General features: G+C 35.9%; 2 protein-coding genes, 1 long non-coding RNA gene and 1 pseudogene across 5 annotated transcripts; 1 reads left to right on the top strand and 3 right to left on the bottom strand.

The window, feature by feature from the left end:
* Nucleotides 1-26,144: 26,144 nt before the first annotated feature.
* Nucleotides 26,145-39,055, top strand: LOC114307444 (gibberellin 20 oxidase 1-D-like). The gene is made up of 4 exons (XM_082876056.1): nt 26,145-26,175; nt 35,764-36,244; nt 37,427-37,748; nt 38,792-39,055. Exons 1-4 carry the CDS (start codon nt 26,145-26,147, stop codon nt 39,053-39,055), a joined length of 1,098 nt encoding a protein of 365 aa, XP_082732182.1.
* Nucleotides 39,056-67,996: 28,941 nt separating this feature from the next.
* LOC114307424 (uncharacterized) lies at nt 67,997-73,861 on the bottom strand. 3 transcript variants are annotated; one of them, XR_014332236.1, is made up of 3 exons: nt 71,847-73,838; nt 71,592-71,687; nt 67,997-68,698 (listed from the first exon to the last, which is right to left on the bottom strand). It is a non-coding gene; the product is annotated as an uncharacterized LOC114307424 (long non-coding RNA). The 3 variants fall into 3 exon arrangements; XR_014332235.1 differs by having other exon boundaries at nt 67,997-68,605; nt 71,592-73,861; XR_014332234.1 differs by having other exon boundaries at nt 68,257-68,698; nt 71,592-73,861.
* Nucleotides 73,862-84,883: 11,022 nt separating this feature from the next.
* Nucleotides 84,884-88,875, bottom strand: LOC114266822 (ABC transporter C family member 8-like; annotated as a pseudogene).
* Nucleotides 88,876-113,024: 24,149 nt separating this feature from the next.
* On the bottom strand, nt 113,025-127,409 carry LOC114307425 (methyltransferase, putative (DUF21)). Its single transcript, XM_028252834.2, has 12 exons — nt 126,988-127,409; nt 124,279-124,355; nt 124,088-124,171; nt 123,888-124,001; nt 123,106-123,192; nt 122,727-122,866; nt 122,553-122,640; nt 121,135-121,208; nt 119,647-119,768; nt 115,963-116,231; nt 113,889-113,935; nt 113,025-113,447 (listed from the first exon to the last, which is right to left on the bottom strand). Exons 1-12 carry the CDS (start codon nt 127,166-127,168, stop codon nt 113,312-113,314), a joined length of 1,419 nt encoding a protein of 472 aa, XP_028108635.2. The 5' UTR covers nt 127,169-127,409; the 3' UTR covers nt 113,025-113,311.
* Nucleotides 127,410-144,179: the final 16,770 nt, after the last annotated feature.

Here is a 144,179-nt window from a genome sequence, read left to right as displayed (position 1 = left end):
TCTGATCGCCATCTGAAAAAGGGATTAACACTTCGGTCGGGGGTGCCGGAATTAGCACTCCGACGGACAAGTTAGTATAGGCCTCTTGTTTGGTTGTGTCTTAAGTTTGTTGGGTTTGTTCTCACATACCTTTCTTTGGTTGATGCTCCTCTACTTATATTCACTTTTGAGCCCTAGGGTCGGGCCTACTCTTAATCCATCGCACGATTGCTCATTCGGCCCCCTATATCATATGCCAATTCCCACTCAGCTTTTTGTTCAACTGGTTCTATGGCCGATTAGTCTATTTGGCTTCGAGATCATCCAGGACGAAGCCGAGTATAGTATATATCTTGATTTTCTTCAAATGCATTCGGCTTTCCTGCATGTACTGATATTCGGCTCCCACAGGGTGCAGATAGAGGATGCAATGAAGCAGGATCTGATAGATCACGAGAAAGAGCAGCCTAAGAGGGCTTTCACACGCAGTTCCAATGCAGCTACGAGTAGTAGTGCAGCTGCAAGGCCTTCTGATGTTGGTGTGGTCACCACCACACCGAAAACCGCCAATCCCTTTGCCGGTACATCCAATACAACCTTACAAACTGTGAAACACCAACCCCGAGGCCAAAGGGTCTTCACCCCTGTATACATGTCCTTATTTGCTGCTTTAAGAGTCCTGATCAAAAAAGGGCATCTGAAGCCACTAGAGCCTCGTTCCTTACCTGACCCTCTTCCCTCGAAACATAATCCGTCCAAGTACTGCACTTTCCATCAACAGCATGGTCATGACACCGACCTATGCTTCAGATTGCATCATGAGATTCAGGATCTCATTGACAACAAAGTGATAGCGCCTCCACAAAAGCCTAACATCACTACAAATCCCCTTCCACCACATAACCAGGTCCCTCCACCTCGGCAAGTAAATATCATCCATACACTGGCTGTCTCTTATGACCCCAGTATATACATCACCCCCTCCCACCTACCCAAGCCGGCGCTATTCATCCCGAAAAGCACAAACTTGTGCATGATGAACGCGTCCATATCCCAACCCAAACCTATGGTGGTGACCGTGGTAGATGAAGGCAGGGTGTCCTTGGTGGAGAATAGGGATGTCAGATTAGTGCTTGAGGGCTCTATAGATTTATCTGAAGAGGAATACAACCCGTGCCGCTACATTTTTCCAACTAATCAGGCTAGACTAGAGGTGAAAGTGCCAACAGGGATGGAGGTTAGTGTGGTCCGAGAGGATGGCCTAAGCCAGGGATTAGATGACTTAGCCGACCTCGAGAAGGACATCAGCAATCTACAGTTCTACGATGAGCAAGATCTGGGGAATGTACAGATTAACTGGTTCAATCTAAATGGGTCAGCAGATAATTCGGGGTGGCTCAGTGATGAACCTGATGTGGATGAAGGACTTCAACCCAAGCTGGAACATCCGAAAATAGGAACCGTTGCAAGGGCCGAAACGGTCGATGAGAAGGGAAAGTTGTCGGAGAGCACCGGTACTAAGAATTTTGCTCAAAAATTGAGTAATGTTAGTACAGCCGATACAGAGCAAGAGGCCGCACTGAAGCAGTTTGAACAGGAAAGGGATAAGAATAGTTAGAAAGCTGAAAAAGCCAAAGGCCCTGTGGGGAATAACTATGATGTTGATGTAGGAATACTTACAACAAAACCGGATAGTTGCTTGTCGGTTGTCGGAGGAATATGGTGGGAAGATGATGACCTGCACCTTGCCCATACTGATGAAGATTAGGGACATAATCTTCCAGACGATACTTGGTATTCTGAGGAAGTGGATCATATGACTAGGAGTGGGAGGTACTTTAAGCCCCCACACCTGGACCAACCTGAAGCATCTGAAAAAGACAAAGAGGCTGAAAAATAGAGGGAGAAACCGTTAGAAGAAGAAGCTGTACTGAAGCAGCTGAAGAAGGTTCAGGCAGACATATCTATTTGGGGTTTGCTCATGGCTTCGCGTATACACCAACAAGTTGTATTGTCTGTAATGGATAAGGCCAAGCTATACACAACTCCAGAACAATTAGTGGGACTTGTCTTCTCGGGAGGTGCTTCACCGACTTTGACCTTCACAAATAAGGAATTGTCGCCTGAGGGCTCTGCACATAACAAACCACTATACATCTCAGTTGAATGCAAAGAGAAGTGGGTGCCCGTTGTATTGGTTGATACTGGATCTGCAATTAATGTTTGTCTATCGCGCATGGCCTATGCTATTGGCTTGAACCCAACGGACTTTGTACTAATGGCCCAGGTGATCCGGGCTTACAACAACACAAGCAGAGAGGTGATGGGCACAGTTCAAATTAGAACACAAGTTGGTTCGGCACAATAGGATATTGAGTTTCATGTCCTGGATGTTCCAGCTACCTTTAACTTGCTACTTGGGCGACCTTGGCTACACCAAGTAAAAGTTGTTTCTTCCACCTTACATTAGATGCTGAAGTACCCTCTTGGAAAAAAAGCAGCCATTATTTTTGGAAACTCTTCTATACATCCTCCGCCGGAGGTCACTACACCAGTACTGGAGATTGTACACGGTGAAGAGGATGTATTCTTGTTTGGTTTTACCTTGGCTGAGGCCCGGGTGGTGCAAAATATTTAGCTATTGATGAGGGATTGTACGTCAGTGCTCAATCAGTTTACCTCATGAATAAGCTACAGCATGTACCAGGGATGGGATTAGGAAGAAGAGGCTGGAAGGGTGTTGATGCACTGGCTGAAGTGACACAAATCCCCCATACCTTTGGTTTAGGTTACACGCCTACCAAAGAGGACTGGGTAAGAAAATGGAAGGAAATGGCAGGAAGAGCCAAAGCAAAGCAAACTGGGAAGCACTACGAGCTTGTGCACAGGCCAATTCAGGGAACTTTGAACGGCCGCTTTATCCAGGAAGGGGAGGACTTCCCATTTTGCAGCTTTCCTGAGCCATGGTTGAACTCTGAGAAGCGACGTTTGCCCGGTTTTGAGATTTTCTTCAACCTAAAGCTACAAGAGAATGAAGCTTCAGAGGAACAGACTGACTTGCCTACTGAGGCAGAACAGAGTACAGAGGATGAGTCCAACAGCAGTGAACTTGAGATAGGAGCAGCACTGGCTTGTCTCCGCTCGAGCAAGCCTTGTGAAAATGTTTATTCGCTCGAGCGAGGCTTCTTACACTCGAGCATACGTCTGCGTCCATGGCAGACCTGAAGCTTTGCATTCTACGCTCGAGCGACGCGAGAAGCGTCACTCGAGCAAGGCGACCTTTGTGTGTCTGGTCGCTCGAGCAAGAACTCCTTCGCTCAAGCGAGCCTGGTGTACATCAGTTCACAGCAACGTGGTTTTGATTCACTTTTCTGATCCTTTTTCACTCAAAAACCCTAAATCAGCTCCTTCTCTCTCTAGGGTTGAACATCTCTCTACAAATACACCTAGATCTAAGGATCTCTTCACCCTAGGGTCTTTGGAAAAGGGTACAGGGCTACAAGAGCTTCATTTTGATCCAAGAAGAAATTGGGTTCGTCATCTTTGAAGTTCCACCTTATTGCTTGGGTTTTCTTCACTCTAATATGGTTTTTAGCTTAGTTATTTGCTATTGTATATAGATTATGAGATTTGGTTGTGGTTTGGACAAATCTAAGATTTGGGTGTTATATGGAAAAGAGCAGTTTTTTATGAATACGGGGTAAATGAGTATGAGGCTCGAATATAAGATCATGTTGTGTCAAAATAGTTGTTTTTGGTGTTTGGGTTGAGAATTGGTAAAAGGGGGATTTTTTTGCCCTAATTTGATTAAATCATTATCTTGCATAAATAATTGGGATTAACATCGAAAATGTGAAATTGGAAGGTTGTGGTTATAAATGGTGATATTGGATATGTATTATCTCACCTATAAAAGTTTTGAATAAACAATCTATTTTGATATTGAACATCTCTTTAGAAATAATTGCATTGGGCTATCGGTAGAGGATAGCTATGATTGTTGTAGAAATTATATGAGGATTAGGCAATTTAATACTAATTCATTGTTGATGTCATTGATTATGACCATGTTATAAATACATTGTATATGTATATTTATTGGGAGAAGAAATGGGATGTACTCCATATGTGATTATGTTTATAAATAGATTACATATGTATATTTGTTTGGGAGGAGAAAGGGGATGGACTCCATTTAAAGCAAGTTGGCCAGAGTGTCCCGAGTGAAAGACCAGAAATTTCATATATAAATGGGTGCCGATTCCTTCGAACGAAATATCCGTAAAATGGCAGGTTTGGAGTGTTGATGTGTGTTTTGCATAGTTGGAAAACCATTAAGTTGTAGTCTCATTTTGGTTGTTGAAAGATAATGAATTTAACTCATGAATTGAGTAGCGTATATGAACTAGAAATTTATTGAAGGAAAAATGGAATGAGGTTTGGTCTTAATGGCATATGAATATGTAGGCCTTATGGATGTTTTAGTATCGGTATTGTTTATGCACGTAGTATTTATACCTTTACTAAACCTCATATATTGTATTAGATTATCTATACTGGGCTGTTGGCTCACCCTATACGGGAATACCATTTTCAGGTGCAGGTGAGATGTTTCCTCCAAGGCAATAGCATGGATGGACTTTTGGGAAGCAAGAGCTTCTTAATTATGCCTTATGTGTGTATGTTTGTTATTGGTAAAGCCAAGGGCTTAAGATATAATGAGCGAGACTCAATTTGTGTAACCAAGCAATGACTTGGAAAGATGTAAACCTACATGAAATTTAACTGGTTGTTAAACAGTGAACTCTGATATATGAAAGTATGTTGTTGCTCATATTTATTCTGCATATGAGTTATCTTTATTGTATTATTTTGGGGGCGTTACAACTTGGTATCAGAGCGTACCGGGTTTGAATACTTTCGGTACGTGGGAAGTGGTTAGTACCACAATAGGTTTGTCTCGCTTGATTGAGATGTTAGCATGTATTGTATGCTTATATGATAACATGTTTATGTGACTATATGGGTATGGAATTTAGTTCCTGAGATATTGATTGAGTCTATGGGTTTGTGGAAGTCCTATTAGAAGAACACTTGATCACTGCTATTTCTAATTGGAACTCTAGCAACGCCGTGGGACGGTCATTATAGGAAGGAAATTCGTACGTGTTTATGTGATTACATGTCTATGTGGAGTGATTTACTGTTGTCCAATGTATTTGAACGCAAGTGAGTTAGCTTTGGCATATTTATAAATGTACTAATACTTGTTGTTATCGTTTTTAGGATGTTAGGACGTGGACGTGGGCATGGTGGTAATAGGCGTGGTAAGCCTAGGAGGCATGAGGTGCCTTTACCGGATGATATTCCGGCACAGGAAGAAGGAGTTGGTCAAGCCAATGTGGCCGAACCGATTAATCAACAGGCCATAGGCGCCTTAGCCCGTGAAATAACCGGAGCATTTAGGGAGTCTATGGACATTCTCCGAGCTGAGAATCAAGTCCAGGCCCAAGTAGCTGAAGTAGGGCCATCTTTCTTAAAGAGGGAGTTTTGTCGGTCGAATCCAGATGAGTTTTTGGGTGATCCTAGGGAGCCATTGAAGGTAGATGAATGGCTAGAGCAGTTGTTGAAAACATTCGAGATGCTTGGCATCGAGGATGATCATTTGAGGGTGACCTTGGCATCGTTCTAACTGAAGGAAGATGTGGGTCAGTGGTGGAAGCCCGCGCATGGACGCATTGAGATGACTTGGGAGGCCTTTGTCAATGCTTTCCAAGACAAATTTCTACCTCCCACAGCTAGGGAGAGGTTGAGAGATCAATTCTCTAAATTGGCGCAGTTGAGTACACCTGTGGCTGAATTTGAGGCAACCTTTACTAGCTTGTCTAGGTTCGCATCGGAGTTGGTTGCGACTGAGGAGCGTCGTTGTTTGGAATTTGAGAAGCGGTTGAGGACCGGACGCAAGCTTCGAGTGGCCGGGTCCATGCTTAGAGATTTTAGGCGCCTTGTGGAGGCCGCAGCCCATCTCTAGATTGTTATGCAAGAAGATGAGGAAATGAGGGGCTTCAAAAGGAGTCAAAATAGTCAGGGGGACAATAAGAGACAGAGGGGTTCTAACTCTCAGCAGTCCCAGGGGTTTCAATCAAGGTCCACTTTTCCAGTACCGAGTTTGAGTTCTATAAGGGGTGGCCAGGGAAATTTCACTTGCTTTAAGTGTGGTCCATTGGGCCACAAGTCTCCAACTTGTCCTCAAAGAGGGGGAGGGTAGTGGGCGTCATCATCTTCTGCTCATTTTCAAAGCCAGAGTCAAAGGAGAGGCCAGTCGCTCACTTGTTACCAGTGCGGGCAGGCAGGGCACCTAAAGAGGTTTTGCCCACAGTTAGGTGATGCATCTGGGGCGTCTGGTTCGAGACAGACACAGAGTCACCAGCCAGCACAGTTAGCACAGGCCTCAAAGGCCAATCAGGGAGCTTCTTAGCTCAGTCAGTGCATCAGGCTTATGCTCCGAGAGGTGAGCAGGTTGAGCAGAGACCTACTGGGCGTATGCACACGGTTATAGCGCCAGATCTTGTACCTACTCCTTCTGTAGTGAGAGGTACCTTTTTGTTTTGCAATTCAGTTGCTAATGTGTTGATTGATACGAGTGCATCCCATTCTTTTATTTCTTCTACATTTGCATTGGTTTTGGTTTTAAAGTTGGCACAGTTAGCATCTCCTATTTGTGTAGAGTCACCTATTGGTGGTGAGGTTATTTTGAAACAGGGATGTCAGGGTTGTGACATCGAGGTTGCTGGTCGTCGATTACCTTTTGCATTCGTATTACTTGACATGCTTAATTTTGATGTCATATTGGGTATGGACTGGTTATCGTCATACCGGGCTGTTACAGATTATTACCGTCAGAAGGTTACCGTATGTACCTTGAGCGGTGATTGCTTTTATTTCTCGGGTGACCGGGTGGATAGAGTTTTATCGCCGGTGTATGATCCGCATGGACGGAATGAACTTAGTTGTCTTCTTGCTAGCTTTATGAGTAATGAGTGTGATAAAGTCCGGATTGAGTTGCCAAGAGTGGTTTGCGAATACTCAGATGTTTTTCCTTAGGATCTTACTAGTTTACCACCTCACCGAGAGATCGAGTTCTCTATTGATTTAGTACCTGGCACGGCATCGATTTCTATGGCTCCATATAGATTTGCACCAGCTGAATTGAGTAAGTTGAAGATTCAACTCCAGGAATTGCTAGATAAGGGTTTTATTCGCCCTAGTACTTCGCCTTGGCGAGCACCAGCTCTCTTTGCTAAAAACAAAGATAGAGTATTGCGACTTTGTATTGATTACCGAAAGTTGACCCGAATAATTGTTAAGAATAAGTACCCAATTCCTCGTATAGATGATCTGTTTGATCAGTTAAAAGGGTCTTGTTGTTTCTCTAAGATAGACCTGAGATCGGGTTATCATCAGTTAAGAGTAAGGTAGGAGGATATCCCGAAGACGGCATTCCGTACGTTGTATGGCCATTATGAGTTTCTTGTGATGTTTTTTGGGCTAACCAATGCACCAGCGGTGTTTATGGATTTAATGAATCGAATTTTTCGTGAGTTCTTAGATCATTTTGTGGTTGTCTTTGTGGATGACATTTCGATTTATCCATCTTCTGAGGAGGAACACGGGGAACATTTGCGAGTAATACTTGAGTTACTTAAAGCCCACAAACTGTATGCGAAGTTTGGAAAATGTGAATTCTGGCTAAGGGAAGTTAAGTTCTTGGCTATGTGGTATCCGGGGAAGGGGTGACCGTAGATTCATCCAAGATAGAGGCAGTGCAAGATTGGGCACAACCTAAGAATGCTTTCGAGATTCGTAGTTTCTTGGGGTTGGCCGGGTATTACTGTAGATTTGTGAAGGATTTCTCTAAGTTAGCTTCACCTTTGACTAAGCTGACAAGAAAAGAAATCATATTCATTTCGAGTGAGACTTGTGAGAAGTCGTTCCAAGAGTTTAAGATTAGACTCACCACTGCTCCAGTATTGATTATACCGGAGAGGGGTTTAGGTTATTCAGTATATTGTGATGCTTCACGGGAAGGTTTAGGTTGTGTGTTGATACAAGAGGGTAAAGTAGTAGCCTATGGCTCATGGCAGTTGAAAATACATGAGAGGAATTACCCTACTTACGACTTAGAGTTAGCAGCATTGATTTTTGCCTTGAAGATTTGGAGGCATTATTTTGTATGGTGAGAAATTTGAAGTGTTCTCTAATCACAAGAGTTTGAAATATCTGTTTACACAGAAAGACTTGAATTTGAGGCAGATGAGGTGGATGGAATTCATAGAGGATTATGATTTTGAGTTACATTACCATACGGGAAGGCCAACGTTGTGGCCGACGCTTTGAGTAGGAAGTCAGTTAGCAGTGTAGCTGCTATCGCCATCTGAGAATGGGTAATGTTGGGTACTCTTAATGAGTTTGACTTGCATCTGGGCGAGTCTGTTGAGTCTGCAGCTTTGTTTTCAGTAGTTGCACAACCTACACTTGTGAATCGAGTGTTGGAAGTGCAAAAGGGTGACCTTGAAATGGAATCGTTCCGAGAGAAGATTTCCAATGGGAAGGTAGAAAGAGGTTTAACAATGTATCCCGACCTGAGGGTGAGATACCGTGACCACTTGTTTGTACCAGAGTCTTGCCGAGAGGAAGTACTCCGAGAGTTTCACTATTCAGGCCTTACGATGCATTCGGGAGGCACAAAGATGTATCATGATCTTAGTCGCTAGTTTTGATGGAGAGGTATGAAAAAGGATGTGGCTGTGTTTATATCAAAGTACCTTACTTGTCAACAAGTGAAGGTCGAGCATCAAAGGCCAGGGGGTTTGTTGCAACCCTTGCCTATAGCTGAGTGGAAGTGGGAACATATCACGATGGATTTTGTTGTAGGTCTTCCGAGGACTCAACGGGGTAGTGATGCCATCTGGGTGGTCGTTGACCGGTTGACTAAGTCGGCACATTTTATTCCCATGCACGTAAACGACTCGGTAGATTATCTTGCCGACCTGGATATTAGGGACATAGTGAGGTTGCATGGGGTCCCTGTGACGATTGTTTCGGATAGAGATCCGTGTTTCAGTGCTCAGTTGTGGCAGAGTTTGCAGAGTGCCTTGGGCACTAGATTGACTTTTAGCACGGCTTATCATCCTCAGACTGACGGGCAGTCCGAGTGTACCATTTAGATCCTTGAAGATATGCTTAAAAGTTGTGTCCTTGATTTTAAGGGGTCATGGGAGAGACACCTACCCTTAGTGGAGTTTGCCTACAATAACAGTTTCCAGTCGAGTATTGGCATGGCACCATTTGAGGCCTTGTATGGTCAACCGTGTAGATCTCCAGTTGTTGGGCCGAGGTGGGTGATGTACCTTTGTTAGGTCCAAAGTTGGTTTGGGAAACTACGAAGAAAGTTGCACTTATCCGTAAGAGGTTAGTTGCGACTTAGAGTCGCCAAAAAAGTTATGCCGACCGTTGTAGACGTCCCCGAATGCCCCGGGAGGAACGAGCTCCCGTTCTGTTCATTTTGGGGTCACTACAGCTCAGGACTCTCAAATTTGTCATGGTTCTAAGTCTGAACCAAAGAGTCCAAATCCGGCAAATCGTTTTGAGAAAAAACAGATTTTTTAAAAGAAGTGCCAAACATGGACTGCTTTGCCAGATACAGAGTCGCCACCTAAATGTTTTTTAATGGGAAATTTAGGAAACCCTGACTCGGTGCCAAAGGCCACGTGTCCGTCATCACCAAAGTTGCCTCGGCTCGGGAACTTGGGTACGATTGGGGAAGGTCACTTCGTGAGCACCCCCGCTCGCCCGATCAAAGATCGGCCTCTACTAACCATGATATCTATTTTTGAAAACATTGTGTGTTCTTATTCCGGTTATTAGCCTAGGTTACTATGTGATGCGCACAGCATACAAGTATAGACTGAGTCGCCTGAATTGGAACAAAACATCTCATGTTTGTTTATTTGAAAGGTGGTTTGCTACTCGCAAGTAGGCTTAAAATGCAGATTTTGCCACCCTCGGGTGGGCTTAGAAAAGATGGTTTTGCCACTATCTAGTGGGCTTAAAACAAATAGTTGATGATTTATTCCAATCCAAATAACCCAACCTTCACCCACAGGCATTCAGGCAGTTATATCACATAAGCAAATAGCCTCATGGTAAGCATGCTATCATAGCAGTCACTCACACGCATGCAAGGATGCTAAAGCATAAAACTTACCGAGTACTCCAAGCCAAAATAGAAACTACATTAGAAATCATGCATGATCCTAAGTATACAAAAATGCCTAATGCAACACATGCAAAATGCAACTATAGCAGGCTCGGCTATTCTAAGATGGCATATGAAATGCTACAACTATCATGTATTCAATTTGGAATTGAAAGTACAATGCAGTTAGTATGATGCGCCGAGCCCGGTGCATGCAATACAGATGAATGATGCAAACATGCTGTCATACTGTATGCTAATTGAAATATGCCCTAATCTAAACACCATAAGCGGATAAATAAAAGGGAGAAAGACGTGGGGTTGGAAGACATACAACACACTCACGCACACTTATTACAATTATGCCCTCGCGCAGAGGGTCCGAATAAATATACAGTCCCAAATAAAAGAATATTACAGTCCAAATAATATACAAATTCCTAATTAATTAACAAATTAGCTAAGAAAATAAATAAAACTGGCATGCAAGCCAGGGACTGCCTTGCTTCTGATGAAAGATGTATGTCTGGGCTGCCTTGCGCAGAAATCCACTGGGATGCCCCGATTAGCCTCTGTTTTGCATTTATTCTTGGAAGGCGTGCCAAGCTCCGAAAAGTTGCTGATTCTTCATTTTGCTGCAACAGAGAGCAGGAAAGGGGCATAGCAATGTATTTTCACAAATATATGCATGCCTCGATCCTCGTGCCACCAATCACGCATATCGATGCATGATGGCAGAGGAATCAAAATGTGCAACTCAATATAGAATGAATGCACGTATAAACACAACAAGAACCTAACTCCATCATGGATGATCCGGAGTGTCGGTGACTAGGGAATTGAGACACGTTCCGTCACTCGGAGTACGAAACGCACCTCACTTCCCGTGCCCTGGCTAACTCCTATCCCGAACACGATGCAATATGCATGATATGCATGAAATGCAACTAAGATACAGCCTAGTATGCACAATGCTATGAAAATGAGATGTCTCGAAATGCGTGCACACCGGCACGCAAACCGAAAAAATATATAAATGCGATCTAAGATACAACCTAGCATGCACTATGCTGTAAAAAGGAGATGCCTCGAAATGCGTGCACACGGGCACGCAAACCGAGGCAATGGCATACGCAATGCAATATGGCTAAAATGGCATATGGAATGCAACATGGACTTATACTAACATGAGAGAGCCTCAGCCACACTCACATAAGAGGCCGATGGATGAAAATGAAGTGCCTCGAAATGCGTGCACACGGGCACGCAAATCGAGACAATGGCATACGCAATGCAATATGGCTTGGAAATGGCATATAGAATGCAACATGGACTTACACTAACATGAGAGAGCCTCAGCCACACTCACATAAGAGGCCGATGGATGAAAATAAAGTGCCTCGAAATGCGTGCACACGGGCACGCAAACCGAGACAATGGTATATGCAATGCAATATGGAAAAAATGGCATATAGAATGCAACATGGACTTATACTAACATGAGAGCCTCAGCCACACTCACATAAGAGGCCGGTAGATGAAAATGAAGTGCCTCGAAATGCGTGTACACGGGCACGCAAACCGAGGCAATGGCATATGCAATGCAAATGACATAAAAATATGATATGGGCTTACACTAACATGAGAGAACCTCAGCCACACTCACATAAGAGGCCGATGGATGAAAATGAAGTGCCTCGAAATGCGTGCACACGGGCACGCAAACCGAGGTAATGGTATATGCAATGCAATATGGCAAAAATGGTATGCAAACATGCTAATGGATTTTCAGCAATGAAAAGTGGGGGAAAACAGCCCCGAAATGAGGCGAAAACACACCCGATGCATGGAATCTCTCCCGAAATGCAAATTAGGCGCATAGAATGAACTACAGCTATACAAAGCATGCATAATTGGTACACGAGATGAAAAGACAGAAGCAAGGCAGCCTCAAAATAAGCATTTTTACATTACAAATCATGGCCAAACAGCAAGCAAAGATAGGGCAACAATGGCATGCAAAAATGGCCCTAAACATGAGATTATGAAGCAACTCACAGCTGCTAATTCCAAATAGGTTAGGGCCCTTCAACAGCATTGAAGAGGGGCCAAGAATGAGCCACTTTACAGAACTGTAAAAACCCTAAAAACAAACATAGATATGGCTAAGCTCTTATGCAAGAAAAAGGGCCAAAAGGTGGCCAAAGAGGCAAGTGGTATATACAAAGCCCAAACTGAAAAATTCCCTTCTACAACATTGAAGAGGGACCAAAAATAAGCATATTTACAGAACTGTAAAAACTCCAAAACAGTATACAAACATGCTAGAAATGCAATGCAAAATGAGGCTCAAAAGAGGCTATAACACAAAGTATACAAAATATTCCACAAACGGCCAAAGACCCTTAATGAAACATGTTAAGAAGGTCAAAATAAGACTATTTCTAGGCCTGTAAAAAGACCAAAAACAGAAGCATGATAGGCTGCCAAAGCATGCAAGAAAATGGCATTCAAGGAGGATATTGAAGCAAGTGCAATATGGAGGGCTCAAACCGGGTTGAGCCCTTAATGAAACAAGAAAATGAGCTCAAAAAAATGACCTTTTCAGTTTTGGTCGGAGCTCAAATCAATAAGCATGTATGGCTTACAAAAGGTGCAAGAAATGGACCAAAAAGGAGGAAATCTTACTCACCCCTTGAAGACCAATGCTTTTGTTGCTTCTTGGACCAACTTTGATGATTCTAAGCTGCTGGAGTTCCTCCCCTTGCTGCTGAAATGAAGTGGTGATGGTAGAGCTTGAAGATGATGAAGAAATGGAGCCCAAAACTTGAAGGAAATGGGGTGATATGTGTGTATATCTTCAAAGCAACTCTTGTAACCCCTTTTCTTGAGTTGGGAGGCCAGCAAAAAATGCAAGAGAGGGAGAGAAGACCCTAGGCCAAAGTGGAGCCAAAATGAGCCTTCTTTTCCCTCCAAAAGGGTATCCCGGATATAGATATTTTTGGGGGAAAACCAAGGCACAGCTGGAAAGCACACACAGTGAGGAACATGGCCGGCCAGGTATTTTGGCTGCAGGTGGCCGGCCGGCCACTTCCCCTAGCCGGCCGGCTAGGTCAAAGAAAAAAAGTGGCCGGCCACCCCCTAGGATGAAGCCCCGGAAGTTAGCTTTCCAATGGCGCAAACCTTGCATTAAAATTCCTCCTGTAGAAAAAGTTATGCCCTTTTCCGTGAAGCCGCGCAGATTCGGTCCAACCAGACTTCAACCAACCACATCTCCCCCCCTCTGAGTTGGACTTGGGAGATTCTTGATTGCAAAATGAAGCCCCAGAAGTAAGCTTTCCAATGGTGGTGGCCTCATATCTTAATTCCTCTTGTGCAAAGAGTTACGCCCGTTTCGGTGAAGCCGCGCAGATTTTTCTCCTTCCCGGATTCATGCTCAACCACTTTTGACCAAAAAGAAGTTGGCTTTTCGGCAAAATTGCTGGCCTCCCACCAAATTTTGGTGTCCTCCCATGTGTGTACATCACAAATATGTGGTTTGGGGTTGAAGGAAGTGGCCCCAAGGTGTTCAACATTGGCTCGGAAGTTAGAAAAACGGGCACTGGAGGGCGAAAATGGAATATAACTGGTTGCTAAGATAATTGCTGGCCTCCCACCCTCCAGTGACCTTCCTGGTGATAAAACGGAGGTACCTGCCAAAAATGAACAAAAACCGATACAAAACGGATGCTCGGGGGCCAAAACACGCAGTTCGAGGTCCCGAAAATGGGCTGTTAAGCACCGAAAGTGGCATTCGGCCACGAAGTGGGTTTCTGAGACCCCAGTGTCCCTCAAAAGGGAGCAAACAAGATGTATGCCAAAAACTGGAGCAAACGGAGACGGTTAGGCGGTCCCGAACTGAGGCATACGGCCAACGGTCCCGAAAAACCGGAACCGGGCTCCGAAATGGGCAAAATGGCCTACGGCCACAAAATGTAGCCCATGGCCACTGAGAGATGGTCTACGGGACCTCTCCCTCCCCTCAGGAGAAGAAACAGAGAAAACCAAGTCTGGTTCGCAAACCGAGGCAAGGCACAGAAGAGGGTTCGGAAGTCCGGAGGCAGGGCTCGCAGCCAAGACTCTGAAACTTCTGAACGAGCACATTATGCAATATCACCAAGTGCTCAACTGGTGACGTCTGAGTCTCAAGGTCAGTCAAAAATGGGGTGTCTACAGTTGCCCCTCTTTGACAGAACTCGGAAGTCATAAGAATGACAGGAGTGAATGTCAAAGCCCAGAGACGACCCATTTTTGACAAGGCCGAAGACTTAGACAAAGCAGACAAGATAGACAAAGATGTGCCCGCAGGCAAAGGGGGCAAAGTGCAAATGATATGCAGAAATATTTTGAAGATTGGACTTATGCGCCACGCGAAGCCGGTTTTGAAAGTTGGACTTATACGCTACGCGAAGCCGGTTTGATAATTGGACTTATACGCTACGCGAAGCCGGACATCACTCATGATCATGCAAAGAGAGCTGTAATGAAGCAATTATGCGAAATAAATGCAACATTTTAAGCGAATGCTAGGCAAGCAAGTAAACTCGAGCCAAACTATACCTCGTGCAGAAAGGATGTAAGAAAATTATGGAATTCTCACTGCGAATACAGTGTGCATGTATGATAGATACACAGGGCGAACATGTGATTGATACACAAAAAGGTGAGCACAAAGTGTGATAGATGCACTAAGTGAACAAAGTATGATTGATACACTAAAAGTGAACACAAAGTGGGATAGATGCACTATGTGAACAGAGTGTGATTGATACACTAAAAGTGAACACAAAGTGGGATAGATGCACTATGTGAACAGAGTGTGATTGATACACTAAAAGCGAACACAAAGTGTGATAGATGCACTATGTGAACAGAGTGTGATTGATACACTAAAAGTGAACACAAAGTGTGATAGATGTACTTAGTGAACAGAGTGTGATTGATACACTAAAAGTGAACACAAAGTGTGATAGATGCACAATGTGAGCAAGTATGATTGATATACTAAATGTGAACACGAAGTGTGATAGATTCACTATGTGAACAGAGTGTGATTGATACACTAAAAGTAAACACAAAGTGTGATAGATGCACTATGTGAACAAAGTATGATTGATATACTGAAAATGAACACAAAGTGTGATAGATACACAATGTGAACAGAGTATGATTGATATGCTGAAAATGAACACAAAGTGTGATAGATGCACAATGTGAACAAAGTATGATTGATATACTGAAAATGAACACAAAGTGTGATAGATGCACAATGTGAACAAAGTATGATTGATATACTAAAAATGAGCACAAAGTGTGATAGATGCACTATGTGAACAGAGTGTGATTGATACACTAAAAGCGAAAATGAACACAAAGTGTGATAGATGCACAATGTGAACAGAGTATGATTGATATACTGAAAATGAACACAAAGTGTGATAGATGCACTATGTGAACAGAGTGTGATTGATACACTAAAAGCGAAAATGAACACAAAGTGTGATAAATGCACTATGTGAACAAAGTGTGATTGATACACTAAAAGTGAACACAAAGTGTGATAGATGCACTTAGTGAACAGAGTGTGATTGATACACTAAAAGTGAACACAAAGTGTGATAGATGCACAATGTGAGCAAGTATGATTGATATACTAAATGTGAACACGAAGTGTGATAGATGCACTATGTGAACAGAGTGTGATTGATACACTAAAAGTGAACACAAAGTGGGATAGAAGCACTATGTGAACAAAGTGCGATTGATACACTAAAAGTGAACACAAAGTGGGATAGATGCACTATGTGAACAGAGTGTGATTGATACACTAAAAGTGAACACAAAGTGGGATAGATGCACTATGTGAACAGAGTGTGATTGATACACTAAAAGCGAACACAAAGTGTGATAGATGCACAATGTGAACAAAGTATGATTGATATACTGAAAATGAACACAAAGTGTGATAGATGCACAATGTGAACAAAGTATGATTGATATACTGAAAATGAACACAAAGTGTGATAGATGCACAATGTGAACAAAGTATGATTGATATACTAAAAGTGAACACAAAGTGTGATAGATGCACAATGTGAACAAAGTATGATTGATATACTGAATGAATGAAGTGTGATTGATACACTAAACGAGAATGTATATGATAGATACACAAAAGTGAATATGCGCATGGTAGATGCACAAAATGAGAATGTGTGTGATAGATACACAAAAGTGAATATGCGCATGGTATATGCACAAAATGAGAATGTGTGTGATAGATACACAAAAGTGAATGAAGAAAGTGTGATAGATACACTAAAGAAATGATCTTAAACGGAACTTCTTTGAATGAACCGTACATACAATATCGTGTATGAATGAGAAAGAAACTTGATAGGTACAATGCAATACAATACATGATGCTTAAGAAAAGCAATAAATAAACAAAACAGCGTTTTAGAAAGCACCTCATGAGGTGAATGGCGGTGAACCGCTCTGCTCCGATAGGGATCTTCCCCTGTGCTCTTCGAACACTTACCTTCAACTTACAGTACAAAGGCTCTGAAATACTGACAAGGGTTCTTCATGTAGAACACTTTGGACGTTGCCTTTCTTCCTGATCATATTCACAACTTTCCCTATTCTCCAACGAGGTGACAGACTAGGTTGGTTCAGTATCCAGAATTAAGGTGCATACACGCTATCTCAACCTATGGGGCTTCCATACAGATTTCAAGCCGAGGACACACCTCTGGGTATTTAAACTAGACTTTAGTCCCGAAAATCCCGAACCTTTACGTTCTAGGCATCAGCCATTCGAACTCTAGTTTCCACCGTCGCAGTTGGTCTCCGAGGAACTCATTGCGAACACAGCCAAGATGCCTCTGGCGGGGAACGGTACTCAGGGAGAGCACTTTTGATTACCATTTTGGCTTGAAGCAGCCTTGATCTTGAGCTTGAGGTAGAGGCACACTCATACTTCGGAGCTTTGGCAAGACTTGAAGAGGTACACACGGAGTGTAGTCTTGGAACTTACTAAAGTTGAAACAAACTCAGATACCCGACATTTCCTCTTTTGCTTTTACTGTGTAGTCTGGAACCCATATAGCTTCAAATAGGTCCTAGCTCTACTGTTCTCGCATGACCTGGGTTGAACCCTGCGGTTTTATGAAAGAACGAATCTTATTTTGCACAGATGTGGAGAACGGTACGGCACTCGGAGCGCAAAACGATTTTATTTTTGAATTGATAAATGAGCTTTTGACTGGGTATCGAGCCTACGACTGAACACAGCAAAACGACTCAACAAGGAAATAAAAGGCACACAACCTAGACACATCGAGTAACACTCGAAATGACTCAAAACAAGAATCGAGATAAAACAAAAAGACACGACACTCAGACGTGCACAGGGAGCCTGTTTTACCGAGTAGTGTTTCCCACCCTTTCTCATTTGTGGTTCTCACATTACTCGGCCCTTAAGCTCTGTTTTTCTGAAAAAGCCCTCTTCTCACTTTTCCTCTCATCGCACATCTCTCTATTCTTCAATCTCTCATTTTTCATCCCTCCCCTGGGTGGTTGATGGATAAATAGCAAATTGTGGGCTCGTGCCCCTAGCATTCTGCTAGATTCTCTTTCTTCCACTCATAGCTAGTGAATTCCTCCCACGGAAAGGTTGCCTTACAACTGGGTGTGTGACAAATCTGCAGCTAACATCAGTTGATGATGCTTTGCTGGGGAGTTTGAACGTGATAAGATCTGTCCAGATGATGGAGTGGAATATCTTGCCCCATTCTAGTTCGTGCTTCGCACTTTGCTTGATACCTCGTTGCTTGGAGGATGTGAGAGCTTTCTGCCCTTTGTTGTGCCCTTTTCTGGCGAATACGGTGCCCTTTCCGACAAGTAGAGTGCCCTTCTTGGCAAGTATTTTGACAAAGGGGAAAAGACAGAACACCTGACTCAACTGTGCCCCTAGTTCATCATTTTGACCATTTTTTGTTTTTGCTTTCTACTAAAACAGTTTTGACCAACATGAGAGTTAGATTAACGCGCTTGTTCGATTTTTTGATTTAAAATCATGCAAGTCAGGCCATGAGCACTGAAAATTTTCCTCCTTTGGGTCCAAGAAATGGTCCAGTTTTGAAAATGGAATACTTTTCGAAAAGATTAGTCAACCTCAGTAAAAATTCTCAAAAACTATTTTTGCAAACGACCACTGCTCAACGAGCATGGAACCTACTCTCGAGATGCACAACCTCGGATTCGAAGGAAAATTGCCCCTTGCTTGAGGGGAACTGCATGGCAACGGAAAGTTGCCCCTTGTTTGAACGGCACCGCGACGCATTGAATGGCAACGGAAAGTTGCCCCTTGTTTGAACAGCGCCACGGCGCATTGAATGGCAACGGAAAGTTGCCCCGTGTTTGAACGGCGCCACGGCGCATTGAATGGCAACGGAAAGTTGCCCCTTGTTTGGATGGCACCGCGGCGCATTTGAATGGCAACGGAAAGTTGCCCCTTGTTTGGATGGCACCGCGGCGCATTGTAGGCAGTCCTCAGAGCGACGAACACAACCCGACTCTCAGATACAGAGAAGACAAAGATGACTAGAACCATCGCATGGACACAGTCGATTTTGGAAGTGTTTATGGCTGGACTTCAGAATGAAGTTGCCTACGTATCCCAAACATGGGAATCAAGCCTTACGTAGTTCGGGGTTAAGGTACACTCGGGTATTAACCTCTCCTTTTTAGGCTCTAACTTTTGCTAAGGCGCCCGTTGCGGGTTTTCGACTTTGCGAGCTTTGTTCTTCTTTTCTTTTCAATTCTTTTCATTTCTTTTCCCTTTTTTTTTATTTTCTTTTTTGTTCTTTTCTTTGCATATTTCTTTTTTGTTCTCTTTTTTGTATTTTTCTCTTGCTCTAACTTTTGCCTGAGTCGCCCTTCCGGGTTTTCGGCCCAGCGAGCCTCTCAAGGGTAAAAGTGTACCTTTGTCCATGTCAAATGGTTTTGAGATCCTGAAGTCATCTGAATCCAGGAGAACGGCTGCTGTTTTGCTTTGTAAGTTTCTTCTGATGAGATCTGATCTTCTTGACCTGACTTTCCTGGCCTCTTGTTCGAGGGCTGCTTCAAATCCGGCCACACAGGCCTCATATCGCGGTTGACCGTTGAACCTTCTGAATTCAAGTTCAAGGTTTGGAAGCGAAGGGGTTGAGTCTCGAGGCTGAGAGCGATCCTAGGCTGCACAATCTCAAGAGTGATTCCACACAGGTCTTCGCAGGACCACGCAAAACATTTTGTTTTTGAAAATTTTTAAGAAAGCGACAAATCACTCGCGCTGAAGATAGTGTAGAACCAATCTGGATCAAGCCAGGATCCTTCCCAGTACTCACGCTAACAAGCATGATCTCAATCATTAAGGGCTTAGCATGCCTCTCTTTCTCTCAAATGATCAAAGTTTTGCAAATCCCAAGGAATTCCTTCCTCTTCGTTTTCATCGCAGTGTTTAAAAAAAGTTTTGAAAAACTTAGGTCAATGCAATGATTTTGGGGTGCAGAAGAGTAGGCGAAAAGTACTGCCGTTTCATTCAAACTTTCCGACACAATTGGCACACGGCCGAGGCAAACACAAAAGCGTGAAAAACCACTGCTGTTTCATTCAAATCTGTCGGCACAATTGGCTCCCTGGCAGAAACAGACTCAAAACAAAACAAAAAGACAAACATAAAACAAAATGGTGACGCCCGAGGTAACACCCTCCGGAATCACCCGACTCCTATACAACAGGACTGACTCGATACAACAAGACAGACCCGAAACAAAAGAGACTGACTCAAATAAAAAAGACAGACTCAAAAATGAAACAACAAGACTGACCCAATACCTAAGTCGGCATGTACAAAAACCAGCATTCACAAATGCTCAAAACAGTGCGTGCCATACTCCACAGCTGGAGTAATCTGAGCGCCATCCGCAGGTGGTTCATCCCTCGATCACATCACATTATCCCCTACAAGTTCACTGATCATGTGCCGATAGACTTTGCAGGATCTGGTGCGGGGATGACCCTATTGTCAAACAGATCCTGTACATCATGGCGCAGACGAAAGCAACTGTCGGTGTCATGACCGGTTTGTTGATGGTAGGCGCAGTATTTAGTCTGATCATGCTTTGCAGGGATAGGATCAGGTAAAGGCCGTTGTTCCAATGGCTTCAGATGTCCTTTTCGGATTAAGGCCTCTAGAGCTTTTGACAAAGGCATATAAAGCGGGGTGAAAACCCTCTTGACTCGAGGTGGATATTTGGTTCCTCGTGAGCTACTTTCGGACGCACCGGTGAATGGGGTAGCTGTTTTTGATACGGTGGTGGTAACCATGCCCACATCAGAAGGTCTTGCAGCTGCATCACCACTGGTGGTCGCATTCGAACTGCGGGAAAACGCCCTCCTGGGCTGCTCCTTCTCCTGGTCAAAGAGGCCCTGCTTCATAGCATCCTCGATCTGCACTCCCATCTCGTGTAAATCTGAGAAAGTAGGAAAGGGGATCACGATCATTTTCTGCATTAGCTTGGGCTGGAGATTGCGCACAATCATCCGAATTTGATCTTTGTCCGTTGGCCTAATGGTCATCATTGAGGCTTTGGCTCTCCAGCGGGTCACGAATTCTGAGAAGCTCTCCTTCGGCTCCTGCCTCATCGTCTCAAGATCACGGGTCGTAATCTCGATTTGGGTATTGTATGAATATTGTGCGACGAAGGCCTCGGCCATCTCCTCCCAGCTTTGTTTCACTGAATCCTCCAATTTGGCATACCAGGTGACTGCAATACCCGACAGGGTCCTGCCAAAAAGGGAGAGCTTCTGTAATCTTGTCAAACCCATCGGGCGCAAAACATCTGAAAACAAGCTCAAGTGGACCATGGGATCTCCTGACCCGTCAAAACGGTCGATGTGAGGCATCTTGAACCTGTCCGGCAGAGTTACAGCTGCGTCGGTGTACCCGTCCTCAATGCCCGGGATGGACTTTACCCCCTGGGATTTCTTGAACAGCTTTTCAAGCTTGCTCAACTTCAACGCTGTGGGGTCAACCTCGAACTCGGAGGGAGAGTCCGGTAGATTGGTAGGTGTTTTGGATAGTTGAGGTAAAATTGGGGGCAGAGCCGGCCCTACCAGAATGTCCGTACCTTCCTGGACATTTGGCGTCTCCCCAGGTGCTGGAACTCCTGCTGGGGGAGGAACTTGTTGTGAAGCGGACACGCCGCTTTGCTGTTGCAGCTTGGTGATGAGCTCGGCTTGCTGGGCCATGATTGCAGCCTGCCGTTTGGCAAATTCCTCCTGACGGGCAGCATCCTGCTGCATGAGTTTCATACTCTCTTGCATCTGGCGCATCATTGCCTCCATCTCTGATGTGTTTGGCTGATCCATCTGACTGGTTGGTATCTATCCCTGAAGTAGAAACTGAGACCTCAGCCTGACTGTTCACTGGTGGGGTGGATAAGGGCCGCTGACCTGGTAACTGCTGAACCGGTGATTTGTGCCCGACTAGCCCTTTTACCCTGCCTCTGGCAAAGGAACACTGATTGCCCTTGAACTGAGTCTCTGACCTGACAAAGTCTATCAGCACAAGTTCGATGAACCTCGGGGATATCGGAGCCTTCTGAAGCTATGGTTCCCAGACTACCTAGCAAAAGAGAAAACAGACAGCATCTTAGCCTGATTCCATCTGAACAGATACGCGCACAGTTGAATGAGTGTGCCCTCTACTGAATTCTGCCCCAAAATTCTGCCCCAAATCTGAGTCTGATACCCACAGGTAAAGCTGACTCCCAAATACTGATAGTAATGCCCGCAGGCCTGATGCCCAGACTTGCAAACTGATACATGCATTCCTGTAGAGACGCACTCTAAAGCACATAGCAGACAAGTGAGAGCCAAAACACCCCTATGAAGGGGTAGGGTTTCCCTGTCCTATTTTGTCAGGAGCTAGGGTTTCACTACGCACACAGCGGTTTTCAAACAACCTATAAACGGGTAAGCAACCTGTCCTAGTTTGGAATGGTCACTATGGATCCGAATATGCACTAGGTCGAATGGTCAAAGAGGGTGCCCCGGTAAAACCGGGGTTTGTGTTCCCATACTGGCAGAGCCCACAACCGGTCAGCCTTATGGTCATGCCTTGACAAGACAAGCCTCCGGCAAACCGTTCAGGAATAGCAGATGGCAAACACGGTGTCCTAGGCGCACCAATGCAAATGCAATGCAAACAAAAACACAAGTGTAATAAAAAACAGATATCATGAGTTCGAGTCAAGTCCTCTAAATCCCCAGCAGAGTCGCCAGAAACTGTAGACGTCCCCGAACGCCCCGGGAGGAACGAGCTCCCGTTCTGTTCATTTTGGGGTCACTACAGCTCAGGACTCTCAAATTTGTCACGGTTCTAAGTCTGAACCAAAGAGTCCAAATCCGGCAAATCGTTTTGAGAAAAAACAGATTTTTTAAAAGAAGTGCCAAACATGGACTGCTTTGCCAGATACAGAGTCGCCACCTAAATGTTTTTTAATGGGAAATTTAGGAAACCCTGACTCGGTGCCAAAGGCCACGTGTCCGTCATCACCAAAGTTGCCTCGGCTCGGGAACTTGGGTACGATTGGGGAAGGTCACTTCGTGAGCACCCCCGCTCGCCCGATCAAAGATCGGCCTCTACTAACCATGATATCTATTTTTGAAAACATTGTGTGTTCTTATTCCGGTTATTAGCCTAGGTTACTATGTGATGCGCACAGCATACAAGTATAGACTGAGTCGCCTGAATTGGAACAAAACATCTCATGTTTGTTTATTTGAAAGGTGGTTTGCTACTCGCAAGTAGGCTTAAAATGCATATTTTGCCACCCTCGGGTGGGCTTAGAAAAGATGGTTTTGCCACTATCTAGTGGGCTTAAAACAAATAGTTGATGATTTATTCCAATCCAAATAACCCAACCTTCACCCACAGGCATTCAGGCAGTTATATCACATAAGCAAATAGCCTCATGGTAAGCATGCTATCATAGCAGTCACTCACACGCATGCAAGGATGCTAAAGCATAAAACTTACCGAGTACTCCAAGCCAAAATAGAAACTACATTAGAAATCATGCATGATCCTAAGTATACAAAAACGCCTAATGCAACACATGCAAAATGCAACTATAGCAGGCTCGGCTATTCTAAGATGGCATATGAAATGCTACAACTATCATGTATTCAATTTGGAATTGAAAGTACAATGCAGTTAGTATGATGCGCCGAGCCCGGTGCATGCAATACAGATGAATGATGCAAACATGCTGTCATACTGTATGCTAATTGAAATATGCCCTAATCTAAACACCATAAGCGGATAAATAAAAGGGAGAAAGACGTGGGGTTGGAAGACGTACAACACACTCACGCACACTTATTACAATTATGCCCTCGCGCAGAGGGTCCGAATAAATATACAGTCCCAAATAAAAGAATATTACAGTCCAAATAATATACAAATTCCTAATTAATTAACAAATTAACTAAGAAAATAAATAAAACTGGCATGCAAGCCAGGAACTGCCTTGCTTCTGATGAAAGATGTATGTCTGGGCTACCTTGCGCGGAAATCCACTGGGATGCCCCGATTAGCCTCTGTTTTGCAGTTATTCTTGGAAGGCGTGCCAAGCTCCGAAAAGTTACTGATTCTTCATTTTGCTGCAACAGAGAGCAGGAAAGGGGCATAGCAATGTATTTTCACAAATATATGCATGCCTCGATCCTCGTGCCACCAATCACGCATATCGATGCATGATGGCAGAGGAATCGAAATGTGCAACTCAATATAGAATGAATGCACGTATAAACACAACAAGAACCTAACTCCATCATGGATGATCCGGAGTGTCGGTGACTAGGGAATTGAGACACGTTCCGTCACTCGGAGTACGAAACGCACCTCGCTTCCCGTGCCCGGGCTAACTCCTATCCCGAACACGATGCAATATGCATGATATGCATGAAATGCAACTAAGATACAGCCTAGTATGCACAATGCTATGAAAATGAGATGTCTCGAAATGCGTGCACACAGGCATGCAAACCGAGAAAATGTATGAATGTGATCTAAGATACAACCTAGCATGCACTATGCTGTAAAAAGGAGATGCCTCGAAATGCGTGCACACGGGCACGCAAACCGAGGCAATGGCATACGCAATGCAGTATGGCTAAAATGGCATATAGAATGCAACATGGACTTATACTAACATGAGAGAGCCTCAGCCACACTCACATAAGAGGCCGATGGATGAAAATAAAGTGCCTCAAAATGCGTGCACACGGGCACGCAAATCGAGGCAATGGCATACGCAATGCAATATGGCTTGGAAATAGCATATAGAATGCAACATGGACTTACACTAACATGAGAGAGCCTTAGCCACACTCACATAAGAGGCCGATGGATGAAAATGAAGTGCCTCGAAATGCGTGCACACAGGCACGCAAACCGAGACAATGGTATATGCAATGCAATATGGAAAAAATGGCATATAGAATGCAACATGGACTTATACTAACATGAGAGAGCCTCAGCCACACTCACATAAGAGGCCGGTAGATGAAAATGAAGTGCCTCGAAATGCGTGCACACGGCCACGCAAACCGAGGCAATGGCATATGCAATGCAAATGACATGGAAATATGATATGAGCTTACACTAACATGAGAGAGCCTCAGCCACACTCACATAAGAGGCCGATGGATGAAAATGAAGTGCCTCGAAATGCGTGCACACGGGCACGCAAACCGAGGCAATGGTATATGCAATGCAATATGGAAAAAATGGTATGCAAACATGCTAATGGATTTTCAGCAATGAAAAGTGGGGGAAAACAGCCCCGAAATGAGGCGAAAACACACCCGATGCATGGAATCTCTCCCGAAATGCAAATTAGGCGCATAGAATGAACTACAGCTATACAAAGCATGCACAATTGGTACACGAGATGAAAACACAGAAGCAAGGCAGCCTCAAAATAAGCATTTTTACATTACAAATCATGGCCAAACAGCAAGCAAAGATAGGGCAACAATGGCATGCAAAAATGGCCCTAAACATGAGATTATGAAGCAACTCACAGCTGCTAATTCCAAATAGGTTAGGGCCCTTCAACAGCATTGAAGAGGGGCCAAGAATGAGCCACTTTACAGAACTGTAAAAACCCTAAAAACAAACATAGATATGGCTAAGCTCTTATGCAAGAAAAAGGGCCAAAAGGTGGCCAAAGAGGCAAGTGGTATATGCAAAGCCCAAACTGAAAAATTCCCTTCTACAACATTGAAGAGGGACCAAAAATAAGCATATTTACAGAACTGTAAAAACTCCAAAACAGTATACAAACATGCTAGAAATGCAATGCAAAATGAGGCTCAAAAGAGGCTATAACACAAAGTATACAAAATATTCCACAAACGGCCAAAGACCCTTAATGAAACATGTTAAGAAGGTCAAAATAAGACTATTTCTAGGCCTGTAAAAAGACCAAAAAAGAAGCATGATAGGCTGCCAAAGCATGCAAGAAAATGGCATTCAAGGAGGATATTGAAGCAAGTGCAATATGGAGGGCTCAAACCGGGTTGAGCCCTTAATGAAACAAGAAAATGAGCTCAAAAAAATGACCTTTTCAGTTTTGGTCGGAGCTCAAATCAATAAGCATGTATGGCTTACAAAAGGTGCAAGAAATGGACCAAAAAGGAGGAAATCCTACTCATCCCTTGAAGACCAATGCTTTTGTTGCTTCTTGGACCAACTTTGATGATTCTAAGCTGCTGGAGTTCCTCCCCTTGCTGCTGAAATGGAGTGGTGATGGTAGAGCTTGAAGATGATGAAGAAATGGAGCCCAAAACTTGAAGGAAATGGGGTGATATGTGTGTATATCTTCAAAGCAACTCTTGTAACCCCTTTTCTTGAGTTGGGAGGCCAGCAAAAAATGCAAGAGAGGGAGAGAAGACCCTAGGCCAAAGTGGAGCCAAAATGAGCCTTCTTTTCCCTCCAAAAGGGTCCCCCGGATATAGATATTTTTAGGGGAAAACCAAGGCACAGCTGGAAAGCACACACAGTGAGGAAAATGGCCGGCCAGGTATTTTGGCTGCAGGTGGCCGGCCACCCCCTAGGGTGAAGCCCCAGAAGTTAGCTTTCCAATGGCGCAAACCTTGCATTAAAATTCCTCCTGTAGAAAAAGTTATGCCCTTTTCCGTGAAGCCGCGCAGATTCGGTCCAACCAGACTTCAACCAACCACATCTCCCCTGACTTGGACTTAGGAGATTCTTGAGTGAAAAATGAAGCCCCAGAAGTAAGCTTTCCAATGGTGGTGGCCTCATATCTTAATTCCTCTTGTGTAAAGAGTTACGCCCGTTTCGGTGAAGCCGCGCAGATTTTTCTCCTTCCCGGATTCATGCTGAACCACTTTTGACCAAAAAGAAGTTGGCTTTTCGGCAAAATTGCTGGCCTCCCACCAACTTTTGGTGTCCTCCCATGTGTGTACATCACAAATATGTGGTTTGGGGTTGAAGGAAGTGGCCCCAAGGTGTTCAACATTGGCTCGGAAGTTAGAAAAACGGGCACTGGAGGGCGAAAATGGAATATAACTGGTTGCTAAGATAATTGCTGGCCTCCCACCCTCCAGTGACCTTCCTGGTGATAAAACGGAGGTACCTGCCAAAAATGAACAAAAACCGATACAAAACGGATGCTCGGGGGCCAAAACACGCAGTTCGGGGTCCCGAAAATGGGCTATTAAGCACCGAAAGTGGCATTCGGCCACGAAGTGGGTTTCTGAGACCCCAGTGTCCCTCAAAAGGGAGCAAACAAGATGTATGCCAAAAACTGGAGCAAACGGAGACGGTTAGGCGGTCCCGAACTGAGGCATACGGCCAACGGTCCCGAAAAATCGGAACCGGGCTCCGAAATGGGCAAAATGGCCTACGGCCACAAAATGTAGCCCATGGCCACTGAGATATGGTCTACGGGACCTCTCCCTCCCCTCAGGAGAAGAAACAGAGAAAACCGAGTCTGGTTCGCAAACCGAGGCAAGGCACAGAAGAGGGTTCGGAAGTCCGGAGGCAGGGCTCGCAGCCAAGACTCTGAAACTTCTGAACGAGCACATTATGCAATATCACCAAGTGCTCAACTGGTGACGTCTGAGTCTCAAGGTCGGTCAAAAATGGGGTGTCTACAACCGTAAGAGGAGACCTTTGTCTTTTGAGGTGGGTGATCATATCTTTTTGAAAATATCACCTAGACGGGGTTTGATGAGGTTTGGGAAGAGTGGGAAGTTGTCCCCTCGGTTTATTGGCCCTTTTGAGATCCTTGAACAGATTGGAGAGGTTGCTTATCGTTTAGCGTTACCGCCACAAATTTTTGGGGCTCGTGACGTGTTTCATATTTGTATGCTTCGAAAATATGAGCCGGATTCGTTGTACGTATTGGATTAGGCCGACTTAGAGGTAGATGAGGATGTCTCGTATGATGAGAGACCGGTAAGAGTCTTGGATAGACGGGACCAAGTCTTGCAAGGCAAGACGATTCCCTTGGTCAAAGTAATGTGGAAACATCATGGGGTTGAGGAAGCAACGTGGGAGCGTGAATTGGAAGTCCGAGAGAAATATCCAAACTTATTTATTGATGTTTGAATGCATGTCGGAATTTTGGCTTTGTTTATAAGCTATAAAAACATTGTACATGTTTTGGATTATGAAAGCATTGTAAAGGTTGCATGTGTTTCGGAAATGCAAGTTTAATGTGAACATTATGTATGTTTTAAATTAATGAGAACATTGTATATGTTACTTAAGTTTTAGGGAAATTGTAAACTTGTCATAAACATTGAATATGTTTTGAAAAGCATGAGATGTATGTGTTGAAATTAGCTAAATTTCGGAAGATGCATATTGGTAATATATGTTGAGCTATTTTTGGTGAAATTGAGCTCTTGAGAATGGATGGAATGACCGGTGGATGGATCATGATAACGAGAATTGAATTGTAATCATTTTGAAAATTGAAAAATCATGGTTTTGAAACTTGTACCAAAATTTCAGGGACGAAATTCTTTAAGGGGGAAGTTATAGCGATCCCGATTTTACCCGACGCTTATTGTGTTCCGAACTCGAGTTCCGTGATTGTATATTGTTGTTGTCTATGTCTTGTTTCCTCCCTTTAATTCTTTGAATTTGAGTTTTGGGACTTGTTGGGCGAGTTTAGAACAGGTTGGTTGTCTTTTGGTACAAATGGTTGTTGCCCAGATTTTGGCCTCTTCGCTCGAGCGAGGCTTCTTGCCCTTGAGAGAGCCTTGTGAAAATGTTTCTTCGCTCAAGCGAGGCTTCTTGTGCTCGAGCGAGCCCTGTGAAAATGTTTTTTCGTTCGAGCGAGGCTTCTTACGCTCGAGCGTGCGTCTGCATCCATGGCAGACTTGAATCTTTGCATTCTATGCTCGAGCAAGGCGACCTTTTTGTGTCTGGTTACTCGAGCGAGAACTCCTTCGCTCGAGCGAGCCTGGTGCACATCAGTTCACAGCAGCGCCGTTTTGCTTCATTTTTTTTTATCCCTTTTCACTCAAAAACCCTAAATCAGTTCATTCTCTCTCTAGGATTTGACTTCTCTCTACAAATACACCTAGATCTAAGGATCCCTTCACCCTAGGGTCTTTGGAAAAGGGTAGAGGGCTACAAGAGCTTCATTTTGATCCAAGAAGTCATCTTTGAAGTTCCACCTTATTGCTTGGGTTTTCTACACTTGAGGTAGGGATTTTCTACACTCTAATATGGTTTTTAGCTTAGTTATTTGCTATTGTGTATAGATGATGAGATTTGGTTGTGGTTTGGACAAATCTAAGATTTGGGTGTTATAAGGAAAAGAGGAGTTTTTGAGGAATACGGGGTAAATGAGTATGAGGCTTGAATATGAGATCATGTTGTGTCAAAATAGTTATTTTTGGTGTTTGCATTGAGAATTGGTAAAAGGGGGATTTTTTTGCCCAAATTTGATTAAATCATTATCTTGCATAAATAATTGGGATTAACATCGAAAATGTGAAATTGGAAGGTTGTGATTATAAATGGTGATATTGGATATGTATTATCTCACCTATAGAAGTTTTGAATAAACAATCTATTTTGATATTGAACATCTCTTTAGAAATAATTGCATTAGGCTATCGATAAAGGATAGCTATGATTGTTGTAGAAATTATATGAGGATTCGGCGATTTAATACTAATTCATTGTTGATGTCATTGAATATGACCATGTTATAAATATATGGCATATGTATGTTTATTGGGAGGAGAAATGTGATTTACTCCATATGTGATTATGTTTATAAATAGATTACATATGTATATTTATTTAGGAAGAGAAAGGGGATGGACTCTATTTAAAGCAAGTTGGCCAGAGTGTCCTAAGTGAAAGACCAGAAATTTCATATATAAATGGGTGTCGATTCCTTCGGACAAAATATCTGTAAAATGGCAGGTTTGGAGTGTATGTGTGTTTTGCATAGTTGGAAAACCATTGAGTTGTAGTCTCATTTTGGTTGTTGAAAGATAATGAATTTAACTCATGAATTGAGTAGCGTATATGAACTGGAAATGAATTGAAGGAAAAATGGAATGAGGTTTGGTCTTAATGGCATATGAATATGCAAGCCTTGTGGATATTTTAGTATCGGTATTGTTTATGCACGTAGTATTTATACCTTTGCTAAACCTCATATATTGTATTAGATTATCTCTACTGGGCTGTTGGCTCACCCTATACGGGAATACCATTTTCAGGTGCAGGTGAGATGTTTCCTGCAAGGCAATAGCATGGATGAACTTTCGAGAAGCAAGAGCTTCTTAATTATGCCTTATGTATGTATGTTTGTTATTTGTAAAACCAAGGACTTAAGATGTAATGAGCGAGACTCAATTTGTGTAACCAAGCAATGATTTGAAAAGATGTAAACCTACATGGCATTTAACTGGTTGTTAAACAGTGAACTCTGATATATGAAAATATGTTGTTGCTCATATTTATTCCGCATATGAGTTATCTTTATTGTATTATTTTGGGGGCATTACAAGGTGTAAGACAATGTATGGTACATCTTCATGAATAACTTGTGTGTTTGTCATATATCATATGTGTGGTAATGAGATGGTTATGTCCTACAGGATTTGTTAGCATATACCCTCTGCACTTAACTACATAATTGGCTTAGCACTGCTGTTTATGGCATAAATACAATAACACACATACGAATGCATATACACTCGCATACTCATATAGGATTGCATACACATAAGCAACAATCTCCAGTGGACCTAATCCAAGAGAATTGACAAAGAATGGTCATTGTTTTTCCTTCAACAGTTAGGAAAGTGTTACTAATCCAAGATAATTAAAAAGACTAAAATTAACACATTATAATAATAAAAAAGGAAACCAACATTCGCAACTAAAAGGAGTTGTTCAGTTGGTTAACTTGTTCGTAATAAACTCATTCCTGCCTCAAGTCAATGAGCATTTAATTATGATTACATTGAAGCGCGGGCATAAACAATTATACGAAGTAATAGACAGCTCAAGCTAAGGCACAACTACTTAAAACCAAGTTCTATACGTTGTTTTTGTTGATTAATGAGGTTCTGAAAATAGAAAGTAGCTCTTATATTTTCTAGGCACACAATTCAGTGTGTTTGGTTTGAATTTTTTGGATTAAATTTTTTAAAAATTGAGTTTTTTATTTTTTGTGTTTTTTTGTTTTTAGTGAATATTTTTAAAATTTTAAACATTTTTTTTAGTTTTTTAGATGCACCTTACTTAGATATATTTAAAAAGTAAAAAATTTATGAAAAAATATTTTAAAAAATTATTAAATATATAAAAATACAAAAAATGTATTGAATTATCATATTTTTTTATATTTTTAGTATTTAGTGAATTTTTAAAAGATTTTTTTCACAAATTTTTACTTTTTAGGTATATTTATGTTAGGTATATCTAAAAATTAAAAAAAAAATTCTTAAAATATTAAAAAAATTCATTAAAAACAAAAAAACGTGAAAAATAAGAAAGTAAAATTTTTTGAAAACTGTTTTCAAAAAAACGAAACCAAACAAGTGGATTGTTATTCGAAATGGTAGTGAGGTTACAGCACATAATTTTTTTGGTTTTGCATTTTCCTTCAGAACTATTGCCTGGTGAAGGAGCAAACAACAACAAATAGTCCCAGATCACAACAAAAACAAGAATTGGTAACAGATTTCAAAGACAAAATAAAAATAAAAAATAAAAAATAAAAAATAAATTAATAAGTTCAAATGCTGTGCTCTGTTTCTGCTGGATTAGGTACCAAAATCACACAATTCCAGTCAAAAATGTTGTGCTCTGTTTTGTCTATATTTTGATAAAAGCTTGTCCAAGCTAAACCGGATACAACCAACTACTAGACAGTAGGTCCACTGAGTTAACCAAATATAGTGAAGCAACCCTGTTCAGTTCATCCACAAGCAACACGAACGGGGGAGCAACAATTTCCAATGATATCAAAAATATAAGCAGTTGTGTAACAGATTACAAAAAAAGGGAACAAAAAAGCAAGAAAAAAAAAAAGTATTTCTGGTTGTTACATGTTCTTCGTTCAGTTGATGGAGAAGAAAAATGAAAAATATTCTAAAGGCTCCAAATATCAAATAAAACTTATTATCATCATCAATTTTAGTTTCTCAAATCATTAAGGCCATCAATTTCAAGTCAGACCCAAAATCCCTAATTCATAATAATCATAATTTCTCAAACCTTATAACATAATTAATTAATTAATTCTAATTCGAACCCAATTAATCAAATCTTAATTTTACTAAACTAAATTGAAGCTGAATCAGATATTTAATTAAGCTCCCAAATGGATCAATAATTGAAATCAAACTGATTCAACTAATTGATTTTACTTCCTTAAGCTATTTTAAGCCATTTGGACCTTCAATTTTCCAATACCAAAATAAATCATTATTAAAATCACTTACCCATTGGGCTCCATAATCCTTGTAACCCCAAAATTATTTCAAAAAACGGCTAATTAAAATCCAAATCTCCTTAATTAATTAAATGTCAAATATAATACGTAATGGGGTTGTCACGCATAAGAATGGATGGGTACTTTATTCAGAATTGTATTATAATTTAATAAATAACATGAGATGGTTTTATTGTTACATTTTGGGGGATGTTACAGATTTAAAATTAGATATATAGCTTGATGTGCCAATAGTTTTATTTCATTGAAACTAAAATTAGTAATCACATCATTCATGATTTGAAATCACAAAATTTAAGGAAATAATACTAATATATTATTGGCATTGATTAAGAGAATTTAAAAATTAACCAATAATATTTTTACATAAGAGCATAGATAGAAGTATATATATAAATATAGATTTCATACCATAACCATTGAAACTAAAAATAGTAATTATGTTTTGAAATCACAAAATTAAAGGAAATAATACTAATATATTACTGACAATAATTAAGAGAATTTAAAAATTAATTAATAATATTTTTATATAATAGTATCGATAGAAGAATAAATATAGATATAGATTTCATACCATAACCATTGAAATTAAAAATAGTAATTAAATCACTGCATTTTTTAAATCACAAAATTTAAAGAAATAATACCAATATATTATTGATAATGATTAAGATGATTTAAAAATTAACCAACAATATTTTTACATAATAGTGTAGGTAGAAATATAGATATAGATATGAATTTCATACCACAACCATTAAAACTAAAATAGTAATTATATCATTGCATGTTTTGAAATCACAAAAGTAAAGGAAATAATACTAATATATTATTGGCAATAATTAAGAGGATTTAAAAATTAACCAATAATATTTTTATATAATAGTATAGATAGAAGTATAAATATAAATATAGATTTCATACCATAACCACTGAAATTAAAAATAGTAATTACATCAATGCATTTTTGAAATCACAAAATTAAAAGATATAATACTAATATATTATTGACAATGATTAAGAGGATTTAAAAATTAACCAATAATATTTTTATATAATAGTATAGATAGAAGTGTAGATAAAGATATGAATTTCATACCATAACCATTAAAACTAAAATAGCAATTACATCATTGCATGTTTTGAAAATACAAAATTTAAGGAAATAATACTAATATATTATTGACAATAATTAAGAGGATTTAAAAATTAACCAATAATATTTTCATCTAATAGTATGGATAGAAGTATAAATATAGATATAGATTTCATACCATAACCATTGAAATTAAAAATAGTAATTATATCATTGCATTTTTGAAATCACAAAATTGAAAGAAACAATACTAATATACTATTGACAATGATTAAGAGGATTTTAAAATTAACCAATAATATTTTTATATAATAGTATAAATAGAAGTATATATATAGATATGAATTTCATACCTTAACCATTGAAACCAAAATAGTAATCACATCATTGCATGTTTTGAAATCACAAAATTTAAGGAAATAATACTAATATATTATTGACAATAATTAAGAGGATTTAAAAATTAACCAATAATATATTTATATAATAGTATAGATAGAAGTATAGATATAGATACGAATTTTATACCATAACCATTGAAACTAAAATAGTAATTACATCATTGCATGTTTTGAAATCACAAAATTTAAGGAAATAATACTAATATATTAATGACAATGATTAAGAGAATTTAAAAATTAACCAATAATATTTTTATATAATAGTGTAGATAGAAGTATATATATAGATATGAATTTCATACCCTAACCATTGAAACTAAAATAGTAATTACATCATTGTATGTTTTGAAGTCACAAAATTTAAGGAAATAATACTAATATATTATTGACAAAAATTAAGAGGATTTAAAAATTATCCAATAATATTTTTATATAATAGTATAGATAGAAGTATAGATATAGATATGAATTTCAAACCATAACCATTGAAACTAAAATAGTAATTATATCATTGCATGTTTTGAAATCACAAAATTTAATGAAATAATACTAATATATTATTGACAATAATTAAGATTATTTAAAAATTAACGAATAATATTTTTATATAATAGTATAGATAGAAATATAAACATAGCTATAGATTTCATACCATAACTATTGAAATTAAAAATAGTAATTACATCATTGCATTTTTGAAATCACAAAATTGAAAGAAGTAATACTAATATATTATTGACAATAATTAAGAGGATTTAAAAATTAACCAATAATATTTTTACATAATATTATAGATAGAATTATAGATATGGATATAGATTTCATACCATAACCATTGAAACTAAAAATTGTAATTACATCATTGTAAGTTTTGAAAATGCAAAATTTAAGAAGACAATACTAATTTATTATTGGCAATGATTAAGTGGATTTAAAAATTAATTTAATTTATATAAATTAGATTTTAGACTAATCACAAAATGACATGTGTATTTTAAGTGTTAAAAATTTCAAAAAATATGAGAAAATTATATTGAGATTTTCAACGTCAAAGAAGTCATAATATTTTTACTAACATTATATAATTATTAATTAAATAAATCCAACTCCACTCAAATTCTATTGGAGTTCATTATGGACCTAATTTAATTATTACTTTTAATATTTTAATGTATATTGTATTTATGAAAAAAATTATATTAATTTGATAACTATAATTATATAATTTTACCATTTTTTTCTTCAAAATCTGATTAGTTTGTTTTCTAAATAATATTTATTGTTCATATTTTAAAAATAGATAATAAAAAAATTATTTTGCTAAAAATCAATGTGATTTTCTTTACATGAATATTCTATATAGTAAAAATTAAAAAAATGAATGACTTATATCAAAATAAGGTTCGTGATGACTCAATGATGTGGCACTTTATTAAATGAGTAATGCTAGAAATTCTAAAAGTTCTACCAAAATTTTTACTAAATATTTCACATGGGTGTGGGATCCACGCCTTATGGGTCCCATGTGGGTCCCACACCCAAGTGATAGATTTGGTAGAATTTTTGGGATCTTCAGCATTTTTGTTATTAAAGAGTAATGCTACAGACTCCAAAAGTTCTACTTAATGTCTCACATGAGTGTGAAACTCACACCATGTGGGTCCCATATTTAAGTTAACTCTCTCTCTTATTTATTATCTAATCATCAACCTATTTTTTTGTTGACACATCACTAGGTGTAAAAATTGAGTCTATAAAATGGGCTTGTAATTTTTTCCTTTCATCAATATCTTTGTCCTCTCTCTCTTTTACAACCATCTCTCTCAAGTCTTAACAACACCAAAACAATGCCTCCTCCTCTTCCACCCCCACGACCATCATCTCCGCCACTAAACCACCCAAATCCTCCTGTGTTCGACGCATCTCTTCTCAAACACGAACTCAACATACCTCCACAATTCATATGGCCGGACCACGAAAAACCTAGCCTCCATGAGCCACCACCGCTGCTCGTTCCGCCTATCGACTTGGGAGCCTTCCTCTCTGGTGACCCCCTCTCTATCTCAACTGCTACTAGACTTGTCGATGAGGCTTGCAAGAAACATGGCTTCTTCTTAGTCATAAATCATGGAGTTAGCGAAGAGCTTATCAATGAAGCTCACAAGAACATGGACTTGTTTTTTGATATGCCATTGAAAGAGAAACAAAGAGCTCAAAGAAAAGTTGGAGATTATCATGGATATGCTAGTAGCTTTACTGGTAGATACTCTTCCAAACTTCCATGGAAAGAAACTCTTTCTTTTAGGTATTGTGATGATGGTGGATCATCAAACGTGGTTGAAGAGTACTTGGTCAACACAATGGGTGAAGATTTTAGACAATTCGGGTATGAAAAACTTAGATTGTTCTATTTGGTTATAGTTTTCTTTCCTTTTTTTCTTTTTTGTGTTTTTGAAAACAAAACAATGAAAATTTTAGAAATACCAATCAGTCTGATATTATTTTTCAACCATGCTATAAACTCATAAAAATATCTAGAAAAACATATTTATGAATAATAATCATTTTCATTGTGGTCCATATCTCATCAACTTTAAATTTACACTATATAATTCTTTCGAGGTGGATTTTAAAATAACTTTTCATATTTCATAGTATTTTAGATTATTTATATTTTTATAATTTTTTTATATTTTTCAAAAGTAAGTAGTCAGAAAAGTTTCTCAAAAAGCTTTTAAATATATATATTTATTAGCAAAGAAAGGAACCATAGTCCATGTAATTTGTGTTTGGCGTTACTTTGATTAGTCTATTTTTATTTTTGAATTTTTCACATTATGTCAATTTACCCTAATTCATAACAATCCTTTAAAAGTTGAACCGAAATCAAGTGTGACACATCTCAGAGTAATTAAAGGTTCAACATCCGATTTGAAATTATTTATTCTTGTTTAATGAATCATATTTTTCTTTAATTTTTTTTTTCTAATTTCTCAAAATACAAAGTGAAAATTTGAAGAGCAAAATCAATACAATTGAATTTGTTGAGATCAAATTGATACAAGAATTAAAACAGAATATTATTAATGGATACCAAGAGAGGTACTAGATTTCTTGTAGTTGTACTGTTTTAAATTATTTTAAGTAAGTGAGTTAATTTCATTATTAAAGATGATTTTGTTTTGAATTTAAACTGCCCACTTGAAAACATTAGATATTTAAAGTGAGTCTTCAAAAAACTTTAATGAAAACCATTTTCAAAAATATTTTTTTATTAGAATTTTTTTTTTTTTTTTTTATTGATGTAAAACGAAGAGTACAACAAAGGTACATCACAATGAAGGGTCAAAAATATAATGTAACTATTTGTTAAATAATTTTTTAGTTATTATTTTTTTTTTTTTTTTGTGTTTTCTCAAAAATGAAAACACAAAACAAAACAACCAAAAATTTAAAAATAAAAATACTCTTAATTATTCAAAGCCATGTCTATCTCTCTCTCTCAATTTATTATTTAGCTAAACTTGCTTTTTCGTTTTTGTTTTTGTTGTTTTTTGTGTTTTCTTAGAAGGATATACCAAGATTATAGTGAAGCAATGAACACTCTTTCACTTAGAATCATGGAGCTATTGGGGATGAGCCTAGGAGTGGGCCCAACCCATTTAAGAGAATTCTTTAAAGGAAATGAGTCAATAATGAGATTAAACAACTACCCTCCTTGCCTTAAACCTCATGAGACTCTTGGAACTGGTCCTCACCGTGATCCAAATTCACTCACTATCCTTCATCAAGACAATGTTGGTGGGCTTCAAGTGTTTATTGATCAACAATGGCACTCCATTCTTCCCAATTCACAAGCTTTTGTTGTCAACATTGGAGACACATTCATGGTGAGTACATAAACAAATATTGAATATGGAAAAGGTTATGAGTAAAAAATAGTCTGAAAACTAACCAAAAAGGGCTAAGCTTCCTCTCACTTTAAATTTAGGATGACAATTTCTTGTCCTTAATGAGAAAGCAAAGCGGGGACAAAGTTTTCTCTCCCGTCTTGCCTATTGTCATCTTTGTTTCTCTCACCCAAAACATTTACAGTCATTGGATCATGTGAATATTCAAAAATCTCGAAACATATCTAATAGTTATAGATGTTTTGGCATTGGGAACACCAATATTTAGGAACAAATGATCTAGTCTTCAAAAATTATAATAATAAACAAACACACAAATATGTAGAATTTAGATACAGAGTTATGTGACCCTATTAAAATGACATTTAATTATTAGGTAATTTTTATATATATACAAAAAAAACTATTGTTAAATAGAATTTGCATACATAATACAATCTATACAGAATTATGTGTCAATAATATTTTTGTAAATCTTGCTACAATGACGGGTGTTTTGTCTTCAAATGAAAAAACTGCAAAATGTCGTATAGTTCTGCATGATTTTCTTTCCCTTTTTTTTTCTTTTAGAAATTGTATTTTATATTACCTCCACAAGAAAAAAAACATATTTGGTGACCGAGGTATTTTTTTCATTACCAAATCACTTTAGCAACCATTTTTCTGACTCTATAACGTTGTTGAATGATTGACATGGCTATGGATTCTTTGTCATCTAATCCCTTTGTCTTTATGTCTCAGTGTACTCTTAACTACTGAATCATTTGAGAATCTTGAAATATAATTCAATAATTAAGGATGCATTGAGAGACGAACAAGAAAATTTAAGGACAAGGACCTTGTGTCTAATGTCAATGATGGTTTCAAAAAGCTAAGGATAAACTTGAATTTAGAGACAGAGGACCATGTGTTCAATCATATGAAAAATCCAAAATATCTGAGAATCTTTTTAAACTTTCTTTTAATGAAGTTTATTAGCATAAGCTTGAATTTCAATACATAAAACTTTGGAAATGTTTCAGGCTCTATCAAATGGAATTTACAAGAGTTGCTTGCACAGAGCAGTGGTAAACAAACAAGTTCCAAGGAAGTCTCTAACCTTCTTTTTGTCTCCAAACATAGACAAAGTGGTGAGTCCACCTAATGGATTGGTGAATAGTGATAATCCAAGGATATATCCAGACTTCACTTGGCCAACTCTTCTTGAATTCACCCAGAAGCATTACAGAGCTGACACAGAAACCCTCGATGTCTTCTCAAATTGGCTTCAATGCAAAACCAACTGAAGAGAGTCCAAGAATCTTCACATCTTTTTTTTTTCTTTTTCTTTTTTTTCCAGAGTGGTCATATGTGTGTGGAAAAAATATTCAGTTTTAAATTTTAGTGTGGTATGAATTTAAATAAAAATGAATTAATTTATGCATTTTAATTTTTTTCCTAAATATTTTGTTTTTTTTTTTCTGAAAGTCCTTAGTTTAGCAATCTTCAAATAATCTCATTGGCTAAAAAGAAGTTAAATATAAAAAGTATGCCTGGTGTGACTAAATAATAAGTGACTTCTTAAATAAATAACTTTTTTTATGCAATTAATTGTCTAATTTATATAATCCTCAGAATATTTTTAAGATAAACTTCAATAGTACTCTTCATTTTTTACTAGCTAAACTATAAAAAAAAGATAATTTTTTATTTTGTCTAATTTCTTTTGCTATTTATATACTCCAATGCTACTCTTTATTTTACTTATCTATAGACACAAAATATTTAAAGAGCCTTCTAAAGCTCTTCAAATGTCGCTAACCTTGAAGAATTTTGTTAAAATCACTATTGTAATAGCAAGCCTGTTGAAAGGACTGAAATATGATAATGTTAACTATAATAGCTAACAAGCATCATTTAAAGAGTCCATTGGATATGCTATAAATAATCTTATACTGATCCGCTACGACAAAACAAAAAATTATAAATAAAATGCATTCAAGTTTGGCTTATTTACTTTTTAAAAATGATTTCAATCAAACACGTCGAGAAACTCAAGCACCTTGGTTTGTAAAAATTTAAAAAATAGAAATAAAAATAAAAATAAGACAAATGATGGGTAGGTTGTACTTGGAACTGAAAATGTAAGTGCGAAGTAAAATCATGAATGTTGTAGACAAAGAAATCTGTTAGAATAGTTATGACCGAACAAGAAATCCATATAATCTATAATCTGATCCGATCCGATCCAGTCCAATCCAGTAAGTTTGGATTGGTTTATTGAATTCGTGGTTCGGTTTCGGATTGGAAATTTAAAAATCCATAGGCCATGGATTGGTTTCGGATTGAACCCCACGGTTCTGGATTGGAATCGATCCGGACCGTATACAAATAATCTATATTTATATTATAGACCTTCCCACATAATATCATTTCTTATTTCATATAAAAGCTAAACCCGTTTTCTTATTGCTTTTGTTTGATGTTATGTTTAGTTTTAATACAAAAGAGAACTATGGTTTGTGTAATGTGTATCCAGTTTTATTGCTTTTGTTTATTGCTTTTGTTTGATGCTATGTTTATGTTTTTATGAAATTAAAATGTTTTATATTTTTTTTTGTTATTTAATTATGTGAATCTGTGGTCCAAAATCGATCCAATCCATGTTTAAACAGATTGGTTCCATTATTTAAATAGACTGGATTGGTTTCAATTTTTCAGGAACCGTAGATAACGGATTGGTCCTGATTTTATCCCAATCCGAACTAATCTGGACCATGCTCACCCCTCAGAATAGTCGTATCTAACTTCAAAATATGTTTATGCAGTACTCTTTTCTGGAAGTGCTTTCCATGAATGATTGGCATTAAGGAAAACACGTTTATTTTTCCATAGAAAGTTTAGGAGAAATATAGAAAGTTTTTGACAAAGTGGACTCAAAAATCGAAAGTAAACTAGGTCTAAAAAGACCACAAAATTTCTTTTTTTCATGTGAAGAAGCAGAATATGCGATTCTTCCACAGTTGTATGCATTTTCATTTATAATGCTCGCATAAATATACTAGTTATAGCGATCCCGGTTGTCCCTTTACTGTTCTGTTGTGTTCCGGACTCGGTTCTGTGAAGTTGGTAGTGGATCTATCTTGTTGCCGTCCTTTAATTCCACTTGATTGAGTTTTAGGATGTTTTGAGCAGGGTTGTTGCAGGTTAGTTAGGCCTTGGTTTCAATTCCTTGTTGTCCAGTTTTTAGGCGATCCGCTCGAGCGGGTCTTCTTGCGCTCAAGCGGGGATTGCACACCTCCAGTATTTTGTGTTCCTGCAAAACTTCTGCAGATGTGATTTTTACGCTCGAGCGGGTAGTACTTTCTTGGTATAAGTTCTGGAAGGGGGAAATCTACGCTCGAGCGGACTGGTTTTCGCACTCGAGCGGAAGTGCTTTATTCTTGTGTCTTGGCGCTCGAGCGGGCTTTATTGCGCTCGAGCGTGTCCAGATTTTTGTTCTTGACGCTCGAGCGTTGTGTTCTCCGCTCGAGCGGGTCATGCGTATATGAGTTATCCGTTGGGTGATTTTAAATCACTTTTTACTTTCCTTTCTCTCTCCTACTTTTTCTAAAACCCATTTTGAGAGCTCCTCTCTCTAAAACCTTGACTTCTCTCTAGGTCTTGATCTAGTATGAGTGATCTCCTCACCTTCGGCCTTTGTAAAAGTTGTGTTGATCGTCGAGGGCGTCGTTTTGATCCGAAAATCTTGGTCTTTGGAGCACTTTGGTTTTGGTCTCTTCTCCATCCGAGCTCTAACTTCGAGGTAGGGATATCCCACTCCTCTTTATGAGCTTTGTCTTTAAATTTTGGCATTTCGATATGTTGGGGGTTGTTGGGAAATTTTGAGAGAGTTTGGGCCTTTGTGTAATTTTACAAAAGTTGGGGTTTTAAATATATAAAACCTAGATGCATGTTTGGCATGAAGGAATGAAATTAATGTTGAAACATTGACGAAAATGAAACCGTGAAGGGTTGAAATGTTAATTATAGAAAATGCCCTAATTACATTGATTGATTAATTTGTATAATTAATTGTTGGAAATGAGGGATTGAATTGAGAATGTGGAAATTGGAAAGGGAAGGGATTAAAGGGTGTAGTTGGATCATTTATCGCTCACCTAATTGAAATGTTGATTTAATATCCATTTTTGTGCATTTATTTTCTGTTTAGAAATAACTACTTTGGGCTATCGGTGGAGGATAGTCTTGATTGTTGTAGACAATGCATGACGATTAGGCAAACTAAAACTAATCGATTGAATGTGTCATAGAGTATGACGGTGGATAGAATACATTAATTTTATGTATTGATTAATTGTGTATAGAACCTTTGTGTTTATATGCATTGTGTGTAAAGAAGGAGATGGGGGATGTACTCCGCGGTTTAGGGGAAGATGGGGGATGAACCTCTAAACCGGATAGTGTTGGGAGGAGATAGGGGATGAACTCCGTAGACATAGCTCATATGCTTGTCTAGTGAAGTGTAAATACAGCTCATTTGCTTGTCTAGTGAAGTGTAAATACAGCTCATTTGCTTGTCTAGTGAAGTGTGGATACAGCTAATATGCTTATCTGTTGATGCGTAATATGTTTATATGTTGATGTGTTGATACAGCTAATATGCTTATCTATTAAATAAAGATGGAGAATGAAAAGTTTATGAAATTGTGATGTGATACATGTGGATGTATCAGTGTTGGCCATCTATCAATTGTTAATCTTTTAGTCATTGTTCATAGTTGGTTTAGTATATTTCTGCTGGGCTGTGGCTCACCCTATATGGGAACATCATTTTCAGGTACAGGTAGCATGCAACCTCCAAGGACATAGCTTGGGAGGCTAGAGGCGGACGGACTTTTGTTGTCTTATTTCCTTTTGATGTATTACATGTAAATTCAAGCCTAGGGCTTAATGTGTAACTGAGTTAGTACTCTCTTTTGTAACCAAGTGTTAACTTAGAAAGCTGTAAGCCCGTAAGGCATTTGCTTTTGTTGTTAACATGTAATACTTATGTAATGAAATACTCTGATGAATTAAAGAATGTGAATCTTTTATATATAAATGCATGTTTATATTGATGGGTTTAATGTTATTTTTTTGGGGGCGTTACACTAGTGGCGAGTTTAAAAGCAATGCGTTTGTAATTTATATTTAATTTGTTAGAAGTTTGATGATTCGGGGGTGATTTCATCAATTAAAAAATTATTTAGCAATTTTAAATAGTCTGATGAATAAGAAAATTGTTCAATAATTATTAGATATGACAATTGAAAGGCAAATTCAAAAAAAGAAAAGGAGAAGAAAAGAGCGTGATAACATTCGTACCAAATGACGTGTGTGTTTTCTATAATGGAAATAGATTTATTGGGACAGTGTGGATCCTTTTTTTTGATCAATCAAAAAAATTATTGATGGAATTCAAGATGATTACATATGAAAATATATTAATAAAGAGAAGACAAGAGTAAAAAGTGTGGGGAAGTATTTTGCGAATGGCACCACGTGGCCGAGATAGCCCTGAGATGTCGGCTAAAGTGCCACATGGATGAGTCATGTTACCAAGGTGACCACGGCATTATCGAGATGTTCTGCGGTGATGCCAGAATCCCGAGGTATCCGGATAAGGGATAAAAGTCCTAGAATAAAAGAGGCTCTCAATCTGGATAAGGATAAGGCTCATGAAGAATTTATCCCTATCTAGCTAAGAGTCCAAGATGAGCATTGAGCATGAGTCCAATGAAGTGAGGCTTATAGGGGACTAGGTCACTGTTGGTTATAAAGGCGAGACACCCTCATGGGTTTGGGGTAAGTTTTTACTTGTGAGTTTAAGTACTGTTTTGATATCTTTGAGAGATAAATTTACTGACTTGATCGTCAGAGTGCCCCCAGGTAGACGAATCACCAAGGAATTATCATCTTCTTGTTGGCAGGTAGTTGGATTAATCTATTCTGCTGATGCTCTCCAAATAAGTTCCCTGTTTGGTTGTGTGATCGAAAATCAACACCGACAATTTGGCGCCATCCGTGGGAACTTAAGGAGAATAATGGCCAACAATAGGAAGGAAGAGAGAATTGGAGACGACATCCACAATAAGGAAGAGGAACATGTGGATCCTAATGACAGAGAAAAGAACCGTAATGAAGGAGCACATGAACCAAATCCTGGGGCGAATGATGCCAAGAAAGGGCGAAACAGCCCGAAGAAGAGAGGCCGAGATGAATACTACAATGAAAGAGACCTCCAAGTGTGGAAGGATAGATGCCTGAAGAGGGATGAGCAGATAAAAGAAATGGAGAACAAGTTGATAGACCTGCCAACAGTGGTCAACTTTATGATGCAAAACAACATGATGCAACTATCATTCCCAATGCAAGACACGCCGGCACCAGCAACCAAAACTTATGCTAGAAAGGAGGACAGAAGACAATCCCAATTATTCCATAGCATAGCAAGGGAAAGGAAAACTCACATCCGTCGTCACGGGATGTCGGGCGAACAGAGTTAATGCGAGGCGAGTCTATAATGCCCCAAAATAATACAACTAATCCATTCCATGAGATTCAAGAATGTAATAGAAATGATGCACGTTCATTCATCAGAGTTCATAGTACAAAAAGGATTACATGCGTTACATTCATAAACGTTCATCCTGAATCTACAGCATGTGATACAAGTTAATAACAACAAAATAAATGCCTTACGGGCGTACATCTTTCCAAGTTATCACTTGGTTACAACAAAAGAGAAAGTCATAAGCTCTATACATGCAAAGCCCTTGGCTTGAATAAACATTTAAATACAAAAATAATACAAAACGGAGCCTTCAGCTCCTAAGTCCTCTCAAGCTAAGTCCTTGGAGGAAGCATATCACCAGCACTTGAAATGGTTTTCCAAGTAGGGTGAGCCAAAAGCCCAGTAGAGATATATTAACACAATATATGAGGTTTAACTAAGATATGAGTGTCAGATAAACGTTCCATATTCATGACCAACTCACATTCTTCCTATGACCATTCAATACTGATATTCACATCTCAATCCATTTCCATTTATTCATTTCAAGTCTTATGACAAATATATATATATATATATAATTTTCCAAATAACCCAACTGAGACTACAACTCAGTGGTTTTCCGCCAACATAACAATCATACAAGCACTTCAACCTTGCCATTTTACGGAAATTTCATCCGCGGGATCGACATCCATGTATACACAAGATTTTGGGACTTTCACCCTGGATACTTTGACCAACTTAACTCTCAATGCAGTCCATCTCTTATCTCTTCCCAAACAATAGAGTACATCTCATTTCTTCTCCCAAAACATTATACATATGCAATGTATTTAAAAACATCGTCATATACAATGACTATCCATAACACATATTTAATGTCTTAATCACACCATCATATTCAATGACACAACTTAAATGATTAGTTTTAATCCACCTAATCCTCATGCAATTTCTACAACAATCATGGCTATCCTCCACTGATAGCCAAATACAGATATTTCTAAACAGATGTACAATCTTTATCACAGATAATTCTTCAAATTCCCATAGGTGAGTGATTAAACAAATCCAACTACGCCATTTTTTCATACATCGTCCCAATTTCACATTTCACATACCAATTTCATCATTTATACAAAATAATTATTTAACACATATTAGGGAAAATTTCTCCATTTTTTCAAATACCAACCCAAAGGCTAAAATCCACCATTTTGACACAAAATATCCTCATGTTCAAACCCCTATATTCATTTATGAAGCATAACATAGAGACCCCTCTTTTCAATTTAAAACCAAATCCTAGGTTTATCCCAAAACTCCAAGATTTCCACCATTTATGCATAACAACAAATAACTAGGTTAAAAGTCATACCAAAGTGTAGAATATCCCTACCTCAAAGAGAGAAGACGAGCCAAGCAAGGATGGAACTCCAAAAGTGACGAAACCAACTTCTACTCGGATCAAAATGAAGGCACAAGGGTGTAGAGATCAAAGGATCTAGGCCAAAATGTAGAGAAAAGGTGAGTTGTAGAGAGAGAGACTCTTAACTTTAGGGTTTTGGGTGAAAAGATATGAAAAAGTGATGTAAAAAGTGTTTTTTGCGATCTGATATACGCGTAGTTCGCTCGAGCAGAGAGTTTGACGCTCGAGCATCAGACACAAACTTCTGTTCTGCTCGAGCGCAAGAAGAGGCCTGCTCGAGCACAGAATACACATCTACAAAACTTTTGCAGACGATAGACCAACCGCTCGAGCTCAAGAAAAGATGCTCTAGCGCCTACCCGCTCGAGCGTAGGAAACATCGTTCGAACGTGAAAGACACTCCTCCAATACTTTTGCAGAAGTGCAAAGTACTGAGGGTTTGCAACTCCCGCTCGAGCGCAATAAAGTCCGCTCAAGCGGAGGACCAAAATGTACATCTCTCACTCGAGCGCAAGAAAGTACGCTCGAGCGTAAGACCAAAAATCTGGGCAACACAAAGTTTGAAAACTAAGTAACCAACCTGTTCCAAACACACCCACAATAACCTAAAGACCAATTTCCAAGGTATACAAGGGAAACAGGAGATAAACAACAATGCAAAAGCATTAAACCCGAGTTCGAAACATCACAAGAGTCGGGTCAAAACTGGGATCACTATAACCTCCCCCCCTTAAAGAATTTCGTCCCCGAAATTTATGAATTAAGTTTCAAAATCAAGTTTAGCCAATTCTCAAAATGATTACAAATCAATACTCAACACCATGACCCATTTACCGGTCATTCAATCCCTTCACAAGAGAACAAATTCACAATATACCCCTCAACATATATTATTAATATGCATTCCCCAAGATTTTAACCAATTTCAATACGTATGCCTCATATTTCTAAAACATATTCAATGTTTATTACAAATTTGCATTTCCAAAATTTAAACAACATATACAATGCCCATATTAAACTTGCACTTCTGAAACATATTTAACATATACAATGTTCTCATAATTCAAATTATATACAATGTTTCTACAGTTCATAAACAAAGCTAAAATCTCATCATATGCTCAAACATCAACAAATAAGTCCGGATATTTCTTACGGACTTCCAATTCACGCTCCCAAGTTGCTTTCTCAACCCCGTGATGTTTCCATAATACTTTAACTAAGGGAATGGTCTTGCCTCGCAAGACTTGGTCCCGCTTATCCAAGACTCTCACTGGTCTCTCCTCATACAAGGCATCCTCATCTACCTCCAAATCAGTCCAATCCAACACATATGATAGATCCGGCTCATACTTCCAAAGCATACTAACATGAAACACATCATGCACTTTGGAAAGTTGTGGCGGTAACGCCAAAGGTAAGAAACCTCTCCAATCTGCTTAAGGATCTCAAAAGGGCCGATAAACTGAGGGAATAACTTTCCACTCTTTCTAAATCTCATCAAACCCCGCCTAGGTGATATTTTAAAAAATACATGGGTTCCCACCTCAAAAGAAAAGGTTCTCCTCCTATGGTCGGCATAACTTTTCTGGCGACTCTGGGTTGTAACCAACCTCTTACGGATAAGTGCAACTTTTTTCGTAGTCTCTCGAACCAACTTTAGGCCCAACAAATATGCATCACCCACCTCGGCCCAACACACCGGAGATCTATAGGGTTCACCATACAAGGCCTCAAATGGTGCCATGCCGATACTCGACTGGAAACTGTTGTTATATGATACTCCACTAAGGGCAAGTGCCTCTCCCACGACCCCTTGAAATCAAGCACACAACCTCGAAGCATATCCTCAAGGATCTGAATGGTACACTCGAACTACCCGTCAATCTGTGGGTGATACGTCGTGCTAAAAGTCAATCTAGTGCCCAAGACACTCTGCAAGCTCTGCCACAACCAAGCTGTGAAACACAAACCTCTATCCGAGACAATCGTCACAGGGACCCTGTGCAACCTCACTATGTCTCTGACATACAAGTTGGCAAGATAATCTACGGAGTCACTCACGCGCATAGGTATGAAGTGCGCAGACTTGGTTAACCAGTCAACTAACACCCAAACGGCATCATTACCTCGTTGAGTCCTTGGAAGGCCCACAACAAAATCCATCGCGACATGATCTCACTTCTACTCAGCTATAGGCAAGGGTTGTAACAAACCTGCTGGCCTCTGGTGTTCGGCCTTCACTTGCTGACAAGTAAGGCATTTTGATACAAACACAGCCACATCCTTCTTCATGCCTCTCCACCAAAACTAGCTACCCAGATCATGATACATCTTTGTGCCTCCCGGATGCACCGCAAGGCGGGAATGGTGAAACTCTTGGAGTACTTCCTCCCGGCAAGACTCCGGCACAAACAAACAATCACGGTATCTCACACTCTGGTCAGTATACACAGTCAAGCCTCTTTCTACTTTCCCACTGGAGGTCATCTCCTGGAGGGATTCTACCTCTAGGTCACCCTTTTGTGCTTCCAACACTCGGTTCACAAGTGTAGGTTGTGCGACTACTGAAAACAAAGCTGCAGATTCAGTGGACTCGCTCAGGTGTAGATCAAACTCCCCTAGAGTACCCAACATTCCCCATTCTAATCGAAATGTTTGCCAGTAGGCTATACAAACACTACCAAAGTCATTTTACCAGTACTAATCGGAAGGATCGGCACCTAACCTCGCAAATTTCTAGACTTTCACCAAGGACACGCAAGCCAACATAATAACCACAACTACACCCCCTAACCAGATTCACCAAGGTATACACCTTTTTTTTTCTCAAAACAATACATTTTCAATGTTTAAGTATGAAACAATATTCAATGCAAGATGTATGAGTAAATAGTTTCAATTCACCTAATCCACATGCAATTTCTATAGCAATCAAAGCTATCCTCCACTGATAACCCAAATAAATATTTCTACTGAATAGATAATTTTTCAACAAAAGATATAATCTCATCATTTTCAAAATGGGAGTAATACTACATATCCAACTCCACTCTCATCATCAACAGATACATTCCTTTTTCCTTTTCAAACCCAACATTTTTTCCCTTTTTCTTCCATAAATCAAATATCAATGATTTTCAAACAAAACCTTATTTACTTTCAAAATCACATTTAAGTAAAGAAATTCCAACAATTCAACATAACCCAACATTTTATACACTTCCATAACCTTTCTCAAGAATCTTTTTGAAAAACCCCTCTTTTACATTTCAAAATCAAACCCTAGGTTTAACCCAAAATCACCAAATCACTAAACCTTTTCAAAAAGAAAATAACTAGGCTAAGAATCATACCAAAGGTTGAGGAAATCCCTACCTCAAAAGTAGAAGAGGAAGAGAGCAAGGGTAAAATTTTGACAGAGACAAAAACAAGATCCTCTCTGATTAGAATGAAGCTTTTGATGAGCTCTACCTTTCTCTCCAAAGAGCTATGGCGGAGAAGTCAATGGGTGAAGGTGTATTTGAGATTTTAAAGCAAGACCTAGAGAGAGAGAGAGAGAGAGAGAGAAAGAGAGTGAAGAAATTAGGGTTAAAGGTGTTTTAGAGAGATAGAATTGAAAAGTGGCCAAAAATCTTCTTTTTCCAAACTGATATACGCACAGACCGTTCGACACCGCTCGAGTATCAGACATAAGAAGTGACACCGCTTGAGTGACCAAGAACACTTCTCGAGCATATAATGACCCTCTTCTAGAAGTTTTGTAGACCCGCAAAAAGAACGTTCGAGCATAGGAAAGACCGTTCAAGCGAAGACACCCGACTCCTAAAAGTTTTGTAGACCTGCAAAATTACTAAGTGATCTCAAGGACTACTAAAGCGACCAAAACACTGCTCGAGAGAATAAGAAAAAAACTGGACAACAACTCTTTTGAAAAACTAACTCCCAACCTGTTTCAAACACAACCAACACTCAACCTAACTACCAACAATTTGAAAAAGGGCATGAAAAACAATTAAAGACACGAAATCCTGGATCTAAGAGTATGAAATGAGTCAGGTCTAAATTGGAACCGTTATAGTAGTGCATCGGAATTAAAGGTAGAGCTCAAGGAGAGGAGCTTTTTAATTTGAAAAAGTTTGAGTTTTATGTAACACCCCTAAATTCATCCACCATTTTATAATTTAAAATAAGAAATATTTTCTAATTTGTACAATGAATGCCATCAAGGAATAAAGTCCTTTACTCAAAACAATCTCTTTCTCATTGAACTATTTCAAGTGAATATATCATTGTTCCATTTACATACATAAAATAATAATAACAGTTCAAGGAGCAAGTGTGACGACCGGCTGTATTATTCGCTCCATTCTCCTTTTGTTTTCATTGGGTTTGAAGTGTCCGGAAGTTTTGTTCTCAAACAAATCCTTGTTCTCGTTTATTCGGTGTCGAATTTCACTTGTTCCGAAGAGTGCAAGGTCAGATCCGAAGTGCCTAGAATGGAGCTGAGAAAATTCTGAGCTATTGGGCCAGGGCTGCACGTGCGGGACCCAGGGCTACACATGCAGGATGGGGCCGCACATGCAGAATGGGGCCGCACGTGCAGGGAGGGTGAACCTTGGAGGGCTGCACACTGCCTAATAGGCAAGTGCAGAGTGAAGTGCGGGAAGGGACCACCGCACGTGCGGGGGTGAAGGCCGCACGTGCGGGAGAAGGCGCCGCATGTGCAGGATTCTGGGCAGTCCGAGAAATCTATTTTTTCTTTCTTTTGGGGCTGAATGTATCTCATTTTTTTTACATCCCTCTCTCTCTCTCTAAAAACCCTCATCAAACACTAAAAATCTTTGATTTCTTGCAATCCATTGGGTCTAGATTCATCATCTCTCACAAATCTTAGAGATCAAAGATAGAACTTCACATTGTGTGGTGGAACTCGAAAATCCCTCATCTTTGGCTCTAGGGTTTTATCCCTTTTCTTCATCAAACCTTGAGGTAGGGATTCCTTTGAGTCATATATATATGTTTTGCAATGATGATGTGTTTTAAGGGTTTTTTTGAAGTTATTACATTGCTTTTGATTTTGTGGTCTAAAATGTAGAGATTTTCAAAAGTGGGTTTAAATCTCAACCTTTTTGTTAATCCTTGAGGGTTTCACTTTCATTAATTTAAGAAGGATGATTTTGGTGGGATTTCACCAAGGAAATGGGGAGATGTTTTGGTTTTGATGAAGAACCCTAGAAATTAGGGGTTTTGGAAAATACGGAAAAAGCCTATGGAATTCTTCTTCTTCTTCTTTTTTTTCTTTTTTTTTTTTTTTTGTGTTAAGAGAATGAATGAGTGTAGATTTCATAATATGGTTTGCAAAATGGCAAACTTCTTGATATATGAGAATTGAGAATTTGTTTTAAAATTATTGTTAAATACATGAACATGTATAGTTGTGAGATGACAAATTGTTGTGTACCATGGATTATGAGAATTGTAAAATCTTGGAAAATTGATGTTCGAAACATTACCTATAGTCTTGAAGAGACTAAATTGTTAAGAATGGTGCATGAGGAGAAAATATTTCTATGTGTTGATAGCTTTAGTTGTGTACATGGTATTTTATGAAATAACATTGGAGGGAGGAAAAATGGAGAAATGTTATAAGGCATTAATTATTGCATTACATTCTCATTCAATTTATTATCATTATTATTATTATTATTATGCATCTTGAATTGAGTTTGGAAACGTTCACATTGAGAAAAGAATATTTGAATGAGATCTATTGAAATGTTATGGGGTAAATACGTTGGTAAGTCCAGATAGGAGGTGTAGATGAAATTGATAAATTGGCCTGAGTGTCCGGGGTGAAAGACCGAAAACATGCGCGAAGGAGGAACCACTTCCCTTCCGGTTACCAACCGGTAAAGTGGGGTTTTTGGTAGTGCTAGTTGAGCCTACTTGCAGACACTAACCTAGGGATTACCTGAGTCGTATTTATCACCCCTATTGATTAAAATTGGAAGTTTCAAAATTATTGAGTTTTCAAACTGTTTTTGGAACATGGTGATTTTCAAGAAAAGTGTGTAATGAAAATTCTCTTCAAAATAGCATTGCATGGCATTTGCATTTAATACTGAAAATTTTGCATAACTGTATATACTTTGTAAGGATTCTCTACTGGGCTTTATGCTCACCCCTATGGGATTTGGTGCTGGAAAAGATGTGGTGATCCCGCTGAGTTGAGGGCGTGGATATATTTTGTGAAGAGTAAACGGCTCTATTTTTGTTGTGAATTTATTTGCTAGCCAAGGGCTTAAATGTATACGTTCGTGAAACCATTTTTGTGTAACTGGGCTCAAGCCTTGGAATATGTAAGCCCTTAAGGGCATTTATATATTTTTTTGGGAAGTAATGCTATACATGCTATAGATGCATGTGTTTTCATACTATTGAATGTATAATTCGCATGTGGAACTTTTATATAAATCTTGTTGATTAATGGTGTAAAGGTTGGAGACTTGCCATTATTATTTAGTGGATGTTGGTTGTTGCATTTCTTTTTGATGGATTATTTTCAGGGCGTTACAGCAAGAGAAATATAAAAATAAAATGCCCTAATGGCATACACATTCTCAAGGATAGTCCCTGTAGACACCCCAATTTTGACCGGCCCTAAAACTTGGGCGCTTTCTTTTAATTACTCGGTGATGACAATTAAAATATGTTTCTCACAGAATCCTCAGTAAGAGAGATGGAATTTGAACTTTAACCCCAACCTTCACCATTATGGCCCTGTTGTTTTAAACTACTAAATATTTTATTAGTTTAGTATTTTGTAATTTTGCATAATTTTATGCGCTTGTTCATATTTTTGGTATTTTTATATAAATTGGTATAAATTATATTTTTTATTTATTATATTATATAAATTATAAAAAAAAATTAATAAAAAAAAATTATTTTGATGTTGGCAGTCGACATCCAAATCAAACTTTACATAACTTTACATATATATATTATATATTATTAGATTTATATTATTATATATATTGTTTGTTGCCTATATAAATTAGTGAAAGGAAGAGGCCCACCAAGAAGAAAAAAAAAAAAAAAAGAGGGAAGGAGATTAGGAAATCAGAGGGAGAAAAAGGAAGTGGTGCGAGAGAGTTTGAGAGAAAAAGAATCAGAAAGAAAGAAAGAAAATTAGTTTTTTTTTAGAGAGAGAGAGGGAAAATTAAAATATTTTCTTTGATATTTTTATTTCCATTTCATCAATACACCATTCAAAAACCAACCACTAAAGCTGTAATTCTAAATTTTGGACTGAGAATTAAGAACACATTCCACAGACTTGAGAGTAATCAAAAGAAAATTTGTGACTCAGAAAATTCATCATTTCCCAAAAGGTGAGTTTTCACAAATTTTCATTTAATTTAAAAATGTGATATAATTTGTTTAAATACTTCATTTACTTCTTTTCATACCTTTTTTTTTTATCGCTTTACTGGGAAGGCTGCACCACTCACATATCTGTTGTAATTATTATTATTATACTGTTTTAATATTTCAACGGGAAGGCTGCACCACCCACATATCTGCTATAATTTAAATATTGTATATAAACTGTTATAATTTATTACTTTAAATAATTTACCCCACCGGATGAATAGTAACCTCCGGCGGTGAATAGTAACCTCTGGCGGTAAATAGTAACCCCGACGATGAATAGTAACCTTCGACGGTGAATAGTAAAAGTGGTAGGTTTCTCTCAAATTCTTTTGGGGTTGTTTTTCAACATCTAAACTATGTGATTTGAAGTTGTAAAAGTGGACGGGTTAGCCACCCTTCCTTCTACTTGTTTACTAACTTGATCCTATTTAATTTTGCTCGCTTTCTATAGCTTAATTTCAGCACTATCTGCTATTAGGGGGGCTGTTTAATTTATTTCAATGATTTATGTTTTAAATATCAAGTTTGTTCGTACTAACCAATTAATCAACTTCGCATAATCATCTCTGCAACCTCCCTTCATTCTTTGCTTATTTCGATTAAAAAGTTGTGAAAAATTAAGATTGTGGTTCAAGTATAAGAAAGGAACTCTTCCATACTTAATGGTTTAATCTCTTCGGAGGTTCATTACCAAATGTATAAAACGCTCTATGCTTAATGGTTTAATCTCTTTGGAGATTCACTACCAAAGGCATAAAAACGTTTTATCCTTAGGAGGTTCATTACCAAAGGTATAAAACGTTCTATACTTAATGGTTTAATCTCTTTGGAGATTCACTACCAAAGGCATAAAACGTTTTATGCTTAGGAGGTTCATTACCAAAAGTATACAACGCTCTATGCTTACTGATTTAATCTCTTAGGGGATTTACTACCAATTGCATAAAACGTTCTATACTTAACGGTTTAAATTCTTTGGAGGTTCACTACCCCAAATGTATACATGTTCTTCTACTAAAGCACAATCTTTTATTTTTCATTTCTCTTTATTCATCAGTGTGTTTACTTTTAAGGGACTAATTGACCCTTGGAAATCACCAAGAAAAGTGTCATTATCACTTATTATCAAGTTTGGATTTCAAGTCATTATTACTCAAGTTTGGGTTTTTCTAAGTCATTATCACTCTTTTGAGTTTGACTAGTCCTTGTTGCACATCTTGAGTTTGACTTGGAATCCTTTATCGCTTGTAAATAAATTTGACTCTTCCTTTGTAATTTCTCCCGAAGATAATAAGATTTGTTTCTCAAGTTAAGTTGATGCTTGTTTCTCTTTATTGCGTTTTGGACTTAGTGGACATAAATATCACTTTTGCACAAACAAGAGAAAAGATAAAGAAATGGAAAGGTAATAAAAAAGGCTAATAAAATTGGTTAAAATCGGATTACAACCGACATAAAGAACCAATATGATTAATTTTATTGTGTCAAGGCTCGTCTTACATCAATTCATGATAATTTGATGAATCTTGAAATGTCTCTACTTCCTCTCTTGAATTCACTTCATGACAGGAGGGAGGGGTGGTTGTTTATTCATTGCATTTATTGATCATTCTCCAAATTGTATCCGAGATCATCAAGCAATTAACTTGCTAATTGATGGTTTTAGAGATTATTCCAACCCTTTCTTGAGTATTTTTATCATAGAGAAGAGTAAAAACAAAGACAAACATGGCTAGGAATACCCTGTCTGCACTGTTTCATCTCAGGTACAAAAAACAGATTTCCACAAGAAAACAAAGTATTGGATTTATTTAGGGCTCGGCTGAGTCGCGTTTTGGGGCCGGCAAGGCTCCAATAAATTGCAAAACAATACACTTTTGGTCGAAAGCAGTAACTAGGGGTGAAACAGAACAAATCCCAGCAAGGCAGACAGAATAATTCCCGAGGAGCATCGAGCAATCATTGCATATTATTATTGTAATAAATGAGATAGCCCCTTTTCATTTATTAGTCATTCGGTTTTGTAATAATTATTTATTCGGACACTTGGACATTCGGACCCTCCTTCACGAGGACAAATATGTAATAAGTTATATGTCTTCCAACCCCCATTCTTTCTCCCTTTTATTTCACTGCTTATGATGGTCTTGTTAGGGACATCATGTTTAATTAGCATTTTCCATGATTTGCATCAATTCGTTTACATGCATAAAAGTTCGGCTCATCATATTATTCAAATGTCAAATTCAAACTCCTTACTTGCATACATGCGCTATCACATGCCTTGAATTGACTCACATGCCATACTAGTAGCCGAACCTTAATTGCACGTTACATGTGTTGCATTATTCATTAAATTAGGATCATGCATTTTTTCCTAACTATTTGCTTTCTTTTTGACTCGCCTTCAGACATTAAGGTAAGCATTTTTGCTTTAGTATATTGCATAAGTGTGAATGATGTCATATCAAAACATACTACCATGAGGCTAACTGCTTATTTGATATACCTGTTTGAATGTCTGTGGATGAAAGCTAATCACTTGAATTGGGATACTTTGATTCATGTATATATGAGATCACCATTTTCAGTGATACATATTCAAAACATTTTTTTCAAAACAAACATGAAATCAAACGTTCCAACTTTTCGTGAAATTAGTCTATACTTGTATGTTACATATAGAACAAGAGCGCATACTGTACATAAAAACCACATCATGATTAGTAGAGACCGATCTTGATCGGGTGAGTGGGGTGTTCAATTATTGACCTTCCCCTCTCATACCTAAGTTCCCGAACCAAGACACTTTGGTAACGACGGACTAATGGCCTTTGGCACGAGTCATGGGTTTCTTAAATTTTCCAAAAATAAATATTTAGGTGGCGACTCTGAAATCTGGCAAAACAGTCCATTTTTGGCATTTGATTCAAACATCGATTTTCCAAAAGAAATTGCCGGATTTGGTCTCTTTTTGTGTTTCCATTATTTCACATTGCACTTGTGAAATCAGAATCAGAACCAACACACAAGTGAAGTCCGAACTGTAAGGGCTATTCATTCTTCCAAAAGCGAGCGTGACAAGCCGAGCTACAGTCCCTAATTACACAAAAAAGGACAATCAGTCCCAAATCACAAAACAACTCTAGAGCTTCACCAAATAACATTCTTTGACCCTTCGTGCTCCTTTCAAAACATATGCACCGCCAAGTCACTTGGGTAGAGTCACACCATCATTCCTGAAAAGTTGTTAGTTTTTGGGTGAGCTATTCCCCAATAGGAAATACCATTAAAAATACATATAACTAATCGAGATGCATATGATCATGCCATGCACTTGTTAGGATAAATCCATATTTCTCTTTTAAAACCAAAATATCCCATGCATGATTTTCATTCAAAGTCTCATCTACAACCATGTGATGGCAAATACGCTATGACATCCCAAGCAAGAGCCGCAAAACCATACATACATATATTGATTTATATACAGAAAATATTCTCACATTTGCTAACTCTAAAAAGAGAAGGGCGATGGGCACCCAAAACATTTTCCTTTCACATTTGCCGACTCCTGAAATGGTGGGCTCATGGACACCCAAAACCATGTTTTTCCACATTTTCCAACTCTAAAAACGACAGGCTCTTGGACGGCCAAAAACCACTTTCCACATTTGTCCGGCAATAAGCTCAAGACAAGACAATTGGACACCGTGACTCCCTGAGCAGCTACCAAATACAACTCGCGTTCCATTATCAAAACATGATTCAACTACCTGGACTTAATACACTAGTTACCCTCTTCCGCAATTTTCCAAACTTCCACAAGTTTGTCAGATCACAAGAGAAAATTATAATGCACATGATGTATGAGTTTTCAAATCTAATTTTTCTAATGTTTGTTCAATTCACAACAATATTTAATAATATCAATAATAAAAGAATTTCTCTAACCTCGCAGTTTCCACATTCTCAAAATTCATCTAATTCAACACATACATCCAAGAAAGTTAAAAAAATCTCATGTCTCAACACCATTGCCATAAACACTCACCCAATTTCAAGATTTGAGTGTCAATTGAGTCAAACCTCATTATTAAATCCAGTTTAAAAACTAGGGTTTCTGAAAAAATTGGGGTTTTTCACTCTTTTTTACTCAAAGAGTGAATTTTCATCATCAACAACAATAATCCGCAAGAACATTCATAATCTTTCCCAAAACATTAGGTATAAATCCCCTTTTTTGTTTATCAAGCCCACTTTATATCACAAAATCATCTCATATATCACTATTCCTAGAAAATACCACATATATATCTCAAATCATAGAAAGATCAAGTTAAAAGTATCCCTACCTTGAAAATGAGATCTAAGAGTTGAAGCCCCAACAAGAAACTTGACAAAAATTTGATCCAATCGATACAAACTTGATCTTCACTTCTAATGGAGGGTTTCAAGGAGATCCTTGGTAAAACTAGAGAAAATCAAGTGTTTTAGGGCTAGGGTTTCGGAATGGGTGTTTGAGAGATAGGGGATATGAAAAAGTTAGAAAGAAAAGGGTAAAAATTGACTTTTTAAGTTGGATGTTCCGAACAGACCGCTCGAGCGGTGAACGCGAGTTTCCATAAAATTTTTAGGTTTGAAATGAAAGTACTAGTGGCCATGCATATCCGCTCGAGAGTGGTCTTACTCAACATTCAGATTGTAGAAGAAATATTGGAAACCTCAATTCACCGCTCGAGCGGACTTGCAGAAACAAGATATTACATTCGTCTCCATCAATTTGGGTGTTAATCTTCTCTCCTTCTTCTTGCCCTTCGAGGTTGGGATTTCTTTAATGTTTTGCATGATATTTAGCTTAGTTATGTGCTCCTTGAGTAGTTGAATGATAAGAGGGGTAAAGTGTTCTGACCTCAAACCACAAGGGGATTAAATGAATTTAACCCTTAAAAAAAAGGGAAAAAGGTTTCTCTCCGGTCCGAAATCAGAATGCAGCGTGCTGTTGGGATTTTGTGGGTCCACCATGAAACCTAGATTGATGATTCGAATCATTCAATATGTAGGGCTCGTCGAATACTTCATCCATGTAAAAAATTACATTAATGGGATATCAATAACTACGTGATCAAATCAAATTTTGGTCAACATTAAGTATGATTTTAAAAATAAATTGTTGGTACAAATGTGATTTGATCAAGTGGTTATTGATATCTAATCAACATGAGTTTTTACAGGGATGAAGTACTTGACAAGTTTTATATATTGAACGGTTTGTATTGTTGTTGTGGACTCCATAGTGGGCCCACGGAAGCCTGACAGCATCTCCATTTAAGAAACCCAACTGGAGAGAAGCATTTTTGCTAAACATAAAGGCAAATATTTTGTTGAAGTGGACAATAACTATGAACATGGGATGCTTAATGACACTATGGGTGGTTCCGATTTTGTTGGCATATTTTAAGGACTGGTGTTACATCTTTAATATATCACTCTTATTTTTATTTTTAATGAGATGGAAGAGAGAGAATAGAGAGAGATACAAAGAGGAATGATGAAGGATGAAGGATGAAGGATGAAGAGTGTGAGTCTCTCTCTACATGGTCCGTGTATGTTATTAGAGATGAATTGAGGGTATTCAATTAGAACTTCCAAATATTTTTCTATCATAATCATTAATAAAGTCCACAATTGAAATGTAATTATCTAATCTAAAATGATATGTAACTACCATGTATACATGGTAGAGTTGATCATACTTAAATAACTTGTCAATGAATTAGGGTATCAGGTGTTAGTGGCGACGTGGTATCGTTAGTATTGAAATTTTTTGAATAAATTAAATCATTGATCCATCTAATTTAAGCGGAATTTCACTTTGACGCTCATTGTTTCAATTTGAACCCTATATTTTGTTACGATGTGGTCCATCCATAACTAAAGTGAAATTTAAAAATAAATAATAAATAAAAAAAATACTACAAGGACTACTGATATAATTTATTCATTACGTTGGTGCTCCCTATAATTTGCTTTGAATTCTATTTTTGTTCCTCTAGTTTTGCCCATGGTATTTTTTTTCCTTTCAAATTCTAGGAGTAAATGACAGAAGAATTACATTACAACAAAATTGAATGAAAATTGAAACTACGGGACTAAAGTGACACTTTCGTTTAAATTATAGGGACTAATAATATAATTTACCCAAAAACCATTCCCTAAGAAGTAATGCTAGAGACTCTAAAAGAATTTTTAAAAATTCTACACAATACTCATATTTGATAACAAGTAAATAGTTTATTTTAAAAACACATTTGTTATCTATTTTTTGAAGACAAATACGATTAATTGAATAACAATGTTCGATCAATATGATTTTTTATAGATATGTTCTTCACAATATACTTAAAATATTGAACGATTCAAATTATCTAAATAGAACTCAGAATGAACTTTAGACACCCACACCATGATTGTTGCGCGTGAACACAACACTCATTCCAAATCCATGAGCACCACCCAAGAGCATAGAATAACTTCTTCACTAGACCTATGGCCTCTTTTGGGGACGCTCCAATAAACTGTTTGTTAGCTTATTGACGTATTTCTATTTTTTTATATGTTCTTTTATATTAAATAAAAAGACAAAAAATAAACTATACCCAAAACAATTCGGCGACGATGACCACCCTTTCTACTTGGACTAGGATCGTACAAAAGTTGTACCGTGTTTAAACCAAGCTATATGTTGTATCTTATTTATCTTACTCATCTCCTAAATAAAAACACCCCCACATGTCCCTTTCACCATGAAACCTAACCCACCTCAGGGGTTAAGAGTCAAAAAGACTATAGTTTGCTATATACTAGGTTGTAGGGATGTGCGCGATACGATTCAGTACAATTTAAAAATAAAATTGTAAATCAAATTATGAATTATGGTTCATCTCATAAAATTTCCCATACATAAATACGTATATTATATATCAATTAATATAAATGTATATATCATATACATATAATTAAAAGAGAAAATTGTTGAAATGTCCAATCTAAGAAGGGTATAAAGCATTAGGTCATGTGGATTTTTTTGCTAGAGAGAGGTCCACCCTTTGTGAAATAATTTGGTGAGAAGTCCTTCTATTGTTTGAAGGACATTTTATTTCTAATTTTACCCCTTAATCTATCTGTTTAATTTTTTGACTATATGTTCAAATATTTTTTATTTGTTTAATTTTTTTGACTATCTGTTCACATTTTTTTTATTTAGTTTTTTGACTGTTTGTTCAATTTTTTCCCCTTATCTGTTCAAATATATGTTCAAGTTTTATTATTTGTTCATCTATTTATCTAATTTTTATTATCTATTCAATTTGTTTCCTTAAGTGTTATTTGTTGATTTTTTTTATCTATTCAATTATTTGTTATTGAAATACACCAAGCCATTATCTATTCAATCTAAGCCTTTACTAGATTTGAGCTCAAATCTTAAAAATAAATAAATACACAGATAGACAAACTCTCTCTCTCTCTCTCTCTCTCTCTCTCTCTCTCTCTCTCTCTCTCTCTCTCTCTCTCTCTCTCTCTCTCTCTCTCTTCTTCATATCTATGATTTGCTCAAATTCAACACATCTGTTCAAATTTAACTTTGGATTTCAATACAGATCTGTTCAAATTCACACATAGATCTTGTATGTTTGTTCTATTTATTCAACAACAACAAAGAAAAAAAATTAGATCTAGACAACAATAACAACTACGGTTTTTCAAAAATCAAGTTTGGAAGTTGACTAATTTTTAACCAGATCTATTGTAAGGTTTTGTGTCTGTACAAAATCCTTAATTCAAAATATATATATATATATATATATGTAAACCATTATGCGACTGGCCATTGTCCAAACGTTGCTTCGACCATCGTTGATGACGGTGCCCTAATTTCCATCCCACCACACACTAGCAACGGCATGGACACAAATGACTAGATCGGACTGGATCTGAGATCTATGAATACAGAGAAGAGAAAGAAAAAGAAACTGCTTTGGGAGTAGGGTTGAAAGAATAATCACTGAAACCACATCGAACCAAATCGCCGGTTTACGGTTTGTTTGTTTCTCTGTAATTAATCAGTCAAGACAATTTTTTAAAATTTTTTATTTTCAAATTCAGTCCAGGTTTTGGTGAATTTTACACCGAGCCGCACCAAACCATACCGAAGTAGACTCCCATCTTAGCTGTCCACGTGTTTTAATCCTAGCAGCCTACTCAATATAATATAATGACACAACTTTTGGCCTTTCAAGTTCCCACAGTGAAAAGTTAAAACACTTTTTTGCTTTCTTTTTCGCTGTTTCTCTCTCTCTCTCTCTCTCTTACTCTTACTCTTTCTCTCTTCCACTTCAAAGTTCAAACAAGTTAGGGTTTTTTTTACTAAGGGTGAGAAATCAATTAAGGTTTTTTTACTAAGGGTGAGAAATCACTCTCAGATTCGCCACTACTATCGTTCATTACTCAGTTGAAATCTTGACGCAAAGCCTTGGTACCAGGTAAATTTGATCCCTAATTTTTTATTTTGAAAATCTATTTTTTATTATTTTACTTTTGAAAAAACCCTATTTTTTTAATTAAAAACACCATGTTTTTTACACAAATCCCTAATTTTTTTTAACACTTTTCAAAAGGCCCTAGTGTAGACTGACTTTTGTGTCAAAGCAAACCCTGTTTTTGACCCTGTTTATAATATATATACATATATATATATATATAACATTTATGATGTTTTCAAAAGGGTTTTAATGTTTGTGAATCGCATGATTTTGATGGTGTTTCGGACCTGTAAAAAGATAATAATGTTTGACATTATATTTGGTTCACTACTCTTAACATGCAAATGAAAAAAAAAAATGATGATTTAATTTTTGTTCATTAAACTATATTTTTTCTTTTAGTTAAAATTTGTTCTTGTTATTATTATTATTTTATTAGGATTTTTTTCTTTTAGTGGTGGTATTATATTTTTTCTGTTGGTAGGAGGATTAGGATTTTTTTTTTTTTTTTTTTGTTAGTTATTATGTTTAGATTAATGAATTAATTTCTGTTAGTTAAAATTTGATCTTGTTATTATTATTATTATTATTATTATTATTATTATTATTATTATTATTATTATTATTATTATTTTAAAAAAAAACCTTTGACAATGTATTTTTCTATTAGTTAAAATTTGTTCTTGTTATTATTATTATTTATTAGTTACTATTTCCTCTTCTTTTTTCTTTTTTTCTTTTTTATAAATCAATTATTTCTACATGTTTCATGTTAGAACGGGCTATACAATTTCAAAAGGCTTTCAAGCGGATAGATGATGATGACACCCACTTCCGCTCGAATCTTAGAGAGGATGAGATTGGTGAGGAGGGAGAAGTTGGTGACATTGGTGAAGAGGATGAAGTTGTTTTAAGTAATAATGGGAAAGGAAAAGACAGAAGAAAGACAACCGGGCCGCCTACAAAACATGATTGGAAAAAGGCGAGATTGTATGTCAAGTTCCTGAAATTGTTTTACAATGCCACATTACGTTTTTTGGGTTCTTTATATGTAACCTGCAATGGATTTTTTATTAAGATTATGTATATAAAAAGTGCAATCACTGAATTGTGTGAGAATGAAGATGTAAGCTTGCATTTAATAGCACGCGACATGAATTCCAAGTTTGATAAGTATTGGGATAAATTTGATAAGGTTAATTTGCTATTATTTGTTGCGATTGTTATTGATCCCCATTACAAACTCAATTATATTCAATGGTAGTTGGAAAAAATTTATGAAGCTAAGCATGTTGATGATTGACACAATTATATGATTGGTATGCTTTGAATGTTCAAAGTGGTAGTATGCAAAGACAAACTGTGGGGGAGTCATCAAGAGCAATGGATTTGAATGAAGAATATGAAATGGGTGTTCGAGCAAAAATGAAATCCAAGTATAAGATGCATTTGGAGAAACTAAGTAACATGGTTAACAAATCTAAGTTGGAGAGGTTTTTGGTGGATGATTGTGAAGAGATAATGATGATTTTGATATCTTGAGTTAGTGGAAGGCTAATTCCACTGAGTATCGCATCCTCTCTCTGTCATAGGTTGAGATGTTCTAGCTATCCCCATGTCTACGGTTGCCTCAGAATTCGATTTTAGAACGGGAGGCCGTGTGTTTGATCCATTCCGTAGCTCTCTATCACCCATCACGGTAGAGGCCTTATTTGTACACAAAATTTGTTACATTTCCCATCATAAATCAGTCTTAGAGATCAATTAGATGATTTGGAAGAGATTGAATCAGGTTCATTCCTTGATTAATAAATATTTCTTATTTTCTTTCTTTATATTTTGTGAGAGTTATATGTTTAATTATGGCTGGGTATAGGGTTATCCGACCTATAGAAACCGCCTAACCCAATCCAAACCACATACAAATGAGCGATTTCGAGTGTAAAGTAGGGTCGGGTGCGATTTAGATTATTCCTTCATTGAGGGTTGCGGATGGGTTATGGGTTTCACCCGCACCTGCAAGCACACACCCACACTAAACATTTAAAATAAAAATAATAATAAAAAAAAAAAAACTGATGAGCTTCCACACAATTTGTCTTATAAGCAAACAATTTTGAAGGAAGGTCCTATAGGCATTTTGGCTTCTAAGAAGTATATACTAGAAAAATCTTTAATCTATCAAAGTAATGTTATTCTTATTAATGATGATTAGGGTGAATAGCCTAGAGCCTACAGTACAAATAAGACTTGATTTTAAGTTATTGCAGGTTTTACTTCATATCAAGTCATTATACTCTACAATAGAATCATATAAAGCTGAACCTAGTGTTCTGCCATTACTGTTGTTGATTGTAGTATTCAGGCCAATTAGCCTAATCAACATTGAGTTTGAATGATGTGCTTGTGTCAATTTATGATTTGATTTAAAAATTTAGGATTTTGAATGTTTTGCTTGTCTTAGGAATTGGTTTTGTTGTGTTTCTAATTTTATAAGTTTTAATTCATTAATTATTGATGTTCTAAAGGAATAGAGAAAAATAGACCCAAGCTCTGTTTTTTTTAGTTCTTATGGAAGGTTCACGCAGTAAGGATGTCAACATCCTTAATTGATGTTAGAAAGCAATGGTAACAAGTTGAATATTTGATCTAATTGTATTTATTTATGTTAAATTCAATTCTTATGAGAATATTTTTATTGTGTTTATTTCTATTATTTTGTTGATTGGAAAATATGTCAAATATCTATAATTTCAATTTTTGATTTTTGAGATTGAATATTAATAGTCAGAAAGGTAAGAAATTACATAATTCATTTAGATTTTTTTATGTTAAATTCAATTATGATGACAATAATTTTATTTATTTATTTTGGCAGGACCTCTTTTGCTTGGTAGGTTAGAAAATGCATACTCTATCTACATTTTATTTTCAGTTTTTTAATATCAGTAGTTCGTAATATTTGGTTATGGATAGATGGTTCCTATTTAAGGCTTGCCTGATATATCGTTCCTATTTGTTTTGAACAGAAAAATAGTTGAGGATATATTTTGGTATGTTTACGTTGTTGGATATGTTCGATGCTTTGTTGGATATGTTTGATGCTTGTTACTATGTTAGATCCATTTTAATTTTTTAATTTTTTACCTCTTACTGAACAAGGATTTCGAACCCAATGCAAAAAATAAAAAAAATTCTAAATATAGCCCAATTTAATTTGATAAATAAGGCAAATGTAAAAATTATACTTAGTTGTTGTTGGACTTTAGTTTCCAAGGCCCCAATTCATTTTTCTAATGGATAAAAGTAGGCCCAAAATTTTAGCACTGGACCGCACCGAAATCGCATAAAAAGGTTTGGCTCAATTTATAGGTGTATTGCGGTTTGTTCAGATTCAAAAAAAGAAAATTGATTACTTCGGTTTGGCTCAAAATCTAGGAGAAAAATCGGCCGAACCAAACCAAACCAAACCAATTTCACCCCTATTCAAGAGTGACTGTGAAGTTAAGTGAAAAAAGGAGAAGAGAGAGAAAAGCGGTCGCCATTGAAGTTGTTGTGAGAAGGTAAGGAAGCAGTTGACGATAATAATGATGAGATTAAGAGAAGAGAAAGAGAAATAAGTGTTTGGAGTCTAGATCTAAGATCTATGAACACAGAGAAGAGAGTTGTGAGAGAGAGAGAGAGAGAGAGTTGAGAGACATCTCAATGGCTAGGGAGTTTGATGTGAATAGGTTGCCACCAGCGACAGTGGAGGAGGAGGCGAAGTAAGCCGATTGGAGAGGGAGTTGTAATGCCCCAAATGAATTAAATTAAAACATTACACATAACATGATTAATTTGAAATCTTACCATACCAAACAATAACATTAATCCTAAAAGCCCTTTTGCCCATTGAACTACATATCAAATATTACAAATTTTCATATTATTGTCTTAGTTACACCAACATTAACAAAATTCAAGAAGCTAAATGATAAAAATAATAATGCCTTAATGGCTACAAACATCAAGGCAAAGCCTTGTTACAACAAAATGGACACGTGGTCCCAAAATACATATGTTCGGAGCTTCCACATAACACATCCATGAGCCTTCATGCCCCAACAAAACAAAATAGTCCCCCTCCTCATAGGGATGGTTGCACATCACCAATTCCTGAAATTGTTGGATAGAAATGAGCTAGATGCCCAGTAAATACTTTTAACAAAGTATCTAGTTATTTGAAAATCCATATGGCATTATCACAACCAAACATATTTAATTCAACTCATAATATTAATTTAAGAAAGAATACATTAATTCATAGCTTCCACAATTTCACAATTCATCACCGGGGGGTAAATACGCCATGAATTCCCTAAAGAGAGTCCCAATACATACATATACATAGGTTTATATCCAAAATATCCCCACATTTGCCGGCTATTAATACGCAAGGAATGAGCAGCCAAAATCATCCGTTTTTTCACTTTACAATACGGTAGGACCAATGGACACCCAAAAACACTTTCCTACATATGTCTGGCAATAAGCTCAAGACAGGGCAATTGGGCACCTAAATTTTTCCCTGCGCGGGTACCAATATAACACAACTCTTTTCAAAAATCGACTCCCAACCCGTACTCATGTGCTATTTACTACTCCTTTAAACAACCTTTCCAAGATTTTCAAATATTCATACATTCTATAGGTAAAGGGTAATATACACCACTCAAGTAATTTAATAGATTATGAGGAACAATATTCATAATTCGAGAAAAATCTCAAGAGGTGCCAATTTCACAAGTCACAATCAATACATATTCAAAATATCATAATCCATTTATCAATTTTAAAGAATTAAAAATTAATTTCATCTTTTTCTCAAATTTTACAACTAGAATTTTCATAAATTTGGGGGTTTTACCCCTAAATCATGTTAAATGTTATTTCCCAACTAAAATCTTCATAATCCATAACCATTTATAGAAATCTTAAGAAAATGTAGAAAAAATTTCATTTTTGAAACAAAACTCAATTTTGTAAACTCAAACATTAAATTATAGCATCAATGTCATAATAGCACTACATAAACATCCTCAAAATAAAGAGATACAAGATTAAAAGTAATCCTACCTCAAAGATAAAAATAGAGAAGTTAGATCAAGAAAATTCCTTTGAAATAATCCAAAATCCAGTCAGTCAAAATGTAGATCTTCACTTGTTCTTCATCTTTAATGTAAGATCTATGATGAATTCTTGGTGAAAAATAGATGAAATCAAGGTTTGGAGGTCTAGGGTTTCAGGTATAGAGGAGATGGAGAGAAGAGAGGAATGAAGAATGAACAGTTTTGGCCAAAAAATGACTTTAAAGTGCCTGACTTTGAACAAACTGCTCGCGCGTTCAAAACTTTGCTCAAGCGGTGAAATTAAGCTGCCAGAATCTCAGAATCTTGAGCGGTCAAAAATTCGCTTGAGCAAACTTGCAACCAACACAGGTACTCAAATTTCAAACCAACATAACTCCCTCGTCTGGACTCCGTTTTAGGTCATTCTTGTGTCCAACTTGAAGCCACAAAAACAAACTTTCCAATGGTTCTAGCTTCACATCCAAATTCAAAGTGTAGAAAGAGAAAAAGATGAAAGACTACTCATGGGACAATTATTCAAATCAATATTTTTGGTTCAATCTTACTTTACCATTATGATATCACCCCAATCAATGCTCTAAAATCAATCAAAGAGGCTTCAAGTACAATAGTAAGAGAGTCAAAGAAATTCTACTAGTCAAAGGAGTACAAAGTCACTACAAAAATTACACTTTTGGAGACTAAATTTTTAGTCGCCAAAAGTCAGATTTTAGTCACCAAAACATTTTCCCGATTAAACTTCTTGGTCGCCGGCTTTGTCGAGGAAGGATTGTCGGGGAAGGTATTGGCGACTAAAAAATATTTAGTTGCCGAAAGTCTTAAATTGGCAACTAATGTTTTAGTCGCCAATAGTCGCCAATAGTCGCCAAAAATAAAGGTATTTGCGACAAACAAAATCTTTAGTCATTGAAAGGCTAAATTAGCGACTAAAGAAGCTTACAACTAAATTTAATATCACATTTTTAGCTACCAAAGTTTTAATTGCAAATTTTCTATTTTTCGTTCATCTTACTTTTTTAAGCTACTAAATGTTTAGTCGCCTAAAGTCTAAATTTTTTGTTTAGCTACTATAGTTATAGTCGCCTATCATATAATTTTTTTTTTTTTTTTTTTTTTGACTACTAAATATTTAGTCACCAAAAGTGCTTTTCTTTTCTTTTCTTTTCTTTTTTTGGCTAGTAAATCATTAGTTGCCTAAAGTCTTTCCTAAATGGCTACTAAAAATTTAGTCGCCAAAAGATTTGTTTCCATTAATTCTTTTTTTAGCTACTTACTATTTAATTGCTAAAAATATTTAACTCCATTTTTGGCTACTAATTGTTTCGTCACCAAAAACATCATTTTATGTTTTTTTTTTTTAATTAATTTGTCCACAACCTATATGTATCCCACGCAACTTGTAACATATATAAAAACAAAACAATACTTATATATTATCATCCATTTTCACTTACAACCATCCAAAAAAAGAATAACTTTTAATATCAAATTCTATACAAACCAAGTATATTCCAACAGAAAATAATAATTTCATACAGAAAAAATAAGCATACAAAAATCATGCCCTCCGTACACAAAAATATATTTACTACTATCCGAAATGGCCATTTGACATGGTACAAATCACCATGGTAATCAGTACCACGACAAACGGTAATCTATATACCACAGCAATAAGTATTTGTTCGATGTCAAAAGTATTATGTACCCCGCCAAAAGTTATATGTGCGATTCATCCAAATTCCCACAAAAAGCTGAGGATGACAAAAAAAACAGGATTATTCAAAAGTGTAAATTATCATCAGTACACAAAAATAGAAGATCCACTTGTCCATGCAAAAAGCCATCTACAAAACAAAAATTACACCCATTAGTTCCATATAGTATTTGAAGATAATTTTATAGTTCTGGTGTATGTCTTTTCTTCAACTTTTTCATGACCTGCAATTTTCCCCATTGATTAGCCTCTATTGTTATTACTTTTTTTTAGGGAGACAAGTTTGTCTTCTTGTTACTAATTGGATTTTTGTTGCTAGGGAGAGAGTTGCTGGGCAATTCTCCTCTGTTTAACCTAGCAAATTCAATAAAAGTTTACAATTATCTCTCTACTTCTTTCTCTATCTGATTTTTTTCTCTCTCCAATTTCATTGTACATGAATATATATGTATCATGTAATTATCAGTATTTTTGTTTTCGAAGACACCCAATCCATGGGGTAGAGAAACTCCAACACTAATAGGCATTTTTCCTAACAAAAGTACATAAAAAAGATCATGTAATTATCAGTATAATCTGTTTCTGAACACACCCGTGTATTATGAACTAGAAGTTAATTTTTATTTTACTTTATTATGGCTCATGATTTTTCAAAACCCATAAGTTGAATGGTGAATGAATTGTCTACCTCACAACATCATCTTTCACTTATGGTTATTTAAACAACAGACTTTTGCAGAATTGTAGAAGCTTTACCATAAAAGAAGCGTTTCCTACGAAATAATCCTACACATAATAGACTTTTAATAATGTCTCAAAAAATAAAAATAAGTAATAGCATTTTAATAAGCACTTCATAACTTTCCTGTGGTTGGACTAACATCATAACATTCCTATCAAAAGCATGTCAAATATCCATACTTGTCAATTGCCGAAACTTACTATTTTGCTCTATGGCACAAATACATAACTGGTAAGGCAAATACTTGTTCACAACACATCCAAATATGCTCTTATTCAAATAATGGAGTTGTTAACGTTATTTGAAGGTGCTTATTTAGAGTTGCTGATAAAATGGTGTCCTAAAAAAAATTTTAAAAAAATTAAAAAAGACAGAGAGAATATGTTTGGTAAAGGTTGCTACCTTATGTTGAATTAGGGACATACATGGCATTGTCACTTTTATTTGAGAGGAAGTTTGAAAATTGTTGTAGTTCATTGTGTGTATGGGTGTGCCTTACTTAAAAAGTAAGCTAAGAAGCACCCGTGACATCCATAGAGTGGTTCGGGGGCTGTTTTATATTTGTACCCCCCGAACGGCTTTTCTGATTAACTTTAAGACGTTTTTGACTCAAACTCCCAACCTACATGTGCTAATTACATCTCATATGACCCCACAGGTCCTATTTGTCACAAAGAAGCTACCCGTGACATCCATAGAGTGGTTCGAGGGCTATTTTGCATTTTCGTCCCCCCGAATGGCCTTTTTCGACTAAGTTTAAGGTGTTTTTCACTCCAAATCCTAGCCTATGTGTGCTAATTACATCACAACTATCCCCACAGGTCCTATTTTTCATGAGAAAGCTACCCGTGACATCCATAGGGTGATTCGGGGGCTGTTTTGCATTTTCACCCCCCTGAAAGGCCTTTTTCGACTAAGTTTAAGGCGTTTTTCACTCCAGCTTCAAACCTATGTGTGCTAATTACATCACGTCTATCCCTACAAGTCTTATTTGTCACGAAAAAGCTACCCGTGGAATCCATAGAGTGATTCAGGGGCTGTTTTGCATTAACGACCTTTTTCGACTAAGTTTAAGGCTTTTTTCACTCCAACTCTCAACCTACATGTGTTAATTAAGACCTTTTTTACTAAGTTGTACACACCATAGTTTTTGACTATTTGTTGCCCTCATCTATTTGTAGTTTATATTATTGTGGAGGAGCTGCAGTTAGTGACAGATATTGAGGACATGTAGTCAAAACTTAATGAACTTGATTCAAAGCTAAGTGAGGTTATGCTAGAAACATACTTGGATGATGCATTAAAGCCTGAACACCAACAATTTAAATAGTGCTTGAAACAAATAGAAATTAGAAATTACTCTGTTCCAAGCATCTTAAGAAAATAGGATTGAGCCTAATACAATATCAGATAGTATGAGAAAAAGGTATTTGATCATTCCGGATAAAATTAAATGTATAGTGAGGATTTAAAAGAAATATTTGTTAGTTTGATTGCAAGCATATCAGAAAAACAGTTGACTGTCATATAATCAAATCTTGAAAGAATGTATTATATATTTGAAATATCAATAATCCAATTTTTCCATTCTGAGGCACTTCTGACATGCATATTTGGCTTAACAACTGGGTGTTCTCAGTCAATTAACATAAAGACAAAAATGGTACTGACTTGATTATTATGGAAAACCAAAAAGAATGATGCATGGTATCTAAGGTGTCCTAGAGAAACCAAGAACTGTCATGTTCTATCAAATATTGAATAATGTGAAATTGCCACTTTCTCCCAACATACTGCACCAAACACCAGGAACTTCACAAAAACATATGTAAAATGAGAACTTGGAGCATTTTTTACAAACAAAAGATTCGTCTATAAGGAGGGGGGAAAAAAATATGTTAAGTAAGCTGATTGTATATAAGATGAATCCCAAATGGTGCTTGAAAGAATAGTAGGACAGAAGTTGATTATTAAATTAATAATCAAAATTTTAGAAATTTTTTGTGTTTCTTGGATCACAAAAGTAGCTAGTTTTTTTTTCTTTTTCATAATTCATTCTTTTGTTATACACCCACATATGTTTCTATGTTCCCTGTCACATAACATGAACTAGTATGCTTATAAGTAAGTAATGTAAGTAAGTTGAATTATTGAATATGGCAACAAGCATACAGATCATACAAATTGGATGGGGCTCATAATTCAGTGACTTACCTCATCTTTGGAGACTAATCCCAATCAATTCAAGAAAGTGAATATTTCATAGAAAACATGTGCTTACCTTACGGAAATTAGAATGAAGTCCTTCAGAATATCCAAACACTAGGTCCCTTGCTGCTAAGTGTACTAATATTTAGCATCAAAACCTATTCGAAGTCTGGAAACAAAAATAAAACGAACAAAACCCATAATCAACATTCTAACATGTTTGAATAGGAATTTGAGAAAACAACTCTAGGTTCATCCTACATAATAATGTCAATATGATCCTATTTTTGTAAAACTTTTAGTATCATATTACTAAAATTCTTCTTACCGAACAGTAAGATGACCATCTAAACCTTGCAAGAGGGTTGTGAGCCGTAAAACCATGTCCTTTTAGTGAACTTAGAATCAACATCATACTAAAATGAATTTATGAGCACTAAATAAATCTTCCATCATAGAGGTGCCAACGTAAATTAGTATTAGCACTTACTGTTTTCAGGATCAAGAGCACCACTTTCCTAACTGGTAATCACGCAGAAATAAATAAATTAAAAATTAATCAACTATGGACATTTTCAACAATCTAAAAAGAAACTACAATATAAGCAAAGCACAAATTTATGTCAATGGTGCAACAGCAAAAGCAGGATTATGGGATACCGTAGTTCTTCCTTACAAGGAACCCCGTTATGACCAGGCCTTTTGACAAAACGAAAAAGAAAAGGTGATTGACATAATTAAGTGAGATCAAAAGCAGAACAACACAAATAGGGACTCGCTTGCCAAAAACCCATTATACACTCAAGTAACCAAATATATAGAAGGTCATAAGAGCAATGTGCAACTCTAGGATAGAAAATAACTACTGACACTTAAACCAAAATAATAACCTTTAGGATGTTTTGCAAGAATCCTAGAGAATCGATTATTCAATTCACCTTACTATTAACATCTGGCACACATGCTTCACTAATTTGAAATCGCTGCTGAAGAATGAGGAGCTTGCAGCTAACATGCATAGACAACAATAACTTGAAACTTCAAAACAATTGCTTTTGGAAGATATGGCTTTTACAAGGTTGAAATTGAGAACTAAACTTAAAGTTTGCAATTGCTTACAACAAGTTGCTTGCTTGGATATACCGTTTAGTAACCATATCATTTACAGTGACAGGAACCGATGGGTATGTAGTCAAATGTCATAATGTAGCATTTAACTTGAAATTCGGATATATCATCCCAAGAAGATAGAACCATAATCCATAAATATGAATTTTAAAACCAACACGTAACTGAAGAGCATGATTTTCAAAAGGTCAAATAAGGTAGCAAATTAAATATTTACGCAAGCAGAGCGATGGCTTGATTGCAAACCTTTAACGTTCCAATGGTATATTTACACTAACTTGGACTTGTAATTAATATAAGCAGACGTACAATTTATGCTCTAGTCATTCAGATATTTACCACACTTCAGTACTCACAAATTTACACACTCAAAAAATATCAATTGAACTTTCCACAACTAGCAGAATTTAGGACCAACTAAAGAGAGAAAATCTACAGGTCCACCAATTTTAATGAGTTCAACCATCAAGTAATGAAACTGCAGAATTGGCAAAATATCTAAATAAACACCGCTTGTAAGGCAAGAAACTCACATAAGAAAGCATGCACCGATAAGTAACAAAGAAATAATAAGAGGTTTGTATGCCCATGCAGTCCATGGATCCAATTTCAGTCCCACCCACTATAACATGATAAGGTTTTGGATTTTTAGTTTTGAGCTTGAATTTGGGATTTATGTCTAGAAATCAAACCCTATAGCAAGTGTGAGAAATCAACACAAAATGAACACAAATTTTGGGATTTTGAGTTAAGAAATCAACACACAATTAAACAAAAAAAATCATATAAAACCCTAGAGGAAGTGTGAGAAATGGAAAAATAAAGGGAGAGAGAGAGAGAGGGGAGGAAAGAGACCGAGAGCGACAGAGAGAGAGAGAAAGAAAAATACCTGTGATTCAGTGGCGGTGGTGATTTACAGTGAGAAATGGGAAAATAGAGGGAGAGAGAGAGAGAGTGAGTGAAAGAGACCGAGAGCGACAGAGATAGAAAGAAAGAAAAATACCTGTGATTCAATGGCGGTGGTGATTTAAAGCGGTGGCGGTGGCGGTGGCGGTGGCGAGTGCCGGTGGCCAGCGACGATAGTGAGCAGGGGTGAGGTTTGGTAGTGTCAACGGAGAGCCAAAAGTGATTGATACAGAACAAAGGCATGTTTGTTTTGGGAGATAGAATGGAGGGGATTTAGAATGGAGGGGATTGATAGTGAGGGGATTAATAGTGAAGGGATTGTTAGTGAGGGGAATGATAGTGAGGGGTTTGATAGTGAGGGGATTAATAATGAAGAATTGTTAAATTATTTTTATATAAAATAATAAAAAAATAAAAAATTAAACATTATATTTTAAAAAAAATTTAATATATAAAAAATAAAAAAATTTCTAATCCCCTCACTATTTTCTAATACCATCTCTACTTCCTCCTTACTAATTCCCTTTCCAAAGGTATTAGTAATACCAAGGGACTAATAGTCTCAAGGCTATCTCTACAAATAAATAAGGGCATTAGTAATACCTTAAGGCTATGTTTGTTTGGGCGGACTGGATTAGTATTCCCATGACTAATAGTCCTAGGATTACCAATCCGTTGGATTATGTATCTTATCTTAACTAATGGTCAAGTTTAAAATAATTAATCCATACTTCAATTGTTTAACCAAACATCGGATTAATAATTTTATTAGACTATTAGTCCAATCCCAAGCTCATGTCCACCCAAACAAACATGGCCTAAGGGTATGTTTGATTGGAAGGATTAAAGTATGGGATTAGGATTATTAATCCGTGGGCCCAACCATCCTATGTTTGTTTTGACATTTGGTTTAGGACTATTAATCCAATGGATAATTAATCCAACAAATTTGTAGGATAATTAGTAATGGGGTAGGGGTGGGATAATTAATACCACATTAATTTGATTGGATTATTAATACCTCACTATTAGTATTGTGAATCAAACATGACCTAATATTACTAGTCCCAATACCCTCTCTATAGCCTAAAACAAACGGGCCAAAGTGTATATCGTGCGTGTGTGTAAGAGAGAGAGAGACATAACAAAGAGCCAAAAGTATGTGTTAACAGAGTATGGCCTCGTTTGGGAAGTGGCTATTTTAGTAGGCTATTTGGCTTTTTGGCTATTTTAGTGACTATTTTAGTTTTTGTGTTTGGGAAGATGAGATGAATTTTTAGTTGAGTTGTTGTATTGAAAAGTGTGTTGAAATGATGTTTAAATTTAAAATGACATATTTATCCCTAACTTTTTATTTTTAAAATTAATATAAAGGGACAAAATGGTAAATTTGCCCTTGATGTACACACTGCCGGCTGTGACAGTGTAGGCTGTGCCTACACTGTCCGGGCAGCAGGCTAATTTTTTTTTTTTTTTTTTTTTTTTTTTTGAAAATCAGAAAAAGTGCTACAGTAATGGCTTTTGGGATAATTTTTCAAAAGAGGCTATATTATCCTCAACCTCTGATTGCCAAACACCCCCTATATCAGGCGCCAAAATTAATTCATTTCCCTCTATAAAAAAAATATTCTATCTTTACAGACTAAACTTTCTTTTTTTGTCACCAAGTTATAATGAATAAAGACTAAATATTTTTGTAGCCAAAGATTGAGTAATAGCAACAAATATATTGGTAGCCAAAAGTATCTTTGGCCACTATTTTTTTTTTTCATCGGCAAAAATTGAATATACGGCAACTACATTTTTTAGTCACCAAAAGGTCTAAAAATGTCCCTATTATTTAGCAGCTAAACTACCTTTTTGTCGGCAACTAACTGTATAAGGCAACTAAACCTAGAATTAGTAGCTTAAAATATAGACTTTTGGTGACTAATATTCTTTTAGTCGCCTATTACTATATATTTAGTGACTAATTTATTTTTTTTTAGTCGCCAAAAAACAATATATCTCAACTAAAATAACATGGTAGCTAAACCGTCAACCTTTGGTGACTAAAAAAATTAATGTTGTGTTTGGTAGAGCTTTGTAACTATGATTTGAGGGTATGAGTTGTATTTTGAGTTTGTGAGTTTTGAAATTATGATTTGAGTGTGGAAAATTTGTTTGGTGAAAGAGTTTTGAAAATAGTTTTGAAAAGAGCCTTGAATTGAGTAGGGAATTTTTGATGTGACATTTGATATTTGATACAAAAACTTACAACTCATAACCAAACACACAACTCAAAATTCTATTAAAACACATAAAAAAAAATTTAAAAATTCGAAAAATATTTTTTTCGAATATATAAAAATTAACATATCAATTGCAAAAAAAAAATTGCACTTTTCCGGTCAACCGGCCGGACGTCCGGTGGGACGACCGATTAGGCCAAATTTCGAAAAAAAAAATTGAAAATCGCACCTGAGACAAAGTTTTCTGTAGAGTTTTGTCTTGGTTGTGTAAATACAATTTGAAAGGCGCTACCAAACGTGAAATTAGAATGTGTGAGTAGAAAACTATTTCCAAAATCGTTCCAAACAGAGCCTAATTAGTCGCCAAAATGTACATTTTTGGCTACTAAATTTGTTTTGGTCACCAAAAGTGTAGCTTGTTTTAGTGAGTGTTAGAGGAGTTGTGCCGGAGGAGTGCAGCGGTGAGTTAGCACCATGTGGAGAGTTGAACACCATCGCTACTACAACAAAAGAGGCGGCGGCGGTGGCCGAGGTAGCGGTGGTGAAGTGATTGAGTTGGTGGTAGTGATGATGGTGGAAAAGGAATGGTAGTTGAGATGAGAGTGGAAGAAGTTAGGGTTAGGGTAAGGGGTGTTAGAAAATTTGGTTTATTAGGCTTATTTTGGGCCGACCTTAAGCCCAAAATTGAGTGGGCCCCGAACGTCTTTTGGAGTGGGTTCAAAGAGGTGAAGTGTTCCTTGCCGCGTGGCAAGTCACACGGTGAAGACGGTTCGTCAAAACCATTTATGAGTGAATTGGAACATGACGTCGTTTTCGCGTTCGTGGAATAGAACATTTAAGTTTTAAATGTGGTTTCCTTGTGAGGCTTGTCCCACATTGAAACTTTAAGAGAGTTTATTTGTGTATATAAGCTCTAGCCTACAACACTTGGGTTGGGCCCCAAGGGGCACCTCAAGTTTGTACAAGGGAGGAGTTATGGACAAAGTGAACCTTAGCCCAAACCACCACACGTGCGCCGCCGTCCAGGCGCGGGTGTGGCTTGTGGGTCGGCTCGGTTCTAACATTAATTTATTTGTTTTTTTTCCAAATTTCTTGCGGGAAAAAAAAATTTAATTAAAATTTTACATTTTATAATTTGAATTTGAATTCAAATTTTGGTCCAAAATTTGTGCCTCCTACAGTTCAAATTCCATACAAAATTTCGGACAGATTCATTTCAAATTGCCCAGGCAGTTACAGGTTCAAATCTGGACAGTTTTCAAACTGTCCAGCAGTTACAGATTGTAGACAGATTCAGTTATCTATTGCACCTGTTCTTTTGAAATCCATATCTGTTCATTTCAAATGAAGCACCTGTTCGAGTCTATATATACAGATCTGTTCCAACAATCTCGCGATCCGAAAATCAATCTGGAAATTGTCTCATTGCTATCCATTTTGCTCTAGTGCATTTATTCTTCATATATATTTTTAGGAAAAAATAAAGAGAGTATAGAACACAGGTTTGGTTCACCGAAAAAATTTGTTTGAAGTGCTTCTACAAATTTGTGAAGATCATTGTATCCTGGGAGATAGACGCCACTCAACCGTAAGCACCGTAGCGGGGCGAATCTGTCTTAAGGACAGAGTGTCACACACTCGACTTGGTTTTTTAATTTTAATTCGGTTCGATAAATAAATTCGGTACGTTATTTATTTATTTTGTTTGATTTAGTTTTAATTTATTTTATTTACACAGAAGATTAATCCAACAATCTTAAGACAAATTCAAATTATTCTGTTTACAGAATTTTTCGTTTGTTTCTCTTTTTCATTCTTCGTTTATAAAAAAAAATTATTTTCTGTGGATTCACAAAATAATATTCTGGTTGGAAAAACAAATAGTGATTATATGCTATTTGACAGATAGTAATAATATACTGTCTATTTTCTTTGACAACTAGTAGTAATATACTGGTGTCATTAACAATTCAGAATATATTTTTGTGAAATTTTTTCAGAAATTAATTTTGGTTTTCAGAAATTATTTTCTGAGTTTTCAATAATTAAAATTCTGTTTCAGTATTTTAATTATTGAAGTGTTACAGAAATTAATTTTCTGTGTGAAATTAATTTGGTTAAATAAAATTTTATTTTATTTTATTTCCAAATTAATTGGAAAATAAAAGTTACATTCCTGTTTCTTTATTTTTATAGAATTTAATTCTGTGAATTTGGATTAGTTTTCTGTGTGGAATTAATTTGATTAAATAAAATTTTATTTTATTTTATTTCCAAATTAATTGGAAAATAAAAGTTACATTCCTGTTTCTTTATTTTTATAGAATTTAATTCTGTGAATTTGGATTAGTTTTCTGTGTGGAATTAATTTGATTAAATAAAATTTTATTTTATTTTATTTCCAAATTAATTGAAAATAAAAGTTACATTTTGTTTTGTTTCTTTTATTTTAACAGAATTTATTTCTGTAGTTTTGGTTTAATTTGTTTAAATAAAATTTTATTTTATTTTCAAATTAATTGGAAATAAAAGTTACAATTCTTATTTCTTTTATTTTTAAAAAATTTAAAATTCTGTGTTTTTTGGTTTAAATTTTCTGTGTAGTATAAAATTCTAATTATAATTTTATTTTATAATTTAGAATTTATGGCTACTAAAACTGGTCAAACTAATGTTCAAACCAGTACTGGTATGGTGATTGCCATTACGCCAACCTCTCCTTATGTTGGGACTATGCCAGTGAATCATGGTGGAAAACCAAAGAAGTTATTAGGAACTGTTTTTAAAAGATGGCAGAAGAGAATGCTATCTAAAGGAGGGGAAACTAAGAAATACAAGTTTAATGGCATGTGTTACATTTGTAACAAAGAGGGACATTGGGCCAAAAATCGCCGTTACAAACGTAAAGGCAAAGGAAGATCAAGTAAGAAGGTTGCTAAAGCCAAAATGACCGAAATGGATGAAACTTCCAATGGTGTAGATGTCATAAATCTTTCTGCAATTGTTTCCAAGGCAAATCTTGTCGGAAATCCTAAAGAATGGTGGGTGGACACTGGTGCTACTCACCATATTTGTGCCGACAAAAAGATGTTCACATCTTATTCTACAGTGGGCAACGGTAAACAACTTTTTATGGGCAACTTCTCAACTTCCAAAGTTGAAGGACAAGAAAAGATTGTACTAAAGATGACATCAAGAAAGGAACTCACTCTTAACAATGTGCTGCATGTACCGGACATTCGCAAGAATTTAGTTTCCGGATCTTTGTTGAGTAAGAATGGGTTTAGGCTAGTTTTTAAAAGTGACAAGTTTGTACTTACCAAAAACGGGATGTATGTAGGAAAATGTTACATGTCTGATGGCCTTTTCAAGATAGATGTAATGACCATTGTACCCTCAGTCATTAATAAAAATGCATATTCTTCTTACTTGCATGAGTCTTCAAATTTATGGCATGGTAGACTAGGACATGTTAATTATGGATCTTTGCGTGGATTAATTAATATGGAATGTTTACCTAAATTTGACATTGATTCAAATCATAAATGTGAAATTTGTGTTGAGGCAAAATTATCCAAAACTCCTTTTCATTCAATTGAAAGAAGTACGGAACCACTTGAATTAATTCATAGTGACATATGTGATTTTAAGTCAATTCAAACAAGAGGTGGGAAAAAATATTTTATCACTTTTATAGATGACTATACTAGATATAGTTATGTTTATTTAATTCGAACCAAGGAAGAAGTTTTGGAAACTTTTATTCAATATAAGAATAAAGTTGAAAATCAACTTGGTAAGAAAATCAAGAAACTTAGAAGTGATAGAGGTGGTAAATATGAATCACCTTTTGGTGAATTTTGTAAAGAACATGAAATAATTCATCAAACCACTGCTCCTTACTCACCTCAGCAAAATGAAATTGCTGAAAGGAAAAATAGGACTTTAAAAGAAATGATGAATGCCATGTTAATAAGTTCTGGATTACCTCAGAACTTGTGGGGGGAAGCAATACTTTCTGCTAATTATATTTTAAATAAAGTACCCCGAAAGAAAGTGAATCAAACACCTTATGAAATGTGGCATGGTAGAGTATTATCCTACAAATACTTAAAAGTGTGGGGGTATTTAGCTAAAGTGGCTATTCCTAGTCCTAAAAAGACTAAGATAGGTCCTAAGACCATTGATTGCATTTTCATTGGTTATGCTAAGAATAGTAGTGCATATCGGTTTTTGATTCATAAATCAGAACATACCAAAATACATGTAAATACTATTATTGAGTCTCAGAATGCATCATTCTTTGAACATGTATTTTCAAATAAGACTGGACAAGAAACTAGCAACAATAAAAGATCTCATGATGCCATTCCTAGTCAGGATCAAGAACATGATCAAGAACATGAGCAAAAGTTAGACCAAAATGAGGAAGATGAACCTAAGCGTAGTAAACGTGCTAGAACCTCAAAATCTTTTGGTCCAGATTTTCTAACATTTTTGTTAGAAAATGAGCCTTTAACTTTTAACGAGGCTATGTCCAGTCCTGAAGCTCCTTTATGGAAGGAAGCTATCAATAGTGAAGTTGAATCCATCTTGCAAAATCACATTTGGGAATTGGTGGATTTGCCACCAGGTTGTAAACCTCTTGGGTACAAGTGGATTTGCAAAAGAAAATTAAAAGCGGATGGATCAATTGACAAATACAAGACAAGACTTGTGGTCAAAGGTTTTAGACAAAAAAAATGTCTTGATTACTTTGACACATACTCACCAGTTACTAGAATAACATCCGTTAGAATGCTAATTGCCATTGCATCTCTATACAATCTAGAAATTCATCAAATGGATGTGAAAACCGCTTTCTTAAATGGTGAGTTAGATGAAGAAATTTACATGGAACAACCATAAGGTTTTTTAGTTCCAGGAAAAGAAAAGAAAGTGTGTAAATTGGTTAAATCATTATATAGTTTAAAATAGGCGCCAAAGCAATGGCATGAGAAATTTGACAAGGCAATGACGTCAAATGGATTTAAAATTAATGAGTGTGACAAATGTGTTTATATTAAAAACACAGACAAAGGTTATGTCATTGTATGTCTTTATGTAGATGATATGCTCATCATAGGTAGTAATAATTATATGATTAAAACGATCAAGAAAATGTTGAATAAACATTTTGACATGAAGGACATAGGCATTGCTGATGTAATTCTTGGTATGAAACTTACCAAAACATCAGAAGGTTATGCTTTGTCACAATCTCATTACATTGAGAAAATACTTGACAAATTCAGCAAAGATGATGATCATCTTGCTAGAACACCTGTAGATGTTAATTTGTATCTTTCTAAGAATGTATAGGAAAATATTTCTCAATTAGAGTATGCCCAAATTATTGGAAGCTTAATGTACTTGATGAACTGCACTCGCCCAGATATAGCTTATGCAGTAAGTAAATTAAATAGATATACGAGTAACCCAGGAGTAGAACACTAGAAAGCAATTATAAGGGTTCTTAGGTATCTCCGATTTACTCGTAACATTAGGCTTAATTATATTAGATATCCAGCAGTACTTGAAGGATACTATGATGCAAATTGGATATCGGATACTAGAGACTCAAAGTCCACCAGTGGGTATGTCTTTACTCTTGGTGGAGCGACTGTATCTTGGAAATCTTCCAAACAGACTTGCATTGCTAGGTCTACTATGGACAAAGCTGGGGAAGAAGCAGAATGGCTTCGCCACTTGCTTGAAGATATTTCAATTTGGCCAAAATCGGTGCCTGCTATATGCATACATTGCGATAGTCAATCAGCAATAGGTAAAGTACAGAGTCATATATATAACGGTAAGTCACGACACATTCATCGTCAACATAACACCGTGAGACAACTACTCTTTGATGGAATTATTTCCATTGAATATGTAAAGTCTAAAGACAACATAGCGGATCCACTAACCAAAGGGTTAGCTAGTTGAGAATTCATCAAGGGGAATGGGACTAAAGCCTATTAAATAAGAGTTACCACAATGGCAACCCAACCTAGTTGACTGGAGATCCCAAGATCTAGGTTCAAAGGGACAACCGAGTTATGAATGACTCAGAAAGATCACTGGGGAGTCTAACTCCTACCCATTTCTATGATGAAATAGTGATATCTGCAGCATTTTAGGTTAAGTAATACTTTTAATGATTCTTATATCTAGGTATACCTAGTGGAGTATGGCAAGATACTCTTCATAAGAATCACCGATATGAGTGTGAACTGGGCCGGTTCTATGAGATTTGTGAAGGGCTACAATTCTATAGAGCACTCATGAAAGACCAGGTTGTTCAAGGCCAAAATGAACATAATAGTGAGAACTAAACTGTGTCTAAGGCTATATACTGTGTGAGTTCTATTGTCTTGGTTTACACAAACAGCTGAACAATTCAAGACATCATGTTCATTGGTTAGCTAGTAAATCCGATAGTGTCTCACAAGGGAAGGTTCAAAGCCAAAAGCTACCTATCATTTGCAGAATATTTTCAATTTCTGTACTCTCTGTAATTAGATCATGTTGTTGCATTTTCTCTCCGTCAAATTCCATTCATATGGGGGATTGTTGGAAAATTTGGTTTATTAGGCTTATTTTGAGCCGACCTTAAGCCCAAAATTGAGTGGGCCCCGAACGTCTTTTGGGTGGGTCCGAAGAGGTGAAGTGTTCCTTGCCGCGTGGCAAGTCACACGGTGAAGACGGTTCGTCAAAACCATTTAGGAGTGAATGGGAACATGACGTCGTTTTCGAGTTCATGGAATAGAACATTTAAGTTTTAAATGTGGTTTCCTTGTGAGGCTTGTCCCACATTGAAACTTTAAGAGAGTTTATTTGTGTATATAAGCTCTAGCCTACAACACTTAGGTTGGGCCCCAAGGGGCACCCCAAGTTTGTACAAGGGAGGAGTTATGGACAAAGTGAACCTTAACTAAAACCACCACACGCGCGCCGCCGCCGTCCGTCCGGGCGCGGGTGTGGGTTGTGGGTCGGGTTGGTTCTAACATTAATTTATTTGTTTTTTTTTCCAAATTTCTTGCGGGAAAAAAAAAATTAATTAAAATTTTGCATTTTATAATTTGAATTTGAATTCAAATTCTAGTCCAAAATTTGTGCCTCCTACAGTTCAAATTCCATATAGAATTTCGGACAGATTCATTTCAAAATGCCCAGGCAGTTACAGGTTCAAATCTGGACAGGTTTCAAACTGTCCAGCAGTTACAGATTGTAGACAGATTTAGTTATCTGTTGCACCTGTTCTTTTGAAATCCATATCTGTTCATCTCAAATGAAGCACCTGTTCGAGTCTATATATACAGATCTGTTCCAGCAATCTCGCGATCCGAAAATCAATCTGGAAATTGTCTCATTGCTGTCCATTTTGCTCTAGTGCATTTATTCTTCATATATATTTTTAGGAAAAAATAAAAAGAGTATAGAACACAGGTTTGGTTCATCGAACAAATTTGTTTGAAGTGCTTCTACAAATTTGTGAAGATCATTGTATCCTGGGAGATAGACGCCACTCAACCGTAAGCACCGTAGCGGGGCGAATCTGTCTTAAGGACAGAGTGTCACGCACTCGACTTGGTTTTTTAATTTTAATTCGATTCGATAAATAAATTCGGTACGCTATTTATTTATTTTGTTTGATTTAGTTTCAATTTATTTTATTTACACAGAAGATTAATCCAACAAGGGGTGAAGGCAAAAATGTGAGGGATCGTGATGGTGATGGTGATGGTGATGAAGATGGTGATGGTGATGATGATAGAGGTCGAGGTCAATGAGCTAAAAAATAAAAAGAAAGAGAGATGGAGGAGATATTAGGGTTTCGAATGAGTATGAGTTTGAGGTGTACACTACAAGAATTCACACTTTTGCCGACTAAAAATTTGGTCGGCAAAAGTCTATTTTTAGTCGGCAAAAGTTATCCGCGACTAATTTTTTTGGTCGCCACTTTGGTCGCCAATTGAGGGTTGCGGAAAGTAACTAGCGACTAAAAAATTTTTTAGTCGCGAAAAAGTTATATTTGCCGACTAAATTTTTGGTCGCTAAATATATAATTACTGCGACTAATCCATTTAGTAGCTAAAACACTTTAGTCGCAAAAAGTCATATTTTCCCGACCAAACATGTTAGTCGCCAATTCGCACATTCAACAACCAAATAGTTTGGTCAGCATTTGTCGCCCATTTCCACGACCAACTAATTTGGTCGCAAATTGTCACATTCCACGACCAAAAGATTGGTCGGCAATATTCACTACAAAAAAATTACACTTCTGCCAACTAAAAATTTGGTCGGCAAAAATCCATTTTTAGTCGGCAAAAGTCATTCGCAACCAATTTTTTTGGTCGCCACTTTGGTCGCCAATTGAGGGTCGGCAAAAGTAATTGGCGACCAAAACTTTTGTCAGTCGGCAAAAAGTTAGATTTGTCGACTAAATTTTTGGTCGCTAAATATATCACTACCACGGCTAATTCATTTAGTCGCTAAAACACTTTGGTCGCGAAAAGTGATATTTTCCCAACAAAATATGTTTGTTGCCAAAAGCAAAAAATCGGCGACCAACTATTTTCGTCGCCAAAAGTTGAAGAATCGCTAACTAATAATTTAGTCGCCAAAAGGTAAGGAATTGCCGACCAATGATTTCAGTCGCAAAAGTGTAGAATTTGGCGACCAATTATTTAGTCGCCAAAAGACATTAAACAATCAACGACTAATTAGTTAGTCGCCGAATCTCTTTTTTTTTTTTTTTTTTTGAACAATCAATTTTTGTTTATAAACATTCAATCCAATATTGAACAAAATTCATTCAACTCAACCTAAATATAACATTAAAATTCATCATATTTTCCTACTCAATCCCAAACTTTACAATCATTCCATTCAAAACATTAATTAAGACAAGTTTTAAACATCCATCCATTGAAAACCAGTAAGTAATTGAACAAAAATTAAAAGGAAAATCAATGAAGGAATCCAAAAAAAATTCTAAAACATGAAGAAATATATATGGTTTTGAAGCATCAGCCTTGTGCTTGATCGTTTTTGGAAGTCACCTACAAATAAAATAAGAAAAGTTAGAATCTAGAAAAACATCCAAAATGAAGTATTCTCATAAAAATAAGTTAATCTGGACCATTATGTCAGATAGATGCTACAATCGGATTCTCAATGTCACTATGTTAATAACTTTTCCAAAAAAAAAAAATTATTTTTAGCTCAAGCAGCAAAATTCTCAAAGACATAAGCCAAAACCCCAATGCCTGTCTACTGTCAACTTCGTTTTCTCTTACCACTGATGTAATATAAACATGTGATAACAAAAAAAATCACTCACTCGGTATGCCCAAGGCAAAAACTCTGTATCTCATGAGCTCCATCCAAAGGCTTCTTGGGAAACACAGTAACCTGTCATAAGATGAACATTATTGGATAAAGAAATAAAATGGAATTGACTAAATAATTATTTATTTCAATGGGGAGGAAAATGAGTTACACGAATTTTAAAATCCCAATCAGCACGAACAATGAATCGTCCATCTGGTGAGTATTCCTGTAAGAAGATACAACTGTTTAGAATAATATCCATCCCATTTTTTTTCTGTCATTAATGGGAGAAATGACCACTGATTCACAAAAATAAAAAAAAATAAAAAAACTTTGAATGGTAGAAATGTCTATGATAATATACCGAAACAAATTACCCATAATTGCTAAGCATAAATCTGCATTGCCAAGTCTTAGATGTATTATTAATGTTATGATCTGGTTTTTGATATAATTATGATGGAAATAGGTAGGCATTAACAAATGCCTATATATAGAACAGAGCAATGAAGAAGAGAAAAGATACAAAGATAACAAACGACAAACCAGGCCAGTAATAATGCTATAGTAGTGGGCAAGAATTGTCACTGCCTTCTTCTTACTGGGTGAAGCTTGATTTTCATGTAATCCATCCAAATCCACAACCCAAACAAACAGACCATCATTGCTTATGGCAAGAGCACTTACTCTCTTCTTTGATGACCTGTTATATTTACAACAATCACGTAATTTGAATTTGAAGTTAAACCCATCAGTCTAGAATATCTTAACAATGCCATTAAAAAAAATTGGATCTTACCCAATGAAACAAGTGCTAAAACCCAATTCAACACAATGGAAGACTTACACAGGACATATAAATTGATTTATTTTTGTCTTTAGTTAATTCTTTTCACCTTTAAGTCAGTTTTTAATTTTAAAAAATAAAAATAAAAGGTTCATATGGACTAAACAATCCTAGAATTTTTTTTTTTTAAAAAAAAAAAGTGGAAAGCATTTTTACAAAGTATACAAAAGACAAAAATAAGCCAATTTTTTAGACTTTTTAAGTTTTTTTTTTTTTTTTTTTGGGTCTTTAGTGAAAGTTTTACCTAAAATTTTTCAAACAGTGTATCATAAAATTATCCTCAAATTATTATAATTAATCTTTTTTTATTGGAGCAAGGGGTGTTTACCAAAACATTTAAAAATAAGAAGATAATACTCGAAAGCTGTTGGGTGGAATAGAAGCATACCAAAAGAAAGGACCATGACCATGTCACTGTCTATGACAGTTGGAACGCTATAAGCTACAGTTATCACTGTGCAATTTGAGAATTCTTCCCTAATTATCCTTTGTAGAATGGCATCAGTGGTAGAATCAATTGAAGTTGTTGCTTCATCCAAAACTAGAAATTTGTTTCTTCTTAGCAGGACTCTTCCGAGACAGAAGAGTTGGCGTTGCCCCACGCTCCAATTTTCGCCTTCATCACTCACTGTTGGAACAAGAAGAAAGAACAAAATTTATGCTTTGTTTATAAATATAAGGTTATGTATGGACTATGGACTGCAACTTCACTAAATAATGACTTTATCTAAATCTTTCATGTTTTAAATTGCATCATAATATGCATTTCAATGAAGTTGCTTCCATGTTTCGGAGTTCAATTCACCAGAAGAATCTAGCAAACTTGGAAGACTATTGATGGTAGTCTTGAGTTGACACTTTTCTAGAGCCTGCAATCAAGAATTAATTTGATTTGTCATATGTTTACTAACATAAGATTGCTTTTACATTATGAAAATCGATAACCGCCATGGCACTTCATCATATACTATGAGGAATGTGATGAAGTGGTAAAATTGATTATCTTTACCTTCCATATGTAGTGGGATTAATAATAAGTTCCCTTACCTTTAGATCCTGTAAGTCTATCCTCCCTTTAGAAGGCCATGAAGATGGTGGCCTTCTATCTTCCACAATTGCTGGAGGCTTTGGAGGTATGTGCATGAACTGTTTGATTCGTTCCACTGAAATAATATAATTAGCCAAGCTGCTATACCATTAAATCATGAACACTTGGGTGCTTGTCAAAGCCAAAGCATAAGAAAGAGAAAGTCCAACAAGCCCTGCAAAAAAGACATGTTTTAAGAATCTAGAAGAAAATTTCTAAGCAATAAATGAATTATTCCACTGAACCATGGATATACCTGGATCAACATAACCCTTGGGAAGTAAAACCAAGAGAAAAACAGCAGTGAATAAAGTTAGATTTTGAAGTGCTTCTACTCTCAAAATTAACCACTCCATGGTTGCATTGGAGTAAAAGAAAAGTTTTGCATCATTGTCTACAAGCTTTAGGTAGTTTTGGAAGAACCTGTTTGCCATGTTAAATGCTCTTATAGTTACCACTCCAAGTGAGGTCTCGGCTGCATAATTCATGACAGGTGCTTTTGTTGTTCCATTGATTCTCATTAGTTCCCTTGCAGAGGCTTGATAATATCCCTTGAGTCAATAAAGAATTTCCTTAATTAAAATTTTCCTTTCATCAATGAAAATAAGAAAAATATTACTATTAAGTTGGAAAATGAAACTCACCTGAACATATTTTGAAGCCGCTGTAGCAAAGAATGCTACAAAGAGAACTTGCCACGTGACTGACGCCATAATGCCAATAATTGCTACCGATTCAATTAAAGGAGCAACCACAAAGGCAAATGAGAAAGGTATGTCGAAATCCACCACACATAAATCTGATGAAGCCTACATATAACAAGCATGTATATAAAAGTGCATACTAGTAACTAGCTATGCAATACATTACACTTCACTACGATACATAAATACTATTGTTACTTTAGAATTGATTGAAGAAGAATAAAATCTTACTCGGGTCAAAATTCGTCCAACTGGGGTTGAATCAAAGAAGAGCATAGGAGCATTGAAAATAGAATTAGTGAAATTTGAAAAGAAAGCCTTCGAAGCTTTTAATCCTAGAAAAGCAGCTGATAAAGACCTTAGATATACAAAGAGGGTACTTATTGTCGAAATTGTAGTGTATACTCCAATTAAGATGCCACTACCAATTTTAGGAATTTGAATGCTGAAAGCTAGCCAATAACTTGAAACAGCTTGAAGAGCAACAAAACCAATCTGAGTAATTATTACTGAAGAAAGCATCAACGATCCCTTTGAGACGAGGATGTAATCTAAAAATTGCTTCCATCCAACATTGCCAATTTCCTTCTCTTCTTCTTCTGTCAGTTGTATTCCTGGCAGACCTTTGACAGAAATATCCCCCTCACTATTTTCTTTAGTAAGGTAGGACCCTCTAGTCTCTTCCATTCTATCCATGTATTGTGACTGAATTTCACTTTTCACTTTTAGTAAGGTATTATCTACTATAGGAACCTAATCAAAGTACAATAAAGCGTGAAGTCATGGACACTGTCAGTGTTCCCAACATTCTAAAGTCTACAATTGTTCTCATTAAAAAGGGGATGTTGCACGGCAAATGCATAGGACACCATTCTGTATTTCAATAGAAATTGACAAAGGTATAGTCCTCATAAAGACTTCAAAGTTCAAACCCAGCTAAAAAACAATAGACAGAGTAACAAACCCAAATAAATTAAATTATGTTGCACTATTAATAATCACTTCATTCAAGCACATAACACAAAATTCCCAAAATCAAATAATTGAAACAAGAAACTGAACCCAAAAAAAAAAAAAAAAAAAAAAAGAGCAAACAAGATAATGAACTGAATATGAGAGAGAGAGAGAGAGAGAGAACCATGGAGGAGGACTGAATTTGTGGGTCAAGCTGATGGGTTTTAATCTGTGGAGCAGAAGAAGAGTCTCTGCCCAAATCAAGGGCTAGCCATCTATCTTTGTACAGACTCTCCCACACACAATCCGACCCACACAGCGCGCGCCAAAACCATGAGCAACTACCCAACGGCTACACATTTGATAGCTTGAAATTCCAAAAAAGAATAAAGAATAAAAATAAATAAACAAAATCATCACATTCAAATAACAATAAAAACAAAAAAAAACAATTTGCAGGGAAGAAACCTGAAGGGAAGAGGCGATTTTGAGGGCAATATCGTCTGGGAGACAACTTTGCAAAGCTGTCTATTTCGCCTCTCCAATTCCAAAAAAAAAATAACTTTGCAAAGCTGCACACCTTTTCTTCACTTTCTTCTTGCACCTCCATCTCTAAACGCTCGCCTCTCATCTCTTCTCTTCCTCACTCGCAGGCAGTAGTCGTGGCTACAACCGTTAGTACAATCGTGGAAAATGAGTGGCAAACGGCCATGGCTTCGATCTCCACAGATTGGAGCCTAGATACCCTCTTAGTCATATCTTCTTGAACTCGGCGGAGCCGTAAGAATTAGGGATTTTTGGTTGAAGGGGATTTTTGGTTTTTCAAATTGGGGATTTTGGTTCAAGAGATAGGGAGGGGGGGAAGCCGAGCGGGAATGGAAAAAAGGGGGGTGGGAAATCGAGCGGGAATATTTTTTTGTTTTTTTGGTAATATTTAAACAACAAAATGGCTCTTTTTTTAAAAAAAAAATTTATTTTTTGTTAAAATAAATTTTTTTTTAATAGTTAATGATTTTTTTTTTATTCTTTTTTTTTTTAGTTATTAAGGTTGAAAATTCATTTGTTTCATTTTTATTTTAATGAATAAAAAATAATTCTTATTTTTTTACTTTGGTAGAAGTAGGGGTAATATTTTAATGAAAAATATTTTCCATAAATTTTATAAATTGGTTTTTATTTATTTTTAGAAAAACATATAGTACAAACATGTTTGGTTTGAACAAAATGTTTAAAAAAATTTAAAAATATAAACTAAAAAACATGTTTGTCTAGGCCTAAAATATTTATATTTATTTTTTTTATTATTTATGACGATGGGATCATACACATTATAATTGAAAGAAAAATAATTGAAAAAAAACAATAATTGAAAAAAAAATATTTGAGAAGAGATAGAGAAGAGAGATGAGTGAAAGAGAGAGAGAAGATAAATGAGCAAGAGAGAGAGACAAAGAGGTGGAGTTGTGATGGCGAAACTGGTGATAGTGGAGTGGTAATGGCGAAGGAGATTAGTGGTGAAGTTGTGGTAGTGGTAGAGGAGATGGAGTGGCAGTGGTAGAGGAGAGGTAATAGTGGTAGTAGTGGTGGTAGTGGTAGTGGAGTGGTAATGATGGTGGTAATAATGGTAGTTGTAGAGGTGGAGTGGCAACAATGGTGGGTGGTGAGAGAGAGATGAGTGAGAGAGAGATAGAGACAGAGTGATGAGTGAGAGACAGACAGAGTGATCGCTAAAAGTGCATTTTTGCCTAGTGAAGAGCTCGGTAAATAGAGAAGAGGGGAATGAGAGAGTGAGCAAAGTGAACACAATAGGGGAGACAGACAGACACACAGAGAGAAAGACATAGAGAGAGAAAGAGAGAGAGAAGAGTGATGAGTGAGAGAGACAGATAGAGAAAGAGACAGAGAGAGAAAGAGATAGAGATAGAGAGAAACAAGAGATGAGTGAGAGATAGACAAAGAGAGAGAGAGAAAGAGAGCGAAAAGAGATGATCGAGAGAAAGACATAGAAAAAGAGAGAGATAGAAAGAGAAGAACGATGAGCAGGAGAGACAGAGAGAGAGATAGAGAGATGAGAGATGGGTGAGAGAGATAGAGAAAGAAAAAAGATGAGAGAGATAGAAAGAAGAGAGATGAGCGAGAGACAAAGAGAAAAAGAGACAGAGACACAGACAGACAGAGAAGAGTGATGAGTGAGAGAGAGAAAGAGAGAGAGACAAAGAGAGAGAGGGATAGAGAGTGAGACAGAAAAAGAGACAAAGAGAGAGAAGAGATGAACGAGAGAGACAGAGAGAGAGATAGAGAGAAAAGAAATGAGCGAGAGAGACATAGAGAGAAGAGAGATGAACGAGAGAGACAAAGAGAGAGATAGAGATAAGAGATATGAGCGAGAGAGACAGAGAGAAAAGAGATGAGAGAGAGCGAGAGAAGAGAGATGAGCAAGAGCAAGAGAGAGAGAGAGAAGAGATGAACGAAAGAGACAGAGAGACATAGACAGATGAGAGAGATAGAGAGATGCGCGAGAGACACACAGAGAGAGAGACAAAGAGACAGACAGACAAACAGAGAAGAGTGATGAGTGAGAGAGAGAAAAAGAAGAGAGACAGAGACAAAAACAGAAACATAGAGAGAAAGAGATAGACAGATAGAGAAGAGTGATAAGTGAGAGAGAGAGAAAGAGAAGAGAGACAGAGACAGTGGCACAGAGAGAAAGAGAGATAGACAGACAGAAAGAGAGAGAAAGAGTGATGAGTGAAAGTAAATTTTTATTTTTATTCAGCGACTAAATTATTTTAGTTGCCAAAAGAGAGAGGACTTTTGTGTTTGTTCAAAACGAGAATGGAAGAGGGCGCGAATATTAAAAGTAATTTCCCCCGCAAAGTTTTAGACCAATTTACCGACTAAATTGGTTATTTGTCAGCAAATAACGCATATATGACTAAAACATCTTGTACCTAGAACTTTTCGTAAAAAAAAATTTTAAAAAATCCCTATATACCAAAAATACACAAAAAAAAATACTAAAATTCAATATATTTTTCATATTTTTCGTATTTTGTGTATTTATTAATTTTTAAAAATATATTTTTTACAATATTTTACTTTTTAGATACATTTAAGTAAGATACATCTAAAAAAGTAAAAAAAAACATTCAGTGGCGATGGTAGAGGAGAAGTAATAGTAGTAGTAGTGATGGTAGTGGTAGTGGAGTGGTAACGATGGTGGTAGAAATGGTAAAATATTCACTAAAAAAAAACCCGAAAAACAAAATATTTAGTGGCGATGGTAGAGGAGAGGTAATAGTAGTAGTAGTGATGGTAGTGATAATGGAGTGGTAACGATGGTGGTAGGAATGGTAGTCGTAGAGGTGGAATGACAACAATGGTAATAATGCTGGTAGTGGAATGACATTTGCAGTAGTAGTGAATATGGTAGAGGAGATGGGTGGTGAGAGAGAGATGAGTGCGAGACAGATAGAGAAGAGAGATAGACAGAGACAGAGTGATGGGCGAGAGAGAGACAAAGTGATCGCTAAAAGTGCATTTTCTTGTAGTGAAGAGCTCGGTAAATAGAGAAGAGGGAATGGAAAGTGTGAGCAAGGTGAACACAATGGGGGAGAGAGACAAACAGACGAACAGACACATAGAGAGAAAGAGAGAGAAGAGTGAGAGACAAATAGACATAGATAGAGAAATAGAAACAGAAGAGTGATGAGTGAAAGAGAGACAGAGAGAGAAAAAGATAGAGATACAGATAGAGATAGAAACAAGAGATGAGTGAGAGATAGACAGAGACAGAAAGAAAGAGATTGAAAAGAGATGATCGAGAGAAAAACATAGAAAAAAAGAGAGAGAGAGAGAGAGAGAGAGAAGAAAGATGAACGAGAGAGATAGAGAGAAGAAAGATGAGTGAGAGATATAGAGATAGAGAAAGAAAAAAGATGAGAAAGATAGAGAGAGGTGAGATGAGCGAGAGACAAAAAGAAAAAAAGACAGAGACAAAGACAGACAGACAGAGAAGAGTGATGAGTGAAAGAGAGAAAAAGAAGAGAGAGAGAAAGAGAAAGAGAGAGAGAGAGACAAAGAGAGAAAGAGATAGAGAGCGAGAAACAGAAAAAGAGACAAATAGGGAGGAGAAATGAACAAGAGAGACAGAGAGAGAGATAAAGAGAAGAGAGATGAGCGAGAGAGACAGAAAGAGAGATAGAGAGATGAGCGAGAGAGATAGAGAGATGAGCGAGAGAGACAGAGAGAGAGATGAGCGAGAGAGACAAAGAGAGAAGAGTGATGAGTAAGAGAGAGAAAGAGAATAGAGAGAGAGAAAGATGAAAAGATGGGTAAAAAGAGACAGACAAAGAGAGAGAGAGAGAAAAAGTGAAAAGAGATAAACGAGAGAGAGACATGGAGAGATGAGCGAGAGAGATAAAGAGAAAAGAGAGAGAGAAGAGAGACGAGAGAGATAAAGAGAAGAGAGATGAGCGAGAGACACAGAGAGAAGAGAGATGAGCGAGAGACACACAGAGAGAGACAGATAGATAGAGTAGATTGATGAGTGAGAGAGAGAAAGAGAAGAGAGACAGAGACAAAAATAGAGACACAGAGAGAAAGAGAAAGACAAACAGACAGAGAAGAGTGATGAGTGACAGACAGAGAAAGAGAAGAGAGACAGAGACACAGAGAGAAAGAGAGAAACAGATAGAAAGAGAGAGAAAGAGTGATAAGTGAAAGTAAAAAAAAGACAGAGAGAGAAAGTGAAGAGAGACAGAGACAGAGACAAAAACAAAGACACAGAGAGAAAGAGAAAGACAAACAGACAGAGAAGGGTGATGACTGACAGAGAGAGAAAGAGAAGAGAGACAGAGACACAAAGAGAAAGAGAGAGACAGACAGAGACACATAGAGAAAGAGAGAGACAGACAGAAAGAGAGAGAAAGAGTAATGAGTGAAAGTAAATTTTTATTTTTCTTTCAGCGACTAAATTATTTTAGTTGCCAAAAATATATATACATCGACTAAAATATTTTTGAAATTAAATTTTTGCCGACCAAAATTTTGGTCGCCAAAGATAAAAAATAAATTTTCATTTTTCATTCAGCGACTAAATTATTTTAGTTGCCAAAACTATATATATAGCGACTAAAATATTTTTTAATCACTGAAATTAAAATTTTGCCAACCAAATTTTTGGTCGCCAAAGATAAAAAGTAAATTTTCATTTTTCATTCAGCGACTAAACAAATTTTTTGGTCGCGGAATGTGACAATTTGCGACAAAATTATTTTAGTTGCCAAAACTATATATACAGCGACCAAAATATTTTTTAGTCGCTGAAATTAAAGTTTTGCCGACCAAACTTTTAGTCGCGAAAGATAAAAAATAAATTTTTATTTTTCTTTCAGCGACAAAATTATTTTAGTTGCCAAAACTATATATACAGCGACCAAAATATTTTTTAGTCGCTGAAATTAAAGTTTTGCTGACCAAACTTTTAGTCGCGAAAGATAAAAAATAAATTTTTATTTTTCTTTCAGCGACAAAATTATTTTAGTTGCCAAAACTATATATACAATGACCAAAATATTTTTTAGTCGCTGAAATTAAAGTTTTGTCGACCAAACTTTTAGTCGCGAAAGATAAAAAAAAAAATTTATTTTTCTTTCAGCGACAAAATCATTTTAGTTGCCAAAACTATATATACAGCGACCAAAATATTTTTTAGTCGCTAAAATTAAAGTTTTGCCGACCAAACTTTTGGTCGCGAAAGATAAATTTTTATTTTGCCGACCAAAGTATTTTTTTAGTCACCAATTGTGGCAAATTTAGCGACTAAATTTTTTTTTAGTCGCCAAAAATTAATATTCCCCGACTAAAAAATATTAGTAGCTAAATATTGTACTTTTACCGACTAACATAATTTTTGGTCGCCAATTCCACAACTTTTGGCAACCAAAATATTTTTAGTCGGCAAAAGTGATCGCCAATTCTATATTTTCTTTAGTGGTACCAAGGTATATATATTTGTGGGTATTTTTAGTTATTTTGTGAGAGCATGTACTTATGGACATAATATTTAGCTTGTGAACATTTAGATAAAGAAAATTTAAATTTATTTACCGAGTGTCCTAATTGAAATTATCCATCAATTTTTTTTTCCACTACATTACCAACGATTTCTGTCCTTTTCCTTTATTTTTTTTAGAAGCAACCATGGCTGTCCCAGCCAAACTATAGGGGGAAAAAGACCCGACACGACCCACTAATATATAAATACATACACAGCAGCCATGGTAAAAGAGAAAAAAAAAATAAGAGAAAAGAGAGTGGGTAGTAGGAATGGCAACGGGGCGGGGCGGGGCCGGGGATGCCACTCCCCGTCCCCGATCCCCGATGACAAAAAACTCCCCGGCCCCGGCCCCGATCCCCGACGGGGAACCCATCTCCTCCACCATCCCCGCCCCCTAACGGGGATCGGGTTTCCCCGACCCCGAAAAATCCCCGCCAGATCTGTTCTTTACACACACAAGAACAACAATAAAAAAAAATGTAAGAGGGAGGGAGGGAGGTGAGAGATGTGGTTCTCAATTCTGAACAACAGATTCAAAAACCAGTTAAAAAAAGAAAAGAAAAAACAGATTCAAAAGCAGATCTACCACAAATTTGTTCATCAACAGACGCAATTCCCAATTCTCAATAACAGATCTACAACAAATTTGTTCATCAACAATAATCATCAAAAAAATGTAATCTATATATGAACAACACTCGATCAACAACTTAAAAAAAAAAAAAAAAAAAATTGTTCATCAACAACAGATTTGTTGATTATACACACACACGCACATATATATATATATAGAGAGAGAGAGAGAGAGAGGGAGAGAGAGAGAGAGTTGTTCAGATCTGTGGCTTGACGGTTTACGGACCACGATCTGTTAGATCGGTGGCTTGACGGTTCAAATCGGTGGGTTCAGCTTGGTGGCTTCGCGTCGGTGGCTTCATGATTCAGATTGATGGCTTCATGGTGGTGGATTTGGATGATGATGACGATGATGAGAGTGAGTGAGGGAGAGGGAGAGAGAGAGTAAGAGTAAGAGAAAGACGGAGGGAGATGAGAGACGCAGTCTCTGAGAGTGAGTGAGGCAAAGGGAGAGAGAGAGTAAGAGGGACGGAGATGAGAGACCCAGTGAGTGTGAGTGAGAGGAGGTTTGGTGAAATCGGAGTGAGTGAGGGAGGGAAAGGGAGAGAGAAAGTAAAGGAAGGGAAATGAGACGCACAGTGAGTGTTAGAGGAGGGTTGGGTTTATATATATATGAGGGGTAAAAAGGTAATTTTATTTCGGGGACTAACGGGGACGGGGACGGGGACGGGGACGGGGACGGGCCGGGGACGGGGCTGGGACACTTATCCCCGTCCCCGGCCCGAAAGTGGTCGGGGATTAATTTTTAAATACCATCCCCGTCCCATTGGGGATATTTTTCGGGGAAAAACCGCCTAATTCGGGGTCGGGGGATCGGGTCCCCGTCGGGCCGGGTTCAAATTGCCATCCCTAGTGGGTAGTGACAAGAAGAAAAACAAGAGAAGGGTAGAGTGGGTGGGTCAGTAATGCTGCAATACAGTGATCAAAAGGGACGGAGAAGAAAAGGAGGGAGAGAGGGAGAGAGAGAGAGAGAGAGAAGGTTAAATTGTCATTTTATGAATCTATTTGAGCAAATGCCTGTCTCACGCACTTAATTCAGCCCGTGTAACAGACAGTTAATGTGGGTAGACTTCATTACTTTACGCTTCACTCCAAATTATAAAAGGGTTAAGTGTATATTTTTAAATTATAAAGAATTAATGTATTTTTAAACTAAGGATTGGTTTGGCATAATCTAAAAAAATTAAAAAGTCAAAAAGTTACTATCTTATTTAAATCACATCATTTTATTTAAATCACATTACCTCTCTAACACATCACATCAAATCCAACCCAAACCCAACTCATATAAGCAAATAAGTCAAAAAATGTACTTTTTTAAAACATCCCAAACCAACCCTAAATTATATAGAGGTAAAATATAATTAATTTTTTGTACTTTGATATTTTATTAGAGATAAATATATATATATATATATATATTAACTATAACGGAGTTGGATAATTTTAAAAATAAATTTTAAATTTTAAATTTTAAATTAGAGATCATTTTAGCAGATTGAGTGACATTTTAGACTATCCTATGCTATGCTGTGCTAGAGAGAGGTAGACTAGTTTGACAAAAGAGTTGCTCTTGTTTCTTCTTCTTTTACTGGCTTTTTCACTTTCCATTCCACCCTAATTTTATTCTGTGTATTCTCTTGCAGAGCAGCCGCACTACAACAAATAGGTTAATGTGTGTACGTACATACATGCATATAATATATATATATATATATATACACACGCATATGTACAGATGGATGGATGGATAAGTAGTCAAAGAGAAAAGGTGAGATATTCTTGATGGCTTTTGTGGCCTCAATATTTTTAAAGTATTATTGTTGATTTTATAATTAGGCTTTGATTTTGATGGGTCGTTTGGGACCATGGATATTGTTAAAAGATGTGTGTGTGTGTGAGAGAGAGAGAGAGAGAGCGAGAGAGAGAGAGAGACAGAGTTGTAATCTACTACTTGTTTTCGCTTTTGCTACTGAGTAAGAAAGTTTTGTGGGTTATATTAAATATTAAAGGGTGTCTTTTGGATTGATATATAGGGATTGGATCAATAAGAACACAAAGGAAAGTGAAAACCCATAGAAAAAAAAAAAAAAAAACTTTTGATTTTTGCCAAATGAGTTTCTTACATTTTCTGGGTATTTTTGTTGAATTGAATCAATGATGGGTAAGAAGAAGATAGCAAAGAAAACAAAGGAGCTATCAGTACTAGTAATAGCAGAATCATCATCATCATCAATGATAGTTGCAGAACAAGAACAACCCAAGCAACAGCAACAGCAGACTCATACTCCTAGAAAAAGGGGTAGACCTCGCAAAATAGTTGAGAAGACTGAAAGTGAAGACGAGATTAAAGAAGAAAATGAATCGAAGAAAGTTAAGCTGAGAGAAGAAGAGGAAGAAGAAGATAATGATGAGAGGAAAGAATTGCCAAGGTCGTCGTTTGTGGGGGATACAATTACAAAGAAAGAAGGGAGAAGCAGAGCTCGGCGAAAGAGTAAACCCCGTAAGAGCATCTAAACTGATCAGAACTCTATTTTTTTTTTTTTTCTTTTTTCCTTTTTTTTCATAATGGATAAATGTGAGGACAGAATATCAAATTATCAATCATCGTCTTCTTCTTCTCTTCTATATATTTTTTTGGTTATCAATCATTATTATTTTGGAATAATTAAAAATAAAAATAAAAACACTCTAAGATTTATCTCTTATAATAAAATAAGTCTGAATGTTTGGTTTTATCAATTTAAAATTTAATCTTTTAATTTATTTTTAATCTAAACTATTTATCTATTTCTGTCAAATAAAATCGACAGAAATTTAGTATTTTAACCATTAAACTCAATATAACTATATATAAAATATCGAAAATATTATTTTTTATTGAGTTTAATAAGTAAAATATCTTTTTCTCTTTAATTAGTCTTACTTAGCGAAAATATAAATATGGTTTAGATTGAAAACTAAATCAAAACATTAGATTTTAAATTGATAAAATTAAAAACTCAAGATTTATTTTATTATAAAGGTTAAATCCTATAAAAAAAATTGTAATTATAATTAATAACAATATGAGAATTTTTTTTAAGATTCCTGATTTTAAGATTTTATAAGATAAAGAACATACAATATTTTCATAGTAGTTAAGGTTCTTCAACATTTCTATAGAGAAAATTCGACTTACAGAAATTTTGCCCAACTGAAAGAAATTTCAATTTTCACAAAGGAATTTCAAAATTTCTCTATGACCATACCAGAGAAATTTCGAAATTTCTCTTAATCAAGGTAGAAATTTCTCTGAGTGGGGTGAAATTTTTCTGAGTCGTGCAAAAAATTTTGAGTCAAATTTTCTCGGTGAAAATGTTGAGGGACCTTAGCTAATAAAATATATATATATATATATATATCTTAGACCTCTCCTATTACACAAAGTTGGAGATGGATATTTCACTAATTTTTCCTAACAATATACACTACCCGAATTCATTATAATTAGACTTTTTATAAAGAGAACGATTTAAATTAATTAACGAATTCTTTCATCAATTAAAATTCTTCTCAACTTGCATTTTTAACAATTCAAGGGTCACAAGAGGTTACAGTTCTTCTTTATGCACAATTATTATAATTTGTTTTCAATAATATTAACACACTTTCTTGCATTTGGTTCCATTACATTGAAGAGTAGCTGAAGTTAGGAAATCAATTATTATTCTACACATTACAAGCATTATAGAATATGAGCTTATAAATTTAGGGTATAAAGATACATTTAGATGAAATTCTCCATATGCATGATTCCAACACAAAGAAACTAATTGAATTCGTGTGTTATATTACAAAATATGTATTTATACAACAAAGTAACCATATGTTAACCACTCAAATTATACATTAAAAGCAAGATAATTCCTACCTTAAGAAGAAGCAAGCCAAATTCTATAAATGTATTCTTGATTTGAATACAACCTTGCTCTACAAGCTTATTTTTTTACCCAATTTGTGCAAAGAAGTTTTCGAGAAAGTGAGTAATGAAATTGTGTAGAAAGGGAAGCCCTATACTAATTCTATTTTGTTTTAATTCATGTATATTGAGAGAAAGTAAAAGAAAGGATATATATATATATATACTTTAAGTCACGTGACACACTACACTCCTGTTCAAATTGTTGGAAATTGTTATAAAATTTTAGATAAAATTAAATTTTTTTTCTAACTTTGGTCTATTTTTTAAGTGGGCCCCGTGCGTCGATTTACGCTGGTCAAAATGGTAATGCGTTCTATGCCGCGTTGTGATTCACGTGGTATATTTGGTTGCTCAAAACTATTACCGAGTGAATGGGAAATTGAAGCCAAAGTGTATTCCATGGAAATAGAGTTTTGGTGGAAAACCTTTAAAGGTTTGAATAAGGCTTGTCCCACATTGATTTGGTGGAAAGTTTTGAATAGGTTTATAAGGCATGGGTTTGATACTTGGGGTGTGCCCCAATGGGTACCCAAGTGTTTTAGAGAGGAAGGTTATGGGCCAAATAGGCTAGACCCATTGGACTCAAAAATCACCACACGCGCGCCGCCGTTGGGCCTGGGCGCAAGTGCGGGGTGTGAGGTTGGGAAGCCCAATACCTATCTTTTTTGACCAAAAATATTTGAATTTAATTTTATTTTTCTTAAAATTAAACTGAAAATAAACTGGTCCGATTTTACTGTACATCCAAACAGGGCTCTTCTTATTTTTTATCTGTTTGAATTATGAAACCCAACAGATTCAAATCTATTTGAATTCAAAACCAACAGGTTCATACCTATTTAATTCAAAACCTACCGCCACAATTACATCTATAAATAGGACAACCCTCATTTGATGTTTGATTCATTCAGAAATTTCGTATTTCACCTCTGCAAATCCTATTCTTCATTTTGCTGCATTTTATTTTTGTGAGAGAGAGTATAAACACTTACATCTCGTTTGGGAAGGCTCTGTTTTAGCCAAAAAGTCAAAAAATTACTAAATTAGCCAAAAAGTCAACAACCCATACAAAAAAGTCAAAGATTCTCTTACTAAATTAGCCTGTTCCCAAACGAGTGTGTTCGACGAACGAATAAATTGTAGTGCTGCTTTTATTCGTTGATAGATCATTTCATCCTGGGAGAAAGACGTCCACATTCTGAAAGTACCGAGGAGATGACGAATCTGTCTTAAGGATACAGTGTCAAATACTGAACTTGATCAGATTAATGTCTATTCTTAAATTAAACCTTAATACTATGTTTGGTTAGAGAATTTGATGAGAGATTTGAAAAGTAAAATAAAAATAAATAAATAAAATATGAATAAAATATATCTAAATTTCACATAATTTCACACGTTTTTTACGTTTTTTTCCATTCGCTTTTCAAATCCCTCCCTCCCTCAATCTTTCAACAAAGCACGGCATAATACGAATTTCAAAGGATTCACATTTTGGGCACTTGCGTACGTACCACCTATTCGAAAAGAGTCAGACCATGATTCGTCCTCTTTCGGTGATGAAGAGAAGGGTAATCCGAAACCTAAACGGAAGCCCAAAAGGCAAAGAAACGAAGGAAGAAGCTTTCACTCCTTGAGTTAGGGCTACCTCTCAAATTCTTGAGCAAAGGGAGAGGGAGATACAACAAAGGCACAAATCGAAAATTAAGGGAAGCGGCCACTGTTCGCACTCAGCAATCCTCACAATCATCAATCTCTTCCAACACCGTCAGATTATGCAATAAGCGTATCATACACAATCCCATCGATTTTGATGAGGATGAAGAAGAGGAATACAATCTCCTTCGAGCCGAAGCAGAACAAACCCTGCTAATGCCCACGGATTTACAAATTGACTTTTTGTAACAGAGAAGACATGTTCCTTCAAGAGTGTATTGAGATTGAGCTAAACAACAAAGACAAACGAAAGAATTGAAGAATTGGATTTGGAAAGGCTGGAGATCGAGAAATTCCTCGTGGATGTGCAGATTTCTGAAGCAAATCCAGGAATAAGAAATTTAGAGATATAAAGGAGAGAACTAGTCGGAAACATATGAGTAAATTAGTGGGGAGAAGAAAATTGTGATCCTCTGTTTTGGAAAAGATAAAGATGGTTTTTTTCGAGTTTGCTTTTGGTATACCAATAAATTATTGGGTAAATTACAAACACAGAGGTTTTGCTTAAAGGACAGATTTTTTTTTTTTTTAAAAAAAAAATTATAAATATTTTTTTGTTAGTATTTTTTATTTAACAAAATTAACTAAAAAATTAAAATTCATAATTGCTCTCCTATAAAATAATAAAATTACTTAAATTATTAATTGAAACATATTTCTAACATCATTAAAAATTGTTAATTGACTTGATAATTTATTAATAAAAATAGCTATTTGTTATGATATTAAAAATCTCAGATGTTGGAATGTAATTTCGAAAACCACAGAGGGCGATTCGTATTTTAATCAAACTTCAAGAGGTGCATTTGTAATTTACCTTAAATCCAGCCATGAAGATAAAGATATGTGTATGTTTGGTTTGCATTTAGGAGATGAGTTTTAGAAAAAAAAAATTTAAAAATTGTTTGGTTTGAGTTTTGCTCAAAAAAAATTCAAAATCACTTTCTTTCTCTTACACATCAATCAATCACTTTTTCTCTCTCCTCTCTCATTCTCAATCACTTTTTCTCTCACACACATCTATTCAAATTCTCCCACAATATCAAATCATCCCAAACTCTCAAAAAAACAATTCTCCTAGAATATACAGGCAAACAAACCAAAAAAATTTCTAAACTCTTTCTCCAAATTTTTTTTCAAAAACAACTCTCCCAAAAACAAACCAAAAGCCCATTATTAACATTGTGTTTGGTTGAAATTTTGATAAGGGGTTTGGAAAGAAAAAATAGAAAAGATAAGTAAAACAAGAATAAAATATATTTATATTTCACTTAATTTCACATATTTTTTCTTTTTCTATTTTCAAATCTCTCTTTAAATTTTTCAACCCAACCAAACACAGTATAAGGTGGCTTTACTCAAGGAAGAATTTATGGGTGCAACTAGGATGCTGCTACAAAACATTTAGGTGGTGAATGTTATTGATGCAGTTTGAGTCTTTCAGCGTTTACTTGACTGTTGCTTGTTCTTTTGATTAGTTAAAATCATCTTCTTCTTCTTTTTTTTCTTTTTTTGCTTGTTTTTGTCTGTTGCCTTCCTCTTATTTTGTTAAATCGTGAGGTTGAGGATTTGTTGGTGTGGGTATGAGTTGCCATAGTAGTAGAGTTTGTTCTCTATTAGAATCTCTTTCAATGTATTTCACGTACTTTTAATTTCATGATTCTAATAAAATTTTCTTTACCGATTAAACCAAAAAAAAAAAAATTTAATGTCCATCCAACAAAACCATTCACAAAGTTTTACAATCATCATCAAATTAAAATTTAGTATCACAAGGTTACCTGATTTTTATGAAACTAACTAAACTAAGGCCAAGGCCGTACCAAGACCGAAGGCAAAGACCACCAATGCAAAGATGACCATCTTATGACTATGAAAGGCATGTCGCTATGCAAGATGGATTTCTCACTCTTCTAGATAGGTCATATAGGCATAAGATTACCAGTTTTCTATAAACATTAGTTTATTGAAGAGCTAAAAATGACCAAGAACTGTTTGACAAATAACGATAAATTTAAATAACAATTTTGCCAATGGGTACACCAAAGCAAATCCAATACTACTATTCAAGCAAGGCACAAAAAAAGGCAATGGCCAAGGCAATCTAAGGTCCATCTGGCTCCCTATATGCTTCACCATAGAACATTCATTAAAGATTTGTTATGTCAAGAAGGTTCTGGATTATGGGTCAATTGAGGGAAGTTAGTTAGGTAGTGGTTGAGAGATTAGTTAGTCAGTCAGTTACATCAGTTGTGAATTAGTTAGTCAGTTAGAAGGGTGAGTTGTGAATTAGTTAGTCAGTTAGAAGGGTGAGGCGAAGAAGTAGTTATAAATAGTTGAGGAACTCCCATATGGGGAGGTATGTAAAATTCTGAAAATAATACACAGATTCTGCACTTTCTTCCTTATGCCTTTGCTTCTTCTTCCCTAGCTACTACATTGGTATCAGAGCCCCCAGGTTCTTGGCCTGTTAATCCTCTGCTGCCACTATGGCCGACGGAACTAGAGCAGCCCAGGAAGCTAAAAAAATTGAGAAGACATTACGCTCATTAAAGGAGGGTAATGAGAGAAATGCAAAGGAAATCGGGGAAATCAGGAGTTCTCTCAACGAATTAGGGGATATCAAGGAATTGATTGCTGCCATGAGTATGAAGTATGATCAAATGGCAGGACACATTTATAGGAAACAGCATGTAGATCGGAGTGACAATTCTAGAATGCTCCGCCAAGAACAGTCAGGGGTTTCTCCAGTAAGGGTTCAAGCCCGTGGGGATTTTCAAGCTTGTGGGGAAAGGATAGACTACCAATCTCATCAACGATTTGCGAAGATTGAATTTCCTCGTTTCTATGGTGATAATCCAACTGGTTGGCTTTATAAATGTGAAAGATTTTTTGTGTACAATACTGTTGACAATCTTGATAAAGTGAAATTGGCATCTCTTCATTTGGAGGACTCGTCTTTGCAGTGGTTTCAATGGTTTGAAAGATGCCATCATCATATTACTTGGGATTTGTTTACACAAGGACTTCTATCAAGATTTGGCCCAAATTCATATGAAGATGCAATGGGTAACCTAACCAAATTAAAGCAGACCACTACTGTGAGAGCTTACCAAGAACAGTTTGAGGTTTTGGCGAACAAAACTCAAAACCTTCCTGAAACTTTCTTTATTAGTTGTTTCATAAGTGGTCTTAAGGATGAAATTCAACCAAGGGTATTAATGTTTAAACCAACCTCTATCACTCAGGCTATTGGGTTGGCAAAACTTCAAGAAACAAGTATTGAAGCCATTACCAAGAAGACTAGGTTGGGAACCAAATCAGAAGGCATCCCTCCTTTTTTCTGTAAACAGGTCACAAGTGAGTAACGGGGGATATGTTCGAAAAGAGTTATCTAAGGAATTAGAGGAAAAGAAGGCCAAAGGGTTATGTTTTAAGTGCAATGAGAGATATACTAAAGGGCATGTGTGTAAAAAAAAACAATTGTATGTTATGGAAGAAGGAGAAGATGGGGAGGAAGATGATCAACTACCAGTTCTTGATGAAGATAAACGAGAAGATGAGGATCAGTTATCTGGGGAGGAACTGCAGATTTCTTTGAATGCTTTAACTGGTACACTCTCTTATAGAACAATGAGGGTTAGAGGTAATGTTAAAAAACACCTCATCATCATCTTGATTAATTCAGGGAGTACACATAATTTTCTGAGTCCAGCAGTGGCCAAAAGAGCTAATATCGAGACTGAAAATACTGACTCCTTACCAGTATCAGTTGCTGATGGGACCAGAATGTTGAGTACAGCCATGTGCAAAGATTTTCCGTGGGAAATGCAAGGCACAATTTTTCAGGCTGACATGAGGGTCTTACAACTAAAGGGCTGTGATATGGTTTTGGGTATCCAATGGTTGGCAACTCTAGGTCCAGTTAAATGGGATTTTAAGCATCTTAGCATGGAGTTTCATCTCAATGGCAGAAAACATGTTTTAAGAGGGGGAAAGAGTGATGAGTTAAAGGTTTTAAGCTCAGAAAAAATGCAGAAGTTGCTGCACAAGCAGCCACAAGGAGCCATAGCCCAACTCTATTTGTTGCAAGCTGATTGTCTTGTGAGGGAAGAGGAAACTCCACCAGATTTGGCAGTTTTGCTGTCTGACTTTGCAGATATATTTCAAGAGCCAAAGGACTTACCTCCTCCTAGATCTCATGACCATTGCATCCCTCTGAAACCAGGGACTGAACCTGCAAATGTGAGACCTTACAGGTACCCTTATTTTCAAAAAACTGAGATTGAGAAACAAGTAAAAGACATGCTTACCTCTAGTATAATTGTCACGACCCAAACCCGGCCCTATGGGTTTAGCACCGTAACCGGCCAGTAATCCGAGATTACCGAAGGCCTGCAGAACAGTAATACAGTAAAATAGAGTACAGGGCCTGGCGGAAGCCAATACAGTAAATAAATAGTGTCCATTGAGCTGTGACAGTCTGTATGCAAAAAGGCTCTTCATACATTTATACATAGGCAGTACAGAACAGTATACACAATATTTACAATCATTCAGACGAGGGACTCGACCCTATATAACAGTACAGTAACACTCAGTCTATACAGAACAGTAAAACAGTACAGAAGGGGGAATTGTAAAAGACCCCTAAGCCTTAACAGATAGGCTCGGAACCTCGCAGTGAGGCACAAAGGCTGGCTTGACAAAACTGGAGTTACCCTGACGCTCCTAGCTGCGGTCTGGTGCCTGTACACCTACATATATATATAAACAGTAAGCTAAAGCCCAGTGAATAACACAATATGTAAAGAGGTTAAGAATGAATGTCCTTACAGTATGAAAACAGTTCATTTCAATCAGTCATTCAGTTGTTCAGTACAGTAAACAGTCATATGTGGTACATCCATTAGCATAACAGTAACAGTAGGTCTTAAAAGACCGAACAGTAATGATGGCCATCAGTCAGTAAACAGTAGTGGTTCCACGAGGGAACCGACAGAGATCTCTGTGACAGTAACAGTAACAGTAAACAGTAGGTGCTAAGGATGCCACAATACAGTTCAGAATATAGGACATACATTCATTCAGTTAACAGTAATCAGTTCAGAAAACAGTACAGTTCATTTGTTCAGAAGATATTCATTTATGAACATATCTTTACACAATCGTTACTCACAGAGTTCTGGGCTACAGTATGCTAGAGCGTGTCTCCCCAGTTGCCAACCCTACACAGTTCACAGGTTGAACACACACTAAGCTACACAGTTGGGAAAATATCATAACTTAATCCCTAATTTGCCTTGGTGTGTTCTACAACGATATCCTCATCTAAATGTCTTAAACTAGGCCTAAGAATGCCTAGGATGGGATGAGGATGCAAAAATACACTTAGAAAACATTTTGCAAAGTTTGCTGAAAATAGGGGCTTCGCTCGAGCGAGACTTTCTCCGCTCGAGCGTGAGTCCAAAATCAAAGGCTTCGCTCGAGCGAGTAATCCTTCGCTCGAGCGGTCTGCAAAACAGTAAAAATACTGGATGCTGAGATTTTACGCGCGATGGTCGCTCGATGGTCGCTCGAGCGGAGCCCTGAACAAAGGTTCTCGCTCGAGCGAGGAAGCCAAATCTGGAATTTCCAGATCTGTCTCCCAAGCTCAAACCAAGCATTCTACCACTCCAAACTCGACCTCTTGGGCCCAAATTCTGGAAAATATAACTAAATTCAATGTATAACAAGTTTCAAAGCTCAATTTATGAATTCAAGCCCCAAAGGTGAGTCAATTAAAACCACATTCAAACCCATTTTCAAGAACAACATTCAAACATGCATGAATGAGTTTTAAACCAAATTGAAGCTCCAAAGCTTGCTCAAATGAGCTCATTTCTTTCCAAAACCAGATGAAAGCATGGTCTATAGCAACAACATGAGCATGCATGTACTAATGTCCATGTAATTAACCTCAAAATGCAATAATACTAACATGCATGCAAGAGATGAGCTTCAATCCAACATGTATGCACCAAAACATGGCTTAACTCTACAATTAAAGCATGAATTGTGCAAGAATGAACTCAAGAACAACAACAAGAAGATGAATGTCCTACCTTAGTCTTGTATTCAAGGTCTAGGAGCTCAAAGTAGCAATCACACTTCAATTCTCAAACAATTCCGAGCAATTCAAGATGAAAACCAACTCCTCAAGTCTTTCTCTCTCTAAGGTCGGCTGGGGCAAGAAGAGGAGAAGAAATGTTTGGTTTGATCACATACGTGGAGTGTAAAAGGCTCAAGAGGTGTGATGTGGTGGCCACTAAGTGGCGGAACGGTAATTAAGTCCAACTCTTCAATTAGCTTATTTAATCTAATTTAATCATACCTAATCAATTTTCAGATAACTATACCATAAAATCACATTAAATATGAGGGTCACGGAACCTCAATCGGTTTCTAGTTCGGCCGCCGATAGGGCCTTCAATTAGCAGTTTAAACATATAAACATGAACAGATAATCAGACGATCAAACAGATAGAATGCAATTAACTAACATATACTCAGTCAATTCAGTTTCAATTTCAGTCAGTCAGTTCAGTATTTCATTCAGTTCGATTATTAGTCAGTTATCAGTCATTATCAGTTTCGTTTAACAGTAATCGGTGATTATCGGTAATCGGTCAGTCATTAATCAGTAAACAGTATGAGGGTTGTTACAATAATAAGGCCTAGTGTCAGTCCATATTCTTCACCAGTGCTATTGGTTAAGAAGAAAGATGGCACGTGGAGAATGTGTGTGGATTATAGGGCTCTTAATAACGCTACTGTCAAAGATAAGTTTCCTATCCCAGTAATTGATGAACTTTTGGATGAATTATGTGGGGCACAATATTTTTCTAAACTGGATCTCAGGTCGGGCTATCACCAAATCAAGGTTCATTCCTCTGACATTGACAAAACGGCTTTTAGAACCCATGATGGGCACTATGAATTTTTAGTGATGCCCTTTGGACTCACTAATGCCCCTTCTACCTTTCAAAGTCTCATGAATGAAGTCTTTAGACCTTTTTTAAGGAAATTTATTCTAGTATTTTTTGATGATATCCTGGTATATAGTGGGTCATGGGGAGACCGTTTGCAGCATTTGCAGCTCACTTTGCAATTGCTTAGGCAACATCATTTGTTTGCAAAAATGTCCAAATGTGTTTTTGGGAAGGATGAGGTGGAGTATTTGGGACATTTAGTTTCAGCTAAGGGTGTTTCTGCAGAACCAACAAAGTTACAAGCTATCAAATCTTGGCCAATCCCTTCTACTATCAAGGAATTTAGGGGTTTTCTGGGTCTCACTGGTTATTACAGACGATTTATCCAGCATTATGGTCGAATTTGCTCTCCACTTCATTGTTTGCTCAAGAAAGATTCCTTTGTATGGTCCTCTACAGCTACAACAACTTTTCTTCAACTCAAAGCTGCCCTACTTTCAACACCAGTCCTTGCCTTACCTGATTATAGTAAGACCTTTGTTTTAGAGTCAGATGCCTCTAGCACAGGCCTTGGGGCTGTGCTTATGCAAGATGGACATCCCATTGCCTATTGGAGTAAGGGCATTTCAGCAAGAGACCAAGCTCTATCTACCTACGAAAAAGAATTAATGGCAGTAGTGTTGGCAGTCCTCAAATGGAGGCATTACCTTCTAGGTAGGCATTTCCTTATTAGGACTGACCACCAAAGCCTGAAATATCTTTTGGAGCAGAGAGTGGGAACTCCTTTCCAGCAAAAATGGGTGACCAAGCTATTGGGTTTTGACTACACTATCACATACAAATGTGGGAAAGATAACCAAGCTGCTGATGCTTTGTCCAGGAAAGAAGAGTTGGTCAATACTGCTGATTCAATAGCTATGATTCATGCTTTATCTTGTATCTCTACCAGTTGGTTGGCTGAAGTTAAGCTCAGTTGGAGTGAAGATGCTGACATTCAACAGTTGATATTGGACCTGCAGCAAGGTCAAGCTCATGCTGGTTATGCTTGGGACCATGATATTTTAACCTACCATGGTAGGTTGGTAGTTGGGAACTCAGCCCTTAGGATGCAACTTATCCAGGACTTCCATTCTTCACCTTTGGGAGGACACTCGGGAATAACCAAGACCACAAAAAGATTGCATAGGAGTTTTTATTGGAAGGGCCTACAGCAGGATGTGGCTCAGTTCATTTCTGAATGTGATACATGTCAGAGGTACAAAAGTGAAAATGTCAAGTATCCAGGCCTATTGCAGTCCCTTCCCATTCCTAATAGGGTATGGTCTGATATTTCCATGGATTTCATTGAAGGTTTACCAAATTCTCAAGGCAAGACTGTGATCTTTGTAGTAGTCGATAGGTTGTCAAAATATGGCCATTTCATGGCTTTATCACATCCTTATACCGCTGCAGGTGTGGCCAAAGTATTCTTTGATCAAGTGTTTAAGTTGCATGGTCTTCCTTCTACCATTGTTTCAGATAGAGATGCTGTGTTTACTAGCCATTTCTGGCATGAACTTTTCACTTTACAGGGCTGTAAGCTGTGCCTTAGCACTGCTTATCACCCTCAAACGGATGGTCAAACTGAAATTTTGAACAAATGTTTGGAGAACTACCTCAGGTGTATGTCTGGAGACTGTCCTAGGCAGTGGGCTAAGTGGCTCTCTTTAGCTGAGTGGTGGTATAATACCACCTATCATGCTGTCACCAAAACTACTCCTTACTTTGCAGTCTATGGACAAGAACCTCCTGACCATACTTTTTGCCTTTCCACACCTTCTTCAGTAGCAGTTGTGGATAATTGGGTAAAAGAGAGGACTGCTATTATCAAGATCTTGAGGGAGCATTTAACTCAGGCACAGCAGAGGATGAAACATTATGCTGATAAGGGCAGGTCTGAAAGGGAATTTGACATTGGGGACTGGGTGTTCCTTAGGTTACAACCTTATAAGCAGACTACAGTGGCTTTGCAGAGAAATATGAAGCTATCTCCAAGGTTTTATGGACCATATCAAGTCTTGGAAAGGGTAGGTTCAGTAGCTTATAAGCTGGAGTTACCAACAACTACTAAAATTCACCCTGTTTTTCATGTCTCACTACTTAAGAAGAAAATCGGGACTAATGTGTTAGCTCACACTACTCTTCCCCCAGTAGGTCGTGAGGGAACTTTGCAACTGGAACCTATGGCTGTCTTGGATAGGAGGATGGTTAAGCGGGGTAATAAGGCTGTGGTTCAGTGGTTAGTCCAATGGACGAATTCTTTTCCAGAGAATGCTACGTGGGTTGATCATTCTGAGATAGAAGCAAAATATCCTCAATTTCAGCCTTGAGGTCAAGGCTATTTTTCAAGCAGCAGGGAATGTTATGTCAAGAAGGTTCTGGATTATGGGTCAATTGAGGGAAGTTAGTTAGGTAGTGGTTGAGAGATTAGTTAGTCAGTCAGTTACATCAGTTGTGAATTAGTTAGTCAGTTAGAAGGGTGAGTTGTGAATTAGTTAGTCAGTTAGAAGGGTGAGGCGAAGAAGTAGTTATAAATAGTTGAGGAACTCCCATATGGGGAGGTATGTAAAATTCTGAAAATAATACACAGATTCTGCACTTTCTTCCTTATACCTTTGCTTCTTCTTCCCTAGCTACTACAAGATTTACATGAACAAAAAAAGTATACATGAACACAATGTTTGTCAAACACTCCCAACTTCAAGATAAAAATATATTGAAAGCTACATATCAACACCAAGTCATGCTAACATAAGTTAATAAAAACTAAAAAGCCATAAAAACACTAATTTATGTCATACTTGAGACCCAAAAAAAATATTTAAATAGGGTAGTTAATCAAATAAAATTATCTTTTAGAAGTGCGAAGATCATTACAAAATCACCTTTGGCGGGCAAAATATCTAGCAAGGAAAAGAATAAAATGTAGGACAAACTTTATTTTACCCCCTTATGGTTTAGGCCATATGCGGATTATCCCCTTGATTTTCGAATATCACCACATAACCCCCTGTTGTTGATGGAGTAAAGTGCACCGTTAACACCGTTAATGACAAACGTAAAAAGACCAATTTACCCTTGTATATATAACCCTTCAGTTACCATTTCTCATTCAACTGTGCATTTTAAAAGAGTTTCAATTGTGCATTTGAGAAGAGTTTCAATTATATTTCCTAAGTTCATCAATTTACACAAAATCATCACATTTCAGTCACAAAATAAATCATCACATTTACAGTAGGGGGCATGTGATGATTCTGATTTTGTTCTCTTTCTCTTAATTTCTTATGATAGTAACACATCAATTTAGAGAGAGAAATAGAAAAAGGAGAGAGAAAAATGTATATATATAATTTGTGGCTATATATATGTATATATGTATATATATAATCTTCTTCGATCTATATATAATCTAGATCCGAAAACTCTCCGGCCAAACGCCACCGGGTTCCGACTCTCACTGTCATCCACCACCGCCGTCGTCGCTACAAACTTCTCCCTCTTCTTCGATCTCTGTGACAACGAACCCATATTTGATGACATTGTCACAATTATTCAACCACCAGAGCTCATCTCTACAAGATGTTTATGGAAAAAGCTGCTTCTTCCCGTTGATGTTGATCGACTTATCGTGGGCCCTCCAGGGTGACTGGTACGTTGACTGACCCTAACTCTATGCCACATCTGCAATGGAAACACCTGATCTATGGTAGAAATACAAATAGAATTTAGATTTTTTTTTTGAAATTTAACTCCCCAATTCCTTTTATTTTATTTATTTCAAATTTGTTTCATCATTTTGTGCTGCCAGTACCACCAGTCCTGGAAACAATTTTCTTTCGATTTCTTTTCAATTATTGAGACTCAATGTATTGACTTAATCGCATGAACTTATACATCTACTTGAAACTGTTGTTGCCAAGTGTTTTAACTCTTGTGCTGAATTAATGGAGTAATTTGGTAAGAAATAATAAGAAATGAAGAGAAAGAGAACAAAATCAAAATCATCACATTTCCAGATCTGATGATGAAGATGAAGAAAATAATATGAGGGTATTCTTTGGAAATTGATGATGAAGATAAGGGCATTTTAGTCATTTAATTCGGAGAAAAAATTATATTTCCATGCCCAACTGCACCACACTTGCGTGCATTGCACAGCCGGTTAGAATACACAGAAAAGTTAACAGTGCACTTTGCTCCATCAACCGCAGGGGAGTTATGTAGTGATATTCGAAAGTTTGGAAGTAATCCGCACATGGCATAAACCATACGAGGGTAAAATGAAATTTGCCCTAAAATGTATCCTAAAATGTATCATAAACGAAAAGAACTTCATCTTATTATTTACTATGCCGATGGTCAAACCCCAACAAGATGAAAATATGGAGAATTTGTATTCAATGCCAAACTAAATGAATATTAAAAGTTTAAACACATTAACTTCCACTAAATGAATATTCATCGGATTAGACTACAAAAACTTTACTAAGACTGATGCAAAGCAATTTGAACTTCACCAATACCAATGCAAAGCAACAAATATGTACCAAAAACACGCGCGCACACACATGAAAAAGCAAAAAAGCAAAGCAACAAATCGCTGATCCACTGAGTAAATATATATATATATATATATGCATGAAGATCATATCAAATGATTTAAATACAAACTTCATGCTGTCAAGTTTGAATTATTCAAAATAATCAAAACAACGTTGAGATTGTCTAGTACCTTAGCTAGAGTAATGAAGATACCCAAAGAGCTACTAAACTTCAAAAAATTAACTGAAAATAGCTAATTTATCTACCTCTACTTGACCCTGTGCCTAGCCATTGTGTCTGCCAATCCAAATGAATTTCAAACAATATTTTTTAATATTCTGCTTATTTGACCAAAAAGTCAATATATATATTCTGCATCGGAATCTCAACCAACAAGTGTAGCATTCTACAATCACAATACATCCTTCAGAGCAACCTACCATGCATATCCAAGCAAGGGTGAGACATCTTTGTAATCAATCAACTAGAGTAACTCTTTTACTAGACTTCCACCCTAGATTCTGATATTTTAACAAACCTAAATTTAGCCATATCATACAAAGAACAAAGAGTATAACCGCTCCATTAACAAGCCTCCTTCAGAAACTCCAGGGTTGCAAAGGGTGTCGCTGTTATTGTAAAGAAGTGGTGGAAATCGAGTTACTAGGCGCAGGAGCAGGAGCTGCTGGGAGAGAAGAGATGGGAGATTGTTGTGGTGAGCTTAGATGAGGAAGCTTTTTGTAGGATGCATGCATGTTCACCCTTATCCTGCATTACAACCAAATGTCATTCATTTTAACCATAATATTTATCTATGTTGAGTCATTTTCTCCATGTTCATGTGTCTGAATCCATGGTTTGATTGCTATTCACTAACACTAGCCAAATCAATGTTTTAATGAAAACAGGAGCATTTCATTAGCTCCATTGTCCTGATTCTTTAGAAAAAGATGATGACGGGGGCAGAACCCTCCGGAACTGTGACATGCGTACAATGACTGTAGTATGTATTTCCAGGATTTGGGTCAAGTACTCAATAGGTTTCAAAAAAAAAAAATTAGGGGGAGACCATGGCCCCTCCATAATCTCCCATAGTTTCACCTCACAGCAGCGGCAGAGACCGATGGCCCAACTCAAAAGAGGCTTTGCATTTGCATGCAAAAGGTGAATTTAAATGAAGGATGCGAGAAACAGCTGCCAATTTTTTACCTGTTGTGAATATTTACATATTCATCAGTCTCATCCAATATCTCCTCCTGAAACAACAAAATATATGAGAAATGAGATTGGTTAGTATCACTATAAAACAATAAGGGTAAATTATGCTTGCCTCCCATAAGGATTGAAGAAAATACAGCAAGCCCCATAGTTTTCGCATAATTACACCAACCTTCCTTTTAATAAGGTTTAAGGAACAAGATCTAATGCAGATGGCATGAACCTAAGAAGATAAGACACGGACACACGACACGGCACGACACGACACGGACACACCAACAAGCTAATTTTTAAAAGATGCAAGACACGACACGTGGGGGACACACATGAAATATATAATTTTATATATTTATTATATATTACATATATGAATATATCATTCAAAGATAATAAAAAATACAATGACACTAATTCCTATAAATTTATATGGTTTTGTTTTATTATTGTATCTTAAGTTGTTTTGTTCAAACTTATAATTAGTTTCACATGTGTCTAATCGATAGACATGTGTTTAAGAGATACATACGTGTGTCCTCCAAGTGTCTAAAGAATGTTTAGATCTTTAAAAAATAGGACATGTTTTGAAAAGTGTCGAACACGTGTCAGGGAAGTGTCTAAAGAGTGTCGGTGTCCGTGCTTCTTAGGCATGAGCACAAAAAGTTAAACGAGGTAAAACATACATTTCAGTTAAAAGAGAGAAAATCATTTTTCATGTTCATGACTAACAAATTACTGAGGAAAAGAGGGCTAAGTTTTATGCAATTTAAAACGTTAAGGGAAGCCAATGTAATTCTGCCAAATTTGTGGGGGGCTTACTATATTTTCTCCAAATCTAAGGAGAGGTCAGTTTAATTTACCCAAACAATAAAGCAAAGTGTTATTTCAAGTAGCATTATTCAAAACCAAACAGGAGGTGAACTGATTGGAAGGGTGAGTCGCAATTCATATCTTTAACTGTTCACTTCAAAATGACAAGAAGACCAAAGCAAAAGCGATACCCCAAAAGAAGTTTAGGAAGTGTAGTATAATAAGTAATAATAAAGACATTAACAAAGAGGTTTAGAACAAGACAAAAATATAAGTAATCAGGTGTTGGAGAAGACAAAAGAAATCGTTAAAAGTTGAAACAGCCAAACCACAGGGCAATTCCCTGTTTCAATGTCCCACAAACCAAATCAAATTAAAGATACTCTAGTTCCTCTAATTGAAGAAGGGTGATTCTTTTATAAGCAACTCTAAATTGTTACTTCTCACTAGAGATCTTATATCCTCAGATAATTATCTGCAACAGCATCCTCAAAATGGAGCTTACACAAGTTGCACATGTACCTTTCTAATAGAGTGAATTCAAAAGAGGATGTTCACGCAGCATGCCCTATCGACAAATAGGACAGACTTGAATCATGATGATTATCATTACCTACGAAGCATGGGTACTTTGACAAACATGCCGTATTGGGTACACGAAACATGTACCCAAATTTTTTCTTTAGAATTTTTGTCATACCTCAAAGTTACCTAATATATACCCAAGCCCATATAGAGGTGAAGTTAGTTCCATTGATTTATATTTTTAAATTATTTTTTATGCTTAGCAGGACTTTAAAATTAAGCTTTGGTTTGTAAATTATCTAACATAATAACATTTAATTTTGGTTTATACCTTACTTTTGACATTAAATGTAAATTGTACGTTGGATCTTAACCAATTAGTTTAACTAATTTTTGCATTACTCTAAATTTAAAATAATTTTTTTTTGGAACATCCAAGCCATACTCGTACCCTATTTTTTTAGATTTTACTATATTGTCATACTCGTACTGTACCAATACCAATACCAATACGCATGGTCTATAGTTTATTAGTGCATTTGAAAGATCATGACCACACAGCCTGCCCTAAACAGATCAGGCTTGCATCATGATGATTATCATTCCTATTTCCATAATAATTATCATGGTGATATCTATGTACGGAAGGTGCATTAGAAAAATCATATGACCAACTGATAGTTTACTGTGTTCAAGATGTCCACATACTGTAGGATCCAAAACTTCAGTATACCTGAAGAAGCTCCTCAATGACATCCTCCATAGTGATTACACCCACAACCTCTTCATTGGGTGGGAATACAGGAATGGGAACATTCTCCACATCTAAAATACAGAATGAACAACCTCTGTGTCGCTTCTTAAAAGCAGGAGTAGGCAGAGGACTTTTCTTTTTCTGTTGATCGCCTTCACTTTTAGCCAGGATCACCATGTCAGCATCATGCGACTCAAATTTCATCCCCAGCTTTTGCATACGAGCAGCAGGGTCCATCTCATGATTTTCTGATATCCCACAAGGTAAAACAGTCATATATAAGATATCAGATGACGGAAAGGATGCCAGGCACACAGAACCCAGCTGACAGTTTCAATCATCATAGCTCACAATTGATGAAAAATGATAAATGCAGCAGTAGATTAAGCTATAAAATTAGAGGGAAAAAGAAAAACGGTGCAAGTTGAGAGTTCAATATAAGAATAAAAGGAAACAGAACCCAACTGGCAGTTTCAATCATCATAGCTCACAATTGATGAAAAATGATAAATGCAGCAGTAGATTAAGCTATAAAATTTAGAGGGGAAAAGAAAAATGGTGCAAGTTGAGAGTTCAACATAAGAATAAAAGGTAAAATCCATGTTTCCCTCTGTAGTATAGTATCGGAGCAATTTACCTCCTTGTATTTTAAAAATAGGTAAATAATTCAGAACAAATTAATGAAATTTGTGCTACAAGTGCGTAAGTGCATAAGTTGAGATTTTATTTTATTATTCTTTTCTTTAATGACTGAGAACTCGGTCTAGGTAGTGTCCTTTGGAACCCCTCCAGGTGTGTAAACTTGGGGTCCAGAGGCCACCCCATAAGCCTATAAACTGGGCAAACTGGCAGAGAGTCGAGCCTCAGACTTCTTGAATAGAATCCTGGAGACTAACCATTCAAGCTAACCTCAGGGGTACCTAAGTTGAGAGTTGACATGTCAAAAATTTTTTTAGTTAAAGTCAAAATACAATGTGAAAGAACAAATATCCCCTTATCTTCATCTTCTTCCACAAAAACATAACCATAACCCTAACCCTAACCATTTTCTTCACCAAAAACCTTACCCAAAAAACTCTAAAAAAAGCACAACCACCCCCACCACCAAGCAACCTCTAGCCACCACCTGCTGCCACCAACCTTCCCTGCCACCCCCTCCCTCCTCCCTCTCCATCCGCCACCCCATCTCACCTGAACCACCACTTCCACTACTCCCTCTTCCCTCATCCACCCCCGCCACACCATCTCACCTCACATAACCACCTCCCTTCTGTCAGCCCTTAGCCCCTACCCAGCCCCACCCCGCCACTGCCACCACCCCTCTCACCTCACCAACCACTCCCTCTCCCTTCAACTACCACCCCAACTAATCCAATATGCCTTGATTTTTGTTCAACAGAAAATATGCAAGTCCAATAATTCAGTGGGTCCATAGCTCTATGATCCTTCCATCACAACAAAGAGCAATTTGATGTGCATTCTAAATTGTGACAAATTTGTGCACAAAACTAATGGTTTTCTTCTATTCATCAAGTGGTTCAGAGCATCCAAGACCCAGCGCTCATTAATTTGTGGCCAAATATCTAACATGCCGGCATTGCTCCTTGGTCTACTGCCTTCACACCCAAAATTTGCCATTTTTTTTTTTTTTTTTTCTTTAAGGTTTGTGATTCAGATGCCATGAATTGGCACAATAAGATTCTTGGGTAAACTGTTTGGGAGAAAATGGGTAGAAATTTCAAGGCCTCTAGTGCAAAGATATTACGGATATATATATATGCACATCTCTAATAGAGAAGAAAAAAAGAGATGATATAAGAGAATGAACAAGAAAAAATAGAGGGTATTGAAGTCATTTTAAATTTTTCATTAACGGCTAAGAAGCACAAACACTTTTAAAAAGGTGGCATGTCGGTGTCCTGTCCATGTCAAACACCAACACGTGTTGGACACTTTCCCAACACGTGTTAGACACTCCTCCAAACGTGTCCTATTTTTTTTAAAAAAATTTAGACTCGGATACTCTTTGGATACTTGGAGGTCACACGTGTCCTTTGCTTAAACACAACTAATTATCAGTTTGAACAAAATAACTTACAACACGATGATAAAAGAAAAATACTATCAATTTATAGAAATTAGTGTTATCTTACTTTTATTTATTATCTTAAAATGATATATTCATATATATGACATACAGTACCAAACCAAACCAAACCAAGCCTTGCCTTAAGTTATATCAAATGGGGTCGGCTTACATACAATAAATATATAAAATTATATATTTTATGCATGTCCCTCACGTGTCGTGTCTTGCATTTTTTGAAAAATGTCATGTTGGCGTGTCCATGTAATATTCATGTCGTGTCACGTGTCCATGTCCATGCTTCTTAGGTTAACGGTGTTAACATTGCATTTTAGTCCCAAAATGTGAGGGATTTTGGCTATTTTTAAAAGACGAGGGGGTAAACTACTCTAGGGTATACGTATACCACAAGGGGATAAAATGGATAACACGAGACATTTTTTAAGACCAGATTTACAAGTTCAAAATTTTTTTAAAGTTGGAGAGAGAGAGAGAGAGATCAATAAGGGTTAATTCAATTTACACACCACTAAATCTCTCAGTTCACACCATATTCTCTTATTTGCTCAATTCACACCACACCTAAATTGAAAAGTTTGATTTTATCTCATTACTCCCTTGTATTGTAAATAATATCAAATGACCCTCTTCTTTAATAAACCCAAACCCAAACCCTAACCACTACCGTCGTTGGCAGCAACAACTGCCGACAACAGTGCCCCTTGCCTCCGGTCATCGCCCCTCCACAGCCTCCCTCCTCTCTTACCGCCTCAATCAAGCAAAGCATACATCACCAGTATCTCCCCAGACGCCAACGTCACCCTAACTCCAACATCACCACTCGCCGCTTCTCCTCCCCAGCCTTCTTCCCGCTGTGGTGACCTTCTCCAGCCCCCTTCTCCAGCCCTCTTCTCCGACTCCCACTACTCGTCACCGCGTCAATCTCCGTTGCAATCGCAATCATGCCGCCCTATGTTGCGATTGCAATCACACTACCGCCTCACACTCTGGCACCCCTGCCTCATCTTCCCTACCTCATCTCAACCTCCATAGCCAACCTCTCTCCTCTTTTCTTCTTTTTCTTCCTTTTCTTCTCTTCTTCAAACCCTAGATCTGTGTTTCCCAAATCTCTCTGCTAGTAATGGCGGTAGGGACTACTATGGGTCATCGTCGATAGAGATTGGGCTGCAATGGTAGAGGGGAACGGAAGCCAAAGGCAGCGGTTGGGGACGACAGCCAGAGGCTGGTGGTAGTGGTGGTGTGTATGGAGAAATTAGGGTTTATAAGTTTGTCAAAAAAGGTCATTTGATTGTAGGACAAAATTGTTATTAAAAAAAAATTGAGTGATGGTGTGTACTGAGAGTATTGAAGGTATGCAAATAGAATTTCCCATCAATAAAATATGTCAAGATATCAATGATTGGGGGAATTGCAAGATTTTCAATAAAACGTCAAGGAGAAGGGGAAAAAAGTCTTTCAATTTGTAACAAAATCTTAAATTCAATCTTCAGTAGAACTCTTCAGCAAGTAAGTATTAAACATGGGGATTGAAGTATATCAGGAGTCTAAGTATTCACCTTCTTCAGTTTTCTTTAAACTGTCTTTTGTCTCATTCAGGTCCCTATATATAACAGCGATGTGGCTGTGACCCTTCTGAAATTCATTCAGAATATCATAAAGAGGCATGTTCTCAGAAACCCTGAAGAATACAGAAGAAAATAGACACAAGGATATTAAATAAACTGCCTTTTCTTAAAAAATAGAGTATTACTTAATATATACACGTGTACTTAATACACATTATTGTGCAACAATTCTATTTCATAATTTAATGTCATATATATTGGTTACATACTTAAATAAGATGTGCATGCAATTACAACAATCAGGGTTGCTGTAAAATATTTATTCTAGAAAGAAATGATAATACAATGATTAAACAGGTACTAGGCCCTATGGCAGATATGGAGAAAGCATAATGTAATCAGCTCCACCAAAAATGGTTCACATCCATTATTGCCTTTAGTCATGAGCAGGGAGCAAACGAACTTTTTAATTTCAACTACCACCACATAATCCTGAAGAACACCAGTTAAGAATCCAGTTGATCCTCATTAATCGAATTAATTGGGATAAAGGCCTGTTGAGTTGAACTGATCCTAATTTATGTAAGAAATATCATCACGAAACCACACAAGGAGGCAGGGTGTACATATTGTAGTCCCTTCAGCAAACATAAATCCCAAACTAGATACCCAGTTTCAACCCTCCTCACCCTACACATGTCGGACATACTGGGACACTTGGGACAAGTTGGGAACACATTGTGTCCTATTTAAAAAAATATAAAATAAATTTTTCTACCAGAATAGCATACACAAGGTTGATGAATTTGATGACATAAAATATTTGATATAAAATAAATATATAATATTAAAAATATGACATACAATAAACGAAACCAAACCTTAAGTCCCATTAAAAAATATGACATACAATAAATATGAAAAATTATATGCTTTGCATGTGTCTCCGGCGTGTTGTGTCGTGCATTTTTTAAAAATTTGCAAGTCTACATATCCGTATTGTGTCACATGTCCAAGTCTGTGTCCATGCTTCCTAGTCCTCAACTAATATAAGTAAGAAGTTTTGATCTGCCTAATTATTCAACTAATTTTACTAGGGATGACTAGAATTACTTTTACACTTTCTCAAATAATTGATTCAAGATGCAAACCATCCTAAGGACATCACTCTTCCAAATTACAGGAACTCACGACACACCTCATGCTAAAAGCCCACAACTTTAGACATGTCATGGCACAATTGACTCCTGGAAGGCTGATACAACTAAGTTTTATCTCAACTGACAAAATAATGCTATCTGAACTAGTCGGACAGGTTAATACTCTTTCTTTGCACCATGCACTCTAAAGGGCCATATATATCCTATTAAATCAAAATTAACAGTGATGAGGGATATCCTATTAACTCAAAAGAGTCAAAAGAAACAGTGACTTTTCTCACACGATAAAAGATGCATGAGAAATGAGATTCATTCTTACCGAGGAATTTTTCTTAATAACATTTTTCTGAGAGGAACTACATCTTCTGGGTCAACTGCTAAGAGATTTTTAACCTGCAGGTGTTAGAGATGACAAATTTAGTCCACATGTAAACCATAAAGAACAGAATACATATCATCCATAAAATACATACATAAAACAGGGTGCGCTACGAAAGTAAAATCTAATTTGAGGAGAAGCCCGGATTGACTATGTTATTGCATAAGAAAGAAGGATCAGGCAGTCAATTAAAAACTAGAAGTACGATCAAAATTTCAATCTACCACTTCAAATATCAATCAGTACAGTTTATCATATGAAAATTCAATCAATTCAATTAACCACAATAAACTAAAGCAGGGTCAGGTAAACAAATCCTATTATGCCATCTTATTATTAGGAAAAGGGATTCCTTGGTTTTTTTTTTTTTGACCGATCAGAGTTGCTGCCAACATGAGATCAAAGATTTAGGGTTCAAGATCACCAATGCTTTAATGTCAACTTCATGTCGTTTTGCTTAAATCAAGGCTTTGTGGGGTGACCATGCAAAAACGATGAGGCGCCATAAACATCCTTGCTGTTAATTGATGCCCTTATTACAACCATTGTTATCAATCATGATTTGAAACGTGAATCATTTTGCTAAAATAGTGAATTGTGAATTGTATCGAATCATGAATCGTAAGATTCACTTTATTTAATATAGATATAATTTTATATATATATATATAGATATATACACATACATACAAAAATACACTTTGTTTAAAATAAAAGTAAATATTAATATAATTGAATTGTATGTATGTCTCTAGTCTATAGTCTATACATATAAAATTACATATCATGATATAACTAATTGATTTTTTTATTTCTTGCTAGAGAGACGAACACGACGTTTCATGCTTTATGTAAACAAAAACATAACTAAATCGCAGTGAATCACAATGAATCATAGTAAACGACAAATTAAATCACATGATTCACTCAAATTCTTATTCAATAGCACGATTCGAAATGTTTTGGTTGAAACTCAAATTGAATCGTATGAATCGAATCGTGAATCGTATGATTCTAACAACCATGATTACAACATATACTCCATAAGGTTTTGACCTCTATTGACCTCAGCTGATCCTACACTTGTTTGAAGTAGTCAGCTGACTCAGCTCCAAAACATGGTTAAAGGTAGCACCCATGATATGTAGAATAATTAATACTACAGCTGAAACATTATTTAAGCACAATATCACAATACTTTCATTTGATTTACCCTCTACGCTCTTAACCATGCATATATATGATCTGGAAAACTTAACGCTATTAACCAAAGTGGATTAATTGGAGTAGAGGCAAAATATATGTTGCTTTAATTATGCAGAAATATGATCGACATGCCAAAAGAAAAAAAATATTACCAGGACAAGACCAATGATATTTTTTGCATTTCCAGAATAAACAGGAACTCTACTATGACCCTTTGTCATTATTGCATTCAATGTGTCCCTAAGCACAGAGATAGAAGAGATGTTAGAATATAAAAGGATTTCACCAGGTGTAACAGTAGATCAAAAAACAAGCAATAAACCCACAAAGTAAGAGTTGCATCCAGATCAAGGGAAAATGCCTTCGTTATGGGGGTCATGGCATCTTTCACTGTCTTTTCAGTCAATTCAAGTGCCCCAGCAATGATAGTTGTCTCATCATGCGTTAAATCCCCACCTTTCCCAGCCTAATCAATGAAAAAGCACACACACCATAATTCAGCTATGATAAAGATATGGAGAGGGTTAAAAAGAGGATAAAACTATAAGCCATAAGGCTAATGATCTCCTCAAAACAAATGGCTCAAGGAAAAATTTCAAGCAAGAGATTAATAAAACAGATGAAAGAGGAAAAATAAAAATTCATTAAAAAAAATAATTATATTAAACAACTCAATGTCTGGAACTTTTAAGTCAAATTGAATACCTCATTGCCATGAAAATTCACAAATGTCTTGAGCTCTGCTCTGCGTAAAAGAATAGCATGTCCCTTCCCCAACATCCAATCCAAAACCTAAATAGGATGTCAACAAGAAGGGGGTGATTTGAGGGCGACATATTTGCTCAATCAAAAGAAAAGAGTAACAATCTAAGAAGCAAGACACGCAGCAAAAACACGGCATAGAGATGCCAACACGATAATTTTCAGAAAAATGCATCACGTTACATTTGGGAGACACACAAAATATATAGCTTTATATATTTATTATATGTCATATATATGAATAGTTTATTCAAATAAAATAAAAAAAATTCAACATAACACTACTTAAAGTTCAATGGAAGAGGACTAACAATTATAAATCTATATTGTCTTTTCTTTTTATCATTATATTCTAAGTTATTTTGTTCAAACTTATATATGTTTATATGTGTCTAAGTGATGAACACAAAGAATGAGAACGAAAAAATAAAATATTAAGTTTTATGTATTATGTCATTCTAGATTAATAAAAAAAAAATGACAAGAAGCAAAAGAAAATAAAAGGTCCTAGTATCAAATGTAGGCTTCAATGCATAAAAATTTTAGTTACTTTAATTTTTCTACATTTATCAGCAACCAAAAATAGAAATTCAATTCAACTTCCTATAAAAATAAAAATAAAAAATACCCCATGCTGAATAAAACTCAAATTATAGACATAGAAAAAAATACACATAACATAACTAAACGCATCAATTATGCCTTAATAATTCAAGCATGTATACCTTACTAATCGGATAAGCAACAGGGAAGAACGCCCAGAGTAGAGCACGGACTAAAGGTGCCACAGTTGCTCCTACAGTCAACCCATATTGGGTACAAATCGCTTGAGGCAGTATCTGCAATCAAAATAACTTTGAGGATCATATGGTACCACGAGAAACAAAACCATGACCAATTTATTTTCATGTTATTGATATCTCACCTCTCCAAACGCGAGGATGAGAGTTACTGAGATCAGGATTGCAGCCCACGGAGGCACAAGCTTGTTCAAAAATATGGGAAGGGACTACACGGACCAAAAAAAAAAAAAACAAAAAGAAAAAAAAGGTTAAATTTGGATTGAAATAAACAATTTAGTATTAGTATTAGTCGGTTGAATGAATTTTAACAAACCTCCATTGCTAAAGAGTTGCCAATCAACAAGGTACAGAGCAAAAGGTGTTGATTCTTCACAACTGGAAATATCTTAGCTGACATAAACAAAGAAAACACTTCAAAAAACTACTGATAATAATAATAAAAATAATAATAATAAAACCACACATATTCAACTTTGCAAATTGGGTATTTAGGTTTTTTTGTAAGGAATTTTTTTGTAGGTGGGCCTATATAGATCAAATAATTATACATTGTATACTGGTAAATGAAATATGAGTGGTGTTAGTTAAACCCATTAAATTATGATACATACAGAAACATGACTAGGTCATGAACAGATCTCTAATAACACATAATAGTTGTCATGTTATATGCACTAAAGGAGTATGGGCTAAATCATGTATAGAGAACATTTTAGGCCCACTTATAATTCCATTTATTTATGATGGACTAATATGTAATTGAGACTTTATAAATATGTGATTAAGGTTCTCACGCCAACCCTAGATCCATATCATATTTTCCCATCAGTGTTCGGTGTGTGAGAGACTATGAAGCATGGGTACTTTGAAAAACATGCCGTAACTGAACCAGGTACTTACCGGCATATAGTACCTCGTATAGTACTCCACGTATACAAAAAACATATCCAAATTTTTTCTTTTAAATTTTTGGCATACCCAGACGTACCTAGTATATACTCAAGTCGTACCGTACCTCAGTTGAAACCTATGAAGCACCGACACGTCCTCAGGGCCTGCGTACGAGTGTCGGACACGTGTCGAACACGGACAAGCGTCGGACACGGACACGCGTCGGACACGCGGTGGACACGTGTCCGACACTCTCTCTAACGCGTCCTCTTTTTTTTTTTAATTTTTGCAGTCAGAGACGCCATGGACACGCTGTGACACTTTCCGAACACGCCTGAGGTGGATCGAAGCCCTAACTGAAAGAGAGAAAGAGAGAACCCTAACTGAAAGAGATAAAGAGAGGAAGCGATCGAGGGAGAAGAGGAGACAGAGAAAGAGATCAAGGGAGAAGAGGAGACAGAGAAAGAGATCAAGGGAGGAGAGAAGACAGAGATCGAGAGAGGAGATGAGAGGAGACAGATAGAGACAGAGAAAGAGATAGAGGGAGGAGAAGAGAGGAGCCTAACCTGTTCAGTTCAATGAAGAAGCTGAGGTATTTGTCTGCTCTCTTCTTCTTCGCCTCGTCCTCTTCATCTTCTGTTTCCATCTTCTTCTCCTTCGTCTTCTTCGACTTCTCCTTCTCCTGTTCTCTCTCTCTTTGATTTCACTTCCCTCTTTGCTGATTCACTTTCTCCTCTTTTTTTATTTCACCCGTTTCTCTCTCTCCCCTTTTATTTCCTTCACTCTTTTTTTTTTCTTTTTTCTTGTTTCTTTTTTTTATCTTTATTTTTGTTAAGATTAAAATTTATAAAATAAATTATTTTTATTTAAAAACACTCATTTTTTATTAAATTTTTTTAAAAACTATGTTTATTAATTTTATTATTATTATAATCGTATAAAAATTAATGATTTTTTTTTATTTTAGATATACAATAAATAAAAAAAATTATATATATTAAACGTGTCCCCAACGTGTCGTTTCCCCCATTTTTTTAAAATTTGTGTATCCCTGTATCTGTGTCCGTACTTCATAAGTTGAAACAATATTTTTTTCTACTATAGAGATAAAACTCCATTCACTAGACTTCTTTTTATTTTTAATTTTATACATAGCATGATTTAAAATTAAACTATGGTTTGTAAGTTATTTAATATACTGACATTTAATTTTGATTTATACCTTTACTTTTGGTATTAAATGTTAATTACAGGTTGAATCTTAACAAATTAAACTATTTAATTAATTTTTACATTACTCTAAATTAAAAATAAATATTTTTTTACGAACGTACCAAGCCGTACTCGAATCCTACTTTTTTTTAAATTTTACCGTATAGACGTACCCGTATCGTACCAATACTTATACCTGTACTCGTGCTTCATAGGTGAGAGATAACGGGAGAGGTAGTAGGATTCTGAAGTGAAAGACAATAATCACCAATAAAATCTACCACTTAAATGATCTCCATCAATGATAAGTACACAATTGTTGTTATTTTCTTCTATTAAATTGATTTGAGATTTTGGAATTTATTTCTAAGTGAAATCCCACATTCTCCACTGCCTAATTATGAAGACTAGTGTTATACAAACAAACTTTTCAAACAAATTTTCCTTACAAACTGATGTGTCAACTAGTAGTAAGTTGTGCCTCATTTCACATTCCAAAATTGTATCACTCCATGCCACATCAGTTTGTAAGAAAAGTTTGTAAATTTTTTTTTGTTTTGTTTGTATAGCACTTTCCAATTATGAAATCTCAGTTAGGTCACTCAGTTCCCAAAATCAGCACAAGCTGGGCCCCACACACACCATCATCAGTTATAAATTCAATTCCTTCCATCAATCAGTACTCAAAACCTAAGCCAAATAAGGTATAGCTCCACTTTTGATTCAGAACTCAGTGAGTTGACTCAGTCTTGAAATCCAAACATGATAGCTTTCCCACAATAGACATTTTTGAGCTCAAACAAAAAAATGGGCAAGCTCGTAGATTGATCAAAACCCAATCAGAATTAACAATCTAAAGGCACAAGACCCAAATTTGAATTGCTATAAGTAGAGAGAGAGAGAGAGAGAGAGAGAGTACCGGCGTGGATGCGATCTTTGGGACGGCCGGACTTCATGAGGACTTCGAGGTCGACGAGGCCGAGAGACATGAGTCCGAGAGTGAGACCAGCCATGAGACCAGCGAAGGCAACAAGTCCTATCACTATCAACACATACAGCGCGAACGTTGACCCACAGCACGACACTTCCGGCGCTTTCATCTCTCTCTCTCTCTAAAACTCTTTCTTCTCTCTCTAAAATTTATGAAATTGTGAAGATTTTGGTCGTGCGGAGAAGAGAAGGGAAGGTTTGTCTGCACTTTCGATGGTGTGCCTGTGTTTGAACTCTGTCTTTGCAGTTCAATTTTAAGACTATTTTTATGGTTTTTTTGGGGGATGGGTCCCGAGTCGGTCAGAATTCAGAACTCGAATCGACCGCTAGTGTGCCAACATGTTAAACAGTCTTATCTCGTGGGTATTTATAGGTTGTTATTTTACGTTTTGACTATTTTGATAAATTAAAATTTTGAATAAATTATTAATAAATTTTAATAGTTATATTTAATTTTTATTAAGTCTTATTAAAATAATTCTTTGTAAAATTATTGCTAAAAATATTTTTTTGTGATAATTTTTATATATGTCGCTAAAAATTAATAATTAATGATTTTTTTTATGATTTTTATAAATTATCGTTAAAACTTATAATTAATAATTTTTTTTATGATAATTTTTTTTTCATAAGACCTATTAAACAATAAAATCTACTTATTAAGATTTACATGTAAGTACCTCTAAAATTACCCACATAAATACCCCTAAAATCTACTTATGGGATAGTTAAATTTTTAAAAGATAGTTAAATTTTGGGCAAATTACAAACACCTCCCTCGAGATTTAGTGAAAATACAGATTCCTTCCTGAAGTTTGAGAAATTACATCCCTTCCCCTGAGGTTTATATTTCCATAACAAATTGCCCCCTGAAGTTTTTATTTTCATACAGATTCCCCCATAATTTCCCCTAATTTGTTATGAAAATTTGAAGTCATGGGGCAATTTGTAATTTCTCAAACCTCATGAAGGAATTTATATTTTCACCAAACCTCGAGGGGGTGTTTGTAATTTGCCCTTAAATTTTTGGTTAAATTACCCATTAACCAAAAGCTACCCATTATATTTTAAAAGATAGTTAAATTTTTTTGTATTTTGATATGATGTTTATATGAAAAAAAATAAAATGATTATAGATTTGATATAATATTTTGTTTTATTAATTATTTTAATCTATTTTATTCTTTTGTAAATTTTATCTCAAAAGATAAAAAATAACTTTTGCCCAACACCCATTGTGTGTGGGTCCCAAGGGCCCTGTTTGTTTTAGGGTGTGGATGGTAGGACGTGATTAGGATGGAGATGGGGCCCATTTACTACTATGTTTATTTGTAGAGTTAGGGAATGGATTATGATGGAAGAGTGGATTAAGATGGAGGTTAAAAGAGTGATTGGGAAGGAAGAGGTGGAGGTGGTATTAGAAAAATAGTGAGGGGACTAAAAAAAAAAAAATATTTTTTTTTTATATGTTGGGCATTTTTTTAAATATTAATATTTATTTTTTGTATTTTTTTATTTGTTTTATTATTTTATATAAAAATAACTTAACAATTCCTACACTAACAACTATTATCAAAACAAACACAATTTTATTTAATTCTCTCACTATTAATCCCTTCATTATAAATTCCTTCTATTCTACCTATGAAAACAAACGTGTCCAACCACCTACAAGTTTTCCACTGCTATAGATTCTTGACCATCCATTTTGAATAGGACTTTGGCCCCGTTTGTTTGGACAGTTAGAGGGGGGATTGAGATTGGTAGTGAGGTGAGATTTACTAACATTGTGTTTGTTTTGAGAGATGGAGAGGGAATGATAGTGAGTTCCGGATTCGGATGGACCTCTCCAAGGGGATTTAGATGGGCCTTCAAGACTTGGTATTAGAAAAATAGTCTGCCGGACTAGAAAAAAAATTTATTTGTTTTTTATTTTATTGTTTACATGTTGGGCATTTTTAAAAAAAATTAATGTTTAATTTTTTATATTTTTTGTTAAGTAAAAATTATTATTATTATTATTTTTTTCCTGAAATTTTTTTTTTATTTATTTATTTAAAATTTTTTACATATTGGGCATTTTTTTAAAAATATTAATGTTAATATTTTTGTATTTTTTCATTTATTTTATTGTTTTATATTTATTTTATATAAAAATAATTTAATAACCCCTACACTAACAACTATTATCAAAACAAATATAATTTTACTTAATCTCCTCACTATCAATACCCTCACTAATATTCTCTTATTATAAACCCCGCCACTATAAATCTCTATCATTCTAACTCTGCAAACAACCGGACTTTTGTTAATCAGGTGATGCAATAATTAGTTTTCACTCCTCCAGATTCTCCTCCGTTCAATTTTGGAACGTGATCCATCCCTATAAAGTGTTATTTTGGAACGTGATCCATCCCCATAAAGTGTTACTTTAAAAGAATAGTTAAAAGTTATTTATAAATTTTCATTTATTTTAGGTCATATTACTTTTTTATATTTTTTTTAACAAATAAAAAATTAATTTTTAATCACCTCCTCAAAATAACATAAAAAATCTCCCACAATGCATCCTTTCATCGGACTATAAAAGGGTTTTTTGTTAGAATTTTTTATGAAAATGTACATCATGGTTAGAGGTATAAAAAAGATTTGAGGCTCGTGGATAACTCGAAATTCGCCTACAGTCTAGGGTGAGCCCAGCCCGGGACCTTAAGTCATCATTTTGAAGTCCAACTCAGCCTGTGGGCCTGGCCCGTCTAGCCCAGCCCATCAACATGCTCAAAACCCGGCCCACCTAAAATTTGGTGTCATTTTTAGTAGAAAAGAATAAAATTTTAATAGAAAAAAAAAATTGTACAACGCCCACTCAAGGTTAGAATACCCCGAGGCCTGTGCCTAGGCCCAATTTTCTAGCCCCTAAGCCGATCCAGTCCGGCCCGAACTTTGGCAAGAGCCTAAGCGACCCGACATGAGTCGGACCGGACCAGCCCCAATTTACACTCCTAATCCCAACTGTCCAATTTTAATGGAGTTAGGGTAGGTGTTGTGAGCCGTACACAGGAATTATTGTTGTGTTGTTTATAAATGTCATACCTTCAAAAAGCATCAATTTGATCCAATGTAGTGAGTTCTTTCATCAATCACATTTATATTCAATTTTATATTTTAAATTACACATATTATTGAATACAAATGTGATTTAATAAAAAGATTATTGAATGAACAATTTTATTTTTTATAAATATCTCTACTCAATATATCATAAAAAAATAAACAACTTAAATTATCAAAATAAATTTTGAAATGAGCCCTATAATCCACACAAAAGTAACAGTTGTGCATGGCTCTGTAATTCCAATTTTTAATAGACCACTGCATTGATTTGATGATGTAAGTCATACACTTGGTTCTTGTTTGGAATAGATTTTTTCAGCTCGGCTTTTTAGTTATTTGATTATTTTAGTCTGGTTAAAAAATTTATGTTTAAAATAATTTTTAATTTTTTTAATTGATTTGATGGTTATGAAATAAAAAATAAAATGGTTATAATTTAAATGTGGTATTTTTTTATTAATTATTTTAGATTTTTTTTAAAAAAAATTTTATGGACTATTTTAATTCAAAAGTTACATCGCAAACGTAGCCTTGGTCAAAAGTTGAGTAACAAATGTAGTTAAAAATATTTTTTGGGCGGTAAATTTATAATTGCGGACATGGCCACCTTCAATTGTGAAAAAAACACAATAATAAGTTTCTTAACTTACATCTTTCTAACAAAAAAATAAAATGAAAAACTAACTAATTAGAATTAATGCAAAGGAACTCATTTAATGTAAGTGAATTAATGTAAAACAATAATTATTAGTGATAAAATATATATATATTTTTAAATATGATATCCTTTTCTTGAATGCACCATACTAAAGGGTGTGCACTTATGCACCTTATAACTATAGAGGAAACTAATATAATTCTATACTTTTTAAGTCATAACTGGAAGGGAAAAAAAATCATAATCAAATATTTCAAAATAATGTCATAATTAAATAAGAAAATTGCGTAACTAAAGGTGCATATGGTATTGGGTGTATATAATAGAGTTTTCTTGAATATAAAAATATAGCTCATATTTCTCTCTAGTTCGAATCAGACTAGAACGTGATGTTGGGCTTTGTGGGTTCATTATCGAACTCGCATCGATAATCCAAACCATTCAATGTGTATGACTTGTCGAGTACTTCATCATTGCAAAAAATCACATTGATTAAATATCAATAATCACTTGATCACATCAAATTTGAGTCAACGTTAATTGTGGTTTTTAAAATAACTAGGATATAAACCGTGCAATGCAAGGATTAAATAAATAATTAAAACTAATTTTAAAACTAAATAATAATATAAAATTTATTTAAAAAGTATATAAAAATAATTTTGAATGAATTAAATTTTAGTCATTTTATTAAAATACTAGTGTATGTCCGTGCCTGAAGACACGGTGCAATTAATGATAAGATTAAAACTTAAATGAAAATAAAATTATTAAATTAAAATATAATTTATCAAATTTGTTGCTAAAAATTTGCAGTCAATAAATTTATAAAATTACCCATATAAAAATACACCCAATAAAATTATAGTAAAAACTGAAAAAAGTAATTTATTATAAGAATATGTCTAGTAGGTTTTGACACCGAAGTGGGTAAAAAAAATTTGTTAATTTTTTTTTTTTTTTTTTTTTGTGTCTTTAAACAAATCACACACCCTCATTATCTCCTTCTCTCTCTTACTTGCCTTGTGAAAATATTACATTTTAACAAAACTCAATTTAAATTTTGAATTCAAATTTATCTAACCCCAAAAACAAAACAAAAAACAAAAAACCGAATGTGAATCGACTACCCTAAGGCAGCAACAAAAAAACAAACCGATTTGTCCCTCCGCCTTCTTATCTCTGATCTGTCCCTCCACCCTCAATCTCCCCAACGTTGATCTACTTCACTTCACCCTTTCGAGCCCTAATATGCCACTCCCAACGTCTCTCTTGTTTTGACGAACTACAACCTAATCAACTTCACAAATCATCATCCAACCATAGAACCTATTTCTTCCGAATGTAAATCGACTACCCTAAGGCAACAACAAAAACAACAACGATGAACAACAGAGCCAGATTCAAGATGTATTTCAAATCTGTTAAACCTTCTTGAAAAACAGCTTCGGCGAGGAAGGGCGTTAGAGTAGTAATGTGATAACCCTGTTCTATGTTATGTTAATTAACCTTAATTATGATTGTGATTATGTGCTTAATATGATTTTGGGTGATAATTATGTGATTAATTATGTTTTTGAATCTATATCTGTTTACCGTAGAAAAATCTGTCCAACTTACTATTATAATTTAAAAATTAAAAATCGTAGAGGCTACAGAAATTGAAATTGTCTATACCATTATGATTAACGTGATTTTTAGAGCCTATGGTGAAATTTGATGAAAAATTGATTCGTATCGAAATAATTAGGTTAATTAAGTGAGACTCACTAACTTTAATTGAGATTTAAGGAGTTGTTTGGGGTGTCCTAAATAAGTGTACTTTTTATCTTTTTGGACTAAACAGTAGAGACAAAAATATGGATGTTTGGGTTAACTTTTTGACTTTTTACGAAAAAATATGTATTAAAATATTGTATAAAATTGTAAAATTACAAAATTACCCTTGCTGACACTGCGTAGCAGTACTCCACAGTGCACTTTCTGTCATTTTTCAATTTTTATTTTTTATTTTTTATATGGCATGTGTGGCTACAAATGTGCCATGTTGAAAATTTTGTTGGAATGTGATGCTGCACAGTTTGTGCAGCGCTGTTTTGTTTTGGTTTTTTTTTTTTTTTCAATTGATAGATTTCCCGCCAAAAAGAGGTAAATAGTATGAACTTTTTTGCTTTTTTAGTGACTTTTTGGCTTTTTAAATTTTTCTGAGGATGCCAAACTTGGCCTTAATCTAATCACCTAGTATAAATATGGGCTAAACACGCTTAAGCTCATATTTTGAGCTCAAAAATCTGGAAATACACTAGAGAGAGAGTGAGCCAAATTTAGAGAGAGGAAAGGCTCATCCTTAAAGATTTTGCAAAAGAATTTAAGAATTAGGTGGATTAGCTCAAGACTTAGTTATATTTGAAAGAATTTGAGCCTCTAGATGAGTAGCCAACCCTTAATTCATGAGTTTAAGCTTGTAATTATATGAATTCCAAGAGAGTTAGTGATCAAGAACAATATTTGAGTGGTGTATGATGAAATTGAAATCAATTTATCCATGCATGTAAAGAATTGCCATGAATATGCATAATCATGAAGAATTGAGTACCAAATCACGCATGCATGCATAATTTTGTTGAGCTTCATGATTTTGAGCATCATTTGTACCATTTGAAATGGAATTAGAGTCAATAATTTTACATGCATTCATGGTTCATGAAGGTATGGAGCTTGATTACATGAGTTTTGAAATCGGCAAAAGAATTTGAAATGATTTGGGAAATGGACCATGATTTTGGGCAATTGGTTTCAACTTACCTAAGTCTTTATGTTATACAATGTTTTTCCAAGGTTTTGTACCAAATTTGCAAGCTTTGAACCTTTAAAAATGTGTTTTAAGCTTCAAACAAAATTTAGGAAATTCCAGAATTTGACCTGTTCACTCGAGCGTAAAATCAAGCTCCCAGAAGTTTTTGTAAAGATTTGCACAGTAGTTCGAGTGACAAATTGTGCGCTCGAACGAACCCTGTTTCGCAAGGCTGCTCACTCGAGCGACAAGAGTCTCACTCGAGCATAAAATTCATGCAACCAGTACTTTTACAAAGTTTTACAGACCGCTCGAGTGACGAAAATTGCGCTCAAGCGAAGGGCCCTGTTTTAGGAACTTTTGAAAAGCTATTTTATGTTTCGTTTTCCGTTCTCTTTCATTTCTAAGCACTCTTAGGCATGCATCGAGCAGTGTAAATGAACTAAAGGATGAAGAAAGAGGTCTAAGATAAATAAACAAGTTAAGAACAGATTGAATTGCTTATGACCCAATGTGTTATGAAATGTGTAGGGTCAAGCGCAAAAGCAAATCCATCGACGGAACACTGCGAGTAATATCTTATCAAAGATATTTTCAAATATGTTACTTTCCAACTGCTACTTCTGTATAAGCTTCATGGATTTGTTGGTTCAAATTATGAATGAGTATTTTATATGCCAAATTTTGTATAAGGTCTGTAAAGGACACGAATTGGGCTCGAGGCCATTTGTCATATTTGGGCCTCAAGCCATTTGATATATTTGATTAGGCTATGAGTGGGCCTAAGGTTGTTTGATTACAAATGTATTGGGCCTAAGGCCGTTTGAATATGAATGTGATTACGAATACGAATATGAAATGCGCATGAATATGAATATGAAAATAATGGGCCAGAGGCCGTTTGATATGATTGGGCCAGAGGCCGTTTGATACAATGATTGGGCCCGAGGCCGTTTGACATGAATGAATTGGGCCCGATGCCATTTGGTATGAATGAATTAGGCCCAAGGCCGTTTGATGTAATGGGCTAGAGGCTGTTTGATGTGTTTGGGCCTGAGGTCATTTGATATATTTGATAAGAATATGAATGGGCCTAAGGCCGTTTGATGTGTTTGACAAGGATATTACCTATTAGAGAATTTCATTCATATAACCTCTTTACTTTAGTATTATTCACTGGGCTTTCGCTTATTCTTATTTATATGTATGTAGGTGAGCAAAGAGATGTCCAAACCCAATCTCAGTGAAGGATGTGAGAGAAATTCAAGTTTTTGTGAAGTCAGCCCGAATGTTTCACGCACAAAACTTTGTTTTTGTTCTTTTGTTTTGCCCTTTAGCTACCTTGGTGATTACATTGGATCACCTATGTATATAAACTTTTATTTGGCTGACTACATGTCTGAAAGTTCCTGGATGTTATAAGATATTAATTCTGTTTATATGTGTGAGTTGTTATGGACTGCTTATGAAGTGTTTTTGTTTTGCCATGTAAGCACAACTCATCGGACGAAATTTTTAAGTCTGCTTCTGTTTTGGCCCTTTTTTTTATTGAGATATGTTTAACTTCGTTGAGGTCATAGGTAATCTCATGATTACTGGCCGGTTATGACCTTAATTCACAGGGACAGGTTTGGGTCATGACAAGTGACCTAGCGGGGGCGAGAACCAAGAATGAGATGTGTAGAAAGATAGAGGGGCTGCATTTGTTGTAGTCGCAAAGGTGGACTTCTGTGTTGTGGAGACACGTCTTTACCAGAGAGGAGAATAGAGAGAAAGAATGAGAGATAGAGAGAGTTAGTAAACTTTCTGGAGAGAGAGAGAGAGAGAGAGAGAGAGAGAGATAGATGAGGGAGTAGTGGAATAATGAAAGAGGGCAGAAGTGGTGAGAGGAGAGAGGAAAGATGTACGGGAAATATATTTTGAACTAAACAAATCTAACCATCAATTTTGATTAGGAATCATCTCAACCATTGATACAAAATGTATCTCTTAGACATTTTGATATATTTTCAAAAATCTGCTTGTCTTATTATATAGATATATATTACAGTTGTTATGTCATTAATTATATATTCTAAGTTCACAATAAGAAATAGCTGTCATAATTTAATTGATAAAGATAAAAAAATAGAATAAATTAAAAAAAAATTATACTTATGATAAAATAAAAATAAAATTTGTTTTATGATTTTTTATAATTTTAGTTTTTTCTATGTTAAAATTTGTCATGAAATTTAAACATACCTTTTAGAAATAAAACAATATAGAGGTTTTGTTCTAGTCTGATATTTCCACAAACGGCGCCAATTGTACGGGCACGAAATATTCTTCCCGTATAATCCTGTTGATCAAGATTGCGCTCCTTCGTACGACGTCGCTTTACTCTCTGAAAACACAAACGTGAGCTAGCCAGCGGGTGTGTGCCGGATACCTCTCCGATGCCTAAATCAGTAAAATAGACAAATAGACAAAAAGCTCTGTGTATTCGAGAATCAAAGTTGTATTACCTCTCCATAGGTGATTTTATGAGCTTTTATAGGTTCCGCATGGCACAATCCAAGTAGGACTCTTACTTTTCCATGTAGAGTCCTCCTATGAATCACATTCCTGAAAGATAATGCTTATGCTTCAACACCCCCCTCACTGCTTAAACCAAGTGAGATGGTTTACCACGGTTGGATGTCAATACGACCGAGCTAACATGACCATGCTAAAGCCGCAGACTAAATCGAGATAACTTTAGCTCGGCTCTTTCATTCATTACTCTCACGTCGGTTTCTCCTAGTGTTAACCATGGTATGTTCCGACCGGGATAACCAATAACGTGGTTTTGACCGGGATAACTTTGTGTATGACGACCGAGCTTACTGTAAACTCTTTGGGACCGGAGAAACTTCAAGCCTCATTTAAGACCGGAGTAACTTTAAGCCTCCTTTCCACCGGAGTAACTTCATGCCTCCTTTGGACCGAAGTAACTTTATGACTTTTTTACTCAGCCCTTCGTACTGTGGCCCATAACGGCCCATTACCCAGCTCGGCCCAATTTTCATATAAATTACCCTCTCATGTATAAATATAATAAATTTATTAAATAATTATGAATTCATTAAATTTATATTTAAATAATGTAAATAATAACTAAAAAATTATTATTGATTTTTAGGCCGACTTTAAGCTTGATTAGTATCAATAAGCCGAGTCTAACTCGAGTTCAATTTTCAAACTCAATAAATAAATAAGTCGAGCTCAAAGTTTGCAAAACTCAACTCAATTTAACTCGACAAGACTCCTTTATAACGTTAGAAGCAACTCCAATGTAAAAATCAATCAAAAAAATATGATAATGTCCACCCATTTGTGAAGGGAAGTGGGGAGGCTGCTGCGTGTGCGGTGATTTGGGCCCATTTCGGGGTCCATTTTGATAATCCGAACCGTTCACATTTAGAATACTTCAAGTAGAACATGCCTGAAAAAAATCAAGTTAATCGGATATCATTTACCTATTCATCTACTCACATTTGTATTCATTTTAATCAAGTTAAAATACATTTGTATTTGTTTTTGTAGATACAAATGTGAGTTGATGAATGGGTAAACGATATCCGATTAACTTAATTTTTTGCAGGCATGTTCTACTTGACGTATTCTAAAATGTGAACGGTTCGAATTATCAAAATAAACTCCGAAATTAGTTCAAATCGCTGCACAGCAGACACTGCTGCGTGGGCTGCGCAGCAACGTCCCCACTTCTTTTGTGAAGTGAGTGAACAAATTTATTTCAATGATAACATATCATTTAATATATAACTTCTAATACAAAATTTATCCATCACAGCATTGTCAATGTTTATAATACCAGCTTATAATGAATTTTTCCAACCATAGTTTATGTGGTAACTTACACTTTGCCTTTTTTTTTAAAATTAGCTATTTTTTTTATTTTGATTCTTAAATAATTTTTTTTTGGCCCTTCATGCTTGAAATTTTTCTCAATTTATTCAAAAATTAACTGTCCAAATTAGACATAAAATGATATATTGGAAATCACATGGCGTAAAAGATATTTTATTATATATAACTCACACATTTTACGTAAATTCAAACCTTAATATAATAATATATTTTTATATTATGTGACAATTAACGTGATATTTTCTATCTAATTTAAATAAAAAGTTAATTTTTTAAAAATAAATTGAAAAAAAAACTACTGACACATAAAGGGTCAAAATGAAAAAAAATAAAAATAAAAATAAATTAATGAATACATGGTCAAAAGGGTCAAGACAATTTTTTAATTTTTCTTTTTCCGCAAAATATGTTTTTCTCTCTCTTGCTACCTTATTATATAGATTTTATATATAGCATATTGTAATTGTGCTGGCATATGCTGTGGTGGACCACGCTAAAATGTGGTGGTGGCTTTATGGGAACACAATGTTAAAGTGTGGGACTTTTTTTAAGCGTGCAACTTACGCCTTTCATTTACGCCTTTTCTGTTGCTGTCCTGTTTAATGTTTATATCTTCCATTTACGCTTTTTGTGTTAGTGGCATATGGTGTGCAACCTTAAAAGGTTGCACACCATAACAGGACCTAAAGTGTGAATTAAATATTACTGCCAACCCAAAAATGGTGTGGATAAGGTTTGGCTTTTTCTGCTCAGTTTACTCCCTCAAACAAAGTTGTGGTCGAGGAGCCATTCCCAACTAGCATGATTTATTTATTTATTAGCAAATAAAAATAGTAAATTTAACTATATTTTTTTATTTATTATTTATGTTTCATTGTTACACTAACAATATGATTTATGTAGAATATTTTATATGTTGTTAAATGTTGGAAATGGTTAATTTTTCCTCAAGTTTGGTCTATTTTTTAGGTGGGCCCCGAGTGTCGATTTACTCGGGTCAAAGTGGTAACGCGTTCTATGCCGCGTTGTGATTCACGTGGTATATTTGGTTGCTCAAAACCATTACCGAGTGAATGGGAAATTGAAGCCAAAGTGTGCTCCATGGAAATGGAGTTTTGGTGGAAATTCCTTAAGGTTGTAAATTGGCTTGTCCCACATTGATTTGGTGGGAGGTTTTGAAAGGGTTTATAAGGCTTAGGGTGAGATACTTGGGGTGTGCCCCAAGGGGTACCCAAGTGTTTTAGAGGGAGAGGTTATGGGCAAAATGGGCTAGACCCATTGGGCCAAAAACATTTGAATTTTATTTTATTTTTTATTAAAACAAAATCCAGAATTCAAATTAAATTAGTTTGGATTTTTTGTTCATCCAAACAGGGCCCTTCCCGGTTTCAAACAGAAATAAACTGTTTTGGAATTAGTGCACACCCAAACAGGGCCCTTCCCGTTTTACTATCTGTTTGAATTTATTCAAATCTGTTTGAATTCAAAACCCAACAGGTATGATACCTGTTCAATTCAAAACCAAGAGCTACATACCTGTTTAATTCAAAACCAAGAGCCACCTTCACATCTATAAATAGGACCACCCTCATTTGATATTTTGCATTCAGAAATTTCGTATTTCACTTCTGTTTTCTATTCTTCATCTTGCTGCATTTTATTTCCGAAAGAAAGAGTGTAAACACTTAGTGTGTTCGTAAGGCAAACAGTTAGTAGTGCTGCTATTGTTTGTGGTAGATCATTTCATCCTGGGAGATAGACGTCCAAATTCTGAAAGCACCGTGGAGAGGACGAATCTGTCTTAAGGACACAGTGTTAAACACTGGACTTGATCAGAAAAATAATTCGAAGAAATTAAATCAAGTAAGTTATTTAATTACTTTCAGTGTTGTTTTTATTTGTTTATTTATTCAGATTTTAATTTTGTTTTTGTAACAAAATAAAATCTGTTTTGTTTTTTATTTATTTATTTTTATTTCGAGTTTGATTTTTGTAATCAAACATATTCTCTCCTTTATTCTATTTCTTTTATTCTTGTTGTTGTTTTGTACACAACAGAATTAAATCTTTTTAATTACAGTGAAGATTGTCCTACATTAAACAAATTTATTAATGTATTAAAAAAATTATTTGGCATCTATCAATTAACAATCACAATTTTCACTACTCAAACAATACCTTTAAAAAAACAAACAAACAAACAAACAAACAAACAAATCACAATCTTTCCAAACATGGGCAAGGAGGTTGGTTTACTTAATTAACATATCCTCTCGGATCATCATGATAGATAAATATTAAGTCCACACTTGGGCCAAACAAAAAAATTCAAAAAAAAAAGAAAGAAAGTAAAACATACCAAATAGAAGCATACCAAACAGGAAAAAACCCAAAACTATTTAAGTATAAGTATATACAGAAGCACACAAAATAGAAAAGTGCAAACCCAAGACACTTGAAACACTCATAATGAAAAATAAACAGTAACATTGAAACAGATTTGATGTACATAAAGAAAACTAACAATTTAAAAATAAAATCACAGCAATTATAAACACACAAACACAAATGTTGATATAAACAAAAAATAATAATAATAATGATCTTTTTTTTTAACTGGATAACAATATGAAACATTTCATGTTCTATAATTTTTTTATAGAAAGTAGAATTAACAGTATTACAAGAAAAAAAATACAACACAAAATAATTGTTGTGATTATAAATCTAACACTCATACAGAATACTTACAGTCAAAGTAGATAAGTGTTGATAAAGATTAGCCCGAGAAGTTGTTTATTATGAACAACACAAAGTCATAAAGCAACCTGCAAAAAAAATAATAATATTACACAAAAACAAGCGCAATTTTTACTACTCAAAAAAATAAAAAATAAATAAAAACCCAAAAAATCACAATTTTCCCAAATGTGGGCAAAGAGGTTGGTTTACTTAATTAACCTATCCTCTAGATTATGATAGATAATTATTAACTCTACACCTGGGCCAAACAAAAAAATAATAGCATTGAACACATTTTATGATTTGCAATTTTGGAGAAAAAAAAATTTGAACCAAACAGGAAAAATCTCAAACTGTTTAAGTCTAAGTCTAAACAATTACACACATTTTATGATTTACAATTTTGAAAAAAAAAATTGAATATAAATATACAGAAGCACAAAAAATAAAAAGTACAAACCCAAGACATTTAGAATACTCAAAGCAATTTAAAAATAGATTTGATACACATTGAATGCACTTGATAGGAGAAACAAAAATAAAATAAAATAAAATAATTTTACAAAATTTTCTTGACATGGTTTAACATTAGTGGGGGTGGGGGACTATGAATATCAACAATGGGGGGGGGGGGACTATGAATATGGACAATCTTGCTTGGAAGTATAAATCAATCAACTATCACTTTAGACACCTACAACTTTCTTTGAAATTTCGCCAGACATGAATGTGTTAAAATTTCATGAGATTTGGCCAAACTTTCATGAATTTTGGCTAAATAGAGAAATCCATCTCACAACTATATCTAGCTAAGTGCTCATTTGGGAATCATGATTAATCAATGTGTTCTTCATGCACTGCATCATCTAAGTGCTGTCTTAGAGACCTCACCCAACATAAATTTTTGTTCAGCTGAGCTTATTAACCAATTCGATGAATGGTATGCCGCTTCAGAGACAGACATTTGATGATGTATGACATTAGAGTTCATAATTGAAAGAGCAAAAATTCTGTACAAATATTATTTTTTTATTCTTTTTCTTTTTAAAATTTACTTCATAATTAGTTCTTTATTAAGATTTTTGTCAGTTAAAATATTTTTAAGTGTTAACCGAACACTGAGAAAATAAAAAATGACAAATTACAAAAAAAATTCTAAGATTTCGCATGTTTTTCAAATTAAATTTTAAGGTTTCAATTGCATCAATTTAAACCTTGAAATTCATTCCGTGTGACAATCTAAGCTCCCGTCCATCTCCGTCTGGTGAACTAACGGAAAATTCAATTGTATATACAAAATCTTTTTATATAATACACGATGTGTGTGCAAACTTATTTGGAGTTATAATATGAAATTCACATTTTCTTTTTCTAATAATGCACATATAAATCATATGTATAACTATGGGCAATATAACATTTAATATTAATTTATTTGATAAATTAAATAGATGTACATTAAAATATGTACAAATCTTTAAAAAAAAAAAATACAATATTTACTAATTTTAACTAAAAAATTGTACAACAAAAACTCATATAAAATCTCAATTTGGTAACATGAGGCTTGCAAATCTTGCAAAAAATATATAAGATACATGTAAAAATTAGTTTGCTAACAATGTACATTGATTAAATTAAAATTTTATGTTCTTATAATGCATATTGTTTTAAGAGATTGCTTAGTAATGATGATGAGCCAAAGTGTGAAAGAGATTACCTAGTAATTATGAGTCGAAGTGTGTGTAACTTGACATAAAATTTAAAAACAAACTGAATATAAATTTTCCAGACATTCGATTAAATATAAAAAAAATAACTAAAAATACTTACAGTCAAAAGAGAAGCAGAAGATAAGTACTAATAAAACATGACTGTAAAAGTTATTTGTTCTGACCATCACAAACTCACTAAGTAAACATATAGATAAAAATAAAAAATAATAATTACATATTTGATTTTTTTCAAGCATAGAAAAAAATGATATATTTGTTTAATTAGCCAAACCAACTATTTTTGTTTTTCGAAAACATAAGTGATAAACACATAAACACAAAAATAAGAACATTGATTTTTTTTTTTTTTTAAAAAAAAAACCACACAAAGACACACAAATTAAGTAAACAAACAAACCAAAATTTTAAAAACTGAATTTATACACAAAAAAAAAAAAAAAAAAACTTAAAAAAGTTAAAGAGGGAAAAATCCCAAACTTTTCAAGTCAAGTCTAAAAAATTGCATACATTTTTCTACTTTGTAATTTTTTTTAAAAATTGAATATAAGCACACAAAATTAAAAAAAAATCCAAAATACATAAAACATTGAATTTGAAACATACACAACGAAGTAAACAAACAAACCAACATTTTTAAAAAAACAAACAAAAGCTTAAAAAAGTAAAACAGAAAAATCTCCAATCTATTTAAGTCAAGTAAGTCTAAATAATTGCACACATTTTGTACTTTCCAATTAATTAAAAAAAAAGAAAAAAAAGAAGAAGAAGTTGAATATATAAAAATATAGAAACACACAAAATAGAAAAGTATAAACCCATGACACTTTGCACCTTCATAGTCAAAGAGATTTTATTGACCAAATCACATCAAAATATCAGAACCATCTATTTGCAATCCTACCGTAGAGTGAACCACACTAGATCAAATCTCTTTTTTTTTCTTCCTCAAGAACTCCATTCTACTGGTGTAAATATGAAACAAAACAATCCCTCCCTCATTGCAAGTTATTGTTGTTATCATACAAACACAAAAAAACAGTATACCAAAGAGATGTGATTCAAGTATACTATCAGAAACATTCTACAATTATAAAATTCGAGCTCATTTGATTTATTTCCTCAAAGCCGTCTTAGATATCAGAAGCAAAATTGAATAGAAGTATTGTTTTTTGATCGACAATAGAATAGAAGTACTATTATATGCATGGATTTTAATTAGCCCTTGCAAGCCTCAAGATGATGTTCATTGTTTATCGTATGTAGTTCCTTTTGTGTGATTTCTCTTGCAAAAATTGGAAAGCATCGTCTTGGAAATATACCTACAAAAGTTCAAAATACATGCAAAATACAGTGAAGATGTTCATAAATTATGAAAAGCACACACATTCATACAAAAGAGAACTTACCAAATAGATGTTGGAAAAATAATGGTTTTTTGGTGACTTTAATACAATATTAAAGTGGGTGTCAATCCTCAATTGAGGTAGATTAAAGTGTATTTAGATTCTTTGTAATGAAATCTTTACACCACAAAAAGAATGACCAAAAATCATTAAGGTTTGAATGAGAAATTGACTCATTAAGTTGACTTCATGAAAGAGGTGTTGGGAAAGGTATAAAACCTTGTATCTCACATTGATTATAGAGGAGAGCATTGATGGGTATTTAAATTCCATTTTTGCCTAAGGGTGTGAGCCCTTTGGGGCATCCAAATTTTCTAAAGGAAGGAAATTACGGAGGCTTCAAGGATAGACTTGAGCCAAAACTATGGTCCAAGTTGTTTATGCAAAAATTGCCACATGCACGCGCCGCTCGCCCGCCCGGACCTGGTCTGAGCTTGGGCTTGCGACTTAGGCTTGTGACTTGTTGAAATGGATTGAGTGTGGGGGTTGGGCTTGGCCCACCCATCTTAATCTTTTTAGGCCAAGCTAGTGTTGTGGGCTACAGAATTATATACATTACACAGATGTATAATATGTATGTAACTCCTCTATAATGATGGTGAATTATTCCAGTAGTTTTGCAGGTTTAATACAGAATTCATTTATGCATTTGTGAGGGGCCTTAATGGCTGGAGCCTCTTCCTTTCTTCCTCCATGTGTATAAAAGGAGACCCTTTTCCTTTCTTTAGAAATTTGCTCCTCTCTGTCTTCCAAAGTTTT

The sequence above is a fragment of the Camellia sinensis genome, chromosome 6 (assembly GCF_055761805.1).
Source record: "Camellia sinensis isolate YWXY chromosome 6, ASM5576180v1, whole genome shotgun sequence".
Lineage (NCBI taxonomy): Eukaryota > Viridiplantae > Streptophyta > Magnoliopsida > Ericales > Theaceae > Camellia > Camellia sinensis.
This window is presented reverse-complemented; position numbering and strand designations above follow the sequence as displayed.

Bases quoted from the DNA above. Each gene is read 5' to 3' on its own strand.
- LOC114307425 (XM_028252834.2), bottom strand. From the start codon at position 127,168: ATGAAAGCGCCGGAAGTGTCGTGCTGTGGGTCAACGTTCGCGCTGTAT. The intron at 124,002-124,087 runs GTGAGATATCAA...TTTTGATTGCAG, and splicing joins TCATCCTCGCGTTTGGAGAG to ATACTGCCTCAAGCGATTTG. The intron at 123,193-123,887 runs GTATACATGCTT...CATCCTATTTAG, and splicing joins TTGCTTATCCGATTAGTAAG to GTTTTGGATTGGATGTTGGG.
- LOC114307444 (XM_082876056.1), top strand. From the start codon at position 26,145: ATGGTAGAGCTTGAAGATGATGAAGAAATGG. The intron at 36,245-37,426 runs GTATGAAAAACT...GTGTTTTCTTAG, and splicing joins GAAGATTTTAGACAATTCGG to AAGGATATACCAAGATTATA. The intron at 37,749-38,791 runs GTGAGTACATAA...GAAATGTTTCAG, and splicing joins ACATTGGAGACACATTCATG to GCTCTATCAAATGGAATTTA.